We start from the raw sequence: 144,179 nt of genomic DNA, 5'->3' as shown, positions 1-144,179 counted from the left end.
AAGTCTAAGGCTCATCACTCGTTCCCTAGTTAAAGGCCAGCTTAAAGGGTGGTTTGAGCACTCCAAAAAAGGAATGGAATTCCAAGGTCCATGCCAAGTGCAGTACAGAGAAAACTGAATAGGTAGTGTTCCACTTTTCAGTTAGATTTAACTGTATCTGAGAACTGCTACAAAGTGTCCCACAGCATACTTCCTATCAAAATAACTTAAGTCCCAGGTTCTGGAAGATTTACTTGTAAAAACATTTTAAAGACCATTGCTTATTTCACTGCACTCATTATTTTAATTTCTCTTAAAAGAATTACTAAGAATAATATAACGTGGAAAAACTAAGCACAAGGCAACGTGTAAATGAATTGAATGAGAATTTGTTTTCTTTTGAAGAATACACCATCCTCCTAAAAGTCTTCTAGCTGTTACTAAATATAGATTCATATTTTTAAATACATGATTCATATTTTTAAATACATAAATAGATTTTAGTGTAATTCATAAATTAAGCAAGACCTGCAAGGAATTTAGGAACTGTCCCCTGCCCATAGATGTTTGTTCCAAATGAAAGTTTAAATTTAAAAAAAAAAAAAAAAAAAGCAGCTTTTGGAGTGTGGCTTCTGAATGTGATTACAGGGCAAAATAGAAGTTGTTTCAAACTCTGCAAGCAGCCTTGAACAACTGCACTCTATCAAGCTTTCTGGGATGCTACAAGGTTCATCTAGTAAAGAATGAATGGGAAGACATCCAACCCACAACACCAATCTAAAAAGCAAATCAGCCACTTGTGAGCTTGGCATTTTGGATTGGTTAACCCTCATCTTCAGAAATAATGGTAAGACAGAAAATAATCCTTACAGGCAAAAATAAGAGAGGAAGGTATTTGTTATTGAGATTTATCCAGAAAGGACAATGCTCACTCATTTAACAAATTATTTTTTTCTAGAAGCCAGAAGACTTGCTGGGGAAAAAAACCAAACCCACAACCTATGAAGCACTCCAGTTAACTTGTGTAGAGAAGTCTGGGGAACAGTTGAGGAGCACGTCGGCTTGTGGACAGTTGGAATTACTGCTAAAAACCCAAAAACGTGGAATAGAGAGTGGTGCAACAGAAAAAAGCACCAATAAAGCTTTAATTTAAAGAAACAACCAACCTACAAACAACCAAGAACCACATCTTGCAGCCACACTAACAGTGCTTCTGACTTAGACAGGGACTCTGTTCTCCTTGGCCCACTTTTTCATGATGCGGACAATGTATGCTGCTTGAGGACTCCTAGTGCTCTTCAGGAGGAGCAGTACTTCCCGGAGAGTGTCTCTACAAAGGTGAAAGGCAAAGACTTAAAAGGAGAGTAAGACCAAATTGATACAATATACATCTACCCAGATCCAAACTATTTTCCAAACATAGTCCCCAGACAGAGAGAGGTTCATTCATTTGCAAAGCAGGAATTGGTAAAAAACGCACAGGGTAGAAGATCCTTGGGGGTAAAGTTTAAAAATAACAACAAAACAAAAACAAACCAACAAACAAAGAGAGAAATTAAAAATATAAACAGCAAAATGTAATTAGTTTGGAGTTTACCATGCTTGCATCTGGTATAAATCTTTATTCTTGCAAAATAGTTCCTCTGAACAAAGCAAACTTTTTTTTCCTGGTCTTTAATGCTGCTTGCTGGTCTTCAGTATGGAAGCATTTAGCTTAATGCTGCCAAAGCATCTTATGCATCAATCAAACTACATGGAACTAGGAGAAACCAATAGGAGAACCCAGTACGAAGCTGCAGTTTGCCAGCTACTTTACAGCAAGAACTTGTATGCATATTGAAAAGCAGGCAAGCTGTCTGTCTTCTACTGCATCTACTGCAGTAATTGCTAAAAGGACACTTGAAGGGTGTAGTAGTGAATGAGATTAGAGAGAAAGGAATACAAGGAAGGTGCAGAAGCCAAGAAACACACCTACCAGCTATGTACGGAACAGCAGCTTTGGCAAGGGGCGAATGGCCATCTGGCATCACAGCAGAAGCATCATGAAGGAACAGTTCTTAAACACAGCCTCACTACTCTCTCTTATTCTCCCAGCCAGTGAAATGGGCCAAAAGTAACAAAGATAATTTCCTTTAGGCTTTCCTCAAGTAAGTGTATTTGTCTGATGTGGACAGTGTCTTCAGAGAGCAACACTGAGTGAAAACATTGTCTCATCTACTCATTGTTTAGAGAAACTGTGTCCTTCCTGCAGCATGGAGTATTGAGTAAATGTTTCCTTAGTTCTGTTCTATGAACCTTAAAATGTCATGGGACAGTTTTCCATTCTTAAGCCGTCAACATAAAAGAGAAAAAAAAGGTTCTTTCCCCTCAGTTCATGAACATACCATATCTTAGCTCGTCCCAGTATCACACAGCATTAGCTTATCAGTTACTCTCCACTATATACTCTCCAACTGTTCGTTGTGAAGGATGTACTTCAAACTGATCACTGCATATGGGTGCCAGCGTGTCTACTGTATGACAACAAGGAATTGAAAAGGATACCTAGTCCTAAAGCTAAGATTATGATCCTGGAAACAGGAAACAAGCAAAGTAAATTCAGATACAACACAGAATACTCACTTTGCTTCTCTGCCAGCTACGATCATTTGAAATACACCAACACAAGCCCCTCTCTTGCCTTCCCAGTATTCAGGATTACTGTCCAGACTCTCCAGAACATGAAATGCTTTGGCTGAATAGTAAAACTGGCGCATCTGCACAGAAAGTGAAACATTATTCCTGACTACATGACCATCTTTCAGATGTGAATTAAAAACTCTGAGCTCAGTTTTCTGACATTAGCAGTAAGTCATAAAAGCAACGTGCATGTTCATGTCATTTTTACCATCAATGAATCCCTGCTAGGATAAGAAACTGTTACCATTATTGATAGCTCAATCATGAAGTAATTTACCAACATTTTAATCACTGGTTTGTCCAAAAAGGAGGCCTGTAAGTTAAAATATTGACTAGTCCTTGCCAGCTCATCTACATTATTAGACACCTCACTCTTGTAAGAAGTTCACTAGTGATAACAATGATGGAAAGTATTCAAAAAGAGAAAAAATGAAGGCTGTTGGTACAGTCACTGAATTAACAAGTCATACACCAAGTTCTAAAGAGAAGACTCACTCTGTAGCAATCATTTGCAATGAGCAGCAACAGGTTAAAGGAGTCCCCTGAGGTCTCCATCTTCTCATAGAGCTTCCAGGCCAGTTGTGGTTTCTTATTCATAATATCTGCAACAACAACAAAAATGTGGGATTCTGAAAAGAACATGCCATGCACAATACTCAATGGCAGGTGGAATAAGTGTTCCTAAATTTCTTCACTTAATGTAAATGCATGCTTCACCCTATAAGCATGAGGTTGGAAAGGGTTATGTTATTTTATGCAGGACAATGAACTCTAGCAATCCATTTAGATGGTGAGATTTAGGAGTCTGTCTTACACAGAATAAAAACTAACTGGCACTGAAATGAGGTCTTCAACATTTGGTAACCACCTCAATCTAACCATTCAATTTCCATGATTCACAGCAAATTAAAAGGGGGGTGTATGGGGGTGAAGCCTCTCCAAGCACAACACAACTTCTCATTATGTATCTACTAGAAAAAATGTTTCCAAATTCTTGAGATTTTGTGTTGGTTTCTACATTTTTCTATGAGAATAGAATTTTTCATTGGCCTTTAAACATCACTGTTATACACAATTAGAAATAAAAGAATGTGAATCTTCCATCTAAGCTAGTGGAAATTCTACTTGGATGTTTGAATGCAGAGTTCTGAATTTTTTTTTTTGGTGGGTTTTTTTTGTTTGTTTGTGTGGGTTTTTTTGAGATAAGAACCCATTCTGTTGAACCTGAGGTAGATACTGGTAATTCCAGCCTCAAGTGAGTACTGGGAGAAAAGAAAATTAAATGAAGTCTTCCTTTCTTTTTCAAGTCTTACCAGCTACTTGCAGAGTAGTAATCTACTACTACACATATAGAGTAGCAAACTCCAAGTCTTAGTTTCCAAACACTAATCCATCTATCTAAAGAAATGTATTATGTTGCTAATTGAATGTTGTTTTTCTACCTTCTCTCCAAGAAGAACTTAGTATAAACAGCACAATATTATTAAACAAATCCACAAAAGATGCATCTCTGGTACTTGTTGCCTGTTGGAAATATTTCAGCATCAATTTGTGTACAACTCAATATCTATTAATTCTCTGACATGAATGTATTATAATGCTGTCTAATTTCTACAGCATCTTTTGTTCAGAAGGATCTACTAGTCACCTATGTAGCTGAGACAGAAAAGGATAACAGTAGTTTGTGCAAAGAATTCTAGCAGCTGTTTGGGAATGAAACATTAACATTTGAAGACAGACAGAAGAATAGAGCAGCTCTACTGAAACTTCAGCAGGAATTCAGCATGGCAAAAGGCATAGTCCTTTAGCAACTCTTATGAACAAGCTAGGAATTTCTTCATTGATAGCACAGTGTTAATTCTACTTCTTGTATAATAATTAGCACCTTCAAAAAGTTCTGCATCCCCAGTACATCAAAGAACTACTACAGCACAAAGGGATGAACGCTTAACAACCATGATTTGCCTTTGCAATGAGAAGTCTCCCATTGAAAAAAAATAAATCACACAAAGTAATCACTTATAAACCACTTGAATACAACCAGGTACTGTAGCTTAATATAAAAGAAAATAACTAGCATGTCCTAAAATAGAGTCATAGATCCATAGGTGTGATGTGCCTGTCTGGAAAGACCATGTTACAGAGAGGCAATATGGCATAACATCTCAAAACATATATAGTTACATTGCAACTGCAACTACTGAAACTTGTTTGATAAAACAACATTTTTGTATTGAGGTATTCTAAGGAAAACTAATTAGCCCAGAGAGTCTTAGACTTGACTCATTGGAAAAGCCAACCCCTATGCTATTTTGCATGTGGCACTGTAGCTACAGCTCTCCTGAGGTGTGCTCTGCAATGTTTTAAAAACTAGTTCAGAAAAACTAAGTAGAATTTGCTATAGGTTATTAAACATAGCAAAAGTTCAAGGAAAAAATGGAAAAGTTTTTGGAAGATAAAACACACTGGAGATTAATAAAGGTCACCCCTCAGGCACAGGAGTTTGGACAACACAGAATAATGTATAGCAATTAAAAATTCTTGCTTGATTCTTCACCTCCCTAGGTATCTGACATTTGTTACTCTTAGAATCATAGAATCAGTCAGGGTTGGAAGGGACCACAAGGATCATCTAGTTCCAACCCCCCTGCCACGGGCAGGGACACCTCACACTAGATCAGGCTGGCCAGAGCCTCATCCAGCCTGGCCTTAAACACCTCCAGGGATGGGGGCTCAACCCCATCCTCTGTCTGCCTCTTGAAGGCAGACAGATGCTGGGCCTAACCCAGTATGGACGTTTCTATTCGATGTTTTACTGTGAACATTTTAGGGTTGTAATGCAGTCTTTTAAGAGAAAAAAAAAAAATCTCCACTCAGGCAGTTGAGTAGCCAGTTGAGAAGAAAAATGTTCACTGGCCAGGAACTGCATTGACAGAACTGTAACAGCACTGCACTGAGGCAGCAATTGCTAACTACAAGCCCTTGTATGAAGAGTGCAGTAACTGCCCATGATGTGTCTACTGAAATCAGCTTTTCACTTTCATAGCCCTGCATCCACCTACAATGTCAAATTAAATTAGGGAAGTGGATTGCCAAGACTGATGCAATAGAGGAGGATCTGTATTCTGCAATGTTGAGAGTAAGGTGACTCACAGCAGCGAGCTAGACAGCTAAGGTAAACAAAATCATTCTTTATCTTCTCACTCTGGATCAAAAGGAACACCTGCAGGAAGAAGGAAAACAGGAGATTATACATGCATGTACTTTTACATGAGCAGAAGAGAGATGAGCAGAAGAGAGATCTGCCTCGTTTCAACATGTAGCTGCTGCTTAAACCACACTAACAATTGCTTCATGAGAACAGTTAGGCTATACAAGTGCAGTACAGGGCTATCTCTCTGTGCTGGGTAGGTGGAGGATTCAAACAGTGCCATGCTTGTCAAGGCACTTCAGCAGCTTCAGAACACCGAGCTGTGCAGTGGGTGCGGCTTGCTCTGAACAAGTGCCAGTGGGTGGCCATGCAACACAAACAGCACAAAGGAACACTGGGCCTGTGGGAAAAGCTATTTGGAATGTGTTTGTTTAGAAAGCAATGCAAGCAGTTACATTAGCATCTTCTTGAAATACCAGAATTTTCACATATATATATGAGCCTTTCTTCCCCATATATGTCAAAGATCATTCCAGGTCAGCAATAAGCCATTTCTAAGCTTTTGAGTCTCAGTAAGGCTCTGAGGCAAAACAACTGCTTTTTGCAATTTACTGTACAAATACAGGTTTATTACATTCTGCATCTAAAGGGATGTGTTTGGGGGTGTCACACATGTTAAAATATACTCTGGCTTTGCTCAGAGAAAGAAGCTATTTATGCCTCTCTGCAGGTTTATTTGTAACTGGGATGCTACTGGCAAAATTCAAAATACAGCTGTAGATGTATGTACTGAGCTCCACAAATGACTGACATTTTTATTGGGTAAACATTGCAGATCTCCTAATTTTGGGAGGAAGGGAAAGGGGTAAGAGGGAAGAAATAAATAGATAGCAGCATTATCACTATAAGGAGCATTCCATCCTAGGTTTTATTTCATTATGTCCAGTGAGCTGAGCTAAGCTAAGCTTAACTTAAAAAGTGCTGTACGTGGAGGTATTTTACAAGCTTGAGACACTGGGGAAAGGTGATCTTTATATGACAGTGTCATCGCTATCAAATATCAGACATTAGGGCAGAGAAATCCATTTAATTACATAATTCTGTTATTTAGTTGCATCAGCTACCAAACAGAAATTTGTAAGAAACATTTTTAAGACCAGAAGAGGAAGAATGTGGACTAGCAGTGGTTTAGAACTTTGTGACTCTTGATTGCCTGGCTGCAGCTACAGCTTACTTACAGCACTATCATTTGTATCAACTCTCAGAACTGGAAGTAGCCTGTTAGCATAGTTTCAAAAGGTATTCACATCCATTTTCATTAAGCTAACTAAACTAAGGTAGGTGAATTGAAATATATATCCATTTTGCCTGACAGAAAAACAAACAAACAAACAAAAAACACCTCAGGGGGAGGGCTTTGTTGTTGAAAAACCTGAAGAGTTAAAAAGTTAGAGAGACAGACAAAACAAAAAAAACCCCAAACCAACCAAACTTATATGATTCACTTTAGACTAAGTGGTTGGGGTTTTTTTACTGGCTTGTCTTCTTTCTGGTCTTGTGGAAAACATTGCTTCCATCTTCATAATAGCTATTTGCGTTTGCATATTTTAGTTGTAATTAAGTTCCTACTGCACACAGACACAAAAAATGCTGTGTGTAGGTTAATCTTTTCCAGCTGCATCTGGATGCTGCTGAATAAGATAGTGAACACTTCCTCTTTTCCTCCCACATCTCCCAGAGGAAGAATTTTTTTTTAAACACAGATTTCTAGAGACACCTAGAAGCTCTTAACTATTCAGTGTCTTTTACTCAGCATGCCCTAGTCAGTCTGAACAATAAGACTCCCTGAGATCCCAGACAAAGCGTAGGAAATCTGATTAAAAGAGCATTCTTTGATCAATTAGAGATAGCTGCAAGCAGCCTTGTGATGCATCACAAGCAGCATGACTCCCTATATACCTCACATTATAAGATTAGCAAGATAATCTTTTCTGAATTGTGTTTACTGAGAGTTTTAGTTCCTCTAAGGGGAAGATGATGTTCCACACAACCAGCTTATTTTCAACCAACATGAAGATTTGGAGGGAGAAAAGGAAGGAAAAAGGAGGATATGTGGGAAATGTTTCCACTATTGTTTTTTTAGGGCAAGTAAATATATACCTCTTCAGCCTCAGCAAAACTGCCCGTGGCAGTTTTGGCTTGGGCGTAGTTGAAGTTAAAAGTGTCATCGTTGTGGAAGTAGTTCTGGAAAATAAGCCACACAGACAAAACCCAGATAAATAAAACAGAAAAAAACCCTCCTCCTGTGGTATAACAACATTAAAAATATTCCCCATCTTCCCCTCCCCCAAATCTGAGTCAGACTATATCAAGACAATGGGAAGGAAAGAGAAAAACCCACATGATGAACATACGGCATTTATAAACAATGGGTAGAAAATTATGGACTGTCTTTCCATCCTACATTTGTGACTACAAACAGCTGGAACATTCCACAGTATTAACCATGAGAGACCTGGATAATGCTCCAAAGCTCAGAACTGCAGTGGCAGCTTTTGTGGGGATAATTTTCACTTTGGGCATGCAAAGACATGCTGTGATGCCATAGTGTCTTTCACCTCCCAAGCACTTATTTCACCACTAGGGTGGTAAATAGGCAGTTGACTCCCTAATGGCTTAAGGAGATTAACAGTTTGTTTTTCCAACACTTCTCAAGGTTCTACAAGAGATCCTGTGGATCTGGTTGTGTGACAGATGCCAGTCTGACACACTGGATCACATGATGGAGGTGGAGCCACGGTACCTGGCTGCAGCCAGATACTACACCACGTAATAGGACTTCATTAAGCTCAAGCTTTGCTTACAGGCAACCTTCTCTCTATCTCAAGTGCAACATTAGATCTGCCAGTAAACATTAGATCTATTCTTCATGAACATTTCCCTCTGTATGGGCTCCTACTAACATCTTACAAAATAACACTGAGTACTCTGTGCTCTTCCTTTTCCCTTCAGATTTTCCTTTCATCCCTTCCTACACCGCTTTCCTTTATTCCTTCACAAATGCAGAGTTGTCTCAAGTAATTCTTTCCCTGTAGCACTTCTCCTGCCTCATGATTTTGACCTATCCTTTGATCACTCTATTGCCCACTTTCTCTTAATTTCTGTGTAGAGTCTTGTTAGTTCCTCTCTCTTTCCTATACAAACACTAACTTTACTTTCCAATATTAATGACAACTCCCCAGATGCTACTCTTCTCTTTCTCTCATTTCTAAACTTTCCCATGTACCTTGGAGTTGGTGAGTAATCACATTTATCTTAAACATTTTCAGGTTAGAACTAGTTGTTTAAGAACTTTTTAAAGGAAATGGAAAGAGCTGGGCATTTCTATGGGGTGACTCATTCCATTCTAAGCATAAGAAATACACAGGATGAATTCTCCTCCGGAAACTACCATCTACCGCTGTTGGCTATAGACTAAGAGCAGATGATGAGTTAAAGCTAGAAATCTGACTTATAGATGTCTCAAAAGTTAGGCAACACAAATCTCACTGTTAGTTTCCAGATAGTTTTCACATACCCAGCAATTTGAGGTGATGGTGGGGTGATGTCTCTTCATCCACTACAGTGGAGCCATTCCAGTGGCTACAGCCACTTGGGATTTCTTCAATGATCTCCTTCCAAAGTTTAAAAGCACTCCATCTTCAAATTTTTCACCTATTAGCTGCTTTTGGCACCATTGCAATCACTGGGTTTATTTTCTATCTCACCCTCCTTAGAACATTGTAATTGTGCTTATCTTAAAATAATGGAATTGATTCAGTTGGAAAAGACCTTTAAGTCCAAACATTACCTAACTCTATGAAGTCTGGTGCTAAACCTTGCAACCACCTTGTGTAACCATCTTTTGTACACTGGAGTGGATCCAGAGAAGGGCAATGAAGCTGGTAAAAGGTCCAGGGAACTAGTCTTATGAGAAGCACCTGAGTGAAGTGGGGATGTCTAATCTGGAGAAAAGGAAGCTGAGAGGAGACCTTACCACTCTCTACAGCTCCCTGAAAGGAGGTTGTAGCAAGGTGGGTCTTGGTCTCTTCTCCCTAGGAAAAACTGATAGGATGAGAGGAAATGGCCTTAAGTTGTGCCAGGGGAGGTTTAGATTGGACATTAGAAGAAACCTCTTCACTGAAAGCATTATTAAACACTGGAGTAGGCACCACCATCCCTGGAGGTGTTTAAAAGACACATAGATGTGGTGCTTAGGGACATGGTTTAGTACCAGACTTGGGAGAGTTCAATAATGGTTGGGGACTCAATGATCTTCAAGGTCTGCTCCAAGCAAAACGACTCCATGATTCTATTCTAAGTTAGACCCATTTTACCCACTGAATATCAGTGAACTGATAATGCTGCACTATGTTTTGATAAAATGCAGCATTGCTTGCACAGTACCACTCAGTTTACTTCTGCAAAAATAATATTCTTAGCTTACTGCTTTGCTAATATTGCCCCATCTTAGCCCTTCAGGGACTGCTTTCCCTGTACAATATAGATGTAATTACTTTCAGAGTCCTTCAAGTCCTGTCTTCCTCACACACTTTTTTCATTAAAATGTTTTCCCCAGTTATTAACCAGTGACAATAATCTCCATCACTCATTTGATAAGTCTTAAGAAAACATTTTGGTTTTTTTCCTCCATGATGTCCACAGTTTTTTCCATTGTCTCCCTGTAATTATCTTCGTTGTCTTCTGTGATGCCCCCTGAAAATGTGGTAATGATGACATTCCAAGTGTGATAAGGCCATCATGAACACCAAACCGTTTCTTTACATTTTGGTCCGTTTGCTGTGCTTGCCACATAGGTCTCACTCTTGTTCCTGGGCTTTGTTGTTACTCTTGTGTGTCTGCATCTTGTTATGTTTCCATAGTGTCTCTCACCCTACAGTCTGGTTCCGTAAGTAGTGATTCCATGCTTTAGAGTAGTACCAATACAAAATAATACCAACCTTGACTGAGTCGAGGTAAATCAGGGCATTGCCAAACTGTTTAAGAAGAAAGAAGCAGGTGGACATGCACAGCCTCCCTTGAATGGTATCTAAAATTCAAGAGAGAAATTCAGATTTGTAGAATTCAAAAATGACACAGTAAAGGAAATCACTGCCAAGATTGCTGGGAAATATAAAAGCAGCTAACATCTAAAAATAGTTAACTTGCCTTTTCAGGCAAACAACCATATTAGAGTTTAGAAAAACTGTTACATCATCTTGCCAGCTTTTTGTACTGCATACAGTAACTATTGCATGGCTGCATTCAACAGCAAATGCCACAAAGTCAAGCTGTTTAAGTAACAGGTCTTTTCCATGACACAATTCATGTAGCATAATTTTACTGTGAATTACTCTTAGGACATGATACTTGATACAAAGCCTGAGTTTGTAGTTCTAACCTCATTAGCCTGTTTTCTTTTAAATTTGCTTTTCAATTATTTTTGCCAAAGAAGATCTGTGTATTGTAATTTTAGTTCCAGTAAGTAAACTTGCTATAAATATTTTAATACATGCACAGGAAAACCACTGACAGATTATAATACAAAAACTAATTTCCATGCATTTGGTATCACCACATTGTTTGCAAATGGTAAAACCATGAGCTAGGCATGTTAATTCATACGAGTGTCAGTTAACCTTGCTGCCATCTGTGTCATCATAAAACTTTGCTGCTGTTCATACTATGCTGTCATGTACTTCAAAACTGCAAGCTGTGTTATTGGAAAACTATTTCAAAGCTTTTTTAGAGCTTCTGAACTAAGCTTTTCTAAGACTAATTTTTGTTAGACCCAACTAGGAGAAACTGGTCAGAGATAGATGAACCCAAGCAGCAATGTTTCATTCTTCTCACCCATGACCAGATATATCTATCTGACTTGGTCCTAAAAGAGGAGCACTGAAATTGAAACAGGTGCTTTTCTCCATTATTCTTGCAGTATTTGTAAGACTTAGGTTAAGCATCAGAAATGGAAATGTTAATGTTCATTTACTTTCACTAATGTTTCTCTTGCCCCATTTCCTCCTTAACTTATCTCAGAAATCTGATCTGTTTAATTTTCCACCCAATTGAGACCCTGGGAAAGAGCATGAGAATTAACTACAAAAATGTAGTTACAACCTCCTTTGTAATGTGAGTTCCATTTTACGTCAGTGGGATTAAGAATTTTTATTAAGCTTAAAAAAACCCAAACAAACCCAGTAAACCAAGCTGCTTTTCTGGGTGTTTTTCCTTGCTGCTGGAAGGTGAATATTGACTGTAAGCACTTCCTGATTTTTTTTTTTTTTTGGGTGTCCTTCCTCCTCTTAAAGCATAGAACTTCCAACGTGAGAAGAAATGTGTGTGTGTATTAGAAAGGATTTACACATACAACTCTATTTGCTCTGTGTTCCTTGAACCTCCAAGTCACAGATTGAATTAAAACCAGCAAAAAGGCTTAATTCATGCCTCCAAATTACTTTATAAATACATGACACTGTCTATTGCTGTTTTGTTCTTAACGCAGTCATGGGATCTCACAAGTCAGAAAGACAGAAGCTTGTTTTGGAAAAAAAAAATATTCCACATTTTCATTTGAATCCATTAATTTTTGATAATCCATATTAAGAGTCAGGAGCCTTGTAGGCCCAGTTGCAAGCAAATACACAGCATAGGATTTCCTCACTCTAATGAGCACAACCTACTTTTGTATTATAAATCTGCTAAGTAACTTGATAAAGATCTTAAACAGACAAGCTAGCACTCCTAGCTTCTTGCAAGGATTGGCCCAGTGGGAAGTGCTGAAGCATGACTTACATGCTTGAACAGCGTGGCTGACTACTTAGCAAAAGCTCAAGTGTACAAACAGCAAGAATTCTGTTCTTCGTTCTAAATTCAGCAAAACAAAGGCAGATCAAAAATGACTACAAATATACAACATGGTGGCTAATGTGCTAAGTTGCATAAAAATAATCACATTGGATCCAAAGTCTGTCTGGTTCAGGAGCTTGCTGAGTAAGAATGGACAGCTGTAGAAAGAATATATTCTGATTTCATATAGAATACTTGCTCTGGTATGTAAACCCAATTCCTCTGACATTTCTTCCAGCTTCCAAAAGTCTGCACCGAGGATTTCTAATCACTGAAAATTTTGTGTTAAATACTCAGTAGATTTTACTTATAAATTTCTTTATACCTTCCCGTTCTCATAAGATTCTATTTCAAATAAGTTGTGTTATGTGAAAAGTAATTTGTGCTGTTTGTTTTAATTGTCTTGCATGATGATTTTTGTCAATGCTCCTTGGTTTTTGTCTGGCCCAGTAACTATTTCTTCTCTATTATTCCTGTTCTCCTTGTCATTTACAGGAGAAGAGTGTATTGTGAATGTAACCAAACTCAATCACCATTTTCCAGGCCACATATCCTCATTATTTAATCACTCCTTGTTCAAGAAGATATCCCCTTTCTCTCATCATCCTTGCTGTCTTTATTGCACTCTTTCTTGTTCTACCATATTTTTTCATAGAAATCTAAGAACCACAACTGCAGACAGTATTGAAGAAAAGGAACCACAATTACACAGTAATTATTTTTGGTTTGTTCTCTTTCCTCATCACTTCCTGAGATGCTCTTTAGGTTTTCTGATAATTTTGCCAATGTAGTATAAGAGGTTCTCCCCCCCCCATACTACTTCACATTTATCAAAGATAAATGTATTATTACCCAGCCTTATATATTCCTCCACAGCTCTCATCTTTGTGGAAGCTTTCATTTTTCCTACTATGGGTAATTTTGTACAATTTGCAAATGTAGACATGTCATTATTTGTCTCCTATAGCTCATTAATTATGAATACAAGCTCTTTCTTTAAAGAAACAAAAGGTTTATTCAAGTATTCAAATCAGGTGCATTTTATTCTTTTCACTGCTTCTTCACTGAAAATTATCTGTTAGAAATGAGAAAGGCTATTATGGAGTTTCCCTTCTTGAAATGAGTACTGTGGAAATTTTTTGAGGTATTTGCTAACAGAGGTTTTGAATTTGGTTATACCCAGATCGCTGTAACAAAACTGGATTTTCATTAAAAAAATCAAATCAGGTTTTGTGTAGTCTCTGTATCGGTGCAGTCACCTGTTCACTTGTGTGTGAGGTGAAAACTTGGCATTTAAAAATTTGTTCTTTATATCATGCCATGTCATTGCATTTACTGGCTCAATATGGGCAGAAGAGAAATCTCCAAATATTATTTCATTATCTTGCTATATAAAACCTCTAACTTCCTTAATATGCCAGTCACTGTTCCCATCCAGGCTGGCTGGTGAATAATTTAGCCTCCACACAATGAGTCTCCTATCCGAGCATGTAATTTAAAACAATTTTATATTACTCACTGATACAGAAAAGAGGTTTCTATTATGTTTAGAACTATTTCTCCACTGACATAACCTATTTAGTAATACCCCATTGTAAATTAGATAGGATCAATATCCTACATGTTGCCTTCCTCCCATCATGTTAAAAGAGCTATTTTAGGTTTATAGCTTCCTCTTCTAAACCCAGGTGCTTCACTTTATTCATCTTCTTGTAAAACATTTAATGTGTCTGAAGACACATATTTGCTCTTCATGTGTTTGCTTTTTGTTGTGTCCTATCTAAACTGAACTCTGTTGGCCTCTTCTGTTTCCTGGCTACAGTTTGTCCCTTGTTTGAGGATACAACCCCCCACCTCCCAGTACTATTTTGGCTTTAAAGGATGAGTTGAACTGGCTCTTTAAGTCTCACTTATTTCCTCTGTAAGCCTTACTCACTCTCAGTAAGTCAACATTCTGCCAAGTTTTTAAAAGATGACAAAGGAGAGGGTAAGATGCTTGCAGTACTAATGCTTCCATTTCCTTCTTGGAACCAGTCCTTCCCATAGGCTTGTTCTGTTCAATTAACCCATCTTCCTAATTGGACTAGACTTCTGTTCCCCTTCCTGCCAACCCTCAGCCATACTTCAAGTCTCAGCCTCTCTATTTTGTTTACATATGGGTTTAAAAATATTGCACAGTAGAATTAAGACTTTAAGCTTGCTACGGATTTCACTTTTGGTTTTGTGCTGTATCTTCACTATAAATCTTTTAAGGGTATCTTTTCTCAGACTATCTCTTTATCCTTGTGTGCTATGATCAGTCATCATACCTGCATGCCAGTTATGGACATTAAGAGGTCTACCATCATTATATCAGTCACCCTGTGACTTTACTGGCATCACAAGCCCAGTTAGCTATATGCCCACTAACAGCCTCCTCCACTTCTACAGTTCGCATTGCTTTTTTCTGTCAGCTGGGATCCCAGCTGCAAAGGGATAACCTTGATGTGAAAGGAATGTGTTAGGGAAACCTCATCTATGGAACCACTTCCAGCTTTCCAACACGAAGCTCTCTGCTGCATGATCTCAACAGTACAAGGGCTATAAGGATAGCAGAATGGTTCCACAGTGTTTCTGAAAGTTTCATCACTGCTACTGCTGTCTCTTACACTCCTCTTCAGTCACCATGGACACAGCAGACAGCAGTCTGTCTCTGAGGACCACACGTACCATAAACACGCATAAGTAACCCACCTAAAGAAATAGTCCTAGTGACAGTGACTACAAGGGACACTGCAAATTCATCCAATTTCTCTGTACCAATTTGGGATTTTTGGGTTTATTTTGATGTGCGGAAAGGAGCACAAGGTCTTGTTTTGGTCTAGCATTAAGTAAAAATAAATATTGAAAATATAGTTTTTTGTAATTAGGTTTTATCTTGGGTTTTTTTTTTTTTTTTGGTTCAGCCATGGAGTTAGTCCCAGAGCCTCCAATCTGTGTAGCCAAATTCCTCATGTTTTTATCACCTTCAGTTCAAGGGCACACTCCGTGCTAGGACTCTTTGTACTCAATAGGCTTTCATTAGCAGTCTTAGATTTGTACCTGGGAGGTTTCAGCCACGCATTTCATCTAATTAGGCTGTTGCCTTCTGTTTCATAATGGGTATTATTAGTCAAAGGCAAGCTGCCCAGTGTGTATCAGTGAAGACTAGCAGTTTGCCATATAGCCTCTTTTTTGAGCCAAATTCATATAGTAAGGTTTGGAATCAACTGAGCCTTCTAAATCAAACTTACAAATTTGTTTTAGACTCTAAGTTAGGTGTTCTGTTGCTCACACTATAGCAACAAAGTGTCTAGTAGTATTTATGTTAAGAGCCAGAAGTTAGACAAAGATATGATGGTACATATTTGGGTATTGTAAGAAGGATTAGATAATGGAGAAAGAACATTTAAAACATACCACATTCACTGGCTGATTCACCCACCAACTGGAAGAACTGCTGAGCAATTTTCAGATGATCTCTCTGGACAAAGGAAAAATAATTTAAAGAATCTAACAGGAGTTCTAGATTTGATTAGAATACACAGTGAAAACATGCTCTGAGGAACAGATAAGGAAAAACCAACAGACAAACCAGACCTGAAGTAAAATCAGAAAAGGGAAATGTGCCACCGTAGGTGTCTAGATACTCAAGAGTACTGTAGAAAGCAAACAGGTTTTTGGGAAGGAGGACAGAGAAGCCAAATTCAGCTCTACTTATTGTCAGGACTAGCAACAGATACTTGCATTTCACTTCTTCAGTACTGTACAGAAGAAGATTAAGAGACTGCAAGATCCTGCAGTCTAAATGACTGCCTCTTTCATTCCATTCCAGCCCCCAAAGATTTGTTCACATTTTACTGTTGGCAAAGCTGGAGAACCTCAGAGGCTTCACTCACCGAGTTGATTTCTTGTCCAAGTGCTGCATTTACCACTCCTTTGAGGATATACTCCTGAAAAAAGAAAAGTAATAAGGAAGAAAGAAGACAAGGTGACGTTTCAGGAGACACTTAAGAGCCTCCATGTACATTATTTTCTTTCTAAATTCCACTCTATCTCCAATCAGTTTCATAAGTAACTGGTTACTGTGATGCTATGATAGTGCTTCAGCACAGTAGTACAAAGTTACCCCTCCCCCCAAACCATTCCACTTGCTAGCTCATCATTTCTGCTAAATCTGTGGGATGCAAAAGGGTAGTGTGTTTTTTGGTAAGTCTTATGCTCAAAGATTTGCACCAGAAGGAACACCATAACCTACTATCATGCCCTCTCCATGACCAATAACCAAGCGCAATGTTGTTATATAAATGCACAGACTGCACTTCAAGAATGCAGATCAGTTATTCATAATTACCCTAGCTCCAAAATCCACAGCTTTTCTCATCAGGGCAAAAATGTCAAAGGGTTTTGTGCTCTGTGGTCATGTCACCCTACAGAAATTCAGAACAGGAGTAGAGTACCCTGTGATGTCTCCTCTGAGATACAACTGTAGGGTAATTCTTCCTTGAGCAAGATTTCTCAGCGTGTCACAGATAAATTGGTCTTATTTAAATCTTGTCATTAAGAGTTATGGCTGTAAACCTGTTTTAGTTTGTACTCTCAGTAAATCTGGACAGTCCTGTCACACATGTAAACATGGAACAAGACAGGCATCTATACAGACCAACGATGAAGTGTGAGAAAGCATTTTGAGAGTACCAGCCAGCAAACTAAGTAATCATTTTAACCCACTGCCTCTCTTACAGATGCCAAATTATTATCCTATAGACATCACGACAAAGACGACAATTCAGAAGAACTGAAGGAGGATGTAGAAGTAGTTTTGCAAGTCTTAGTAGTGAGTTCCTTTCAAGTGTGAGTGAGGAAATGGAAAAAAGACAATATTCTCATTTAAAAATGTGATCAAGAATAATATCATTTATGTTAGGCATGTACACAGGAAAAATGGAGGCTAAAGAACCTATAGCTGCAGAAAACTGTTCAAGTAAGCCTTGCTAAAATGGAAAATGCAAGTGAAAAGGAACAGCAGAAGACACTTCTCAGCACAGAATCACCAAATCTATGTTCTTGAGGTTTTCATTTTCCGTCTCTCCATCTAATCCTCACATGCGCTCATGAAAGGTCTCTTTCATACCCAACTATGTGACCTTTGGAAAATAAACTGTAAAGAGGAATAAATCAGAGAGTAAAGATGTTGGAACAGCCACAAAAGAGAATTACAGTAGCAGCCAAGGGACAGTGCAGCTTCCACTTACTGCAGCCGAAGTGAGATTAGAAAAGACCTATTATTTAAACTGTTTAATTTAATCTAGCCCATTTTTATTGATATGGCTTCAGGACAAACCACATGCATCTGAGCTAGCAGATCTGAGGGATGGCAACCATTAACAAGGCAGAAGTAACAAGAAGCTGTAGTTGGAAGAGACCTTTTATTTATATACTAATGGTCAGCTCCCCAGAATCAAGTCTGCAGACAAGAAAGCCTACTTTACTCTTAGCTGACCCCGGGCAATACAGTAATAAACACGTTATGTTATGCATGCACATTAAGTCTATTGTTGATAAAAGGATAGAGGACACAATGGTTAAGAGTAGGAGCAGGGCAAGCTGTCCTGAGGATACCAGTTTTTATGTGGCAGATTTTGTATCAATTTATAACCTCTGTCTTTATGTACCCACAACATCAGTTTTCAATTACCTGTGGAGCTGTAGGTTCCAGGTCCTTAATCAGGTTATAAGCCTCCTTCACATCACCTGAAATGCCAGACATTAGATTGCATGACAACCAATAGCACACTGTATTAGACCAAGTCACTCATCCTCTACAACATTTCCCAACACTTATAGACTAAGAAATAAAGCATTTAGACAGGAGGAGAAAGGTAACTACAAATCATTGTGAATTTATATCACAATGGCAATGGTTTTCTAGAACTCAAATAACAAACATGGAGTGAGTAATAGCTTCTTTATTACTACAATTTTCCTAGTAGAGATGACTTGTCCCCCCTGCTTATAATCCAGTGGCTCCCTTCTCAACAGTACAAGGTCAAGATAATAAATCCATCATCTTACTGTCTTTCCTCTTATTTATTTACCCCTCAAGGAGGATAGGGTAATGTGATTCTGAAGGGAAACTACATCTCTTCCTCATCAATATTTCAAAATCTGTCCAGCAGCTCTTACCTGATCCTAATTCATACAAGTAAAAAGCATGACTAGTACAGAAGTTTGAATGTAAAGCTGGAATTCAATAAACAACTTCCTACCCAAGTAAACTGAAAAGATCCTAAAGTTTTCCTAAATAAAAAAAAAATATGTTTGGACAATGGTTGACTTTGTAATCCAACCTAGCCAAGATACCCTTTTTACTGACAGTTTTATTGATACAGCATTACACCCAAGCAGTCATCACATCACCTTACATTACATGACTGTGGTTAACACCTACTCATCACTCAGCCAGTCAACACACCCTTGAATAAAGCCACACAATGGCAGAAAAGGAATGAGGCTCTGAAACTAAACTCAGATAAAATTCAAAGGAGTCAGCCAACCAAGAGGAGAAACAAGTAGAAAATTCTTTCCAACTGATTCTGGCTACCTACCTGCATTCTTTAAGAGTTGCAAAATAGACTTGGAATGAAACATCTTGTTCACAAACTGCAGCCTTGTTCACAGTTACTTTGGCTCAGGTAATGTCTGTGCAGAATTCTATTTAGAGAAATACCATCCTCACATATTCAGCCAAAGGTGAGGTCCTCTCGCTATAAACATACAAACGTCACTGTCCCTAAAGCCATTTCCTGCAACCCAAGAGCTTCCAGTACTGTGCTAAAGTAGATTTATTTGACTGCACACAATTAAAACCTTTCTCTGCAAGCCATGGGAACTATAGCCTCACTATTTTCCAGGGAACAAAAAATGAAATGAATTATCTTTTGCTGCAAAGAAACAAACAAAGTATTTCATTGAACAGTCAGTTGAGATGAGATGAATGAATGAATGCCATGCCTGAAGCTATAAAAGAGCCAGAAGAAGGTGTACTTACCTTGCTGGAGATAGTAAATCACAAGATTCAGTCTTGCCTCAGGAATAACATCAACCAGAGGAGGCAGGACCTGCAAAGCCCCTTCCCCTCCTTGGAACACCACCTGCAGAGAAAAGCAGTATATTGATAACTGTGTATGAAAATGCTGTCCATTATGTCTTACTTCAAGGAAATTAATCCTTAAATTCCTACACTAACAGCAGGAGAGGGTCAATGGTACTGGAATTAGCATAATCCCTGCTTTAATACAACTACAGAATTACGTGTGACAATCTTTATTCTGAAGAATATAAAGTGTTTAATCCATCAGTAAAGATTAACCTTATTTCAGCTTTTAGCAGCTCAAGGCAGTGATACATTATATATCAAAGGTTTTAAAGAATAATATGGTCTGAGACAAGAGTGAGAGGAACACACACAGAATGACATTTTGCTTATGATGTATTCATACGAAAAAAAAAAATCAGACTAACAGCTCCACATGCATTTAGAATGCCCCAAGATCCCAAAGTGATGAGGAGCAGTCAATCCTTTACACCTCAGTTTCACACGACAGTTCCTCCACCAAAATCTAACACTATTATTCAGTGAACTGCTGGCCAAAAGCCCAACATCCAAAATAAAGAAAGCAGTTTTAACTCTTAGGGAAAAAAGTGTTAGCTTAAGACTGCTCTTGAAAAATGACAAACCAAGCAGCTGCTCATTGTTATGTAAGAGCAATCTGCTGTTACTCTTGTTCATCAAAGTATTAATACTGGTACAGGGAAAAAATAACAGGCGATTAGTGACTCACTGCAGAACTCACAAGGATTTTGGCTTTTATCAGCACCTTTTGCACCTAGAACTCCTTGATAATTTCTTTTTGGATCATGACTATTTTCACAAGTTACCTTAATTCCACTCACATTGTACTAAATAAGAGTTCAGGGTCATGCATTCTGACAGAGGAGAAAAAATACACTTGATGGCACACCTATTATACAGGTAGGATTTCTGGAATGGAACTTGAAGGCAGCAGAGCTTCAATCGGGTCTGCAGTCGTGGATACAAACTGTGCACCAAAGACAACTTATTCTAATTACAAAGATTAAACCTCAAAAAATATTCCATTTTATGAATCATCAAGTATAGCTCTACAAGTTCATATTAAATGCATTACTCACCAGATTGTGCTTAATGAGCTCCTTGCCAAACTCCAGAGACGATGAGGCACTGTCTGTCAAGTTCTTGAGCTCTGCCTGGCATTACATATATTACAAAGTTTTAACATGAAAACAAATAAAAAGCACACAAGCATAAATAGAGCTTCATATGAGCTCTAAAGCTCATAGAAAGGTACCTCCAGCAGTGCTGGGTCACTGGAAAATTTTTGTCTTCCAGCTTCTTTGTGATGATTTTAGCAGCTGGATAATACTCATAGACAAAACCATCAGACCACTGTGCACACATGCGGACAGAGGGCTTAGTACAGGGGAAACTCAAACAGGTGACACTCCTAAAAGAAGGACACGACGACAAGATAAAGGGCACTATCCACATTACTGATTAATCCAGATAACAAGGAAAAGAAACCTGTCTGGAATCTTGAACTAAAATAAAGGTGACCTGAAGGGCCATCCAATAGATACCTCGGCAGCCTTCCCATCAGAGAGTCGGAAACGGTTACAAGCCTTAAGGTTAAGAGCAATGATGCTATCAGGAACTCGCTGAAGATAAACAGATAGCACTTCAAGTGACACTTCATAGTACTCCAGCTTGTAATAACATAGGGCCACATACACATTCAGAGCCAGGTATTCCCTGCAGGAAAGAGGATTAAGGAGAACATTTAAATCCCCCCAGATATACAGAACATTAAAATCTCACACCAAGTTCTCATATGTCTAGACATCCTTTACAAGCACAACAAAACTGGGTTTTCTGGGAAATGCTTACTTTAGAGCTCTAGTTTGTAAGCTACAATTGCACAGATTCAGATTCACATTAGTCTTTTCAACAGCAGCTACTGCAGCTGTAAAGAATTATCTACAAAACTTCTGATTTCCAGATCTAGGAAATGGTGGCAACTTCATTCTAAAGAAATGCACAGAACATGAGGCCTGTATTTGGCCTGGCAGAATAGGATTTTCTGTGCAACACATGCAAAGACCTTTAATATGCACATAATACTTTGAAAATATTTGAATGGTTCTTATTATCTTATACCAAGTACAATTAGTAAAAAATTCCTTGCCATTACAAGCGATCAAGAACTAGAAGAAACTAGACAGAGAAATAAGAGAGGCATTTATGAAAGGAATAAATAAAAAGAGATTCGTTATGAAGGTTACTCATTAAGCTTTAAGTCACTGCTTCTATAGGACTTGGAAGTCAAAAATCTTTTCCCCAAGTATTATATAACATATACATCATGATTCATTTCTCTGAAGCTGTGCGTTCTGGACAGCAGTTTCTATTTTATTTAACAGTACTTCCAACCACTTAAGAATTCAATTCAATTTGTTCCTTGTTACATTCTGAATCAAGAAGTTGCAGAACGTGATAGGAAAAAACACCAGCAAGTGTCTTGGCAGGACAAACAGAAATGAAAAGCAATTGAAAATTAAAAGGAATGCAGGGAACTCTCTACAAAAACCTAAAAACTGAACCCGTCTTAGGAAGGCTAAGAGGTGAAGGAGAAACCAACAGTCACAAGCAAGGGTCATTGGAATGGCCATCAGAGGGCAAAAAAGAAAAAACAAAGCAGGTACTTAACCACATATAATCTCAGAAGTAGTAAGTAACAAAACAAACAAACAAAAAAAATCTGAGAATTAATTCCCCAAAGAAAGCAACAGAGACCAGATGTCTTTTTAAGCACGCATATTTCAATGATGCTTTGCAATGAACAAACTTGAGGGGGCTGCAACTTGTACACATTTTGTGGTGGGAAAAGGATATAGTAATTGGGGAAAACTCCTGCTTTCAGAAACCCAGCAAATAAATGAATTGAAATACCAACAGAATCAGAGACACTGCAATAAGGTTTAGAGCAGAGGTGCCCACCGATTATCGAGGAGAATGCGCCTGTAGATATCAATGGCTTCTTGGTAGTGGGACCGCATGTAGTGGATAGATGCCAAGCTAAGCTGATCTTCTGTAATGTCTTGCAGATTCTGGTGAAAGCTCATCAGTTTCTTCTCATCACGGAACTAAAAAGATTGTGACACATCTCAGAAGAGTTGAGTGAGAGAAATGTTTTAATGAGCTGGATTAGTTTTGTCCTTGTTGGCAAACAGTAGGTGATTCATATGAAACACCTGGAAAAGCTCTGGTAAAGTTAATTCAACCAGTCAGCCAAACATTAAAGAAGCAGACCAGTTGAAACTGGATAAATGTGAGGGTAAAACTAAGCACACATTTTCCTTTCAGGTGTGATTTAGACATAATTACATGTCACATGCTTTAATGGATAAGAGAGGAAAAGCTGAATTAATTATTTCACAAAGAGAATTTTGCAACACAAGATTTGACTTTTATTATTTGAGAGAGCAGAAATTTCACTGTTTGTAGATCCAAATCTTGCTTCTTGCAGACAGCAGAAAAATGCAAGACTTGCCAACAGACAAGCACTAATTTTCACAAGGCTTCTTTACAGCACTAGCAAATTCTCTTTCATCAGCCCCCTCAAATTCCAGTGTCTTTAACTAAATGGCTTATTTTAAAAAGCACTACTTTATAGCACATAACACACATGGGCAAAAGCAAGGAACAGAGTTAAATATACTGGTGATATTGTTATTACAATAGTAAAGTTGAGGCTATTCACCTAATCAGTCTACTTAAAATCACTTATTCCAGTGCTTTCCTTTGCTTCCCTATTGCTGAATCAAGAGTAATTATGAGTTTCTCTTACACAAATTCTATGCAACGTATTTGTTTTTCATCTATGTACTCAGTTTTCTTCAAGTCCTTTTCCTCCCTCTTTAGGCCAGTCACAAATTGATGCTCCAGTACAAAGGCAAGAGAAGTTGCTTTACAGAACTGAAGGCAATGGGCTTCCTTTATTTCCAAAGACTAGATGAACTAGGAATTATTCAACTTCTCCTTATCTCACACATCTGTGTTAGAGAACTACAAAAATGTTGTAAAATTTCTCTCTTAAACTTAACAGAGATTTAAGTAAAAAGAATCTGACATCAAAGCTAACACTGAGGATTCATACTTTCTCTTGACTCAGTCTCTTTGGTAGCACAATACTCATTAAACACAGGATAGTACAAACCCAAATTTAAGGGAAGACAGGTATGTCTGGCAAGTGAAATAAGCATTTAATTGTTGAAATTAAAGTAAATTTCATGCTATAAACAATATTACTTCTTGGATACTGAATAACTTAGGAGGATCAGGAACAGCATCTAGACCATTTTGGTCAAGTTGCTAAGTATCAGCCAGCTGCAAGTTAGGAAAATGGTACCCTTGAAAGAAAAACAGTGGCTTATACATTTCTCATTCTATTCAAGTTCCAGGTTCCTCCTGATCAAAAATACCATCAGGTTCCTATTGTATGACCTATGTGAAATGCATTGGTAAGAGTTTTCTTAGATACATGCTGAGGGCATCTGTTCTGAGATCATGTTTTCACACTAACTTTCTCCTCCACTTTTTAATACAGTAGTTATGGAAAACATTTGTTCTTCTGCCACCACAGACACTTGCATTATTCTGCCAGGTTTGCAGCATAAATTTCACATCACTAAGTTGAAAAGAAAACAAACAAAGCATGAGTAAAGAAATGACTTCATACCTTATGTGCCAGGTGAAAGAGGACACGGTTCTGGAGTTGACTCTTTGGTGCTGAAAGGAAAACTCAGTGAGTATCACTGTGAAGAACAACTCAGGGTGCTTCTTTTCTACTTTAAGCTCTCCTTCTCAGCAGACATGCATCAATCCATATTCTTATAATTAAAGAGTCCAAGTCCAGTTCTTCACTGACACAGCCCTTTGCCAGTCCTACCACAGGGTATGTTCTACCTATTTTAGAGCAGTTTGAAGGCCTCCCTTCTTCCTATATTCATACCCTGGCCATTGCTTTAAAGTCTCTATTGAAAATGACTTTTCATTGGCCTCTGTCTTCCACAAGCCTGTAAAACTTTTAGGAACTGCACTATCATTTGACTGCATGGGCTTTTGGATAATTCTCTGTGGTATTTTTGTGACACATAGCACATCACCTTTTATAAAAATAAAAAAGCAACAGATAAACTCCTGATCAAGGTTACTATAAGTGTCACATTTGAAGTCAGTCATGATTTATTCTAGGAATCTTGTCAACTCCCAGTGTATTGCAAACCCCAGTGCTACTACCATTTTGTTATGTGGTCACATTATTTTATCCTTATTTCTAATATTTCTTCTGTCCTTAGAAATGAAAGACACATAAAAGAATCCTACAGTCGGAGCAGAAAAGATTCAAACTAAGATACAGCAGGGATTTAAGGGAGTCATCTCTTTTCTAGAACCATTAAGGTTCATGAAATCTCTTGCTCTAGCAGGATTAGGAATTCTATATAACTCACTTCATGACAGAAATTGTTAACTGTAGAGCTTTAAGTCACTAGAAAGAGCCATTAGGGTTCACTGAGAGTGACAAAGATCTTTCGTCCAACAGAGCTATTAATTTCTCTTGCAAACAATCTTCCAAAAGGCCTTCCCTTGTTTTCTGCATTTTCTTTAGCCTACTCAGTTAATGAGCACTCTTATTGTTGCTCAGACCAACCAGCTGGCAACCTACGTTCCACAGAAAGGATAGACATGGGATTTAACAAAAAGCAGACTTACTTACTGTGCTTATGAGGCTGGAGAAGTGCAGAGTTAGCGAAGTGATGGCCTGTAACACAAGGCTGTAATTCTTCTGACATCCCAAACCATGAAAGAGGGCTCAAACCACCAAAACCTCTTCCCTCCCCTACTTCAAGATGGAATTTTTTACTAATAAGTAAGGACTTTTTTTTAAAAAGCCACGTAGGGAGAGATTTCCAAACTTCATGCTCTTTCTACACATAGTAAGAAAGCTTTCTAACACAGTGGATAATGCCCAAACCCAGGCCATTCTCATCAAGTTGGCAATACAGGGCTGCCCACCTATTTTTCACAGATACAGCAATTATTTCACCCCTTTCCACCCTCCCAAGCCGTGTTTTTTAACCATGTTCCTACAAAAAGAAGACAGTGAATTGTTTCTTTGAAGAACTGCTAGAAGTCCCCAAAGACAAAGGCAGTATGAGAACCATCTCACAAAACCACATCTTAGGAGGCATTACTAAGACAGCATAAGTTATGATGGTCTTCAAGCTAGATAAATGTGGGCATTCTCATTAGCCCAATTATTAAAGAACAAAAGGGTTTTCTGATCTGCAACCAATATTGTATAAGCAGCAGCTGTAGTATAACTGACACGATAGTACATTCTAGAAATGACCTCAGCCACTGAGCTGCAAAAGTTAGAGTAATTTAATTTAAATGCATGTTTTTCAAAATGTTGTCAGCAAGGATACTGTGGTAGCTCCACATGTACCCCAGCACTAATTGATAGGTTTAAATATCAAAGTTTAGAAGGGCTGCACATGGATCCCACAAGTGCTTTTGTGTGAAACTTAAGCCAATTAGAAGCACCCTTCACAATTCAAAACATTTGGTCATCAAAGACTTCAAAAATATAAGCAGGACAGATTGTGGGATTTACACTGAAAGTACCATATTGTATAATCACAGTGCTATGGGTAAAGACACTAATGTTCCTTTTTATCAAGCAGTTGTTCATTGCTCTTTTTTTCACTTGTTTGTTGGAGTGGGTTTGGGCATTAACTACACTGTGAAAATTGTGACTTGCAAGCAATACTTCCTCAAGAATCTAAACCAAGGAATTCTTCTTTCACTGGTCAACCAATGACTGCAGTGCTGCCCCTGCAAACCTGGCATCTGGTCTGACATCAAAATTAGTATTTATTTTGTGGCAAAAGCTGGAGGGTTAGTCTGTGTAATTTTATACCTAAAACCAGGCATAACATGAAACCTGAGTTCTGATGGCGTGCACAGATGTATGGAAGGAGAAAAAAATGTCCTGCTTCATAAGATATGATCCTAAGCATTTGATATTCTTCAAAATAAGGTACTTTAACTTAGTCACAAAAGAAGGGAGGCAAAAATAAAAGTCCTGTCAATATTGAAATGTTCAATATCAGCAGTTTTGTTTCTCCCAGAGCCAAATGCATTTTTTGAGGATGACAAGGAAACACATGAAGAAGGTCAGACTAGTTTCCAGAAAGAATTTACTAAGAATATTGGATAGAGCTCTTGTCAATCACTGGTGCAGGAAGTGATTGACTCTGCCTCATCACAGAGAATGATTTTTAAGGGACATTAGGCTTGCACTTTCATTGTTCTCTGCTGCTACAGAATTTCACTGTCATTGATCTATCAATGCCACAAGGAAGCACGATCTTCTTTTCCTGTCCTACTTTTCCAAGGAGATGACTGTACCTTGTGTTTTTTAAATCAGTACACTGCAATCTAGGGATCACAACAAACGTGATGACAACGCTGCGTAGCAACAAACTGGAACTCTGCTCCAGGTCTACTACTGGCCTTGTGCTGAAGACATCACTGAAGTAGCTGGACAGGATATACCTCATCCCAGGTAGGAAACACACTAATAGAACTCTAGAACTTTTGTCTTGACCACTGCTTATGTTCCAGGCACTAAAGGCAAAGCTGACATTGGCCTCAAAAATGTTCTGTATATTTTTATTTGCTGACACTGAACAGGCACCTAGAGAAGTATTTGTTAAAGTATAACAAACAGCTACAATAAGAGTCAAAACAGTTATTTTCAGTAATTATTAAACAAAAACCTAAGCTCACTAGAAATGCCAGCAGAGACTCCTGGTGGATTCAATACTGCTGCCACAGACAACCTGGCATTTCTACCCTCTCCTAAGAGTGCAAGGCAATACTGGTCATGCATCTGGATTAACAACTCCTATCTAGGAGACATAATGCATGCACACTTCACACACTAACAGATGTGGAACACATCTTAAACATACACAGAGGAGCTGGTAGGAATGGAACAGTGCTGAGAAGGCTCCAGCCTGACAGCACAGAAAATATGACCAGAGGAAACCTTATTCTCCTGTCCCTGAGAAACAACACCCTGCTCACCTGAGTACAGTAGCTGAATGAGGCTCTCTGTGCCTCAGAACCACAGTCTCACTGGTGCAGGGAAAATGCAAGGATATGGGAAAAATGTTTGGAAACCACATGGCCCAACAGTAATGTTCACACACATACTTGAATAGCTAAACTGTTACGAATTTTCTTGAATGAAATTTAGAGGGCATCCATTGAAATGTTTCCCATTCCCAAAATACTCAAAGGCCAGTTCAAGTATGTTCAGTTGCTTGCAATATAAACACATTTCATTTCAGTTGCTAAGCACAGTAAGTTAAATATTGTGGAAGCAAAAAACTATCCATTTTTCCTGTTCTGTGGCTTCCACTATACTTTAAAAAGCAAACCAAGAGAATAAGGTTAATAGCTTTTAAAGTTTAAATATGGATAAATCAATATTTTTCACTTGTGCACTTTGAAAGTTCTATGTATCGAGCTCTGCTGGTTCGAAGCCACAGCTAAAATGCAATGAAAATGAAATCCTGCTCTCAAGAAATACAGTACAAGGAGAAAGCAAATAATTCTGGATGTGGGTGAACATGCAGTCTAAAGACAGAGAAAACTCAGCAACTTTTCTATGTCTGCTTGCAACTGTACATTTTCACTGGTGACAACTATCTGACACCTGGCAAACATCAGTACGTGCATAAGCAAAAGTGGTTTGGAAAATGTCATTGTTCTTACTAATCCAGCTCTGCTCTGCTTTTGTACATTATTGCTCCTTCCAGTATAAGCTGTGAAATAAGAGGTATCTTTGTTCAGTTAAACCACACTCAGATCTGACACAGGCAGAGTTGTGAGGAAGTAATTAACAAGATTTGCCCCTCAAAAGTTAAAAAAAAGGCAACCAAATAAACTTTAATGACTGGTCCAGCCACACAACCTTGTCTGTGCATGGATCTTAAATTTAATTGTAAATTCTGTTTAGCCTAAACAGGCTGTTTTTCATAACAGATTTAACTGCAGCCCCACTCCTGTGCACATTTTGGGGTTTAAAGGAACACTAAGTTCTTGTGTTTTTCTTAATGCAGCGGTAGCCAAAGGCTTCTGAGAGCACCATACAGGCTTCTCGATGCCAGGATCAGTTGCTAGGATCACTGTGCAAGTGTGCCAGGTTGAGTTTCTCACCCTTATTCTCTGCAAGGCACAGGAACTGGGAACGCAACACAAGATTATTTGTTTTTAAATTAAAAAAGGTAATGTTTTAATTATTATTATTTATTAAACCAAGACAATAAAGTTCAAGCTCTTTCTCCTAAGGCTAGATGGGCTAAGACAGAGCATGGGAAATATACATTCATCCAATGCATGAGAGCACAGTTGCAAAAGGAGCATAGCCTCATTATGGGAAGACTATGAAACAAGAGTAGCCACCTCACTTGGAGTACTGTGTCCAGCTGTGGGGCCCCCAACACAAGAGAGAGGGCCACAAAGATGATTAGAGGGCTGGAGCACCTCTGCTATGAAGGCAGACTGAAAGAATTTGGGCCATTCAGCCTGGAGAAGATTCTGGTGAGAACTTGTGGCTACATTTCAGTATCTGAAAGGGATCTACAGAAAGGCTGGAGAGGGAATGTTTAGAAGTGCTTGTGGTGACAGGATGAAGGCCAATGGTTTAAAACTGGAACAGGGTAGATTCAGGTTGGACACAAGGAGGAAGTTCTTTCACAGTGAATGGTGAAATATTGGAGCAGGTTGCTCAGGGAAGTGGTTGAGGTCCCATCCCTGGAGACATTCAAGATCAGACTTGATGTGGCCATGGGCAGCCTGATCTAGTTGGAGGTGTTCCTGCTCACTGCAGTGGGGTTGGACAAGATGACCTTTGAAGATCCCTTCCAACCTGATGCACTCTGTGATCTGTGACTTGAAGTAACTCTACCTTCACCTCAGATCCAGGAACATTAGTAACCTTAATGTAAGGGCACAGAAGGGGAAAAGGCAAAGCCAGAAATATCTGAAAGGAACTTGGAAAAAGGCCTAGAGGAAATAAAGTATAATTGTAATGAGAAACCTTCAAAGTAGTTTTCTTTATTGCCTTTCTATCCTACTTCCTAGGTTATATTTGCAGTAATTCTGGTTTATATGGCTTTTGATATACAGATTTATTCTTTCCTGAGAAAATGTCCCATGAAGTTCTAGTTAGGTAACAACAAGCTAAGAGAACACTTCACATCTATCATAAAACCATGTTCCATAAGAGATTGCAGACTATGTATCTTGTATGAAATGCAATAATTACCTCATGGCTATTAATGCTACTTTCCTAATACTCTGCATATTTTTCCTCAGACAGATAACAATTTTCTTAAGCAACAGCACATGGCAAGAATGAACTTCCATTTGATTTCCAAATATTTACATGTTTGTGTGGAAAAGCTGTTCCAGCAAACTAGCTGATATTTATGTTCCTTTTCACACAGATTCCAGCACTGTAGAAATCTAAAATGATGGGTGAAAAGAGATTATTTCTCCCTCATTTGTTTTAGCACTATGCTACTTTCAGGGGCTTAGCATAACTGCAGCAATACACAGCAAGCAGTATGCAAGAATTTGGGCAAAATATTCTCAAAATAGCAATGCTAAGCAGCCCAAGATTAACACTATCTAGATTTTTTTCAGTAGTATTCAAGGCAGTACTGGATAAATGATGTTCTTCTACAGACTTCATCTGTTGTGTCTATACCAAATGATACATTTTGCTTTTTCAGTGTCTTTGCCAAACCATGGAGGAGATTACAAGATGTTATGACCTCAGCTGTCAACATTTCTAACAGTCACCACTGATACAATCCTAAGATGTTAAAAAAACCTAAAGGAGGATCTATCTTGAGTGAAAATAAAATGGTTTAATCTCAGCATAAGAAAGTGAAGCAATGGAAGCAGAAAGGGGAACAGATAACTATTTGTAACAAATGTGACAAATCTTCAAATGTGACTCCCCCACCAAGCTGAAGTAGACAGAAACCAGTAATAGAGAACTCACAAGAAACGTTTAGCACCTCACTATAAAAACTGACCATCTTAAACAGTTACATAAAATCAGGAACTCATCAGGCACCAGCACAGGTTAGGGGCTGCCCTGCTGGAAAGCAGCTCCACAGAGAAAGACCTTGGAGTGCTGGTGGACAGCAAGTTCTCCATGGAACAACAATGTGCTCTTGTGGCCAAGAGAGCCAATGGGATCCTGGGATGCATCAAGAAAGGTGTCCAGCAGGTCGAGGGAAGTTCTACCTCTCTCCTCTGCCCTGCTGAGACCACACCTGCAATCCTGTGTCCAGTTTTGGGCTCCCCAGTTCAAGAGAGGCAGAGACCTGCTGGAGAGAATCCAACAGAGAGCCACAAGGATGCTTAGGGGACTTGAGCATCTCCCCTATGAAGAGAGACTGAGAGCCCTGGGGCTGTTTAGTCTTGAGAAGAGAAGACTGAGAGGGGATCTGATCAATGTCTATAAATATCTGAGGGGTGGGTGTCAAGTGGAGGGGGGCAGGCTCTTTTTGGTGCTTCACAGTGATAGGACAAGGAACAATGGGTTCAAACTAGAACATAGAAAAATTCACCTCAACATGAGGAGAAACTTCTTTACAGTGAGGGTGACAGAGCACTGGAACAGGCTGCCCAGGGGGGTTGTGGAGTCTCCTTCTCTGGAGACTTTCAAAACCCACCTGGATGCATTCCTGTGCAGACTACCCTAAGTGATCCTGCTCTGGCAAGGGGGGTTGGAACTGATGATCTCTTGAGGTCCCTTCCAACCTCTGCTATACTGTGAGACTGTATTACTAGCGTGAGCACTCAGTTGCCTCCCTCAGCTACGCTGTCTCTGTCTTGTGCTTCTTTCCTCCAACACTCAAGTGCCACTAACTGCAACCCTTAACCTGCCACTCACCAATCACCACTGATCTGAAGGAGCACAAAAAAATTCAAGCTTCTCTCACTTCCAGCCCACAGTCTGTAAAGGTGCATGCCCAGCTGTGTATCTGTCATCTCTAGAATGCCTTGTTGTAGTTCATGTGCTGTGAACCCAATGACAATGCCTCCAGCTGATGCAAGATGCAGCTGCTTTCTTCTCCCATGGTTTAGGTCACAGCTGACACCTCAAGCTCTATTGCTCAGTTACTTTTATAATCCAGTTCGAGTCCTTGGTTGGAATCTTCAAAGCTCAAATTTGTGGTACATTAAAGATTAAATTATCATCTGTGAACATTAGAAATTTAAGTACCTCTTGGACAATACGGATCACAAAGCTCTTGACGAAACTTTTCACCATTGGAAACAAAACATTTCCAGTTGTGGGATTCAAACTCAGTGTGACCTTTCAGAGGATGTTAAGAGTGTATGAGAATCTAGTAACTTCTAAAACATACTACAAACCTGTCATTTTTGAAATTTCTTTATAGGATCATTGCATTGTTTTAGTTGGAAAAGATCTCCAAGATAAGACCTAACACCACCATGTGCTGCCTTCTGTCACAGCCCAAGTGCTGTGCTGCCTCTGTTTTTTTCAGATTTGGGTGGGCTTTTTTGATTAAGAAATACGGCTTAAAAGTTTAAAAACGGCAGGGAGAAAAAAAAATCAGAACAATTATAATGACCTTTATGGAACAGGGAAATGTCAATTACCAGAGTAATTTTTCAGGGCCAAGATCAGTCACTGTACTTGCCTTTCTTTTATATTTCATTGTCCAGCTCTGGATTTTAATACAGGCATAGCTGATATTTCAGCATTGAAAGTTTTGAAAATTTGTCATTTGAAGGCACTCCTGTACAGTAGCAAAGTACACAATTACTTGCTCTCCACCCTCTGTTCATTCTAAGACTAGAAGACTAAAGAAAGGAGAAACCCCATACTTGAAAAAGATTATCCTAAAAAAGGCAAGAGTTAGAAGTTGACTGAGAGCATAACTACTATTAATGCTACTTAAAAAGCACTGAGAGACTACAGTTACAGCAAACAGTATAAATCACTCAGATAAACAGAAGGTGATGGGTAACAGAATTAAACTGCAAAAACATTTTTAGGCAGTAAAAATTGCCTTGGAATCTATTTGCATTGCTTTTCTTTAAGTGATCCCATGCATGTTCAGATTAAAATAGAACTATAAAAATGTGACTTCAGTGAACTCCACGCCTTGAAGAATCAGACACCCTAATATCTGACTTACCAGGCAAAGAGACCACCTACCAAGTCAGTGAAACTACATAAACAGAGTCCTTGTCCACATCAGGGAGAATGCTGAACTCTTTCACATGCTTAGTTTTTGATAATTTCACTAGTATAATTAGCTTCATCTGCACTGGCTCAGAAACATAGAATCAGTCAAAGGAAAAGTAACATTTTGTTGTTCAGCATACCCTCAGGTTTTTATTTAGAAATGAGTAAGATAATTTTTTTTTCCAGATGCTTTTTTCAGTTCCAGCTACTCCACCTGCCCGAGGTGTTTTTAGAGAGCAAACTGCATCATAACTGTCCTGATAAATGAAAAAGAAAACAAACAAAACCCTAAGAAAACAAAAACCAAAACCCCAAACCAAAGCCCAAAACCCAAAAAGTGTGCAAAAGGACACTTTATTCCTATGAAAAACAAGCATCAAACACTTTGAGAATCACTTTAGGTGTTTGAGTCAGCAAATAGTCCTTTCCAGCAGAGACACATATCTCACCTTTCAAGGCTGCTTGTTCTGCTTGTGTATACATTCCCAGAAAGAAGTATGTACAAGCAAGGTTCACCCAAACATCTGGACTGCAAGCTGGATTTTTGGTTAAGGCCTCATATTCCTGCAACAGAAAAGAAGGCTGACTTTTAAAAAAGACTTGTATTAAATATCATTCTTTCTTCCACCATTTCACACCAACATATCAGTAAATTGTCGAGATCAAAAGACTTATTCTCAAGTTCATTGCAGTTCTTCGAACAAAACTATTGCATTTTAACCCAAGATGTATCCCTAGCTCTTAATTTGTTTACAACAACAAAACAGACAACAGGGACAAGCAACACTATAAATCTTCACTGTATGAGCATGAATTCTGCCAATACTGAAGATATAAAAATGTATTTATATTATTATATATTAGTATAAAAATAGTATTATTATTAATAGTATTATTAATTTTATAAAGGTGTCAACATAACCACCTTTTCTTCTGTCTTCTCTGAAGCTTTCCTAACTTTTCCTCAGTGCCTGGGAACTATAAACCCCAGGGAAGTCTCTTTGTGAATACTTATGGAGCAAATGTTAAACATGCTTTTGCAAACTGGTAGGTAGTGTCTTAGTATAGCTTAAGAGAGTGGTCTCCAAAGTGAGGTGTGTGCACCCCAGCGGTTGTGCTAGACAATGTCACTGATGGGAGGAAGAAAATTTTTCTTGGTACCATTAATAACATAAATATTAAAAAACAGCATTAATTTCCTCTTTATCTCATCCTTTTTTCAGGCTGAAGGAGTGGGGTAGCAAGAACCTTATGAAGCTCAACAGGGACAGGTGTAGGATCTTGCACCTGGGAATACATAACCCAGGAGTGCAGCTCAGACTGGGATTCAACTTGCTGGAGAACAGCATTGTGGAAAGGGACTTGGGGTCTTAGTAGATAAGATCAGCATAAGTGAACAGTGTGATGCAGTGGCAAAGAAAGCCAACAGGATGCTGGGTTGCATCCACAAGGGCACCAGCAGCAGAGATAAAGAAGTCATTGTCTCCCTCTACTCAATGCTTGTCAGACCACAGCTGGAGTGCTGCACACAGTTTTGGACCCTGCTGTACAAAAAAGATGCAGGCAGGCTGGAAAGTGTCCAAAGAAGGGCCAATGAAAATGATCAGAGGACTGGAAGCCCTGCCATATGAGCTAAGGCTGAGAGAGCTGGGTTTGTTCAACCTTGAGAAGAGAAGGCTTAGGGGAGCCCCTGTTACCATGTACCAGTACATAAAGGGTGGTTACCAAGAAGATGGAGGAGAGTCCCTTTTCATAAGGAGTCCATGGAAAAGACAAGGGGCAATAGGTACAAGTTAGTCCTGGGAAGATTCCAATTGGACTCCAGAGGAAAATGTTTTCACCATGAGAACAGTCAGACATTGAAATCATCTCCCAAGGGAAGTAGTGGATTCCCCTGCATTGGACAGTTTTAAGACTCAGCTTGATAGGGTGTGTGGCCATCTCATTTAAACTACACTATCACCTAGAAAGGTTGGACCAGATGATTCTTGGGGTCCCTTCCAACCTGGCATTCTGTGATTCCTTGTTAATGTCTATTTTTGTTTATGTTTATAATTACATAAAATATTAGTACAGTAATACTTACATATATATATATTTTATATATATATATATACACACACATATGTATATATGTCAGAGGAGCATGCTCAAAGATTTTTCTTATGCAAAGGGGTGCATGACCAAAAGTATTTGCAGACCACTGGCATTAAAAGACAAGCCTAAAGTCAGTATTGGGCAAATTCAAGATCTCCTAATGGATATAGTAAAAAGTACTAACCCTTTTCCCATTTACTTGCAGCCTACAGCTGTTGTAAACCACTAGATACAATAATCTGATATTTCTTATACATCCACATTTGTTGCATATCCCTTCATAATGTCTCATAAACTGCTGCTTGTTATTTGTGAAGCACTAGAAATATAACAGATCAATCTTTCAATTTACTTAATTAATACAAACTTTGCAGATACCAAACAGTGATACTCCTGAAGATGAATACATGTAGTCTGTTTAACAACACATACTAAAAATAGAGGCAGAAAGCCCATTCAAGGCCATTTTCTCCAACTCTGTCAGGTTTCTGCTAAATTACTGGAAAGGACGATCTCAGTGCAGGTGCCTCCTGCTGGTGCTCCTGCTCTCCATCCAGTCGTGCCCAACAGGTGGCATAAGGCAAGGCAAAACAAGCAAGGTCACACAAAGCTCTCACAAGAATTGCTGCAAGAATGCCATCCACATGCTCCCAGTCATCACAAGCCTCTCATTCTTTCCAGCAACATGACCTCTTGCTGATTCTGAACTCTTCCTGCAAACACAGAAATTGGAATTTCCCTCTGCTACAGAGGGTTAACCACATTGTGCCACTGCTGGTGAAGACTTCTTACTGTGGAGGAAAGGCACAGCTGTATATATAGCACTAGATAAAATAATCATGCACAAAGGACAGTGAATCCCAAGAAACATGCTGACAACAAAGTTTATAGTTTGCAAGCACAAAGAATTTGTTTTTCTCTTGCCAGGTGAAAGTAAACTGCATTCTCAAACAGAAGATATTGGTAGGGTATGCCCATAAAAGCCAGCTCTGCCTTGCTAGTACTAGCTGTCCTTCAAAAAGACTTAAAATAAATAAATAAAAAAAAGAAACATTTACATAGAGGTCAAGCTTTCCTACTGTCTCCAGTTCAATCTTGACACAGGCCTGTCACAAAGCTCTGACAAACAGGCTGCTGCTGTTTATTGGGACCATCTGGAATCTTTCAAAATGTATACAGATTAAATGCACCCAAAGGTCTCTTTCAGCTATGCCTTCAGGCAGATTCATTAGAAAAGACAAAGTGCATAAACACAAGTCATGTACTGGCTTGGCCATTCAAAGCAAACAATACATAAAGAGTGCTCTAGAAGTACCAGTGTGAATTTATGCAAACACAGTAAATAAAAATGAAGACTATTAGAGCTCCTTACCCTGTAGTTCTGGTCCATGAGCCCAGACTATGTGCTGTTGCCCCTTTCTTCACTAAAAGGCATTCAGATTCAGTCTCTCAAAGACTACTTCACAAGAACTTTCCCCCTGCTCTCCAGAAAACCAACCTAACTAAATGTTCCACAAGATTTCTCAACAGTCAGCCTGTGGCCTGTCTTTGCCAACCAGGAGTATAAGAACTTTGTGCTGTTTTACTCTCCTTCGCCTTTCACCTGTATCACAAGACACATGCACTTACCCTCAAAAGCAGGCTGCCAGACTGATTGCCTACAACCACAGATATTTAACTGACAATGATGAGGCCAGCAGGATTCAGCTCTGTGCCTTTATTACTTGTCTGGATTGTGAAGATACCCATGATAACCTGTTTGCAGTCATGATAGAGAAGCCTAGAGAACTTCCACAATCCAAAATTCTACCTTCTACTTTCAGCTGTCAGGAAATTGAGTGGATCTGTATTCTCCCATTTCTGGCAGAAGCACTCAAGGAAGGGTAGATACTGCTCATGGATGAAAACATCACCCAAGTATATCCCTCCTTCTCTCATAATTTACTTGTGAGTGAAATTATTCTGAGCAAAGCCAGGGCAGGCAGGAGGCCATGTCCAGTGCAAAGGTGGAATGGCTCCCAGTTCTCTCCTAGGAGGGAGGTGGCAGATAGGAGAGATTGTCAGAATTGCTGACTGTAGCTTATGAGATGTTGGCAGAAACAATGCATTGATGGCTTGGTTCAATGCATTGATTCTGGTTCTTGGGTGACAAGGAAAATTTTCAGGGAAGTTTCATTTTAGTGCTACGAACAAGTTACGGCAGATAGACAGATGGGGTTTTCCCCATTAGAGATAGTAGAAGTGAAAAACTCCAAAAAACTAATTAGATGATGCCATCCACTAAGGGTGTTCTGGTTGCCAGGATGCCACTAGTCACTGAGTGTTAGTGAAAATCAATTTGTCAGTGACAGAAGCTAGGCAGTTCCCAGAGAGGGACTTCCACCATGACTGCTTGAAAGTCAAGTCCAGTGCAGTATGAGCAGTAGGGATGAGCATCTACCTATAAGAAGGTAAAGTGTGACCCTAGCAAAGCTGAGGTTAGCACAGTACCCAAAGAATACTTGACTGTTGATAAGAGAAAGAATTCTCTCAAGTGTACATACCAGATATTTTGCTGTCATTCTCTCTGAAAATACTCTTGGAGCTGGAGGTGCGTGCTTTTCTTTTTTTCCCCTGCTTCTCCCAGTAGAGAATAATGGCCACCTCACCCCAACTCCCAAGCCTCTCCTAAAGTTGCCATGCAACCAGCACACCTGGGTCACTATGAAAGCATCATTTTAAATAAAAGGATTATTGAGCAGCATCATTTCCGATGACCCTTGCCAGATATATGGAACACAAACCATGAACTGAGTATGTAGGGACACCGACTGCCTGTCTGAGAGTGAATCATTTAGATTGTGTGCAATGCCACTCCAGAGAATTCTGCAGAATCTTCTACTTACAGGATTTTATTTACAGTGCTCTTGGCATTCCCCAGAGAGTGCTCCATGATATGGAGGGTACAGATAATCAAGGAATTTGTCCTTGAGAATACAGCAACAATACCTCTGTAACGTAGCAGAGAAGATACAGCATTACACTTCAACCTTGAAGCTGATAACTGAAAGACAATTCAGCCTTCACAGTCAGCACCATTTCCCTTGATTACTAGAGGCTCAGAAATTAGAACTACAGTGTTCTGTCCCAAAAGAAACTAGGCTGAGGTGCACAGGCTCATTTCCCACATTACATCACAAAATGATAAAATTCTCAGGACTCATCATTGTGTCAAAAATCCACCTTAGATCTGAAAAGACAGGCCCTGTGATCTCTAACTTAACACGCACGCACAAACCAACCACAAACCATGCATACAAACCTTTTATGGTCCCTCCTTGGGAAGAAAAATCAGGGAAAAGACGAGGAGGTTGCTGATTTTATAAGCCTGAATCAAGAGCACCACCTAGTGGAGAATCACACACGAGACAAAACGGAATCGCTATAAATAAAGAAATATATAAACCAAATACTGTTAAGTTTTCCATTGAAGACGACGTTTTAAAATCTCTTCTGGCTATGAGAGCACCTCCTGGGTGTTCCAGATAGAATTTACTTCAAAGAAACTGCAAGCCGGTTTTCATTTGCATGCAAACACTTCTCCTTTTTGAACTTTCACTCCTTAGGATCAAGACATAAAATTAACTACAGCAACTGATTGTTACTTTCATAGTTTTTAATTAAATGCTACAACTCTGAAGAAGAATATTAAGTTAACACGATGTCCTATACTACTATTCTACAATCTGTACTGTGCATACTGTCATCTAGATTCACTGAGTATTTCATAGAATCATAGAATTGTCAGGGTTGGAAGGGACCTCAAGGATCATCTAGTTCTAACCCCCCTGCCATGGGCAGGGACACCTCACACTAGATCAGGTTGCTCAGAGCCACATCCAGCCTGGCCTTAAACACCTCCAGGGGTGAGGCTTCCACCACCTCCCTGGGCAACCTGTTCCAGTGTCTCACCACCCTCATGGTGAGGAACTTCTTCCTAACATCCAATCTGAATCTACCCACTTCTAGTTTTGCTTCATTCCCCCTAGTCCTATCACTACCTGACACCCTAAAAAGTCCCTCCCCAGCTTTCTCATAGGCCCCCATAAGATACTGGAAGGCCACAATAAGGTCATCTCAGACCCTTCTCTTCTCCAGACTGAATAGCCTCAACTCTTTAATTTCTAACATCTCCAAAGGATTTTTCAATTTTTTAACTGGGAAAGTGCCTTGTGAACTTGCTTGGAAGAGTTAGAAATTCTGTTTCCACCTCAAATCTTGTGCACGTGACCGTGTATTACTCTAGTTAAAACACTTAACATTGTCTAAAGAAAAAAGTATCATTGGTCTATCATCTGTTTCTCTGTGGTTATCTTCTGATAATACTTTAAATTATCATATTTTTTTAATATTTCTTCCATAAGAAATAAATTAAAAGAATGGTGTCTATGTTTAACCTGTGTCTGTGGCTAAACCACAGGAGTTGTTCTACCACCTCCTCAGCCAAGACGGGGAGGATCAGGAAAAGGAAAGGGAGACCCACAGCCTGAAATGAAAATAGATTTAATGAAATGGCAAAACTACTATTAACACTAATGCAAATGTAAAGTATACAATGTTATACTCAAGCACAATAAAGGTGAAAGCAGTCTTCAGGAGCAGAATGGCAGGCAAATCCCTCTGAGGAAGAAGATGAGAAAGCCCAATCCTCAGCAAATTTTCCCTTTTATAATGATTGTGAACATTACAGTATGAGATACACCTGTGAGCCAGCATAGGTCAGCTGCTCTGGCTTTTGTCCCTCCCAGCTTAAGCTCCTGGCTGACTTGAAACCACTAATGGCCTGCAGGTGAGGGCTGGCCTGTGGTTCTATCTCAGCAAAACCAGGACAACTGCAAAGCCAGCTATGCTTATGCTGGTTATGCTTCACAATGAACCGTGATGGGGACCTCTCCCAGCTGATGCTAACCAAACACAACAAGCCTTAAGAGGTGCAGTACAGCTCTGTATGGACCCAGCAATTCACGTCTGCAGGAATACAGCAACGAGACAATACTCAGGCAGACTGAGTCGTTTTTGAATCTCCACTAGCTTATACACAATCTTATGAGTATCCCCACGCTGTTCCCTGTTCTAGTGTGCATACTGATTCCAGCCCTCAAGACAACAAGGGCTGGAACAGAACAAGACAGACAACTAAACTTTGTTAAGACTTCTACAGAGAAACATGCTAATGTTTAAGGATATTGTAAGGTGATGCAGAAAGAGAATGTGAAAGCTCAGTTAGAACTTACCTGGCCAATTCTGTTAAGGACAATAAAGAGTGTTTTCATAAATACATTAATAACAAAAGGAGGGCCAGGGAAAATCTCCATTCCTTATTGGATGGAGGGGGAAACATAGTAATGGGAGACAAGGAGAAGGCTGAGGTACTTAACAGCTTTTTTGCCTCAGTCTTTAACAGAAATATTGGATATCCTCAGGGCAGCTGGGCTCCTGAGTTGGTAGACAGGGATGGGGAGCAGAATATTCTTCCTGTAATCGAGGAGGAAGTAGTTAGTGACCTGCTGTGGCACTTAGATCCTAACAAGTCAATGTGTCTGGGTGGGATTCATCCTAGGGTACTTAGGGAGCTGGCAAAGAGCAGGCTAAGCTGCTCTCCATCATTTATCACTGGTTCTGGATAACTGGGGAGGTCCCAGATGACCGGAGGTTGGCCAATGTGACACCCATCCACAAGAAGGGCCAAAAGGAAGATCCAGGGAACTATAGGCCTCTCAGCCTGTCCCCAGTGCTGGGAAAGGTTATGGAGCAGCATATCCTGAGTGCCATCAAGCAGCATGTACAAGACAACCATAGGATCAGGCCCAGAAACATGAGTTTAGGAAAGGAAGGTCCTGCCTAACCAATCTGATCTCATTCTATGACTGGGTGACCCACCCAGTAGACGAGGGGAGGGCTGTGGTCTACCTAAGACTTCAGCAAAGCCTCTGACACAGTCTCCCACAGAATCCTCCTGGAAAAGATGGCAGCCCAAGGCTTGGACAGGTGCACCCTTCATTGGGTTAAAAACTGGCTGGATGACCAGGCACAGAAAGTGTTTGTGAATGGTGCAGCATCCAGTTGGTGTCTGGTGACCAGTGGTGTCCCCCATAGATCAGTACTGGGCCCTGTTCTATGCAGCATCTTTATAATGATTTGGATGAGGGGATTGAGTCTACTGTTAGTAAACTTGTGGATGACACCAACCTGGGGGGGAGTATGGATCTGCTGGAAGGTAAGAAGACACTTCAGAGAGACCTGGACAGGCTGGGTTGATGGGCTGAGGCCAGCAGGATGAGGTTTAACAAGGCCAAGTCCATGGTCCTACACTTTGGCCACAACAACCCCATGCAGCACTACAGACTGGGGGATGAATGGTTGAAGAGCAGCCTGGTAGAGAGGGACCTGGTTGACAGCCATCTGAACATGAACCAGCAGTATGCCCAGTTGGCACAGAATGCCAATGACATCTTGGCTTGTATCAGCAATGGAGTGGCCAGCAGGATTAGGGATGTAATTCTGCCCCTGTACTCGACACTGGTGAGGCCTCACCTTGAGTACTGTGTGCAGTTCTGGGCCCTCACTTCAAGAAACACTGAGGTGCTGGGGTCCAGAGGAGAGTGACGAGCCTGGGGAAGGGACTGGAGGGAAAATCTCATGAGGAGAGGCTGAGGGAGGTGGGGTTGTTGAGCCTGGAGGAGACGCAGGGGGGATCTTACCATACTCTACAACTACCTGAATGGAAGTTGTAGTAAGGTGAGGGTCAGGCTCTTCTCCCAGGCAACTTGTGACAAGATGAGAGGGCATGGCCTGAAGCTGCACTAGGGGAGGTTTAGGTTGCATGTTAGGAAGCACTTCCTCATGGAAAGGGTAATTAGACACTGGAACAGACTGCCCAGGGAGGTGCTGGAGCTGCCATCCCTGGAGGTGTTTAAGGAAAGATTGGATCTAGCACTTAGTGGCATGGTCTAGTCAGTGTGCTGGTGTTAGGTCATAGACTGGACTTGATGATCTCAGTCTATTCCAGCCTCAATAATTCTGTAATGCTGTATTATGGAACTTCTTCCTCCTGTTGTCATTGCTTTAACACAACATCTCAATTTCCAGCCTCAGCGAGCAGGATTTCCCCACCTTACCTTCAGTGCTCTCTTGTAGTCACCCAAGTGAAAGGCTGAGTATGCGATCCAAAGGTCAGCATCCTCCTCCTGCTCACCCACCTGCCGTTTAAACTTTGTAGAGAAGAGAGAATGTAAGAGTTTTGCCAGCTGCTACACAGTTTATAAAGCCCCACAGATAAAATCACAGTAGGCCATCTCATATCACGGATGGTTTGACAGCTGTGGATGCTACTGGAATGGAGCTGCCCTCATGTCTGAGAGCAGCAGCAGGAAATCCTCTCACGTGCCAAACGCGTTTCTGCCATGCGATGGGAAAAGCTGCCCCAACACGGCCTCATGGGAGCGGAGGGCGGCGCGGAGGACACAAGGATGGGCTCCCTTCGTCCCGCAACCGGGGAACGACGGGGCCGCTCTCCTGAGGGAAGCGAGCGAGGCAGGGGACCGGCGGCGGCCTTGGGCCGGGGTCTCCGCCCGCGCCGCGACCGTTACCTCCAGCAAGGTGATGGCGCCAGTAAAGTCCCTCAGGGCCAGGAGCTCTTCTAGCTGCGGAACCTTCTTCCCTTGCTTCCTCCGCTTGTCCCCCGGCGGCGGGGTTCCCCCGACGGCCGGCTTGGCCCGAGAAAGCATCTGGGCAGAAAGCAAAGTGGAGCCGAATCAGAGCGGGCCCTCGGCAAGGCCCTTCCCACCCGCACTCCGCCGCTTCTCACCATCCTGCCGCCAGGCCCAGACTCCGCACTCTGCCGCCGGCGCCGTTGCCAAGGTAACGGCGGGGCGGCGGAAGGAGGCGGCGCAGGCTGGAGCGCGACGGCGAATGGGCGCCTGCTGGCGGCGCGCGGTGGCCCACGGGGTGCGGCTGTGTTGCGGCCGGCCTGGCGCTCTGCAGCGGCCACGGCACGGGGGGTGGTGAAGGGTGAACGGATGGCTGTCGACCCCTCGATCAGCCCCTCGGGTTGCTGGCACACAGGGCACGCAGGCCTCTATGCAGTCTTAGTCTGGCACTTAAACTTAAACACACACACAGACGTTCCTCTCGACCAGGAAAATCGTATGAAATGGGAGGAAGAGACGAGACACTGCACTGATCAGGGGCACAGCCAGAGAAATGCACTGATGTGAAACCAGTTCGCATCTCACTGGCTCCTTTTATGCCCATGTCCCATTCTGGTTCGTCCCCAAAGCGCCATGATCTCTTCCTTCCTTTGGTGCTTCACATAAACGTCCCGCAATAAGTCTTGTGCAATCTCAAAAACGCTCTTCCCTGGCATGCCATAAAGAGACTCACATGCTTGTGAATCAGCAGTGCTCCTTAGTTTGTAACATGATCCAGAGAGCTGCTCCTGTTGATCTTGATGGGTGGATCGCTCTCCTGCAACAGCCCTATGTGGATGGAATCCCACAGGAGGTTATACTTCCCTGGTAAATGTAGCCACTCCAGCTGCATTTCTGTAATTATAAAGGTGGAAAGCATAATATAAAATGCTAGGCATGTGGGTTGTGTATGTTTTAACTGCATACAGTAGCTGATCTCTCTGGCAAACTCTGGACCATTTTCAAGCACAGCTTGTTTCTTGTAGCATTTATGACATTGCAATTTGCTGCAAATAAAACATCTTTTATAAGTAGAGAGAGACACCATGGGGTGGAATTCCCCAGACTTTCACTTCTATATTACCTGAATTGTACCATTAGCAATTCCGGATGTTACACTGCTGCTGATAGTTCAACAAGACAAAAAAATACATATGCATGGACAGGATCAATAAGGTATCTGCATTTCAACTATTTTTCCTCCCTTGAGAATATTTTTATTTTTTGCACTACATCAGAACAAAAAGAAGCTGCTTTGTGTGTGTGTGTAAGTAAATATATCCTGTCACAGTGCCATCATCTGTCACATTGTCAGTATAGAACTGTGTGCTGCTGCTTTAGAGTGTGGGTTCCACATTATCCTTCTCCTGATGACTTCAGGATGGCTTGACCCAGGAATGATACACCCTTGCAACTATCCCCTAGAGGCTACTCTTCAGCCAGGAACCACAGGAGCATGACAGCACAGCAATGGTGTCCCTTGCTTATGAATGTGCCCATAAAGAATTAATGCAAATCACCAATTCTCCCACAGTGGATTTGCTGCAGGAAATTAATTTTGAGTTAGTCAGTCAGAGTGATAAAGAATCTGTGTCAGTGATTTGGTCTCCTTTTATAGCTCTTCTCTATTAAGTAAGGCATTATTTCTGCCAGGAGAAAATTATTTTCCATAAATAATTCTGAAAGTATTTGCCTTGTCAGAGATTTTATTTTGAGTGGGGTTTTATGTTGTCACAATTGTATATATAGACTCATTCATATAATAGAGATACCTGTCCTCTTATCAGTTGTCTAGGATTTTCTGTTTCCTAATAGAAAAAAAATTTCAGCAGGCTAGAAGGCTTAAGAGTGTCTTCTATCAGAATAATGTAAAATCAAGAAAAACATTTAGACTGACAGGGGTATTGTAAGATGACTTTTTCCTTTTAGCTCTTAAACATTGCCTCAGAAATACATAATTTCAAACAGAAACAAAATAATGATTCTTGTATATACCTCACAGTAATTTTCAGTCCTGCTACATTATATTCTCGTTCTGCACAGCAAACTAGGAAAACTAAAGATTTTGATTTGAGAATTTTTTACTATACAGAAGCTGAAGTAAACTGGGTAAGGGAGCAAAAGGTGTCACTGATGAAGGTGTTCTATTTTTGACTGAAATGGAAGCAAGTAGACAATACAATTAGACAAGATTCTTATTTGTTAAGGAAAAGTATCAGAAAATACATTGCTTTCTTTCATTTTTAATATAGATTCTTTCACGAGATCCTGTTCTTCTAAGAAGCCACATGCTAAATATATCTAAAAGAGTGACTCAGATGGAAGAAAGCTCTCAGCTGCTCCACTGGGTTTTCCCATTTCCTATTGATTCTTGAATTCTTTGGTGATGGGTCCAAAGCTGGGGAATGTGAGAGCTATCAGATGGGCAGTGCCAGTGCGTTAGACAAGAAGGACAGTGTCAACTGAGATAAAAAGGAATAGCAGCCAAACCAGTTCCTTTTAATTTGCAGGCAGTGGTTTGCATGACACCAGAGGGATTCTAACATCTACCTACATTGTAGGGGAGGATTTCCTTGACCAAAAGTTCTGTGATCATGCAGAGCAGAGGCTGCTCAGAAGCACAACATGTTCCTGTGCTGCCAACTCTGTGCCTATCAAGGTGAACTCATATGGGAGATATCTTCTAACCATAATTATGCTTTGGAGGCATATCATCTAAGCACTGCCTGTACACACACACCTCTTTATATGTCACTTCATAGCTTCCAAAAAGATAAGGTTAGGTTTGATGAAAGGTTAGGTTTAACTGAAATTCAACTCACCTGTGAGATGAGAAAGTAAAACGTTTATTTATTCTAACTGGATGTAACAGTCTGGCCTCTAATTACAAAATTATGGACGTGTTGTACATGAAGCAGAATTGTAGGTTATATTTAATAACAAGAATTCTTCTTAGCTGATTTAGCATGACTCAATTATTCTGGTATGCGTTCATCAGGCAAAGCTGTTACCTTGCCTGTCAGATCATTCCCTCATAGATGAGGTCTACAGCAGTATTAAAGGACAAGGTGGTGAGTTTGGTTGTGATTATAGCCCATGAAAATCATAGATTTTGCCATCAGAAGAACTGCTACTTATAAACTGCCCAACTCAACAAGTGGGCCATGGATTGAATGCAACGTAAAAACTGTCTCCTGATTTGTAGAGGTGCTAACTATATGTAGTGTGTGAGCAGTATAAGTAGGGGGCAAAATACTAGAATTTGGCATTAATGGTGATTGGTATGGATTCTCTCCTTACAGGAGTGGTCTAAAACCCATTCAGAGCAGTTGTAATCATTGTTCGTATTTAACATTCACTAAAGTTAGTTGTGTAGGAGGACACATGTAATTTAATTCTGTATTTTCATCAGCATCAAATTGGCCAAAATATTTTTAGCATGTCTGGTGTAGAAAATATTACTATAAGATGCAGACCAAAGTCAATAGAGATGTTATAATTTTTATCTCACATGAAATGCCAAGACGATGCTTCATAAGTTAAAGACCAGTCAAGAAGTTCAGCAGGAAAACTGCAGTTCTTACCATCACCACCCTGTTAGGCGGTGGCATTACCTTGGAGGCTGTGAACTGTAAAATGATTAATGATTGTGTTTATTCCCACACTGAATTGCTGGGAGAGAGGGAATTGACTTACACTGAAAGCAGCAAAATGGAAGTCATGCACCTGTGACTAAATACCAAGATAAGTATCAGAGACTGTAATGAGAGTTTAAACAAAAAATCAGAGAGTGGAAAGTGAGGGCTAAGAAAAGGAGAGGAAGGAAAGAAGAGAGAGAAAGGAAAGAAGTGGAAAAAAAATTTAAATCATATAACCAATGCAGGAGGTTAGGAAGTGACCTTTGCATCACCTTTCAATTCCCACAATATTCAGGTGAGATCATGTTTTTTTTTTCAGTAATGATGCTTCATCATGTTCTGCCTCTTGTGTCTTTGAAAATGCATCTGTGACAACATGGCAAGATAAATGATATTCAAAAGTGAGAGCAATGAAATGCTCCTCTGCTAAGGCTACAAAGACAATCCCCTGAGATGTGTAAAGGGGAAATGATTTCTTTAAAAGCAAGGAACTTGACGAGTATTTCCCCCAGCAGGATGAGAGCCTGTGAGTGCAATGTGTCCTGTAGCCGGAGTACAAAGGCTCTGTCAATGGGCTATCCTTGATCAAGTTGGCAGCAAAGAGCAGCTTGCAGAGGTGACAGATCATGTGCACATTTAATGCTCCTGCTGAGTCTCTGTTGCTCAGCAAGAAAGCAAACAATAATCATGTCAAGACCTCCAAGTGATGAAATTAATATTCGTAATTTTAATACTTATTTTGGTAGGGGAACCTCTTTCTTTCACTGGTGTTTATGTCTGTGATTTTATGGGTTTGTGGGGAATGCACCCTCAGAGTTTTCCTGACACTTCCAGCACCCAACTGATCATCAAGATTCAGTCGAGTTAATAAAAGCAACTTAAAAGCTGCCTTTGTATCGTATTTCAGCATCACACATAGGTAAGTTTTTGGAAGGTTATGTATGTAGAACCAAAGGAAGGGAGGCAGGACAACCTGCTGATCCAGCACAAGTTAGTGTCAGAACTGAAAACATAATGTATGATTAGCTGGATCCACACAAATTTATCCAAGCCAGAAGGCCACATCATTGCAAGTGCTATGTCCCAGAGGATGCAGTTGAGCTGGTCCAGGATGTGTGCTGATGTGTCTGCTCGGTATTCCACTGTTGTACAATTTACAGAATCAAGTGTGGACTAGCTTGAACATCTTAAAACTTCATCCCATCACATAGTATAGACATGTATAATGTTTAGTAAAAAAGAGTTTAAGGAAACCGAAGTGAAGACATAACTTACTACACACTTGAGCCATTTGCCTTTGTAAATAAAATCAGACCAGATGTTTGCACATTACAGATAGACTAGATTTGTCACTTGACAGAGCTATATCCTGCTGAGTCTAGAACAGAGGCTAACTCTTACACTGAAAGGAAAAGATGTCCTGTCACTCCAGAAGCAAAGTGCTTTGGAGAAAGAGCACCAGTTTAGAAGAAAGAATTCTTACTATTTGTTTTGGTAGTATACATGTTAATGTATCAATAATATTCACTTCATATGTCTTGGGTTAAAAGGAAGATGACTTTCTTAATTGAGCTAAATATTTATCATACATCACCTAGTTAGCTGCTTCTTCTGGTATGCGGCAACAGAGATCAATGGGAAGATGAGGCCACCACCCAAGCTGCAGGTAGTATGATGCCATTCTGATTACAACTTTCCTTATCCTTGTCTGTAGATTTCCTCTTTCTAGATTGGCAGTTTCTTCTGTGAACATTCAGTGCTTTGCACTGTAATTCTGCTCTAATCTCTGGCAGCAATTATGAACTCCAAGAACCAACCTAAACATCAATAACCCATGGGAATGGCAATATAATGAGGACTTCTGCTTTATCAGAACCTGGACTGGATCAGGATCTTTCTGTACTATCAGGATCATTCAACTCATGACCTACATATTTGCTTGCTGTTTTACAGGCTTGTTTATCAGTAGATAGTTTCGGTTCCAAAGAATAGTGTTTCTAAAGTCTTTCTTTATGTTCTTGTATAGTAAATGAGAAAAGAGAGAGAGTTTTGAAAAGTCAACAAGCTCTGTCACATGGACCATTAAAAAAAGGACTGGGAAATGTTCTGAAGAGCAAAATCTTACATAGGCTGAGAGACTTAGAGGAACTCCTCTTAGAGTTTTTCTTGCTCTTCTGGTTTCATTTTCTCTGTCTGAGTGTCCTTGAATATTCCAGAAGACTGGAAGAACCTCTCAGAGTAGTTTTAGATCAGGAAGTGGGTGCTAATGATCTCTTTCAAGTACACCCTGTAATATCCGGTTGTTTATTATCCAATAAAACAGAGGTCACAACAAACAAATGGTACTGTAGAATTAGGCACTAAAAATCACTTTTCACTGAAACCAGTTTCTCTGGTGAGTTATTTTGAGTTGGTATTTCTAATCTAACACAGATTTTAAGAAGACCCACAGAGACCTGTTATAGTGTTTTGTATCTATGCAATGTATGCACAAGTATTGTTGTTGGCAGAGGAACGCATCTTGTCTTCAGACAAATAAACACAGGACCTGCCTATCTGAATCTTAACCATCCCTGAGCTTCTGAAGACAGCAGTGACAAACTACAGGGTTTGTATGAAATGATTCAAAGGGTGACATCCATCAGCTGTAAATAATGCTAGGATTACAAAGATGAGGTACTCAACTGATGCACATATAGGAATTGACTTTCTGGATAGATACTTGCACACAGTGAAGATAATGTTGGTATCTTTCTTTCTGACAAGATGACAACAGTAGCTGGATGCCTAGAAGCCACAGCTTGGAAAAAAGTGCACTGGGGATGTCAGATGCAGTTTCTTAGCACTTTATTCATTAGAAGATGATTAAACCTCAACTCTTTTTCAGAGAGAATAAGTAGTTCTAGAAGATGTGCTTTAAAGATGTTTTGTGACTTAACCTGGGGGTGCCAGGAGAGGTTATCTTGGGCAGGCTGTCCCTAGTGTTTGAGTCTCTTGCTCTGCTTTTCCATGTCATCATATTCTTTCCAGGAAAGGCAGAGTCATTTGTATTGCCTTCAGGATGTTCTCACTACTTGTAGTTCTGTTGTAAGACAGCATTTCTAATTAAAGCTGCAGTCACCTTTAGAGGGCAAAAAGCTCTTTTTTCCTTTCCTCTGACACATAATTTGACTTCTAGGTTTCTGAACTATATCCCTCCTTGACTAATCTTTGAAGTGTGACAGCTGGCTCACGGTTGGATAAAAATTACTGAGATAGTGGGGGCAGTGCCCTAAAGAGATAGCTGGGTTTTGGTTGTGGTTTTTTTTTTTTTTGTTTTCTTTTGTTTTGTTTTGATTTTTTTCTCCAGTTATCTGGCTGGTTTGTATTACTTACAGTAACCTCCTGGTTTTACAGATTGCAAGACTGGATGTTACAAAAAAATTAGATGAGATTGGCTGGGATCCATGGGAGCTTAGCTAGATTCTACAGCCAGGGCACTATGAATGTATTGGCATTGATGTCTCACCTCTTCTGTTCCCCAGAGGATAAAAATCCAGCAGGCACAGGAAGCAACAAGCACACAGTATACAGAAGATTTAGCTTTTGCTTGTGGCAGGCCCATCAAATGTTGTGCTTTACATATATGACTCACTTGTTTACTTCTTTCCAATCTCAGGATCATTTATAGTGTCAGTAACTTCTCATGTTTACAGCATGATGCCTCAGCTTTTGTCTCTCTTATGCCAGGAAACAAATGCTACTGATCAGTCTGCTAGGCAACTCTGCCTGATGTGCAAAGCCCCAACCAGTACCAGCGCAAGTGTGTTCAGCTGGTTCCAGGGAGTGCTCGCTTCACCCCAGCTGCAGCCTCCTGCCACTTGCCCTCCTGCTCCATATTATCCAATGCTCAGAGCTTGCTCCCATTGATACTGAGAGACTAACACACAGGGCAGTTAAAACTGAGAGCTCAACAACTCCTCTATAACATGCTCTGGCTGGGCATTGTGAAGTCAGGGGCAAGAGAGACAGTAAAAAGAAATGCTGTAGCTAAAGCTATAGCTGATTTTACCTTTTGTTCTTAAAGGACATTAAAAAGATGCTTTGAAAACCAAATAAACACATGAATAGATCAACACCAGGGAGATCTCATTGCCATTGCATACTCCCTGTGTGACTTGCAATGTAAAACACTCAGTTCTACTTGCATTACCCATGCTGGCTGACTGTTTCTCTCAGACAGGCTAAGAAGAGTATAAAAATGCAAATCTTGCTCTGCTGAAGTTAATGACAAATCTCTTATTGACTTATATGGGATTAGTTTCAAGGACTTTGTAAATATCTATAAAATAGGACTGTGATGAGCAGATGATCTCAGCATGAAAAGTTATATTCCATTCAGTCTGTGGCTCTAGCCAGCCATACTAGTCCAGATGTTTACATGACAGACTGATAATTTAGAATTACTTTATTACTAATTATAAATGCTAGATTAGATATCATGAGGTATTCAAGGTCTCCTCTTAAATGCTGGCTCATGGTCTCCTTTATAGTTGGGTATAAGAAAGATTCAAGCAATAATAATTCGGTGTTAAAATAGGATCATGTCAGAAGTCTGTGCAAATATATTTGAAGTGCTCTCGACATCTTTTAAACACAGGCTTTGAAAGAAAACATATAATTGCACTTCTGTTTTATACCAACCCCACTATTACACTGCTGCTGATAATTTTCCTTGTTTGTCTTAAAATTATTTCAGGAAGGTAATAAAAGTAAACTGATGTATTGACTGACAGCCTTAGTATAGGTTTCAGTAGGAAAACAGGAGCTGCTCTAGGCATGCACAATGCCCCAAGTTAAGATCAATCACACTTGGTACTGTATTTATATTTGTCTCACTGTTCTCCTTTGTGGCCAGAATTATCCATAAAGGTTTTTGTCTTCCCTTCACCCTACCTACCTTTCCTGAGATAATTTTTAGGAAAAGCACTCAGGAAGCCCAAAAGCCCTATATGGGAACAGTACTGTAATGTCCTTTTAATGTGTGCCTTTTAGCGATGCCACTTACAATTTAGCTTTGGTCCCAGAGATCTGAGATGTGGCCTTCAGCCTTCCTAATCCTGACCTGATGTAAAAGGTTTGTTTGATTATGTTTGGCCCTCATTTGAGGAGCTGTCTGACAGGGTGAGACTGGGCAACAAGACCTGTGCTACCTAGAAGCAATGTATCTGAGACAGACCTGGGGCATAATGGTGGATATGAATGGACAAGCTTTGTGCTGAGTCTACTCTGTAAGTAGGAATGAAGGTGTTGGTCTGGAGGACTGCATGTCAGACATTTTTGCCAGCAGAAGAAGCTCTTCAATGGTAAAAGCTAAAGAAATGAAACTGATATAATATCACAGAAGAAAATACACCATTGATTTATAAGGCCAGCCAGCAGAGATGGTGTAGCAATGCAGCCAGAGATAGGGGGCAATGCAAAGGGGAAGCAACCATCTGTTTTCCTCTAGGTTTTAATGGACCTTGTATTTTTTTTTTTCTGTTTTAAAGAGTCATCTTTACAGTCCATTTGTGCCCTCCCCTTCCTTCTCTCATCTCATCCCTGTGATGAATAGTTAGTCTCCTTATCAGGAAAGGTTTCAGGTAATGCTTGAGTTTTATAGCCTCAGCCTTTCCGTAAGCAAACAATCAAGCAACCTTTAGTCTCTCCCCCTTCCTCAGTTTTCCTGGTGCTATTTTTTCCACAAACAGAAGTGCCATCTAGTACACTGGAGCAGTGGGCAGAGGTGAAGGCAGGGATAGGGATAGGGAAGTGCCTCAGAGAAGGATTGTACAGCCTGTGTTTGAATCTACAACGTGGAGATCTCTTTCATCCTATCCAGGGACAAAAATAATGGAGAACATCTGAAAGAAAGAGTCAGAAGAGAAAAAGAAAAAAAGAGAGCACACACAATGAGTTTAAACTGAGCAGCAATGAAGAAAAGAATGTTGGGTCTGGCCCTTTGGCCTTTGTATTTTTCATTCCAGCTACTCCAGCTACTCCAGCAGCAAGTTGACTCAAGCGAGTGTAGCAACAACAGTTATGTGATCAATGTGATGCTCATGAATTACTCGGATTTACCGTCATCTACTGATATTTTGAAATTAGCTGTGGAACGAGCCATGGAAAGGGTACAAAAAGAAATCCAGACAACAGGTAAGGCAACAGGTTTTGGTTATCCCTCATTTGACCTTCAGAAAGCTGCTCCTCAGACAGGCTCCTTGCCTGTCTGTTCAGCTTATATAGATCTTTCAGAAATAGTGATCTCCCTCTGTACAAACAGAAGTGCTCTACAGATGGGCAGAACCATATTTGCTTTAATGGTGTTCAGGCAGACTCTTCCTGCATACTTTTCTGGAGATGTTCAGTTGGGATTGAGAACATGGGAACTTCTGAACTGGATCAGACAAGACCAGTGATTCATCTAGTGTAGTAACCAGGATGCCCTTTGTTCCTCTCCTGACTGGATTAGCTTTTGCTTTCTGAAAATTATTTTCCTCTTGTCTCCATCTGTTGATTTCATTATGACTTGAAGTGTGAAGAATCTGCAGCCCATATGCTTTTCCCTCATTTAGGGTCACTGCAGATGATGCTTTTATTTATTTTGATAGCCTACCTCTCTTTTTACTGTCACCAATCTGCTATCGTTCTTTAGAATATCATGGGGAAAATATTCCAAATAAATGATACCTATTCCTCTTCTGTCCTCTAACTGAAGAGATTTTGTCCAATTTTCTTGGAAAGTGCTTTAAAAATGTCTCTTATAAAATGGCCAACACTAGAAGTACTTTGTATTGAAAATACTAGCACTCAGCAGAAGCAGTCAGCAGTCCACACTGGAGTAAATTTTATAGTCTTGTCCAAAGTAGTGGAGAGATAGGTGGACTTCCTAGCAGCTTTTTGGTGGGAGACATCCTAGCAGAAGACTGCTCATACCTGTGGCAGAGAAAGAGGCATATAGTGTATGAGTGGCTATCTACAACTCATAATGCTGGTTACTTCTACGTTTGTATTACAGAAAAAAATGTTACAGTCAACGCCACCTTCCACAGCTTCACCTCCTCACTCTATGTCTCAAAAGGCTGTCAGACCAGCACTTGTGAAGGTGTGGAGCTCATCAAGGAAATTTATGTGAGTAGCAGGCATCTTTAAGTTAATGTCTTAAAAATATAAGACTTTTTTCTTTCTCTCTTTGTGTATAAGTCTCTCTGTCTTTCCTTATTAACTTCTGGTCTTGTTGTTCAGTTCCAAACAAATTTGACAGAGAAGTGAAGTTTTCAGGGGGAAGATGTTCCTGCAGGCTTTGTGAAGACAAGCAGGCAAATACTGGAGAGAAATTCTGTGCATGCTTCTCAGAGGCTGTCATTAGATATTTGGTGCTAGCTAAAGCAGTCTTCTGCTTCAGGTTCATTTGCCTATGCTTAAACTGTCCTCATTTTTATATCTTCACAGCTCCTTGTGTGGCCTCATAGTCAAAGCAATCTGATACAAAAAAACCAGCAGCCAACTAAAAAACTCCAAGAACTTCAACAGCACAAACAATGCAAAAATAAAAAGATCCATTTCCAATTGGATGAGACCCTGGCCTGGTTTGCCATCAGTTTACACAAATACACCAAAAAAGAGAGCTGTATGAGGATGGGGACATGCAGGCAGAGAGATTATTAGGCTGGCACTGATAGCAAAGAAATGTGTGTGGAACTATGCCCAGAGGGCAAAGATGAAGTGCTCATTTCTCACTAGAAATCAAAGAAATCATGTGGGAGAAACTATGTGAACACCTTGATATGTGGAAAAGCTCCATTCAAAACTGATGCCTGGCAAGAAGCTGTATTTTGCTGGATTTTCTCATGGCTAATAACTGTGCTGTCTCTCACCGCTGATTGAAACTTTGTCTATCCAATGTGAATTTTCAATTCTACCAGTGTATGATCACATGCTATAATCTTTGTGAAGAAGTCACTAATGACACACAAAGCTACTGATGAGGCCTTTCTTGGTGGTCACAAAAGGAAGTTTTTCTGTACAAGCTTCATCTTCATGTACACATAACTGATAGTTTTTCTGGTATTCAGTATCTTGTAATTCCAACCACTTCTGCAAATGCAAGCACTTCTGGAGCATGTGCAGCTGTAAAAGTTGCAAGATTTTAATCCTAATTTATTGTCTGTATCTTAACAAGGGCCATACTCACAGGCACTATTTGGTCCTCTGCCTTTTCTTAGCTTTCTGTAATTCCTCCCTCCTTCACTCTAGGTTTGTTCTTTTAACCTTTCTGTTTCTCTTTTTCTACTCTTGCCTTTGCTGGGTAAATTCTGTGACTTTTTCTCATATACTAAAGTTTTCTTTGTTCTGCCATCCTCTTCTCTTTGCCAGTGCTTCTGCACTGTCCCCACTATTGACCTTTTCTGATCCCTTGCAGGACGATGGCATGCTTGGCTGTGTTGTCATAGGACCTGCTTGCACTTACGCAACCTACCAAATGGTCTCGTAAGTACCACCTGTTCATTGTGTCTCCTAACTTTATGTTTGCTTTTCTATCATCTGCTGGATATGCAGCTGCCCAGAATAATGTCAAAGTCTTTTACTCAGCAGCCAAGGAGCAGAGATGGATGAGTCCTTGAGCCTTTGCAGTTTTGTTATAGCCCTTGGGGTGAAATGGTGCATGATACCCAAAAGGGCATGGGGAGCTGGGGGCAGCGAGAGAAGCTGCCTGCACAAGTTCAATGAGGCTCTGCAGTACCAATACTGACTTGAAATCTTCTTGAGGATCCTTCTGTTTCAGGTTCAAATTGCTGTTAAACTAATGCAGGGCACAAGAGGAGAGGGAGCTGAGGATGGAAATCACGTGGTAGCTGCCTTGGTGCAACAGCAATCCGTTCAGACTTGTCCTCTTGTCTCTCCCTTCAGAGTTGAAACAATACTGAGCCTGCCTCTGATCTCTGTAGGGAGCTTTGGACTGTCCTGTGACTACAAAGCAAACCTTACCCGCCTTCTGACCCCGGCCAGGAAAGTGAATGATTTCTTCTATTATTTTTGGAAAGACTCTCGGCTGCCATTCAAAACAACAAGCTGGGAGTCTACCTATATTTACAAGAGGAACAACAACTCAGAGGCGTGCTTTTGGTAAGGTCTGAACCCACCTCTAACCCAGCTGTTGGTATACTCTGCCTCCATCCATTGGACATGGCTCTTGCAAGCTGTCCTTTGAGTCCTACAGCAGGGACATTCCCAAAGTTCAAACTATATCTTTCTTTGAACAAAATAACCCCCAATGATTGCTATGCTCTCACCAGCTTGGAGCAAAGGAGACAGTTTTCACTTTATGACCTGAAATATCAGCCTCTGCTTGATTCTCAAGAATTCTGGGTTTTCTGCTGACCTAAAATCAAAGGCTGGTTCTAGTCAAAAAGGCTCTTTACTCTACTGATATTTATCATTACTCTTCTATTATTGACTCTTATTTAATTTTCAGCTCACATGAGTGTCTCATTTGAATTATTTTTCCAGTTTTGGAACAAAAATTAGGCCAATGCTGATTAATTAAAAAAAAAAGGTCTCATTTCTCCTACTAACTTTATAAATGTAGCTTGAAGGCAGACATGAATTTATGGAAATAGCTATTATTTATCTTTCCAATTAATAACATGAGAAACTTGCAGAATTGTAAGTAAAATTTATGACTGTATTTGTTCCAGAGTGATATAAGCATACACTTAGAGAATATTTTGTGTACAGAAATAGTTATTTTTATTAATTAAGAGGCCTAAAAACTTATCCCCAGTTCACTACTTTGTAGATATTTAGGGACTTTTATTGTTTCCTCCTTTTTTAGTACAGATAGCAAGTTGATCAGATGATTTAATTGCTATGATTGCCTGTCTTTGATGCTTTGAAATATCAGTGCACCTTGCTTATCTTTTACTGTAATCCCTATTTCTCCACATTTACAGCTGTAATTGCCAAAACACTGCACACACTTTAGTTAAATCCCTTTAATCCTGCAAATTTCATACCTTTCAAGGAAGTCAGTGCATGTAAGTTATTTACCAAGTGTTTCTTACCTTGTCTTTATTAATGCTTCTGTTCAGGACCTTTTTTATGACTTCAGAATTATCCAAACTCTTTTATTTTATAAAAAGAATTAAAAAAAAAAAACCATCTCTGCCCATTTCTGCTTTAATAGAATCAGTTTGAAGGTTTTTGAACTATCTCATTAAAAACAAAATCCATTTTTCTAAAGCACAAGCTATACTGGATGGGCTAATTGTCTTCTCCATATATGTATTAAAATAAGTCAATACCCACACTGACAGCAAAATCAGGTTGTGTCTCAATTATGCACTTGTGTCTCTAATTAATGGTTAATTATTATGTTCCTCAAAAAGAAAAAAACAAAAAGGAAGCTAAAGGTATTTGTTCTATTTTTCCCTCTGCAGTAACTTTATTTCAGACACAAAATGTTGAGGCAAGAACAGGATTTAGGAGTTGCTGGTTTTGCTTAGTATTGCAGCTAGCTTTTCCTCTCGTGGTTGTTTCTTCTGTACATGGCTTTTGGGTTTTTTTTGCTTGGTTTGGTTTTCTGTCCTCATTTTTCCCCTTCAAGTTTTAACTGACTTCGTGCAGAGGGGTTTTTTTAATTGCTACTTCTGTCACAGAAGAATACATGTATGGTTTTTATCTCAGTTTTTTCTGCAGCTCTTATTTATTCCTTTGAACCTGCACATTTGTCTTCTAAGATTACCACTGATGTCATGAATCAGGAGAGCTTCTTGGCTCTGCCTTCCAGTTACTCTCACTTACTGTAATTTCTCCATACTCCTGATTTCTTTCTTGCTAATGTCTTATTACATCATTCTATTCTCCAAACCCATTCTTTGTACAACCAGGCTCAAATACCTCTGAGTAACTATCCAAACACTTTTATGTCCTGTATTGATTTTCTTTCTTCTACCACTGCAGAAAAGACCTGTTCCATACCACCCTGCAGACACTCTTGTGTGCTGTAAACAGACTGTTTCACGTTTTGGGTTATTTAGGAGAATGTGAAGAGTTAGCAATTTCCTAACAGTATCTGTGCTCCCTTGTGCCAGGTACATGAATGCACTAGATGCTGGAATCACAGAATTCTCTGAAAGACTGAAGTTCAAGGACATTTTAAGGACTCCAGATCAGCTTAGAAAAACTGTGAATGATCCAAACCGGAAAAGCAATGGTAAGGGGGTGCTGAGGGTGCACTGTCTTCTGCAGGTAAATTGCTTCTTCCAGGAAATCAGACCTGCCCCTTAGGGATAATCTTTCAACAGAAATGGTGAAGAAATGCAGCTATACCATTTCACATGGATGCAAACATAAAACAGTACATAGTTCCTGGATTCCTCTCTTCATCTCTATAAAATGTGATGGAATATTCTGGTTCCAGAGAGCTGTTTGGATTACCTTTTTAAAGGTATCTTTGATACCTTTATCAATGATCTGGACAAGGGGATTGAGTGCACCCTCAGCAGACTGGCAGATGACACTAAGATGGGAGGGATTACTGATCTGCTTGAAAGCAGGAAGGCTCTGCAGAGAGGCAGGATGGGAGTGCTGGTTGACAGCTGTATGAACATGAGCCAGCAGTGTGCTCAGGTGGCCAAGAAGACCAACAACCTCCCAGCCTTTATCGGGAATAGCGAGGCTGGTAAGACCAGAGAAGTGGTTGCCCCCTACACTCAGCACTGGTGAGGCCACACTTTGAGTAATATGTTCAGTTTTGGGGCCCTCATTGCAAGGAAGACATATATGGGCCTCACTTGTGCCATCAAGGGGTACTTCTTCTGGAAGTGATCTATCTAAATTAGAAAAAATGTGTGAGTAAATACCTCATCTTCTCCTGAGACTAAGCACCTGGCATCAGCAGATGGGATGAGTGTGAGAGTAACAAGTAAGCCAAGGAAACTATTACTTCAATGTCATTTAACCTGGAAATGTTCATATTCAGTAGCCTGTATTGCATCAGAACTGTTAATGCTTGTTTGAGTGAGATAATGGTAGTACTCTAGTGCAATCAGTCAGAAAATGGTGCAGGCTTTGAGGCACCTTTTACCATTTTCACTCACATAACCCAGTCCTACTACAGAGAGTACACCTCTGTGCCTGGGTCCAGCACAGTGCAGGTAATGTGCCTTAGTCCAGTATTGCTCTACTGCCTTTTACTTAAGAATGGAGGAGCAAGCAAATGTTCTCTTTTTGTCTTTACCTTTCACCAATCTGCCTTCATTTTTTGTCCAATCTGTAGTGATCATCATGTGTGGCTCTCCAGGTGACCTCACTGAAGACTTAGAGACAGTGGAAGTGGATAAGGACATTGTTATCATCCTGATAGATCTCTTCAAGTAAAGTGTCACTTTTGCTTTTCCTCTTTTCTCTGCAGTTTGAACAATAGAGATAATAGAAATAGTCTAAGTGGAAATGTTTAGTTGAAGAAATGCTCTCTCACAAAATGTTTTCCATTACCATCAATCCTCATATCTTGCCATGTATCTAAGCAGCTTAGTGTTAAATTTACAGCATGCCCTCCACAATATCCCCTTTAGTTTACATAACATTTTTCTAAGGCAATGGCAGTGCAAAAAAGGTTAATATCATCCCATGAAACCCTGAGATAGGAGGCCATGAGAGAACCACAGAATCCAAAATCAGAGTGGTCATGAGCTGTTCATATGAGATATTGTACATTCTTCATACACTCTGCCCAAACAGGCAATTAGGTAAATGTGGCTTTCAGAACGTGGCTCTTTTTAGTTACTTTTTTACATTTTAAAGCGTGGTACAACTTTCTCTTCTACTTTATAACCATCTCTTCAACATCTTTATAACACATAAATCTAATTTTCAAAAACATTTCTTAGTATATACATACACACACATATATCTATGTATCTATATATACCTCAATTTAATCTTTACATTACTAATTACAAAATCTTTATAGGCGAGGACCAATATTGAGGACTGCTATAATCTGACCTTATCAATGGTAGCCTCAAAGTTTTGTCTGTATATAAGAACTGAGAGCTGAACTCGGGCCCTGAGCCTAAGTGACACAGCACAGCTCACATCTATATGGCTAAGTGTGGATGCCCAAACTGCTTTATGGATATGGCTCTGGTCACCACAGCAAGTCACAGACTGGGAGAAAGCTAGACCAAAACCATGCTTAGAACCGTGCTGGCAAGTTAATGGTACGGATGATCATAAGGCAAACGCATGTGCCCATGTCTCAAGCTTACTTATTTCACTGTTGATATAGCCCCTAAAAAAAAAAAAATCCATGAACTTCTGGGGCCCATGGGACTTCCTGACCCTCATGTGTAAAGCTGATGTTGACATGGCATGGTAGAGCACTTTGGATTACTGACTTCAGTCACTTAACCTTTGGGCCCAAAGTGGAGCTTGTGGTTCAAGTTCTAGTAGGATCTCCTGTACAATTCCAGATTCACCATGTATACTTTTCAGAAATGCCTAGAGGTTTAGACTTCCCACCACTTTATCCAGGCACTAGGAATCACCAGCTGCTTTTCCTGAAGAAATGGCCACAATTCCTATTTCTTTGCAAACACACAATGGGGTCTATATTTAGGAGTACTTTTACTTACTGCTGTTGCATTTATAATGGTTGCCTCAGAATAGGTGAGGGTGATTAGGGGCTTCTCTACTGTGATATCCATCCTTCTGAAATTCCCAGCTGCCTCAACCCATTTTATATACTGTCCTCCTTAAATTTGCTACATACCCCTGATTTGGCTGAATATCTCAAATCACAGAATTATTTTGGTTGGAAAAGACCTCTAAAAATCATTGAGTCCAACCATTGACCTAACACCACCATGGCCATTAAACCATGTCCCAAAGTGCCATGTCCACACTTCTCTTGATGATGACTCCACCACCTCCTTGGGCAACCTATTCCAATGCCTGGCCACTCTTTCTGTAAAGAAATTTTTCCTAATATCGAATCTAAATCTCCCCTCATGCAATTTCAGGCCATTTCATTCTATTGCCTGATACTAGAGAGAAGAGAAGAGACCAACACCCAACTCACTACAGCCTCCTTTCAGGCAGTTGTAGAGAGCAATGAGGTCTCCCCTCAGCCTCCTCTTCTCCAAACGAAACCATCCCAATTCCCTTAGCTGTCCCTTGTCAGACCTGTTCTCTAGACCCTTCACCAACTTTGTTGCCCTTTTCTGGGCATGGTCCAGCACCTCAATATTTTCTTGTAGTGAGTGGCCCAAAACTGGACACAGTACTTGAGGTGTGGCCTAACCAGTGCCAAGTACACAAGCATCTCAAATCACATTCTTCTTGAAACAGAAACAAAAGACAGCCATGTTAGTTCCAAACTAATTCAAGATGTAGGAGAAGATGGTGGGCAAGGTCCCTTGAATCTCCTGGAGTCAAGTCCCTCAGACAAAGCAGTGGGTTTAAATTTTCTTTTCAGCTCTGAGCCCTCTGGCAGCCACGATACAAACACAGTGTTTAAGTCTCCGTCAGGGAAGGTAGGATGCTGTAGGATTATTCAGTCTGCTGAGGACTAATGAATTTTCCTTTTTACCTGGCTAGTTCATTCCAAGCACAAATGAAAAACGCTTTGAAATTGCTCAGGTTGAAAAGAGCAATGTAAAAGTCAGAAGGTTCAGTGAAAGGCAGGGACAGGGCTCTAGTGTTAGGACACCCTCTGATGGTCATGGACTGAAGCCTGTGGCCTCCAAATAATAGAGTATTGACTGAAAAAAAGCAAAGGAATGGTTAACCATGAGAAATGAGAGAAGGTTCTTACACTGCTATCTCTAGCAGTGACAGATGCTGCCACTTGACACTCTGTCGCTAAATTCCTCTTTAACATGTGAATCCAGTCATTGCCAGTCTGCAAAGCACTTCCAGATAGACTGTCAGTGTGATGAAACCAAGAGTTTCATCTGATTTTCCTTGCTCACTGAATGAACCAAATCACTAATCTGCTTTCTGCACCTCTCCAATTGTTCCATACCATTCTGGTAAATGCTTTTAGTGCAAATCTTGCTGTGACCAAGTCTATCAAAATTAGAGGAATATGCAAAAGAGTGCAGAAGAAGTCAGAAACCACAGATTATTTTTTTTTTTCTAAAGATATATAAACTCCTGCTTGATGGAAGAGGAAATAAACAGGACAGAGACCAGTTAGAATAGTAACAATAATTCACTGAAACCTTAGAGTTTCACATCGCCAGATCTCTCTCTCTGATATTGCCTTTTAATGGAGCTAAGCAAAGAAGCTGGCATCATGGAATGAGTAACAGAGAGAGTTTTGTCAACAGTGAAATATTATTTCTAGAACTAGAGTTTAAACCTGTTAAATAACAGTGCCACTGGGGAGAGGAGAATGATTCTGACATGTTTACCACCGCCCTTATTGCTGATTGTTCTTGGGGTTCCTGTGCTTTCCTTTGCAGTAACATGTACTTCAAGAACAACATCTCAGCCAGTTACATGCAGAATGTACTTGTCCTGACTCTGCCACCAGCTCAAGACACCCTGAATACCGTTGATGACTCCATCCTGGTAACCACGCTATTTTATAGCTGATTATTGCATTCAATTAATTCATATTCACTAGGAAATGAAAATTAAAAATACAGCTGCAGACATCCTTCATCATGCTTCTATGCTGGTATTTTCTTACTTCATTGCAGGATGACATTTTGTCTTACTATAATGATGGAAAAATGTAATACCATAAGGCAAACATGCAGGCTCTCGTATTCCCACTTTGTGAGGTTGAACTCAAGCTTTTAATGCAGTCTGCAAGTGTCATGTTCATGGGTGTGAGGGAGACTTACAGGTACATGGCCTTCTGACTCCACCTCTGAGGGGCTACCATCTTACATGTAGCTGCAAGGCATTGCTGAAGGAAGATCTATAGGTGTAACTGAGATGTGAGGGTGGAAAGTTCAGAACTAATAACTGTTGGCTGATTTCTGTGTGCAGATATGAGTAAGGGGTGGCAACCATTCTGTTTCTCTCCAGGAGCTTTCTGTTTAAACTGCAAAACCAGGATTTTTTTTTTTGTGTGTGTGTGTGAAATATGTATTTTTTTTTAATTTCCTGAAAAGCGGAAACTATGCACACCCTGTATCTGCTTAGTGAAACTGATACTCCTGCCATCTGCCCAGGAACCAGACTCTACGTGTAGAGTTCCTTCCAGAATTTGTGGCTTTGAGCTCCAGCTCTCCAGCAGGCAGCCTGAAGCTTTCTGGCTTGAGATCCCTCAGTCTGAGCTCAACGGTTCTTGGGTACCAGCTCTGTGGCAGACTGATGAAAATTCTGGCACAGTTCCTTGCCCCTGAGCTGTGGCCATCTGGAAGCCCAGACTTGCTGGCACCATAATGCATTATCTGCACAGAAACTCTAATCCAAAAAAAGGAGCTTTGGGTCCCCCAGAACTTGCAATGTGCAATTTTTGAATCCTCTGTATCAGGATCAGCATGCCAGAACTTCACACTGGCCTCCTTTAAGTTTTTAACATCTCCCTGCCTTCATATACCAAAAATATATTTTGTTTACCTGTATTTTTCCAAGCAGGAATGATGATGTGGCATTGCCCATCTACTCACTCAGAGTTCAGCAGATTCTAGTCTTCCGTGCTGAATTTTTTTGCCAAATGGAAACCACCAGGCAGAAACATGAACTTTCAAAGTGCTGTTTTTTTTTCTGTTGCTCTAGATGGAAGATGACTTTGTTGTTGGCTATTATAATGCAGTCTTGCTGTTTGGACATGTTCTGAAGAATTATATCCTCTCCCAGAAGCCAGTGTCATCTCTTAGTCTCATCAATGAATTCCGAAATATCACTTTTGAAGGTAAAAACCCTGCACAGTCCTGACTGACTTTATGAAAACAAAGTCAAGCCATGCTGAGGGACTTAGGAAGTTCCATCTTGGAATGAGCTACATAGGCAATTGCTCAGTCTGGACATTTGCTGACATACAGAGACAGGAAGTTAAAGGAAAAAAGAACTTCATTCTTTTTCTTCCCCCTTCTTAAAAGAGTAAGGGGAATAAAGTATCTCTAAATTTCCTTTCTTGCTGATAGATGCAAACTGCAGGTGGAAACAGGCCATTTCCCTTCTCACTTCCAAAACGGTCCCTTCAAGGGAGGTTACTCTGACGTTCTTGGTGTGCTGAAGAGACATTACAAATACATTTTTCTATAGCTAGCGAGAGACTTTCCTCTTCAGTGCAGCCAGTTTTAACACCTTTTATTGGGTTTTGTAGAAAAAAGGTAGTGTGCTATTCAGGGAGAAGTAGTGGCACACTCAGCCAATGCGTATTCTGGCAGGTGCATGAAGAAGAAAAATATCCTGAGCATCAGAAATCCTTTATTCCACATATTTGTGTTTCTGAGAAGACAAGCCCTCTGACTAATTCCTTGTGTCTGCAGGGTTACTGGGTCCTGTGATTCTAGATCAGTTTGGAGACATTGATACCAATATGACCCTGCTGTACACGTCACAGACTGCAAATCATGTATGTATGTCCAGGGAGCAACTGCTTGACCTTACGTATGATGAAAGGAGAAACAAAATGCCCTCTACTATTGCATAAGAATGATGAAAATAACTACAGCAGAAGTGGTGGTGTGCCAAGGCATGCTGTGCATGCTGGGAGGGGGTCGTGAGAGGTGTGCTGGAGATTATGGATTGATGTTATCTGGTGATTCAGTAGAAGTGCAGCTGGTGTTTTGTGAGACTGATAAATTTCTTTTCAGAGACAGGGAAGGAATGAGAACAAAAATGGCAGCCAAACATATGGCTAAGCTGAGGAATTCACCACTGTAGCAGAAAGAGCAAGAATTACGTTAAGTTTGGGCAATACATTCATTAAGGGTAGCTTGAAGTGAGGAACAAAAGAGGGAGGGCACAGCTGCTGACTGTTTCTTCCCTCCTACACTCATAGTTTGGAACTCTTCTGTATTTCAACACTCAAAAGAATGAGACATTCGAGAAGGCTACAAGCCCGGATTTTATCTGGAAGAACCACAAGCTGCCCAGTGACATCCCAGGCGCTGGTGAGACACCCATTAAACCTACTTCTTCATCCTAAGATCCACCTACTCTGCAGACCAGCACACTACCTTCACACTGCCCTCAGCCAGTGATGCCAGGAGCTGGGAGCAGAAGAGTATCTTTCCTTCCTCTGCCCCAGCCTCCCATGTCTTTTGCATCCAGACCAGCTCCAAATCTGCATTTCTGTTTAAACTCTGCTAAGTCTCTGATAGACTCCATACTGTACCAGTGACTGTATGGGTAGTGTTGTAGTGTGTTTTGGAAGAGGTCATCCCTGAATACATAACCTTCACTAGAAGATGGTGGTGGTGTATGTTACTTGAAAAAGTGTTCAGAAAAGGCAGCAGAGTTAAGGTTATGATGAGTTATCTGACTCTAAATTTCTGTATTGCTGATGCACCATGGTGGCTTCTGCTTGCCCCTTTTCCTTGTCATAGGGAGCTGGGGAGAGGACACAACACTGTGCAGATTCAGGATGCTTCTCAGGAGGGGTGTCTTAGAAGAGCTGGCTCTTGGCAGAAAGATAGTAAGAAACTAGGATATTGCTCTGTTTAGACCAGAAATTAACATCTCCTTTTCTTGCTTGTTTGGTGACTCCTGGATAGACTAGATGAACCCCCTTGCTATCCAACAGAGCAGAATACAGCCTTGTCTGTCTGATCAGACTGGGATTGTTTCCCCAGTTTAGACTGATGCCACATGGGAACTGACAATGGAAAGGCATATGCAGGATAAAAACTACTGCAGTGGCAGTGGTTGCAAGGGTTAGAGCACAGTAGGTTTGCGTTCACCTGAGTCATTCCCATGACTGGTTATGGTGTCCAGAGGTGCCAGTGTTAATGGTCTCTGCTAAGACCTCCATTGTTTCTCTGTACTGCTTAGGGAATAAGCAAAGCAGCAACCAGAGAAGCAAACACCTTGTGCTAGGAGTCCATTCACAGTATAGTGGTACATGGATTCAAACATTTTTTAATTTCTCAGAGAAGTAAATCATAGAGCTCCAAAATACAGCCTCCTTTCATCAGGGAAGTAGGAGTTCATTGTCAGGGACCCATGGGAGCTGCCAGGAGCAGGTGCTAGCATTGTTGAGGCTCCAGTTAGACATCTCTGGGAAAAGCAGAGGGAGTTCGGTGAAGCTTTCATTTGTATCTCTGACGAATCTCTCATTCCCTTCACTATGTCCTTGTCTCCTATGTTTGTTAAGCTACAAATCAGTAGCTTAACATTTGGTGCTTAATGAAGACCTGACTTTTTGGTCAAATTATACTAAACCAAAGTAAAACTACCTCCCACAGGCACTTGATTGTTTTCACGTTTTTTTTTTTTTTTAAATTACATCTTTCTTCGGTGTGATTCTAAAGAAATATGTTATCCAAACGGCAACTTTTTACAGCCAAAATTTAAATAATCACCATTTGTGTGCCAAAACACACCCAAACCTTCCAACCAGAAATATGGTTTTATTTTTTATCTCTGGGGAGGCAAACAGACACAGCAACCAGACACAGCAACCAGAGCCCTGATCCATCCTAAGCTGAAACTGGGAACAGCTGCTACCTTCCTTCATCCTAGAATCCCGCAAAAAAAAAAAAAGGCTTAATCCACATTTTCCCATTTTTCAGGACGTTTCAACCCTCACTGTAAGTATGGATAAGGTTGGTTTTCAATGCACAAACACCTCTGGCTCCAGGCGACCTGAAAACAGTTAATTTGCGATGCACTCTCCGTTTGCACGTTGTAATGCTAAGAGCCAGGAGGTGTCAGCAGAGACTCAGGAACGGGAAATTGTGGCCCCACAGAGCTTCCGCGGGAAACGGCAACCTGCTAGCTTTGTGCTGTCATCAAATTAATTCCCCCTCTACAGCACACGAATTTCCTATTGAAGAGTACAGTCCACTCAGTAGCACTCATCATCCCAACACAGAAGTATTCATAAACGAGTTCACAGGCTCCAAACCTCTGTCCTCAACTACAGAATGTAAATGTAAATAACTAGGCTAATAAACGGAGAACATAGATGTGAAATGTTGAAAACTCTGACCTCTTGTTGGATATCAAGTTCTTGCAAGAAATGCCTTTCGAATCCACAAGTGGCTGTACTCTGTATCAGCTGCAATTCTGTCTGAAAGCTTTGGGTATATCCTGAAGCAGGTTATATCAGTAAACAGTCTGGGTGATGAAGGTATGAGCAGTTGTGGAAAATTCAGGTTCAAAGCAGTGCATGTCTTTCTCAATGAATGGGTACCCAGCAGGTCTGGAAAGGAAAACACAAATGTTACAAAGCCTGAATCAGAAAGTCATCACTGAGTATTGTGCTTAATGATAAAGCCAGTAAGAATCAAAGCCTTGTTCCCCATTTCAGACAAAGCATTATCCAAAGCAGTCATTAAGCCCTGGGTAGGCTGAGGGCAAACAATGTTTCCTGCCAGTCAGTGACTCTGATTTCAAATCAGCTGCTTACCCCATTTACACCCCTACCCCACAAAAAGTTGTACCCAAGGATTGCCTCTGCCATCCACTCTTATGAAGTTATTACATGGAGAAGTTTGGCTAGTTGATTATTTTAAACATAGTTACTAATAAAATCTAGCTTTATTCCTGGACTATCCTAGTTTGTTTTTAAAGAGAACACCTGGGAGCTGCTGCTGAGCTGAAGTGAGATTCAGTGCTTTTATATCACCTCCCAGCTGGGTGTCCCTATAGAGTGCCCATGCAAGACTGCAGTGCTCTTCTGGGTCATGCTTCATTCTGCAGTGAAAGAGGCACATGCCATTTCTATACAGTGCTTGGCTTTACCAAAGCCTCTTAATTTGGATGTCACCAAAGAATACCCCTGCACAGCTTCTGTGATTTGCACACATATGGGTGAGGTAATTTATTCAATTTCTTAAATGTTGTTTTTCAACGTCCTCTGTCAAGTTGTTTATTTTTAATTTTTTCTTTTCTGCAGGCCCACACATCTTGACTGTTGCTGTTTTCACACTCACAGGAATTGTGATTCTCGTTCTGATCATCTCTTTGCTGGTTCTAAGGTATCAACCCCTTTGACCTTCTGTTCCTCCTTGAACAGTTTTCCTCCTAGGGCAATGCCTTTAATTTCTCCTTCAAGAGCCTTTCATTAGCTTATCTTACATACCTGGGTGGCTGCCCTCAGTGTGAACTCTTTTGTAGATGCCAAGTTGTGTTTGCATCCATAGCATTGTTATGTCAGGTTAATAATCAAGGGAGAAGATGCAGCAAGGCTCACAGATTTTGCATCTGCTAAAAAGCTCTGATTCCTAGCCATACAGAGAGAGATATGACTCAGACCAGCCTTCAGACCTTTTCCACTTTACTGTAAATCTTTAGCTTACTTGGGGTTCATTTATGTTTCTTTAATCTGTGGGTGACATAAAAGTTCAATCTGGAAGGAGATATTTGTCTTGAGTCACTATAGGAGTCAAAACATCATGATAAAACATGATGAAGCTTTATCATGATGGAACAAGCAGAACTAGAAATTAGTGATGTCTCCAATTGCTGGAAGAAATGCCACTCTATTTCCAAAGTATATGGTTTTCTTTCATATTTGTTTTAAAAAATGTCTTACTCAGGTTTTCAGTAGCTCAGCATCACTCTTTGCTATATATCAGAGAATGCCAGAAAAAGTGAGACAATAAGGGCTTAAGCAAAAAGATGAAGTTCTTAAACCTCATTAGAAACCCACCATACCCAGGGTCTCTTATTTTGTGTGGATCAATCTGCCTTGATAACTAAAGTTTTTCCTGAGGGAAAAATCAAAGACGAAGGTATACAACTCTTACACATCCAGATGTACGAAAGAAACAGAAGGGCTAAATATTGCCACATCTAAGCACTATCATATAAACAGGTGAAGTTTGTAAATGCTATGAAAATTGCTCAAAATTTGTCTGGAGAGGGCATAGACTTATTGTAGAAGGTTCTATACCCTTCCACATTTGTAGACTAATAAAATCCAAGATTCTGTTTAGACGATCACATTATTAATGTATACAGATCACTGCAATATTCCCAAGCACCAAATATAGAAGAGATATATAAAATATGAAAGAGATTTATATAAAAATAAAGGATAGTTTAGAGTAAAATTTGCCCTTTTACTGTTGAAACAATACCAGACTTCTGAACTATAATTGCTACTGAAGATTGTCTCCCAACACGAAGAGAAACTCAGCTGTGAAAACAAATTAAAAAACCTCATGGTTCCTTCTTTATCTCCCACATTTCTAGGATGCTTGAACTATCCCACAACTCCTTGCATTGTTCTGACTGTTAAATAAAAAGGCAAAGTCCTGAAAAAATACATAAAAATACATAGTAGACCTAATAGATTTTAGTTCAGGTTGATTTGTACTTAATCACCAGCTGATACCAGTTTGAATTGCAGTGCATCCTGGTAATACAGCACAGCTCACAAGACTGAACTGAGAAAAAGAGTTCTTACTGCAGCTATTGGTCTCCCTCTTCTTACACATATATACCTTAAAACATATTGGAAAAGGGAACATTTATGTTTTTAGTCACAGAATCACAGAATCAACCAGGTTGGAAGAGACCTCCAAGATCATCAAGTCCAACTGATCACCCAACCTTAACTAATCAACTAGACCATGGCACTGAGTGCCTCATCCAGTCCATACCATGGGATCTCCCATTTGGAGTCATTACTGTGTTGGGATTCTTCTGCAGTCTCTCCAGTCAGCTCTGTGGGTTTTTGGGGTTTTTTTGTGTGGGTTTTTTGTTTGGTTGGTTGGTTGGTTTTGGTTAATAGAGGAAGGACTTGCACAAGTAAGTAATCTGATGAGTACTAGCCACCTTGCAGCTTTTCTCTAAGAGAAATTCTGCAAGAGAGGCAGCAGTTTCCTCCTCCCTCTTTCAATGGCTTTTCCCTAATTTTTACAAAATGTGCAGCATACAAGGGACACCCACAAAAAAACCCATCTCATCTCTTATCTCTTCTCCTGGCATTGTAGTCACACCAGGTCTTACCATCCAGGACTTCCTTTGGCTTGCATTTGTTTGTGGGACCTCCCTTCAGAGCACATTCAATAGCATGGAGGAAGAAACTCAATAAACCCCAGATGGCCCTTTGTGCTTTAAATTGTTCTGCCCCCCCCCCATCCGCCCCCCACTTGAGATTCTAGTAATGTATCTAGCAGTTGTTCTGCAGAGTCTGGTCTGTTCTTCTGCTAGGTCTATGAAAATAAAAGAGCATTTAGGGTTTCACAAAGCTAGGGGAATTAGAGCAGCCTCAAACTGGAAGACTGTTATAGGAGCCACAGTGCTTGTACTCAAACCCTGCCACCCTGACACTCCAACCTTGTGTCATCCTGACACTAGAAGCTTCCCTGTTTTAATTTCCTGTTGCGGGTTTTGGCTCACTGGAAGGGTATTCTGTTCACTTGTTTTGCAGGAAGTACAGGAGAGATAACGAGCGCCGGTGGAAGAAATGGTCCCATATACCACCTGAGGAAATCTTGCCTCTGGAGACCAGTGAGACTAGTCATGTCAGTCTGAAGGTAAGAGAAGCATGATGCCCAAAGCTGGGCCTTGCATTCTATCTTTTAAAGACCATTGATGATGGGATGTTGGCATGCTCTGACTACAATGCAGGCTCAGGGAGAATCTGTGAAATTTCTTTAACCCTCATTTTCTATATTGAAGAAAAAAGTATTATTCCCCATCTTTCTCTCCCTAATAAAATATATCTGTTCCCCAGCAGTAAACCTCATTTTGTGATGTGGGAATAGGCTGGGTATTAATTTCCAGTCTCTTCCTGTTACAAGTGATTTCCTTGTGCTTTGCTATGCCTCTGTAATGCCCAAGAGCATGGAAGCAGCAGGTGGAGGCCCTGGTAGCCAAGGGAGTGGCATGGATGTCCTGCACTTTCTGTGGCATGTAGTGGCCCTCCCTAGAGAGAGAGGCTTATGCTTCTCTCTGGCACACACTGACATTTGCTTATCTCTCTGGACCTGGCAAATGGGGAGTAGGTGATAATTGCAAGTTAATTATTCTTCTTTGTTCTCAGATCGATGAAGATAAGAGACGTGACACCACCCAGAGACTGCGCCAAGGCAAATATGACAAGAAGGTAACCTGACTGCAGTGTCCATGCTCCCTTCTTTGGTTTAGGAGAGCTCTTCCTGGGAGGAGGTCATTTCTCTTCAGAAACAGTTCCATTTCCCTTGATCTTGCAAAATGGCTAGATCTTGTGGAAGGAAAAAGCCATTCATTCTCTATCAGACACTCTGCATTTTGCTTACTGATGGAAGACAATATATTAGGCTCCAGGATACCCTAGCCTAGTCCAGAAGTGCAGAAGTAGAAAGAGAAGGTTCAGAAATCAGATATATTTTGGTGCTGAAGAGATGACAGATTAATGGAGGACAGGCTTTTTTCATGGCAGCTCTTGTACATTCAGTAGAGCTATCCACCTGAAGGAGGTATATTTATGTTGTGTTAAAATCTGCATCATCGACAGTTCTAAATAGTTGCTATCTCCCTGGGAAATCTTTTGAAGGAAATATAGCTCTGTTACTTATTAGCTGATTCACTGAAACTCCAACAACAAAGCAGTAGGCAAATGTTTCTGAAGTATTTCTTTGTATGGACATTTGTTGGAAAAGAAGAGTGAATTACTGTTGTACTAAACCTATCACTCCCCCTCTCCCCTGGTATTTTTTCTTCAGGTGGTGATCCTAAAGGATCTCAAAAACAGTGATGGTAATTTTTCAGAGAAGCAAAAAATAGAACTGAACAAGGTAACTGGACAATGCAAGGGTGGGATGGAGCCTATAATGAAATCATTGCTTTTTACTGTCAACTTCAGTAGCTTGTGCATATTTGTGAGGTGGATGGGTAAAGAGTTCCTCAAAGGATATTGCTTGATGAACTTTGTCTGAATTGTATGCCCGTGAAGCTGAGGATGAGGGAAGTAACTCAGGCTCTGTAATTTGGCCTTGCTAAATACATTTTTATATCTGATAGGCAATGCACTCTTTTTGCTCAAATCATGTCAATTCATTAGTAGAGGAATGTTGCAGTTAAATCTTATTGTTGAATGCCAAGTGCAGTTCTTTCTAAGTGACTCTCTGCTGACTTGTGCATACAAATCCTTCCAACATAAGAGATGAATTTGGCTGCAGTACTGCCTCTTTTTTGTATGAATAGTTTTTATGTAACACAGCTATACTGTGAATTCAATAAGGTCTCAAAATATCTCAAGGTAAACTACAGTTGTCTATATAAATGGACAAGGTCCATAAAACCATGCAGCATTGTTGAATTTTTATTACTTATTTATTTACAGACTTATTCACAACATTCTGTCACTCATAATGGATATTTTGATCAGCTGGGAGGTTTGAATAGAGAGGCAATAATGGGCTCTGGAACTGAAGTATCCAAACAGCAACCCCTCTCACTCCTTAATATCCAGAAGGCTCTGGAATGACAGATGTCTTCAAAGTGTACTCAGTGCCTTTGTACACATTGGTTTAAAGGAAACTCATACATCTTATCAGGGCCTGAGATAAAAAACCACAGCACACAAGTATTCTTGACTTGTGTTTCTATACCTACAATGATTGCCTTTAAAAACAGATGTAATGTTTCTGCTCTAGCTCCTGCAGATTGATTATTACAACCTGACCAAGTTCTATGGCACTGTGAAGATAGACGCCATGATCTTTGGAGTGATTGAGTACTGCGAAAGAGGTTCTCTGCGGGTAAAGAATTTTGCAGGTCTCCTTCCACCCCCAAATCACAAAATTTCAAAGTGAGAAAAATATTCCCATTCTCTATGTCTCTGGCCTTCATGCAGCAGCCATAGACTGAGCAAGTAGCAACAGGTTTCTGACTTGGAATTTCTTCTGCCTTGTTCAGTTCTCTCCAGGTTTCCCCAGGTGCTCCTGCAGCTGCCACCACTTCAGTGGTTCTCAGTGGCCAGAGGATAAAGTGAGGTGAAAGAAAGGGAAAGTACAGGCAGAGCTCTGTCCAGGCAGCCAGTATTTGTACTGTGTCCCCTACTGGGAGGATATAACATTTTCTTCATTTTCAAAGCTGTTGTCTCTGCTGATGCTCTTGTGGACTCCACCATTCCCCCAGGGTGTGAAAGGATAGAAAAAAAAATATATTCGATATTAACAAGGGACAAAGAGTTTGAGCCTGGAATATGGCAAATCCTGTGCTCCAAGGGACAACAACCCTTAATTTTTGTTTATAAAAAGAAATCATATATTGATGACTGGCAAAAGTTATGAAAAGATTATTCCAGTGCTAATCATCAAGAAATAATGGTGTCAGCTCTTCTGCAGGCACACATTGTCTCTGCTTCTGAGTTCATACAAAGGCTCTCATCAGTAGCAGTGGTCTCTGGAACAAGCACAGAGCAGCAAAATAAGAGCTCTATCTCTAGCTCTTTTCTTGTAAACTGGCATACTCACAGATGTTTACTTTTAGCAACGGAAATCACAGTGGCTGGAAGAACTGTAAATGATTGGCACTTTAAGATAAAGGAACAGTTTACTTTGATCTAATAAGGCCATGAATAAATTGGTAGGAAATGGATTGTGAGCACAAAACACAGAAATTCCTCTCTCTTTGTCTTGCATGCCTTCCCCATTTCTTTCTCAGATATTTGGTTTTATTAAAGGCTCAGCTTTAAGAGCAAATTCACAATTTAGCCTTATTTACAGAAACCCCTCATATATGGAGTCTTCAATATATTTAATATTCCCTGTTTTCTGACTCAGCTCCTGCTCTAGTGCACATTTCCTGCTTTACTGCATGTAACCATCAAAAATGAAGGGCTACCTCTTTCAGTTGCTGGTTGAAAGGCTGTGCAAATCAGGTACTCATATCCCATCTTCTGTTTTTTCCCTGAAGTAGATTAGAACTATTCTTTTCTTCTTTTGACAGGATGTTTTAAATGATAAAATCTCCTACCCTGATGGCACGTTCATGGATTGGGAATTTAAAATCTCTGTCATGTACGATATTGCCAAGGTAAGCAGGCTGCTGACAGTGCAACCTTAGTCAACCTGTCCTGTCTTGCAAAACTGATCTTCTAGAGATAAGCAGCTCTCAATATTTTCTCCTTTCCTTGATAGAGCTGTATGCTCTTCCACTTTTTCTTTCATGGGGACAGATACATGAGACAGGAGGAGCCAGTGGTTCTCAAACTGAAGGAGGAAATAGGGTCCAGAGCTGGCTTTGGGCTACTTATAAACAAAAAAAATAAAGCATGCCACAAAGAAATGTGGACTAAAGAGCAGAGGATTACAATCTCTTGAGCAGTGGCTCTGATTAACAGGGCTTGCACAGTCACAAGACCTTCAAAACACACTGCTCTCTGGCCTCAGGTAAGGCATAAAAAGGAAAACTGTGTTTTTTTCAAATGATGGAATCATTCTCATTTTATCCAGAGGTGGGATCGACTTTTTCTAAACAAACAGCTCATTTTGCATTCTCATTTTCTCACTTACTAGGACTATCTCTTTCAGGCAGTTTGAGAGAGGAGACATTAATCTTGCACAGAAACCAAGACTGTTTTTCAGTAGCTTTCAATAGATCTTTTCATTTTAGGTCCTTGTGGTAGATAGACTCAGTGTGCACAGTAAAGGAAATTCTGTTCTCCCTTACAGACATATCTGTTTAGTTGGCAGTTAAGGAGCCTTTATAATTCACAGGTATATTAATTTATTGTACCTCTGCAGGTGGCAGAGAATTATCTCTGCCTTTATGCTAGTGCTCAACGGCTCTTCTCTTCCTGTGGCTGGTTTGCAGTTGGATGGTCCTCTCATTTCTCTGCATGCATCCGTTCAAATTTAGTTTCCATGATGAATGACTCCACTGTATCTGTTCCAAAGAGATATTGAAAATCTTGCTCTTTATTAAAGCCCCCTTAATCCAAACTGTCACAGTTTGTTGGCCTTGTTAATGACTTCCAAGTTCTGTTAACATCAGCATTAAGTTTCACTTTAAGTAGCTGCAGTGGAATTCCCCTTCTTCCTTACAGCATATCAAAATCCAGGGTATTTTTAACCCCTTGCAGTTCACATTCGGATGTTTCTTTAGAAAACAGGAACTAGTAGTAGAAGGAGAGAGAAATCCCAGACCCTCTGAAGGGAATGACCAAGTGCTCAGTGACTTCACTAGGATGTGGACTTCACAGTCATTCACTGCACTGTTGGTAACAGGGACGTGGCATCTGAGGATGGGCAGCTCACCACATTTATCCTGTGGAATGGCTCCTGAGCATTATTCCGGAGCATAATTAGCTATATTGGAGATGGTTCACAAAAGCTTCCTGGAAACTTGTATGTATTTAGGAATATCAGGAAAGTTATGTTGTATGGATGATCTGCCAGCCTCTCCTATTGCTTGACCTGATACTGATACTGGTGAAACCTATGGGACCTAGACATTTCCGTGAAATTCTCGTATTGCTTTTCCCAAACCATAGCTTCCTAGCCTCCAGGCACCTGTCTATTTTCACTTGAATGGCTTCTTCCTTTGCATAAATAATTTCATGGCCTTTCAGCTCCAGTTCCTCTCATCTCAGTATCTGCTCTTTTAAAGCCCAGCCCCATTTCTTGGGGTTGTTAAAATCCCTGTGACCAGCTCCTGCAGTTCCTTTAGCCTCCTGTGACAAACCTGGGCAGCATGAAGCCAAAGGGTCTCTGAGGGCACAGAGCTGGGCAGAGGGCAGGCACAGCCACAGTTTTCACTGGATGCTGTTCATACCATAGGACATCATACCCAGTACACAAACGAGGAGTTGCCTGGGAGGGTGGGATTGCTGCTTCGGCATCAACCAGTAGGTGGTGAGCAATCACATTGTGCATCACTTGTTTTTCTTGGGCTTTATTTTATCTTCTTTTTCATTACTGTTCTTATCTCAACCCATGAGTTTCACCTGTTTTTCCTGATTTTCCTCCTCATCCCACTGCAGGGAAAAGAGGAGTGAGTGAGCAGCTGTGTGGTGCTTAGTTGCTGGTTGGGGTTAAGCCACAGTTTTTCTCTCTCCACACCACCGCATTACTACACCCTGCTTTTACTGTTGTCCAATAAGTCTTTGCACTTTGCTTACTCTTCATCTGGCACAGAAGCTGCTGTATCAGTGTTTCTGAACAGAGATTGGATCGTTTCTATTCCCTGGTACAGTTAGCCAAGTAGTGACTACTCTTAAAACAGCCCCTGGGCCACTAGGAGCAGTGGGGCAGCCACAGAGGAAGCTCTAAATCTGGTCCATTTACTGGTTTTGTTTGTTTGTTTGGGGCTTTTTGTTGCTATCTTTGCTGTCTCGAGGTTTCATGGCACTGCCTGTAGCTACATGGATTTGGCTACATGTAACCAAAGAGCTCTGATGAAAGGTCTGCTAAGAAGGAATTGCAGTAATCAAGCCTTGCAGTTGTTAGTGCATAGACTGTTGTTGCAACACTATTAAATGAGGAGCTGCTGCAGGATATTGTGCAAGGGATTGTAATATTCATGCATTGTGTCAGGAAATGCTTCTTAGTCAGGACTAAAACTTCCAAGCTTCAGAGCAGAGGTTACAAGAATACCTCAAGAATTTAGGATAATTGCACTGAAAGTCATCATGCACTTTGAAAATCACGTTATGGGTTCTTAGTAGGTTCTGTGTTTTCAGAAAGGTGAATAGGATAGCTGGAAGGAAAGAGGAAATTTTTATGAGGCACATCTACAGGATTTCTGCCTCCAGAAATTGTAAAAAGAAAGCCCTGGTATTAGGAAATCAACATTACATTTGCCTGCTGTTTGATGCTAAAACTTATTGGGAATTCTGCTGTAGCAATGGGTATATTTCCTGGATGATGAAAGCAGGATCTGGAAGAAAGCACAGCTGGAGAAAATAGGACCTAAAGCAGGCAAAACATCCTGGATAGTGTCATCAGAACTGCATAATAAAAGCTGTCTAATCAAGAAATGTGTTCTTTGGATATAGCATGCACAGTCTTTGTAAAATTTTGGCATGGTCTGGATAGGTCTAGGATAACCAGTCCAACAACATTCTCCAGGGATTGCATCTCTTGCAGGCTGCTTGTGTCTCAGGCATCTGCTGTTTTTAAAGCTCATCTCATCTCAATGATCCCTTGTAGCATTTGCTGATCTGTCCCCACTTACAGGTATCCAGCATTTGGAGAGAAATTCCAGCATGTCATACAGTATATTCACGACTACATGTTACATGAGCTATATAACCCTGATTAAAGTCTGTCTACCACTTATCAAACAGGAAGATGAGCTTTCCATGTAAGAGTGTAAGTGGAAGACTCTTCAGACAATAAACTAAACAGACATGTCATACCTGTTCTGGCTTCCAGAACAGATTGTGCTTCCAGAATATAGGTTGTGCTTCCCGTACTGAGATACAGGAAAGAGGACTATAGGATGAAAACCAACCAGCAGTAGGCTGTAAGTAGATGTGATCTTAAGTAACTCAGAAGAAATAGATGAAACAGAATACATAATAGCAAGAGGGTGCAAATTAGCATACCTACTCCCTTCTTTGGTGTACACCCACTTTACTAATGTTCTTTTCCTGCTATGCCTCAGTGCAGGCCCCTTCTCATGTACTGCACTCTATTTGAGCGTTTTAGGCTAAATGAGATAAATTTGGAAGTGATGAGTAAAAGGGGGCAAATTACACACCTGTGTGTGTTGTGAGTCAAGAGTCTGAATGTCAGGAAATAGAGATGAGACTGTCTGGCAGTCCTCATGGTGCCCACTTCCAACTTTAGCTCATAGATACGTGATCTGTACTGACTAGTACAGAGAAAATCATCATCAGTCAGGCTAGAAGAGACTTTCTAAGCCTTATTTAAGCCTCAGTGCATCATTTAACACTCTCTGCTTTGACTCATCTTTAGCCTTCTGCTTTGTAGAGAAGGATCTGCTGCAATGCTTCTGAATGAAGTTGCTGGGCTATGGTAATCTTCAAAGAGAATACAGACACAAAGAGTAATGCCTCTCACCCCCTATGGTGTCCATGTGATGAACACATAGCTGGAAGCACACTTTTGTGTGACATTGCAATAAATCTGTACTAAATATACCAAAAAAAACCCCATTTATTGACAGTGAAATCAAAACTTCTGTGGGAGGCAATAAATTTTACTAGTTGCTTAACTGTGTTCTAATCATCTTATCAAAACCCATGCTGCTATGCCAAACTTTTAGCGAAGAGGAAGGATGGCCATTCTAATGATCCATATCTTCATTTTCTAACACTGACTGTTTCTGTCATCTTGGAAAGTCTCCTCTGTAAGAGAATATTTGTTTCCCTTCATGACAAGGAATTGTGATATGTGCATGTCAACTGCTGATTAGGGCCATTTAATTGCTTGGACGGATATTACACTAAAACTTCATATTTTTGTTGAGTCTGGTAACAGCTGAGGGACTCACACATAGACTTGCTTCCTTCCTCTCTTATTATCAACCACAGGGGATGTCCTACCTGCACTCAAGCAAAACTGAAGTCCATGGTCGACTCAAATCCACAAACTGTGTAGTAGACAATCGCATGGTAGTGAAGATCACTGATTTCGGCTGTAATTCGATTCTGCCTCCAAGGAAAGGTAAAACCAGTACCTAGTTGGACTCTCCTTCATGGTCTCCAACCCAATGGAATTTTCTTATATTCATAGTCCAGCGGGGCCTAATAACAAATTATACACAATACAAAACATCCAATATAGGTGAGAAGGAAATGAAAGATGAATTTTCAACTTATACTTTAGAAAACAGAGATCTCACATGTGGCTGAAATGCAAGAAACTTTTTCAGCATCCAAGATCTCCATGCAAACAGCTCTCTCCAAGAGTAATGCTGAATTAGTGTGAAGAAAAAGAGTTAAGTACTACAGGATCTTGTCACTGATCAGATCCATGTGTTACATAGTGCTTTGTGATTTAGTTTAAACATTAACATTTGTGACTCTGATCATCCTTAAAAAATCTGTAATGGTATGCAATGATAACTTTAATTTTTTTGTTTCTTAGGTAGGAATCTAGAAATCTGTGTTCAATCAGATTGGAATAATTTGCACAGTTTTTCTTTATATTTTCTATTTGTCTCATATTCATAGGATATTTCTGTAAAACAGAGCATTCCATTCTACTCATCTTTTCCTTCTTACTTGATCTTGAGTGAAAAGATGAGTCCATCTGAAATGATGTCCTCTGAATCTGTATAGTAGAGCTTGGGGTGTAATAAGCACACCACTGTGCCATAACTGCAGTATATGGTCTGAGGAAAAACTGTGGCTGCAACTGGACTGAGAAAAAAATTTTTACATTCAGACACAAAGATGCTCAAGAGTAACAATGAGAACTTAAAAAAAAAAAAAAGTACAAAAAGTGCTCTGAATCTAAGTGCTCTATTCCTTCTCCCTTTGATGAATTTCATATTTGAATGTTTATTATTGTTACATTGTAATGTATTTCTCTTCTTTCAGTGCTTATAAGCAGCCTCAACATTCTGGTTATTAGATTTCTTTCCTTGAAGAAAACTGACTATTTCACAAGAGAACCATAGACTCATCGTGGTTAGATGTTGCAGCCTGATATCATAACACTATCTTCAGGGTCAGGTCACTGTTATGATACATCACCAGCATGTCATAACAAACTGTCATACCATGGCAGTGTTCTGGTTTTGCTGCACTAGAAATACAGAGTAATCATTGCTGTAGGAAGAAAGTAGTTATGATCAGGTAATATTATGTCAGACTCAAAAGCACTTGTGAATTATTGAGATTTATGATATCAAGGCCACTAGGAAATACTACAGTCTTCTCATCTGACATCTTGTGTGACATATTCCATGCACCCAACTAAAAAAGTTACGGCTCAGGTTTGGGTTTGTTTGTTTGGTCGGTTGGCTTTTTTTCTTTCTTTTTTAGCACTGGCATTCCTTGGTCTTATACAGATGCATAGACTAGTACTAGGATGCCCATGAGAGGTAGCTAAAGAAAGCAAATTCCCCACCAGTAACTATAACTTTTCTGGAGGTGCGAGGGTCTGCATCTATAGTGGAAAATTGTAAGGTCAGTGAATCCCAGACAACTGAAAAACACCATTTTAGAGGTTTATCTAACCTGCATTGATATAAGCTACTCAAGAAAAATGCTAAAACAGGAAATAAACAGTACCAGTGGGCTCTGGGTTTCATACAGAAAGAGTGAAATGGAATATCATCATAGCAAATGGATGCGCTGAGAAAGGTCACCCTTTTTCATTTTCCTCTCTCCCTTCCCCCTTTGCCTCATCCCTCACTGCCATCTGGATCTTCAGACCTGTGGACAGCTCCTGAGCACCTCCGTCATGCTGATGTATCTCAGAAAGGTGATGTGTACAGCTATGGGATCATTGCCCAGGAAATCATCCTGCGCAGGGAGACCTTCTACACGGGACACTGCTGGGACAACAAAGGTATAGCCACAAATTTCTCCTCCGTTGCAGCTTTCCAAGATGGTGTAGCTGTAACTGACCCATTCTCTGTCTCTGATAGCTGCAACTGCTGCTTCTTTCATTTTGTCATGAATGGAGAGCCTGTTTGATGGACCTCACTGTGGGGCATGTGTCCTTATTCTTTCTCTAAACAAAGTTTGCATTGAGTTTTCCTACCCTTCTTTTCTCCCTCCTCACCTTGGTCACAGCATTACGTAAGTTAACATTATACAATGCTGTCCAGACCAACTGTAGCATTTAAAGATCACAAAGGTTTTTCTTTTATGAGTTATGCACAGCATAGAGTAATTCACTCATATTAGGCATCATAAATCAGCAGTGTCAGCACAGAGCAACAAAAGCTCAGCAGCATAACACAAGAACAGTTGTCATACAAACTGCCAATTCAGATTTTGTTCAAGCCTGTCAAAATTAACTTTAGTCATTTAATTTCTGTCAGAGCAAGCACCTCCTCCAAGTGCATCCATTAAACCCCATTCTGTGCATTTTGTGACATGCTTTCTGAGTGGCTAACAGCCCAGTCAATCTCAGTTCCCAGAATCCAGGCATTATTATTTATGAGAACTGGCATAAAAGCATGTGTGGGTTTGGGATTTTCCTAGTGACAGTTACCAACAACAAGTTTAGACATTGCCTTTACCTCTGAGTCATTCTAATGGATCTGCCTCACATTTGTTAAAGCACCTAGAGCAGCAGCTAGACAACCTAATAGCTCTTTTCCTGAGTTACATTTGAGAATAACTTGTGGGGGACATTTGTCATCCCAAAGAATAGTAAATTTATGTTCATATTTGGGGAAACACAGTATTTCACATTGCCAACTCTTTAATAAAAATGTAGACCTAAAAGACACTAGAAATTCCTGTACCCCCTCAAGTAAACTCTTCAGGACTCCATTTAAGATGAGGTAGAGAAAGGAAGTCTTTGTATTCCTTTTTCTTGGGAAGAGGCAGGCACAATACTCAAAAATTCATGGATTTTACAAATGCTGCCAAAATACATGGAAAATGGAAAGATAAATGTTCTTCCTTGCTCATTCTGACTTGCAAAGCAAATTTATAACAAACCACATTCTTTTAAATGTATTCTAAACAGTTATATTCTTTCTGTGTTATGTTAATGTTTATTAAGTTAGCCTCAGACACAGTGGTTTTGAGCTCTTCTAAGATATGATAGTATCCTCAATGATCTGTGTTTGACCTTGGCTGTCACAGCCACAATCTGCTTTCTTCTTTTAATTTTGACCTCTTTCTTAACACTGCATTTTGTCATTTTAGAAAGACTGCCCCCTTCAAATAGCATTAGGTTAAGCCATCTAATTGAGAGGATTTTTAGCACCTCTAGGTGCTGTTGATGGAGATAGGCACACATTATCAGCATGTTTAGTAACACAGCAATAAACTTAATGGGCCTGAAGCCTTTTTGGTAAGTCTGGATTCAGTATAACTTTAAAAACAAAATCTTTTTTGTAAACTTCACTTGAAATTTTAAGTTTTCTATTTCTATTCACTTCACTTGAAACTTCTATTCAACTTCACTTGAAATTTTAAGTTTTCTATTACTATTTCTATTTCTATTTCTATTTCTATTTCTATTTCTATTTCTATTTCTATTTCTATTTCTATTTCTATTTCTATTTCTATTTCTATTTCTATTTCTATTCAGTGCTTTTTTTCCCCGAGCTTTTCCCTTAAAAAGCATTAGTAGATGTCTAAAATATATATTGCTGATCTAATGGCTTCTGTTGTTATTCTTGATTATTCAGTTTGAATATACGTGTTCAGCCTAATTTCAGCAGGTCATCAAATTTCATGTAGCAGAAAGCAATGAGTGTTATTATGTATTGCTGAAGTGGCTCCTCACTTAAATGTCTGGATTCATTCATTAGACAGATGAGGCAGCAAGACAGCAGACCATACTTACTCAAACACTTTGAATTTTGTTTGTGACATCATCTAACTCTGGAAGACAGCAGTTCAAACTGGGAATGACCATTAATGTACAAATATCTAAGAGGGAAAATAATACCAAGGTAGAGACAATGGCAATGGGCAAAGAAATGTCCCTGTTGCATGTTAGATTCTTTTGGGTTTTAAGTCTCCTGCAGAAAGTCTTTCAATGGCTAAGCTATTAGAACTTAATCTCTACAAGTTAGAAGACATAATATCAATATTTCAGGACAGCTTGTCAACTGGTTCTTCCAAGACTTCACAACAACAGCAGGAACATAGAACTGAATTTCTAATGTATAGAAGTAACTAGGTCATAATCCTCTTCACTGACTTCTCTGTGAGACAGCTGTTAGGCCAGCTAGTTGCTTCATTCTTCTGTAGAAACCCTGTGTTCACTTCTCAAAACTGTGAAATCTTGTCACGTACCAGTTCGAGTTGCCTCTTTGTTCCACTACTTTTTGCCACTGGCTAATTGCAGTGTTGCTAATGGCTGCTGTTAACTTCCCCTCTCAGGTTTGTGCAGTGTGGTAATCAAACACATTCCTCTTGCATGTATGAGACTTGCACAGATTCTTCTGTCTCTTAGCTCATAGAAGACTTCTTAGCAGTCTCTCCACTGCACAGTATTTTGGAGACTCAAATCTCCTGCTCTTTCTCTAGTCTGTAATTTCTGTACCACAAATCTGGAAGCTACTGCATCTTTTTAGGGTGATCATGCACACTGGGCATGCTTAGGCATCCCAAGCTGCTCTAGACTTAAACATACTATCATGATTACAAACCTTCCTCATCTCATTATATGCTCCCTTCAGTAAAACTGTCTCCCAAATGTAATGAGGCTTTATTAATAAACAGGTTTCATGCCTGTTCACAGATCCCTTTCAGTTTCTCTTTCTCTTTCTCTCTCCTTGAGGTCAAAAATGGCTTCTCTTTTTTAACTCTTTCCCTCTGGAACTCTTGAGGTCTGGAGGAGAAGGACAAAGAGATATTTTTGCTTTAGCTTTTGTGATGGTTTGAAACTGTCTTTTTAATTTTTCCTTCAAAGTTCAGAACAGAGAAAGTGAAAGAATGTAAATAAGTCACTATTGGGTGTAAGAGAGCAAAATAACGATTGTTCTAAACACTTCCATTGGATAGATAGAAATGTTTAAGAACTATTACCCAAAACAAAGTAGGCATTCTGCACATTCTGCGTTCGGCAGTGGGGGCAGTTGCTGGGCTGTCTGGCTGCTGTTTCTTCTTCTCTTCTGGCTGAAGATAACACGTACTGACCTTGGCAGCTAAGTTAACAATTTTCTGCTTAACTAACTCTGCTTCTCTGTCCAGGGGGGTCTGGGGGGGAAGCTCCTGGGAGAGGGAGGCCCCTTTGGGAGGGTCCCCTTGGGGGGAAGCAAAGGGAGATCGGTTGTGCTTTTTCTGTTGATTGTATATATTTGTGAATGTTGTGAATTTTGTATATTTGTACATATTCATTGCATTTCATTGTAGATTTTAGACTCTGCTTGTAAATACAGCTTTTCATTTGCTTCCAGACTGAGCTAGCCTGGTTATTGTCGGTGGGGGGGAATTTCAGCTCACACCGACACACTTTTTATTTTTGGCGCCCAACGTGGGGCTCGATTGCTTGTGATTTATTTCTGCTCAGATTAGGAAGCAAAATGAAGCTGTTTTGGATTTTGAGTAATTTTATTTCATCTATTATCGGTGTGATTGTTTACAGATGGGCCATTTCTTGCATGATAGACAAGATTGTGAGATATGTGGCATATAAGTCGTTTCTTTGGGTTAAGAACAAGTTACTGAATGTTGGTGAATTCTGTTATGGTCTTATTGGGCTAAGAAGCTATGGTAACTCAACTATGGATCTGCTAGCAGACACATATGAGTTTGTTACTCCTCTTACAACTACAGAGGGTCTTTGTAACCAGTGGTACCCTAGATATCTTGTACTAGCCTTAATCTTAATTTTGTTGCTTCTTGGAATAATCATATGGCTACTGATAGCACTGTATCAAGAAAGACATAAGGCTACTTGCTCTTCCAACTCTGCTGTGAATGTGAAAACCAAGCCAGTAAATTTGGTTGCCACTATCACCAGAAAGCGTAAAGGAGATGCAGATGCTGCAGGAGATGGTGCAGATGGAGATGAGGGTCCTTCTACTCAGGGTCCCTCTCTTAAGAAAGATCCTTCTGATGAGGAAGAGAGGGTTAGCCTTAAAACTCTGGTAGACCTCTTGAGACCCCACATGGATGATGGAGATGTAGGTCAGGATGTAGACCCTGGTAGATTAGCAACTGCTGGTAGTGCCTCTGAACTCAAAGAAATTCAACGGAGGATTAAAATAGGATTATGGGGACAGCGACCTCAGGATGATGATGATGAGGAGGATGAGGATGACATACAGTCAGCCAATGCACCCAGACAGGAAATTAGACATGTGAGGAAGGATTACATCAGAGGAGATAATGAGCCAGTCCTGTCTTGGCTAGCCAGGTGTTTTGATATGGGAGCCCCAGCATTGGTGGTAGGTGACAAGTCGGCCTCTCAGTTGGGGATGCTCTCAAAGGATACAGGCATAGACAGGCATCTAGGCAAGTGCATTGGTAAAGTTTCTCTGTGGGCACGCCTCCTACTGGCAGTCTCGCTGAGGTACCCCAGCAGAGATGATTTACCATGGAACCCTAAGCCTTGGACCACAATAGCTGAGGGAATCAAGCGTCTGAGAGAATTTGCTGTGAGAGAAGTAATGTATGGAGATCATAAGACTCTGAATCCTGATGAAATTCCTGTTGGAACAGGCCTTGCCAAAAAGCTTATTAAGCTTGCTCCTCCTAATTATGCTACTATTCTGGCAAGCAGGATTGTGGCAAGAAATTATGGTGGAGCACCTCCCACTGTTGGCCATTTCACTGACCAAATGAGGCAATTGGAGGATAGTCTCACACGTACTTCTTTGGTTTCAGCCATTGAAACTTTGTCTGGAGAAATAAAGAATTGCATGAAAGAGCTGAAGGAGGAACTTAAAACCTCCATATCCAACTTGATGAAGGGGGATGATTCTGATTCCTCTTCCTCCAGATGGATACAAGTTTCAGCTGTTAGGAACAGACGTGCTCCAAGAAGGCCATTCCAGAATAGGTCAAACCAAAACAGACAGCAGAGGCAATCACGTGGCAGTATCTGGATAACTCTGCGTGATCAGTTTGGTGAGAACATGAACAGATGGGATGGTCAACCAACTTCTGATCTTTTCAAGAGGTTACGGGAGCTGCAGAGGGGCAGATCCCGAGGTAGCAATACCAGGAGGGTAGCTGTCGCTTCCTCAGTTTCCCAGAACAACTCTGATAGCTCCAACAGTGATCCTAATTCTGGTGCTGGACGTTGTGCCAGCTGTACATGTGGATGTAATCCCCACCATTAGGGGTGCCCTGCCTTCCGCCAGGGGGAGGTAAGGGATAATGGAGATAACAGAATCTATTGGGATGTGTACATCCAGTGGCCTGGCACTTCAAAATTTCAGAAGTACAGGGCCTTGGTTGACACAGGAGCTCAGTGCACCATAATACCATCAAATTATCAAGGGGGAGAATCTATAACTATTCAGGGAGTCACTGGTGGATCTCAAGAGTTGTTTAAGATAGAAGTTGATATAAGTTTAACTGGGAAGCAGTGGAAGAAACATACTATTGTAACAGGTCCTAATGCACCTTGTATTTTGGGAATTGACTTTCTGAGAGAAGGGCGTTTTAAAGACCCTAAGGGTTACAAATGGGCTTTTGGAATAGCAACTGTAGAAATTGATGGAGGAAAATTGAAGTTGTCTATCAGACCTGAGCTTTCAGATGAATCTGCAGTTGTGGGACAACATGAGATAGAGGATGTAAAGCTGCCGGTTGCTTCTCAAACTGTGCATCACAGACAATACAGAACCAACCGTGACTCTTTGGTGCCCATTCAAAACTTGATTCGTCAGTTGGAGAGTCAGAAGGTCATCAGCAAAACTCATTCACCTTTCAACAGTCCAATCTGGCCTGTGAGAAAGCAGAATGGAGAGTGGCGTCTGACAGTTGATTTCCGTGCCTTGAATGAAGTAACTCCACCCATGAGTGCAGCTGTACCAGACATGATGGAACTCCAATATGAGCTGGAATCCAAGCAGGCCAAATGGTATGCTACCATAGACATTGCTAATGCTTTCTTCTCTATTCCCATAGCAGAGGAATGCAGGCCTCAGTTTGCTTTCACCTGGAGAGGCATTCAGTACACATTCAATCGTTTGCCCCAGGGGTGGATTCACAGTTCAACCATCTGCCATGCAGTGATCCATGATGCTTTGGAGAAAGGTGGAGCTCCAGAACACATTCAGTTCATCGATGACATCATCGTCTGGGGTGAGACTGCTGAAGAAGTCTTTGAGAAAGGTAATAAAATCCTTGACATTCTCTTGCAAGCTGGTTTCGCTATCAAGCGAGACAAGGTGAAAGGACCTGCCAGAGAAATCCAGTTTCTGGGAGTGCGGTGGCAAGACGGTCGCCGTCACATCCCAATGGATGTGATAAACAGAGTCTCTACCATGGCAAATCCCATCAACAAGAAAGAAACTCTGCGTTTCTTAGGCATAGTGGGATTTTGGAGACTGCACATTCCTGGATACAGTCAGATTGTGAAACCTCTCTATGATGTGACTCGAAAGAGAAACAGTTTCCAATGGGGTCCTGAGCAACAAGCAGCCTTTGACCAGATCAAGCGAGAGGTAGTCCAAGCGATGGGTCTGGGACCTGTCCGAACTGGTCCAGACATTAAGAACATTCTGTACACAGCTGCGAGTGACAATGGTCCAACCTGGTGCTTATGGCAAAGAGCTCCAGGGGAGACACGAGGACGTCCTCTTGGTTTCTGGGGTCATGGCTACAGAGGCTCAGAGGCAAACTACACCCCAACAGAGAAAGAGATTTTAGCTGCTTATGAAGGAGTGAAAGCTGCTTCTGAAGTGATCGGAACTGAGTCACAACTTCTTCTAGCTCCTAGATTGCCAGTTCTGAATTGGATGTTCAAAGGCAAAGGTTCTTCACCACATCATGCAACAGATGCTACCTGGTCTAAGTGGATGGCTCTGATAACACAGAGAGCTCGAATGGGAAATCTCGAAAGGCCTGGTTTGGTGGAGGTGATCACAAACTGGCCAGAAGGCACAAGCTGTGCTAAACCTCCAGAGGAGAGAGTAGCTCGTGCTGAGGAAGCTCCTCCTTACAGTGATCTGTCTGATGATGAAAAGAGATATGCTTTGTTCACAGACGGTTCCTGTCGTCTGGTTGGGAACAAGCGGAGATGGAAATCTGCAGTGTGGAGTCCAACACGCAGGGTTGCAGAAGCGAGAGATGGAGAAGGAGAATCCAGTCAATTCGCAGAGGTAAAAGCTGTCCAGCTAGCTCTTAACATAGCTGAACGTGAGAGATGGCCAAAGCTTTATCTCTACACTGACTCGTGGATGGTAGCCAATGCCTTGTGGGGTTGGCTGAAAGACTGGAAGAAGAATGGCTGGCAGAGGAAAGGAAAGCCAATCTGGGCTGCAGATCTGTGGCAAGACATTGCTGCTCGCATTGAGAGAATCCCAGTGAAAGTGAGACACATCGATGCTCACATTCCTAAGAGCAAAGCTACTGAGGAACAACAACACAACCATCAGGCAGATCTAGCTGCAAGAGTTTCCCAGGTGGACACAAACTCTGATCCTGATCCTGATCTTGACTGGAAACACCGAGGTGAGCTGTTCTTAGCTCGGTGGGCCCATGACTCGTCAGGACATCAAGGCAGAGATGCAACCTACCGATGGGCTCGTGACAGATCCATTGACATTTCCATGGATGCTATCACACAAGTCATCCATGACTGTGACATTTGTGCTGCTATTAAGCAGGCAAAGCGTATCAAGCCCTTGTGGTACGGTGACCGATGGTCCAAGTACAAGTATGGTGAAGCCTGGCAGATTGACTACATCACTCTACCTCGTTCTCCATCTGGTAAGCAGTATGTGCTGACTATGGTAGAGGCAAGCACTGGATGGCTGGAAACTTATCCAGTTCCTCATGCAACTGCACGTAACACCATTCTTGGCCTGGAAAGACAAATCCTGTGGAGACACGGAACTCCAGAGAGGATTGAGTCAGACAATGGAACTCATTTCAAGAACAATCTTGTAAAAAACTGGGCCAAAGAGCACGGCATCGAGTGGATATTCCACATTCCCTACTATGCACCAGCTGCAGGGAAGATCGAACGCTACAATGGTTTGCTGAAAACCACTCTCAAAGCCATGGGGGGTGGATCTTTGAAAAACTGGGAGAAACATTTAGCACAAGCAACCTGGTTGGTGAATAGTAGAGGTTCAGTGAATCGAGCTGGACCTGCCCAATCAGATTTGTTGCGAAAGGAAGAAGGTGATAGAGTTCCTGTTATCAGAGAAAAGAATCTGTTAGGCAAAACTGTTTGGGTATTTTCTCCTTCAGGAGAGGCCAAACCTGTCCGAGGGGTGGTTTCTGCTGAAGGTCCTGGTCACACCTATTGGGTGATGCAAGAAAATGGTGAAATTCAGTGTATTCCACAAAGAAATCTAACTTTGGCTGAGAGAGGTTAAATTCAGAGTGTTGCGCAGATACAGCATCGCGTCCAAGAGGAGAGTCCATGAGATCTACGGTGCACGAACCCTGAGAGCCCTGAGTCACCTGAGAGTCCCTGTTCCTTTCTTCGCTCCATCTGCGAGGAAACAAGCTGTTTGCTGTTTTTCCTGTGATTTGACTCTTTTGAATCATCTACATCTGAGATAGCCGGAATGGACTATGGTCTTTATTCACCTATTGTTGTAGATATTATTTTAGATTAGATAAATGATAGTAGCAGCCAATGGAATTGTTTAGAAGGGGTGGACTGTGATGGTTTGAAACTGTCTTTTTAATTTTTCCTTCAAAGTTCAGAACAGAGAAAGTGAAAGAATGTAAATAAGTCACTATTGGGTGTAAGAAAGCAAAATAACGATTGTTCTAAACACTTCCATTGGATAGATAGAAATGTTTAAGAACTATTACCCAAAACAAAGTGGGCACTCTGCACATTCTGCGTTCGGCAGTGGGGGCAGTTGCTGGGCTGTCTGGCTGCTGTTTCTTCTCTTCTGGCTGAAGATAACACGTACTGACCTTGGCAGCTAAGTTAACAATTTTCTGCTTAACTAACTCTGCTTCTCTGTCCAGGGGGGTCTGGGGGGGAAGCTCCTGGGAGAGGGAGGCCCCTTTGGGAGGGTCCCCTTGGGGGGGAAGCAAAGGGAGATCGGTTGTGCTTTTTCTGTTGATTGTATATATTTGTGAATGTTGTGAATTTTGTATATTTGTACATATTCATTGCATTTCATTGTAGATTTTAGACTCTGCTTGTAAATACAGCTTTTCATTTGCTTCCAGACTGAGCTAGCCTGGTTATTGTCGGTGGGGGGGGAATTTCAGCTCACACCGACACAGCTTTCATTTACTGTTCTTAAATTGACTCATGCAAATGCATCCTGTGTTCTGATGTGTTTGGAATCCAAATAACTTTCACAGATGCGATCTCAGGAGTAAGAGAACAGATGAGCTAACAACTGCAATGTTTTTAATCCATATACATGAACAGCCTGGTTTTAAGGAGGTTAAGCACCTGCAGGATGATTTGAACTGCTCGGATGAGAACTGTATGTCTCAACATTTTTGTATCAAGTTGCAGTGGGCTTTTTACATTGATTTTTACTATAGCTATACTTCATGCTGAGAGACACTAATAATGCCTAACATTCATTTGGGAAGATGCCATAACCACATCTACCATGACACATCCCCTCTCTCTGCCCTGGTAAGGCCACATCTGGAATATCATGTCAAGTTCTGTGCCCCTCAGCTCAAGAAGGACCTCAAGGAACTGCTTGAAAGAGTGCAGTGCAGACCCATAAAGATCACGAAGGGAGTAGAACATCTCCCTTCTGAGGAAAGGCTGAGGGAGCTGGGTCTTTAGCTTGAAGAAGAGGAGGCTGAGGGGTGACCTCATTCATGTTTATCAAGATGTGAAGGGCAATTGTCAGGACAGAGCCAGCCTCTGCTCAGTGATGTCCAATGATAGGACAAGGGGCAATTGGTCGCAAGCTGGAGCAGAGGAGGTTCCACATCAACATATGGAAAAACTTATTCATTGTGAGGGTGACAAAATACTGGAATGGGCTGCCCAGAGAGGTTGTGGAGTCTCCTTCTCTGGAGGCATTCAAAACCTGCCTGGACATGTTCCTGTGTGACCTACTCCAGGTGATCCTGCCCTGGCAGTGGGGTTGGACTCGGTTATCTTTTGAGGTCCCTTCTAAACCCTAACGTTCTGTGATTTTGTAGTAAATACTCATGTACAGTCCTATTAATTTTGCTTTCAAGGGCCTTCAAGCCAGCCTGTTTTGATCTCATGCCAAAAATTTAGAAAAGTTCCCAAGTTAGAATTCTCATCAAAATGAGGGAGCCATCTTCAAGGCTTCTATTTGTACAATAACTCATAACATTGTAGGACTGGGGTGTGGGGATCCTTGGGGATCTACCCACAAGGAATGTCCTTCTTGTGCTGATTTTGTTTGTTTGTTTGTTTGTTTAAAACTTTGCATCTTTTTTCTGTGTTAGAGAAACTTTACAGAGTGGAGAGTGGCAAAGGACCGAAGCCTTTCCGACCAGACTTGACCTTGGAAACAGTGGGAGAAAGACAGGTGGAAGTAAGCTAATAATTAACTAAGACATTTTCTGGGTGAAGGGTGGAAGTCCTGGCCAAACTAGAGCTCATGATCATGGGAGGATGACAGCTATGCACATATCATGCCAAATGCCCTAACCTCATGGAAAAAAATGGTGCTCTATAGTTGTTGGCAGTGAAATGAAATATAATCAGGAAAATTATTTCACTGGAAAGAAATGGATGCTTATATGGTGCCACTCTTCTGACCTGTTTGAGATATCTTTAAAAAGGAATGAATCACAGGTCATATATACCTCTCCACTGATTATATAGTTGCTAAAGCTTCCTTCTCAGGGCAAAATGTCTGTATTGTAGACACTCACATATTCAGCAATGAACTCCATGCTATTTTTGGCTGAATCATCAAGTTCAGAAAAATCCCAAACTCAGGTTATTTGCAATATAATTACCACAGTGTTTATTTCCAAGTCAATAATTGTATTTGGCACCAGCTGCAAGACTGGATCCATTTCACTTGCCTTTCATTTATGCATTGCAAATTCAAGATCACATCACTAGTCACCACAGAGTTAAGTTCATGATGTTTGGCATGAGTGTCCTCACCATAGATTCAAAACAGTTAGTCACACATTTTAATAGGTTGTCAGTCAAGAGTAACCGGAAATTCCCTAATGAACCAGTGCTGGTTTAGCACCACTACCCTTCTATATCCATTACTAAGGTGGACTTTCCTTAAATTTTTCTTTGAAGTTGTATACACTAGTGAAGAGCTGCTGGGAGGAAGATCCAGAGAAAAGGCCTGACTTTAAGAAAATTGAGAGTACTCTGGCTAAAATATTCAGGTGAGCAGCAAGGGCTCTGGTTCTTCTTTAAGATGCTCCAAAATCCTCCTAAGTTTTAGAAAGATCATATTTTTAATTGTGTAAGATGATGTGATTATGATTCAGCCAGTGGAAGAACTGAGTGTCTTCATTTAGATCCTATTTTATTCTTTGTCAGAAAAGTAGGTGAGCACGTGCATATGTACACGTGTCTACATGAGCACCTATGCATGTATTAGCTGAGTGAAGGGTGTCTGGATGAGCACCTATGCATGTATTAGATGAATGAAGAGTGTCTACATGAGCAGCTATGCATGTATTAGCTGAATGAATGGTGTCTACATGAACACCTATGCATGTATTAGCTGAGTGAAGGGTGTCTATGTGGGCACCCATGCGTGTATTAGCTGAGTGAAGGGTGTCTATGTGAACACCCATGCATGTATTAGCTGAGTGAAGGGTGTCTATGTGAACACCCATGCATGTATTAGCTGAGTGAAGGGTGTCTATGTGGGCACCCATGCATGTATTAGCTGAGTGACGGCTGTCTACGTGGGCACCCATGCATGTATTAGCTGAGTGATGGGTGTCTATGTGGGCACCCATGCATGTATTATCTGAGTGAAGGGTGTCGATGTGGGCACCCATGCATGTATTAGCTGAGTGACGGGTGTCTATGTGGGCACCCATGCATGTATTAGCTGAGTGAAGGGTGTCTAAGTGGGCACCCATGCATGTATTAGCTGAGTGAAGGGTGTCTACCGGGGCACCCATGCATGTATTAGCTGAGTGAGGGGTGTCTACGTGAGCACCCATGCATATATTAGCTGAGTGAAGCGTGTCTATGTGGGCACCCATGCATGTATTAGCTGAGTGATGGGTGTCTATGTGGGCATCCATGCATGTATTAGCTGAGTGAAGGGTGTCTATGTTGGCACCCATGTATGTATTAGCTGAGTGAAGGGTGTCTATGTGAACACCCATGCATGTATTAGCTGAGTGAAGGGTGTCTATGTGGGCACCCATGCATGTATTAGCTGAGTGACGGGTGTCTATGTGGGCACCCATGCATGTATTAGCTGAGTGAAGGGTGTCTAAGTGGGCACCCATGCATGTATTAGCTGAGTGAAGGGTGTCTACCGGGGCACCCATGCATGTATTAGCTGAGTGAGGGGTGTCTACGTGAGCACCCATGCATATATTAGCTGAGTGAAGCGTGTCTATGTGGGCACCCATGCATGTATTAGCTGAGTGATGGGTGTCTATGTGGGCATCCATGCATGTATTAGCTGAGTGAAGGGTGTCTATGTTGGCACCCATGTATGTATTAGCTGAGTGAAGGGTGTCTATGTGAACACCCATGCATGTATTAGCTGAGTGACGGGTGTCTATGTGGGCACCCATGCATGTATTAGCTGAGTGACGGCTGTCTACGTGGGCACCCATGCATGTATTAGCTGAGTGACGGGTGTCTATGTGGGCACCCATGCATGTATTAGCTGAGTGAGGGGTGTCTATGTGGGCACCCATGCATGTATTAGCTGAGTGAGGGGTGTCTATGTGGGCACCCATGCATGTATTAGCTGAGTGATGGGTGTCTGTGAGCACCTATGTATGTATTAGCTGAGTGAAGGGTGTCTACGTGGGCACCCATGTATGTATTAGCTGAGTGAAGGGTGTCTATGTGGGCACCCATGTATGTATTAGCTGAGTGAAGGGTGTCTATGTGGGCACCCATGCATGTATTAGCTGAGTTTTGGGTGTCTATGTGAGCACCCATGCATGTATTAGCTGAGTGAAGGGTGTCTATGTTGGCACCCATGCATGTATTAGCTGAGTGAAGGGTGTCTACAGGGGCACCCATGCATGTATTAGCTGAGTGATGGGTGTCTATGTGGGCACCCATGCATGTATTATCTGAGTGAAGGGTGTCTACAGGGGCACCCATGCATATATTAGCTGAGTGATGGGTGTCTATGTGGGCACTGATGCATGTATTAGCTGAGTGAAGGGTGTCTATGTGGGCATCCATGCATGTATTAGCTGAGTGAAGGGAGTCTATGTGAGCTCCTATGTATGTATTAGCTGAGTGAAGGGTGTCTATGTGAACACCCATGCATGTATTAGCTGAGTGAAGGGTGTCTATGTGGGCACCCATGCATGTATTAGCTGAGTGAGGGGTGTCTATGTGGGCACCCATGCATGTATTAGCTGAGTGACGGCTGTCTACGTGGGCACCCATGCATGTATTAGCTGAGTGATGGGTGTCTATGTGGGCACCCATGCATGTATTAGCTGAGTGAAGGGTGTCTATGTGGGCACCCATGCATGTATTAGCTGAGTGACGGGTGTCTATGTTGGCACCCATGCATGTATTAGCTGAGTGACGGGTGTCTAAGTGGGCACCCATGCATGTATTAGCTGAGTGAAGGGTGTCTACCGGGGCACCCATGCATGTATTAGCTGAGTGAGGGGTGTCTACGTGGGCACCCATGCATGTATTAGCTGAGTGATGGGTGTCTATGTGGGCATCCATGCATGTATTAGCTGAGTGAAGGGTGTCTATGTTGGCACCCATGTATGTATTAGCTGAGTGAAGGGTGTCTATGTGGGCACCCATGCATGTATTAGCTGAGTGAAGGGTGTCTATGTGGGCATCCATGCATGTATTAGCTGAGTGAAGGGTGTCTACAGTGGGCACCCATGCATGTATTAGCTGAGTGATGGGTGTCTATGTGGGCACCCATGCATGTATTAGCTGAGTGAAGGGTGTCTACAGGGGCACCCATGCATGTATTAGCTGAGTGAAAGTAAGACGATCGCCATACCTCAGACTGCGATGTTATAAAAGTAGCAAGCTGGATAACTAGAGATTGAAGCCATTCAACTAATTCAGCACCTGTCTCTAGTGAAGAGTTGGACAGTGACTCATGTTGTCTAAAGTTCAGGAAGTGAATGCACATATATGCTTGGAGGATGATTAGATAGTTTGGATGAGGTGGGTTGTGACATAAATGAGTTTGCATGGTTCCACATCAAGCTGAGTGGAAGTGGGGTTGTAAGTCACCAGAAGTATTAATTGCAGGGTTTTGTTGTTATAAAGTTCTGTGATAACAGGTGCCATAGCTGGATAAACCCTGTGGGGTCATACAGGCCTTTCACCTGGCCAATGCTCCATTGTTCTGACAGGGTTTGATCTGAATTAATTATTTTTTGATTTCAAACAGTGAGCTTCCAAATTACTTCTTCTGGCATATTGTTCCCCGGTTGTTAAAGCTCTGCTTGTCAACAGTCCTCAACAGTACTTGCACTGTTTTTTACACTTTCCATAGGCAGAAGGACAACTGTACCATGCATGACTGAATGTATCAGCTGAACAATCTTACTGCAGGTTAATAGAAAGATGTCCTGGTTCAGCTCCTAAGTTTCCATCCTACACAAGCAAAGTGGTTGCCTCTTGCCCCATGTTTTCCTCATGGAGGGTCTAAGACATAGAAATTCTTTAAAAGTGGTTTTAAAATCCAGTTTGGTACAATACTAATTTGATTCTTCCAGTCAGCCTGGCCACATCTGCTTTCAGACTGCTTTGGTAACTGCAGGCTAGCCACACAAAGAGGGGTTATAAGTAGCTTGTGTTACACTTCTGCTTCCAGGAATTGGTGGGCTGGAGTCTGCAGGAGCATGTGAGCACAATTAGCCCAGAGGCTGCCAATGGTTACATTGAGTTGTTCTGTCTTTTACATAGGCATTCCCAAATTGTCTTAATCCTTCTGGCTGAAGCCCACAGCTAAATGTTATATGCAATTTTTTACCTACTATCTTTAGCTTCCTCTCAGAATTTGAACTTGTCAGTTACTTTTTACAAATGAATGTTCATGAATTGCCCAGTCTAACCCAGAGTTGACAATATTAGCAGGGCTAGGTGATTTAAGGGTTCTTTAAGAATTACCAGCTCCAGATGAGAAGTGCGGATCACAGACCTTCAATTCATATTCATAAGGCCTCCAATCAAGAAAAAGAATGATGCACTTGAGGCACTTCATTCTAATTACATGGAAGACAAATAGTGGAGTTTTCTGTTGTTCCTCTTTTGCCTATTTTTGCACCTCTCTCCATTAACCTTTCTTGTTGGCTCCTGTGTATTTCTGTTATCTGCAGTAACTACCATGGCCAGAACAATGAAAGCTACATGGACACTCTGATCCGGCGTTTACAGATGTATTCCCGGAACCTCGAGCACCTGGTGGAGGAAAGGACAGAACTATACAAAGCAGAGCGAGACAGAGCAGACAGGCTTAATTTCATGTTACTTCCAAGGTAAGTGCCCAGGACAATTTTCACTGGTCTTGGGATTATTATTAATCTTCTACTTCTTTCCTCTCTAATCTGATTCTGCTAGAGAGGATAGAAAATGAAACTGGCCCCAATGTTTCCACCCTTTGGCGAAGTTTCAGGCCAGGATGGTACTCCACTTCCTGTTATGCACAGGATCCCTCCTTCCAGTACAAACCTCTTTTTCACTGTCTCCCTGGGAAGAAATAGATCTACAGTAATCCTGCATCACAAAGCTCTGCTCTGGTGCAGCACCTTGCTAGGTAGAAGGAGAGTCTGCTGGAGAGTAGAAATGCAATCCAACTTCAGGCTGGGGTTTAGCAATGCAACAGAGGGGGCCATACTGGACCAGAATAGATTGGATGGATATTTCAGAGTATGGTATAGGGCAAGTATTGGACTCTGTGATCTCTTGAGGTCCCTTCCAACCTCTAATGTTCTGTGATTCTGTGATTATTGATAATATAATATAGTTAATGCCAGTAATTTTGGAATTGCATGCGTTTGGAATACTAAAAGTATCCTGGTATGTCATTACTAGTTTTAAGGGTATTTAAGTAGTCAAGGGTATTGATTTTATTACTCTTAAAAAATAATCTGTTGAATCCAGTTTTGGGGGAAATTTGAAATGATCTATCTGTGTAGACTGTGTGACAAGGTATCTATGTTTCTTTCCACTGTTTGTTTTTCCTTCTCTCTATTATTGTCTCATTGTACATGGAACAGGACATTACATAAACCCTGTAGTTTTGGGAGTCTCTTTCAGTTATTCTCTTCTAATATCTTCACTAGGGACAGATATTTTCCTGAATTTAGAAATGCAAGAAAATGAAGGTCCTTCTGAATAGATATTGACTGTCATGGTATTGAACTTTTGTTCCATGAAATTATGAGACTATGATATCTCACCTGAGATCAGGATGCAGTAATGTAATTATTAGGATGGAATTACTTCTGTGCTGGGGAGACAGAAAAATATGTCTGTTCTTATTTATCATGTGGATAGAATGTAGGTCCACACATCAGAAGCTTCAGAATGTCAGTTTTAAATTTGCCCCAATATCCCTTTTTCTGCCATTAGTCAAGAAGCTCAGTTCTGCATACCTGTTTCCTTAAGCCTATGAATACATTTTGATTTTGTAAGGGTGCAGCACACTAATTAACATTAGTAAGTGCTTTGAAGTCCCTGGCTGAAAGGCATTACAGGCATCTAAAATGTGACTACAGTGGCAGTTTTCAGCAAACTATTTGATGTTTTCTGCACAGAAAGTGATGATGTGGTTGAGTTGCATGAAAAAATATATTTAATATTAAACACTATTCATCTGCTTTCCTGCCTTCTCTATTTCCACAGGCCAGTAGTAAAGTCTTTGAAGGAGACTGGACTAGTAGAACCAGAACTATTTGAAGAAGTCACTATCTACTTCAGTGACATTGTTGGCTTCACCACTCTCTGCAAATACAGCACCCCTATGGAGGTGGTAGATATGCTGAATGATATCTACAAGAACTTTGACCACATTCTTGACCACCATGATGTTTACAAGGTGATTAGCTCTGCACTTTTGCTTGGTTAACAATGAAGGGACACAGAAATCAAACTGGATGATGTGGTGAATCTAGGAGTCTGTCTTCTAGACAAAAGGGAGGAAAACAGGTCAAGATTACCTCGTTTCAATATATTTTCACTGTGCCTGCTTGTACCAAATTGTCTGTACCAGCTGGTCACAGATTCATTAACTGGAATGCTGGGTATAGTTATAATCACTCATATGCCAAAAAGATGTCAGCTGCCTTACACTAATCAATCTTTCTGTCCAGGGAAGACACGTTTAATCATCAACAAGAGGATCAGATAAAACCTTTCTGCTTTTAACTAAACATGCCCTGTTCTGTGTCTGCAGCTTGTGAGTTCTAATTTTGTTTCCACAGGTAGAGACCATTGGTGATGCCTACATGGTGGTGAGCGGTTTGCCAAAGAGGAATGGCAACCGGCACGCAGTAGACATCTCCATGATGGCTCTGGACATCCTCAGCTTCATGGGGTCTTTTGAACTGAGACATCTGCCTGGTCTGCCTGTTTGGATTCGCATTGGAATTCACTCTGGTACACAGTAGTGTTAGATCACAATGATAGTGCTCTTGCCTTGTTTTTTGAGCTTCATTGACATCCAGAGAAGATCTGGTAGTACATCACACAACTGCTCTCCTCACGAAGAATCAGGTTGCAAACAATGTACCTGGAGGAAGAGCAACAGAAGTAAATAAGCCACTGGTTTGCTCCCTGCATGATGAAATATTCCATACCCATTAATTCATTGCTTAACTCAGTAGCTAGGAATAGGAACTGCCATTTTTGCTGGTATGATTAAGCCAGTTATATCAAATAATCCTCTGTAGATTGCTCCTCCCCAATCAAAGTGAAGATCAGCCATGGCCAATTGTGCTTGTCTAAGCCAAAAAATGTGGGCCTATATTTTATGCTTTGGAAGCAAAAGTTCTGTCAAGCCTTGACATTAATTAACGTCTTGGAAATTAACGTCTTAATTTGCCCATAAAAATACTTTTTATCAGAGGGGAACTGCAGATAGCTCAACTATCCCAAGCACTTTGGGAAATTTTATTTCCACTTGTTTCAACAACCTGCTGAACACCAGAAGAAACATGTCAGTGAAAGTGACCCTAGCACTGGGAAACTGCTGGAGGCACCACTATGCATCCCTCCATAATGAAGCTCACTCCCTTTTATTCTTGCTTCCAAAACTGACAATTCTTTTTCTGCACAGAAATGGTATTTAACTTCAACTAACAGTGTGCAGCTACTTCTTCTTTATGCTCTTATTTGATTATGCAAGACTAACAGGCAGGCTTGGTTTAAACAGAAGGGAAGACCACTAGATACTTTGGGAAGTGAGGTACAGAGTATTGCTATTGGTGAAGAACACAGAACTCCAGCACACACTGGAGCTCTGCAACAGCTCTGCAACAGTGAGACCTTCCAAACAATCTTTTAATCTACCTTTTTTCATTCCCTGCATCCCATATCTAGGTCCATGTGCAGCTGGAGTGGTCGGGATAAAAATGCCTCGTTACTGTTTGTTTGGAGACACAGTGAACACAGCTTCACGGATGGAGTCCACAGGCTTGCGTAAGGATTCATTTTAGCTGTTCAGTGTAACAGGACCACAGGCCACTGGTTACTTTGTGATCAGTGTCTGCTTTCAACTGGGAACAATTTAATAGCAGCTTGCAGAAGTTTTAAAGAGAAGCCTTATTTGTTTTGATGAATGATTATTTTACTGTCCTACTGGGCATCAAAGAACTGTTCTTTGTCCGTGCTTCAGTGCTGGTGATAGGGAGTGTGTAGGGTAAATCACTGGCAGAGTTCCTCTGGAAGATATGATACTTAATGTGTCTGGAATTTAATTTTACTCTATGAATTTTAAATTTTAGTTTGACATAGAACTGGATTACAGCATCGCTGTGTAAATATGCTGACTGTATATTTTAAGTTGAAGCAATTATGTTTTCAACATCATCATTAGGGAACTGTGCCAAGAGCCAGTTTGTCTTCTTCTGCCCAGTGTTTTCACATGGCTGTTCTCTATATGGATCACTCCCAATGATTCTTTTTCCTTCCGGTATCTAAATGCTTCAGAAACCACAGTCACCTGTATTTCAGATCAGTGTCTGTACAAGTTATTTCTCCCTCAGTACAGTGGAGTCTGATTTTATTGTACAGTAGTGTAGCTGATTCTCATTTGACTCAGAATTTATGTTAATAACTGGAGGATGTTCTACCATAGCACTGTTTTTCATATAGACTTAGTATGGTTATGCGATACATTTCCAAGTCAAGCTTTTTATTTTTCAGCTTTAAGGATTCATGTAAATGGTTCCACTGTTAACATTCTCAAAAGAACAGACTGCCAATTCCAGTATGAAGTGAGAGGAGAAACATACTTGAAGGTAACCTTTCCCATGAGCACACATGAACACAGAGAAGAGGGATATTTTATACTGAGCTGAGTATCCTGCAACTTAATTAACATCTGGGGGAACAAGTGTTACAGATCAGTTGGTATCACAGTCCTTATTGGTTGAACATACCTCTGCAAAGACAATGCAGGCAATGAAGAGCTCTCTAAGTCAAAACTTAGAGCAACATGAAGATGCTGAGAATAAATGAGACATACTTTTTGTAACAGAGAATTGTGAATTAATCTGATAGAAGGGAGGCTGAATCTGTTATTAATTTGCTCTTGCTCCAATATCTATCTACCAATCCATTTATTCCAGTCCATTACACTTGGCAGATGTCTCTGTTTGGGAGCTGATGGCAGGCAGCACAGCTTACCTCTCCCATAATGTGTTTCAGGTCATGGAACAAGGGAGAGGGTGTGCAGCTCTATCTCCCCCATTGTTCTTTCTTCTCACATCTGATTTTTAATCCTTTCCTGTGAGCATCAGTTACTGAAAACATGCAAACACAGCAATATGCTGTGCAGTATTATTAAGTAAATTAACTACAGAAAATAGCATTCTAATACCAAAATTTTGTTTTCTCTTCTTTCTCATACATATTTAGGGCAGAGGAACAGAGGTTACCTACTGGTTGACTGGTACTGAGGACAAGAAATACAATCTCCCAACACCTCCTTCTGTGTAAGATGGTTTTATATGTGAAATGGGAAGAGAAATTCCCAGTCTGCACTTCAGCTTTCACTGTTCCTCCCTGGCACTTGTGGTTTTTTTAATATCACTTAACTTGCCTTCAAACGTTAAAGGCTTAACAGTGTATGTGCACATAAATGTGAAACTATTCATAACTCAGGACTATACCCATACTGAAGGTTATTTGTGTATATAAGTGCTTAAAAGATCCATTTCCTTGGAAGGGAAATAAGGCCTACAGGATGCTGACGTGGCTAAGTGCAAGAGGTGGACAGAAAAATGGAAAACATTAATATTCCCAAAACTTTAATCCTAATGACACCTGTGTGTGACAGTACACAACTGAATGTGTGTTACGCCTGTGAGCTCTTGTGGGCAAATATGAAGGAGATGGCGCTTTGGGACATGGTTTAATAGCCATGGTAGTGTTAGGTTGAAGGTTGGACTTGATGAACTCAGAGGTCTTTTCCAACCAGAACAATTACGATTCTGTGAATGAAACCTGAAGGATTTTGAGCAGTATTCTGCTAGAAGAGGCAGACAGAGTTACTGTAGTATTGCACAGGTGTGAAGTCTTTAAAAACCGAACACAAGCGTACTTTCTAACACATAAGAGATAAGTTATCAGGCAAAAAGAAGTTGATGTTTTGCAGCTGAGCTATCATATTGCATTAGTATTGAACATAATCTAGTAATAGCACAAGTGTTGTTTTTGAGGAACTAGGGAAAACTGAAGCCAGGGTAACTGGGTGTGTCTAGTTCATGTTCATTTTGTATCATTTCCTGCAGATTCACTAAATGTGGAAGCTTCTCACTTTCTGCTCTAAACTTCCGTGTACTTTTGCTCTTTACTAATTTTGAATTTGCTGTCATCTGCATTGAATTGACAGTGTTTCAGTACAACTTGACGCAATTATACTGCAAATTTTAGTTTGCCAGATACATTGGGTCCTTCACTGTGAAAATAAATATTATAACTTCTGCTGCCAAAGTTTTTAACCTTACAAAATGTGCCCATAACACAAATAAGAAATTTTTGTCCATTTATTCCTACTTGCCTAAGATAAAAGAGGAATCTAAAAGAAAGTGGTTTTTTTTTCAGGATATTTGCAAAACCAAAATAAGCAAATTTTGAATTTACTACAGAATCTCATGAACTTTGGTGGGGTTTTGTTTGTTTGTAATGAAAAGCACAAGTGTTTATCACAGCACTGAGCAGGAAATACTGCTTCTATGGTACTTCTCTGTTGCAAGTTCAGACTCTTTTTTTCTAAAATTAATACGATCTGTTGAGAATATCAGAACGATCAAATTGGAAATTCTTCTGGAATTCGAGTCCTACTGAAGGCCACATGAAGTTGAACAGTCTCAGTGGTGCTGAGAGCTAGAATCTGTTTTGACTGGGCATGAATCTAATTCGTCTTCATTTTCATGCAAATGATGTTTTTGTTTTGTTGTGTTTTAAGATTGATAATGTCACAGCTACAGACCTCCTGTGTAGAGACTCTGATCCATAGTATCTGGAAAAATCACCTGGAAATCTTGAAATCTATTCCCAAGTATAGAATCTGAATTTGGTTCTGCCCACATATTTTATCAGCAGTATAAGATCAATGTGGGATAGAAATGTTTAAAAAACACTGGGGATCACTAAAAATGTGTGAATCACCACTTTCTCCCCCCCTCCTGTTGCTTTCAGGGAGAACCAGCAGCGGTTACAAGATGACTTAGCAGAGATGATAACCACTATTCTTCAGAAAAGGGAAAATGAAGGATCCAGGACACGGAAGCTTTCACGGGTAGCCAGCTACCGATCAGGTACCCTGGAATACCTGCAGCTGGTCAGCACAGAGAATTGTGCCACATATCTTTAAAACTGGCTGTCTAGTTTGACTCTTTGGAGTACTCAATGTGAAGGCTGGAGGCTTACACTCTCAGCTAGAGGAGACAGAAAATACTTTTTCAAGCTTCCTTTCTACCATCAGACTTGCTATCAGTAAATCAAACCTCTCTTCACTGTAACGTCGAAATTGTTGGGTGACTTCAGTAGGACAAACGCAGCCTGATTTGAGGTAAACGAAGATATCTGCACCTGAGTCTGGAAAAGTGGTGGGGTTTTTTGTTTGGTTTTGGTTACTTTTTAAAAAATGTGATAGCCTACTCAATAATCCACTTCTGAAAATATTCACAGCAAAGCCTTAATTTGTCATGATTTTAAAATGTTGTATTTAAGTTGTAATTTTTATTTGAAGAAAGATTTGTGGTAGCATATTTGAAGATAACATTAAATATATCATATTTAAATCTGGATATGTTGCCATTTTGCTTCTTCGTTTTCCCCTGCGTCTCACATGTTTTGTTTTAATCAAGTTGACTTTGTTCAAGAGACAGCACTTCTGTTATTTACCTTGGAGATTAGTCCAGAAGTTGCATGATTTATACAGCTTATCTGAATCTCTTGGGCCTACAAAATAAAACTGGAAGCCTTACAGACACTTTCATATATTTTCTGCACTTTTTCTTCTGCTCCTAAAGCAGAAGTGTAACAGAAATGAAGGAAATCAACCTATCTGAATTTCTGAAACCACAACTTTCAATTCATCTTTTGGATAAAGTTTCACAACAAGGCAGAAGTCACATTTTACTCTGATGACTCATTAACTATGGGATTTATATAAATAAATGGCTTTAAGAAGCCACCTAAGCACAAGGGATGCATGTAAAAGAAAATCAGCATTTATGTGAAGAAATAACAACTACCAAGTGAAACTTCTGCAAAGGCCTTTTGTGCATTGGTGGCTTTCAAACCAGAGCTACTTCTTTCACCACTGTCAAATATCAATCAGTATTCAAACCATAAGGCTTAGTGCAGAACCATTCTTTTCTGGTTTTGAACAACATTTTTTTTCCAATTAAACAAATTAAAAATAAAATTAAAAAGAGCAAGCCAGTTGCCTGAGTTTTTTGTCAACCTAAACTGGCTTTGTAAGGACACACACACACAAGGAACAACCTAGGTGTTAACAGATCTGAAATGAAAAGATTCCTGGAAAAACTAAATCAGGAGGTGCTGCAAGGCTTATGCTCTTGCCTAATTACTGCAAATTCCTACCTAGGAACATGGGATAGACAGAAACAGCAGACAGCATGTAACCAACAGTCACATCTCTCAGATTACATGTAACCAGTCTTAAACCTGGACTGGCACCAGTAAGTTACCCTTATTTCTTTGGTCTGTGTCCTAATGGAAGTATTCTTTGGGATAAGGACAGAGAAAAATGTCTGGCATTCTAAAGCTGGTAGGTATGTTTAAAAAGACTACCAGTACAGTAAAAAAGTATAAAGTCTGTTCTTTTCCATCCTGTGGTGCCAATCAACGAGCTTCATCTCTACGTCAGCATTCTGAGGTGCGACTGCTATGCTTTTGCACTGGACTGCATTTGATCACTCTGCTGTGTGATATGCTCAGCAAGTACAGTTCAATGCAGTGACAAGCCCTGGACCCCTCAAGCCCCCAGAAGTTCACTACTACTAAAATTTGCAGAGATGCTGCAGTTGTTTTGAAGGGACCTTAAGTCTATGTTTAAAGAGGAGTTTTACAAGTTCCATCCTTGAGACCTCTGAGATACAATTTATTTTAGAGAAAATGTCAGCTGACACCTATTGAGACAATTAATGTAAACAGTGTTTCGTTTTCAGTAGCCCTTCTCTTTCCCTTTTCAAATCATAAATTTCATATAATTATTTGAAGATAAATTGTTACCTTAGCAATAAGTTGGTGGACCAATCTTCTAGTAGGTTTGTTTTCTACATGGTTCTGTCTCTGCACATATCTGTCACCCACACACCACAATAAAACCAATTTTCACTGCCCTTTGACATTTTTGCTCCTGGTTTCTGGTTTAAATCTTAGATTCAGTGTCTTACCATTGCACCTTGTTATCAAACGCTAGATCAAAGAACTCAGTACCATCAAAAATATGACTGGAGGTCCAGTCATAGAAACACAGACATGTCTATATGGTTTTTGAACACCTCCAGGGATGGCAACTTCAACATCTCCCTGAGAAGCCTATGCTAATGCCGTGACCACTCTTTCAGTAAAGAATTTTTTCCTAATATCCAATCCAAACCTTCCCTGATGGTACTTGAGACCATTTCCCCTCGTCTTATCATTTGTTGTTATGGAGAAGAGGCTCACCGCAACCTCCTTTGAGGTAGCTATAGAAAGCAGTAAGTTTTCATCTCAGCCTCCTCTTCTCCAGACTAAACAATCCCAGGTGTTCCTCATATGACTTGCTCTCTGGACCCTTCATCAGCTTCATTGCCCTCCTCTGGACATGCTCTAGTAATCCAATGTCCTTCTTGTAGTGAGGGACCCAAAACTGGACACAGTATGTGAGGTGTGGCCTCAGCAGTGCCAAGTACAGGGGCACAATCACTTCCCTACTCCTGCTGGTCACACTATGCCTGATACAGGCTGGGATGCCATTGGCCTTCTTGGCCACCTGAGCACACTGCTGGCTCATGTTCATCTGGCTGTTGATCAGCACCCCAGGTCTTTTTCTGATGTGCAGCTTTCCAGCACCTTTGCCCCAAGCCTATAGTGTTGCTTGGCATTGTTGTGACCAAAGTGCAGGTGTTAAACCTCATACAACTAACCTCAGCCCATCGATCCAGCTTGTGCAGATCCCTCTGCAGAACCTTCCTACCCTCAAGCAGATCAACTTCTCACCCAGTTTGGTGTCATCTACACACTTACTGAGGATGCACTCAATCCTCTCATCCAGGTCACTGATGATATTAAACAAGACTGACACCAAAACTGAGGTCTGGGGAACACCACTTGTGACCAGAGTCACAAGAATTATTTTTGACTGAGGAGGCAGAGAAAAAGCAATGGCACTGTGTTTTATCCTTATCTGTTAGTGAAAAGTATCCCAGAACGAACCAGCAGTGGGTATGGAAGGGTCCCTGCAGCCAGCAGTAGTGCTACAGTGCTTTTACCCTGGGCTTGAGGCCAAGTCTTGCTATTTGGCCTGACCTGCTTGGCATGTGACCTTGTTATGTGAGGCTATTACAGGCACCAGTATCAAATTTGAACTATCTTGAACAACTATCTAAACACAAAGTCCTAATAATTGCTGTTTTGGGACAGTGACAGAATACCTAACACTGGGGAAAAGAAAAGGCAGCATCTCAAAATTATCTTACCCTAAGAAAAGGATCATCCCTCAGTTTTTCTCTTGGGACACACATAGCGGTTGTTCTTCTCAAAAGGGCTGAAAGCTGCTCCTCCTCTTGCATAAAGAGCATAGATTGGTGAGACACCACCTAAACTCCTGGCCCTTTCCTGATAAACCTTCACTCTTTTTCAGTGGCTCAGAAGGCACCAGCCTGGTGCTCCCTCCTTACTGGCTCAAGCCATACAGCTCTGCCCAGTGTGGTGGCAAGGCCTGACCTTGGTCTGCTATGAACCCCAAATCCTAGCCTGGCCTTCGGGGATCCAAACAAGTGTCAGGGTCATACGGATTCTAAGGGCCCTGAGCTTACCGCCCAGCTTGTCTCAACACCTTCCCCAGAGCCTCCCGCTGTCGACACCAGCACGCTGGACTGCGGCGGGGCACAGCGGGAGGAATGCAGCCCGGGCCGGGGAGGCAGCTGCTGGGCAGTCGGCGCTCCTGGGCCCAACTGCTGCCTCGGGACCTCTGCCGCGCCCGTAAAAAGTGGCCGCCGCTGCCTGCCTCCGTCCGAGGCACATTCCGGTCCCGGACGGGCAGAAGGCGGCTTTCCCGCGCGGCTGCCCTCGTCCCCGACACGGCCATCCCCAGCACTGGGCGCCACGGCCGGGGCGGGCACCGGAGGAGGCGGGAGGAGCGACAAGACCTGCCCTGAGCGAGGGAACTTCTTAAAGTCTCGCCGCCTCCCGGTGCCCAGAGGAGGCGCGGGGGAGCAGCGGCATGGCCCAGCTTGGTGGCGTGTGCTGCTGCTGGGGTCTCGTCCTCCTGTGGGCGGCAGTGGGGGGCCGAGCAGGTGAGGCGAGCGAGGGGGCGGGAGGCAAGCCCTTAGAGGGCAGCGGGCGGAGGCAGGGGGCCTTTCCCGGGAGATCCCTCGCCGGGGCAGGCAGGGAGGAAGGGAGACAGTGAGGCTGCCTTCAGCATCCGAGGGGGAAACCTGGCAACCGGGAGGGGCTGTCCTGCCGGCGGAGCCCAGGTCGGAGCTCAGTTGTGGCTCCTGAGGAGGCAGCGCCCCTCGCCCGGGCCCAGCCCGCGGGACCCCCTGGGTTCCGAGCTTCGCCATGGGCAGTTGCTCCTCGCTGCTTCTCCTTCCCGGCTGGATCCGAGAGGCAAAGCCTCCCTCATGCCGCTTTGGGAAACGGGTGTGATGCGCCACTCCACCCCGTGGCGGGACCCTCCCGGCCGGGGAGGAACCGGCTGCCTCATGGGCTTGCTTCGGAGGCTCCTCATGTTCCGCCGGCTGGGGCAGGCACGGCCGTGGTGCCTCGTGGGTGTCAAATGCTGGCACTTCATGCCTGCATACTTTAAATCGGTCTTTCTCGTTCCCCGAATGGTCGAAGGGAAGCAAACGAAACACTTGAACGTTGGGAAGCTGCCTTGAGCGCCTGGTGGTGCTGGGTTTTAATGTCATCTACGTGCACAGCTATCATTTAGGATGGACACTTAGTTTTGGTGCTGTGGCCTACAGCATGCTGTGACTTGCATCTTTAACAGGGGTTTAGTGCTAGGCTATGGGTATAGGTCATCGTTCAGAACTTGTATCTGGGCATGATCGTTGTTTTCTGAGTAGATTTATGTTGCCGTTTGAGTAAGTACTGTAAATACCTGGTTGGCTTCTAAAAATCAAAGTTGTTTTCTATGGTAGGAACACCACTTCATGCTAATTTTGTGCTTGTGGTTGTTTTTTTTATCATGTATATGCCTAATAGAATTCTTTTTTTTTCAGTCAAAGCTGTAAAGCTTCAATTAGGGTAATTCTATAATTGAAACTTTAGTAATGCTTTGGAGCTTCCATTTGGTGACTGCTATGGCTTTTTCTTGGTGCAACTTAAGAGTTAGGTTTAGACACAAACAGAATTTGGCAAATGCAGTAATGTATATTCTGGTGAGTTTGTTTCCCATAGAATCTCAGCATCCTGCTTAAAAATCGAGTTTCTACTTGAGAATTGTGGATGCACTCTCTGATATCCAACAATGCACTAGTGAGTGTTTGAACATGGCATTACTATTTCTATGTTCATGTCAAGGTATGAAATGGATTTACTAGCAGTGGGAAAGGTGGGGAAAGGAGTCACTAAAGGAGGGAACTTAAGTGATGCTGAGGAAGTGTGAAGTATGTGAAAGTGAAGCTGCCTCTGGAAGATCAGTAAAAGTGAAAGATCGCAGCAATTTGGAGCAGAATGCCCATTAGAGCGTTCTGGATACCATTTGTACTGATGGCATGAGTAGGGTTGTTGGGAAGCAAATCTCAGCAGGAGATTTCAGTAAATTTTGAAGATCTTAAGGGCTGGATTTTGTGCTTACCTGCTAGGAAATTACAAGGTAATTTATTAATTTCCATAAACCAAGCAGAAACTCAGGTAACAATTACTTCAATGTGTCCAAAATGTTACAAGCATATGATTTTGCAGACAGCCCTACCTCATCCTGTAGATTTACTTTGCAAACTTACCTGTGTTGGCAGAAATGTAAGGAAAGTCCATCAACAGGACTGAAGGAAGGGTCAATTGTGAACAGTGCAGAGGGAGTGAAAAAAGAAGTTTAGGGTATAAAATAGTTTACGCTAATACCTGGCTACCCTAGGTACCCCTGCTTTCGGCAGGGGGGTTGGAATTGATGATCTCTGGAAGTCCCTTCCAGCCTCTAACATTCTGTGGTTCTGGCTGATTCCACACATCATAATTGAAGTACTGGTAGAAAACAGTAAGTGACAAATAGAAATGCCTTTGGGCTATTTAATGGAGTAAACTTGGCCTTTGGTACTGTGAATTATCTAGGTTTTCTTTTTAATGCTTCATTGTTCTTTAGCATCTTGAATGTCTTGGGGAGTCTTCATCATACTGATGAGAAGCTTTTTTCTGGAGAATGCCCTCTGTTAAAAATATTTTAAATTTAGGGACTCGGATTAGTAAAGCTACTTGTGACGTTATTTTTGTTTTCTTTGAATGACTTATACTGAGGACCTGTAACTGTTCAGTGAGTTGTCAGCTAAGCCTCACTGGTAAGTGTCCTTGTGAGCATGAAAACCATGCAAGACTCAGATTCTTAATTTATAGTTCATGTTTGAATATTGCTTCTCTCATGCAAGCACAAATCAGGGGATTAGGCTTCAAATAATGACAGGCCTGTTAGAGGCAAATTGAAAAATTACTTAAACCTGAAATGTATGAGGAAGTAAGGTGAATTAAAGCCAGCAGAATAGAAAATGCAAATAGCTTATATTCAAGCAGAATAAGAAAGCATTTACTCCTTTAATTGAAAATTACTGGGGTTTGTATTAAGTTCTTGTGCGTTTTAAGATAATCTTTAAAGAAGTTCTGAGGTTCTTAACATCTATTTTGTAATGGATTCCAATCATAACTGTCCTTTGAAATGTCATTTTTATTTTTTTAGGCAGTTAGAAGGATGGATCTAAAAATTTTTAATGGGAAAAATAGGACAAACTCTATCAAATTACAAAATGGAACAGAAATACCAAATGCTTATTATGGTTGACCTGAAATATTTAAATGTCTCCCTGTGCTAATATAATCTGTACTACTGAATATTAACTGTATGAGAAGGGTATCCTGGACACGGGAGATGGACATCTTTGGGTTGGGTGTTTTGTATTTCTGAGTTGTGCAAAACTAGTTTTGAATGAAACAGTGATGGCTTCCTTATTTAGTGGAAAGTGTGTATGTGGAGTCTACAAAGTGCATTTGAAAACCTCTACCCCCCCCCCCCCAAAAAAAAAGCATCACCTTTGAAAAATATAGATTAAAAATTAGTATTTAAGAGAGCCAGTGGTTTTCCTATTAAGAGGTGCTTAGAGTTGTTAATTTTGCTTGCTACATGCAACTTAACCAGTGCTTTGTTGACTGTGAGTTAGCTTGTTTCTCAGACTAAGGAAAACCAGGAAAATTAATTCTCACTCTGAAACCTTGTAGCTCTTGAATCCTCAAGGAAAGGGGACTTCTGTTAATTTCTCCAATTAGAAAGTCAGTAGCCTATCTAGGTATTTTTGTTTTAAAAATGACTCGTGTTTGGGAAGGCATAAGTAAAAGCAGCTGTTGCATATTGTCAAACAAATTGTACTGGTGTTTTTAAGGCAATCCAGGTTGTTATTTTTGTAAGTGACATTTAATAAATACTAATGGTGGTTATCAAATACCTTGTTTGTTAGATGGGTCTTGGACCATCTTGCTGTACTGCCCTTCATAGTTCTTCCTCAGACTTCTCTGCCTCTCCTGTCTTTCCTTACTGCTACTCTTTCATGTCGTCTCCAGCATCTGACTTCTATTTTATCTTGTTTAATCCTCTTACTTAGCATTTCTTTTAGTTGTTTTTTTATGTTGTCATGAACATGTATTTCCATTCTCTTGCTGCGTCCAAACAAAGGCAAACTCCATTTTTGACATAACCTTGGTAGTGCCCATATTGAGCCAAAACCACAGAGGACAGATTTGGCATTTTGGCCTGAAAACCATCTCCTAGTCATGGCTGGGATACCTTAATTTTCCCATTATTTAGGATAAAATCTTGGCAAAACACTGATGCTTCTCAGTTACTGAAGAAATTCCATCACTCCCTACAGCTCTAGCCCCTATTTCTGGATACTTTGTTGGCAGAAGCATTGATGTACTTTTTAAAAACAGGCAGTTTGAGGAAAAGTTCCTCCCAGTCCTTGCTGACTACAGAAAGGAGAAGGAGCACTTAGCTCCAGGCTTGCTTTGTCATTGCACTTCTCCCACTCTGTCTTCCACCATACAGCATGGTGTATAGCATACAGTGGTTGTGGTGGGTGCAGGGCAGTTCTGGCTGGTTAGTTGCATGGAGGGAAATGTGACTCCACTGACCTACCCTGTCCCCAGGGATTTTAAGTTGTTTGTTGCAGTAAATAGTGTGCTTTGGCTTGTTATTTAGGTTATTGGAATAGCCACAGATTATCAAGGTCTCTTCTGTTCTTCAGAGTCCTAATAGGCTGAAGTACTTGTCAGCATTCTCAGCTAAACACCGAGTGTCCAACTTGGATGATGAAGGATGATTAGTAGATTCATTGGGGTGTTGCATTTGATTCATATCTAAGAAGTTACCAATACAACTACTGCAATAAGAGATGCTAGGTCCCTTGCCTTACCCTCCAAAAATAAATATAAAAACGCCCAACATTATTCCTGTTGCTGCAGGACACATAGGAGGTTGGTTGAAAATGTGCAGTTGCTTCTTATATATCTATATTCCATGTCATACTTTGGTTCTAGATGATTTTCTTGGCAAAGGTAGTGCTGCTGGTTTAGATGAACTCAAAATCCAAACAGACTGGGTGATACCAAATGCTTCCATTACATTGTGATGTGTGTTTTAAGGGTATACATTTGCAAGCTTGTAGTTTTAACTCCATCTGTAGCAAGATAAAGACTTACATTCTAAATTATATCACTTACTGCATAATTATATGTGTGTTCCTTCAAATAAACATAGCAATTTCATATATAGGTATTTTGACGCTTTAGATCAGGGCAATTAGATTTGCAGAAACCAACATAAAAAAGAATAAGGTGAAATGGGGTGATGAGTGAAGGAGTTGAGAGGGATTTTAAAAAATCATTGTTTAGCAGCAAAAAATCATTGTTCAGCATCATTGTTTAGCTACATCTATGACACCTGCCTTGATGCTGTTCCTCTACAGGCCTCTCTAGGTATGTTGGACATTATCCTGTAATTTAATGTTTCCCCATCTCTCTCTCATCCTCCTCTAGTCCTGGTGATCTTCAGTTTAAATTTGTCATGAGGTGAAGTTGGGGCAGGGCAAACTGCAAGGGTAATTTTAAAGTTTGTTCTGACTTTTGAAAATAGCTCTGTGTGTTCATGCTCTGGCAGAGCATAAAACAAAGAAACAGCCTGCTGTGTTAGAATACCTGTGTCAGATCAGTCTGCCTGGCACCAGCATCAGCTTTCTTTAAATAAAAAAATGCAAGCAATGGCTATTTTGCTTTAGGCAGAAGAGAGTTTCTTTGACATAGGTATTTAGTCTGTGGGCACTAATAACAATACCCAGCTGCCCTGGTTCCTCTTGACTACTCACCACCTCTCCACAGCCTGCTGAAGGGATGGGAAGAGGATCACCTTTTACCCTACATTGTTCTTGTGCTTTTTGCCCATTCCTCAGCTGTCTTTATGTACTGGGCACATGGCCCATCTCTCTGTCCTGCAGTGGGCTGCTTGGTTGGAGTCAGCCTTCCCCTTTATTGCTGAACAGGTTGGTTGTGTTCTGCACCAGTCCCTTGCATCACTTCTTCACAGGACCTCCCTATCCCTGACCTCTTTGCTTCTGTGAACTTCAGCTGTGTAAGGTGGCCTTTGGCTCTCTTCAGTGATGACCCTTATCAGCCTGTTCTTTTACAAATTTTCAGTCTGAGTTTACCCCACGTTTATCCTTAAGATAAAGCAGCAAATTACCTCATGTATTACTAGAAGATAGTTAAGGACACAACAGAAAAGTAAGATTATAGCTGCTTGAAGAGTTGTCCAAAGTCTGCCATGTCTCAGTTCTTTAAATAGCCTCAGTACCTGGCAGAAGAAAAACATGTTTTTAAATGTTGTGTTCCAAGTCCATGAAATGACTTCATCTCTAAATAGAGATTCATGTAAAAACTTTTATTCATAGAATGGGGGATGGAGGAAAACAATCCCCCAGTTCCTTCCCTATTAAAACTCTGATTTTGCTAACACTTGTTTTCCTGAGAAGTGTCTCTAGTACAGTCATGAAGACTGACATGGTGGTTAGTGGTCCAAAGTCTAGCTGGAGGCCCACAACTAATGGTGTGTGCCAGTGATTGATGACTGTTCAGCATTTTCCTTAATGATCTGGGTGATGGTGCAGAGTGTACCCTCAGCGAGTTTGTTGTTTGATACAAAACTGAGAGGAGTACATCAGAGCCTTATGCTGCCATTCAGGGACCTAAACAGGCTGGGGAAACGAGTTAGTGGGAACCTCATGCAGTTCAACAAAGGGAAATGCCAAGTACTACACCTGGGGAGGAATAACCCCATGTGCTAATATATGCAGAAGGCTGAACGTTTTGAAAGCAGCATTGCAGAAAAGGGCTCGAGGGTCCTGGTGGATGACAAGCTGAACGTGACCTACCACTGTGCCCTTATGGCAAAAAAGAGTAGCTGTCTTCTGAGTTGTTTCAGGTGCAGTGTTGCCAGCAGCTTGAGGGATGTGATCCTTTCCTTCTCAGCATAGGTAAAGACTGGAGAGCTGGGTCCAGTTCTGGGCTCCCCAGATCTGGAGAGAGCATAGCAAAGGGCTATGAGGGTGACTGGAGCATCTCTTGTGTGAGGAATGGCTGAGAGAGCTGGGACTGCTCCAACTGGAGAAGAGAAGGGTGCAAGGGAGATCTCATCAATGTGTACAAATACTTGAAGGTAGGGTGTAAGGAAGATGGAGCCAGGTTCTTGTCAGTGGTGCCCAGTGTCAGGACCAGAGCCAGTGGGCACAAACTGAGACACAGGACACTCTCCTTGAACATTGGGAAACACCTCTTTATTGGGAGGGTGAGCCAGCACTCTGACAGGTTGTCCAGAGAGGTGGTAAAAGTCTCCATTCATGGAAATACTTAAAAGCTGTTTGGACAGGGTCCTGGGTAATTTACTGTGGATGACCCTGCTTGAGCAGAGGGATTAGACAAGGTGACTTCCAGAGGTCCCCTCAAACTTCAGCCTTTCTCAGTAAGAAACTGTTTTAGCTGTTCTTTCTGGGACACTAGCAGAGACAAAATATTCAGCAGTCTGGTGGTATGGATGACAACTGGCTTAAAGCAATGGAGTAACTGCTGTGTCAAGGTACCTTGATCAGTTGGAGGGAAAGCTGGGTTCTTAGAATATGTTTGCTGTTTTATTCAAATATGTCATGGCTCTTCATAAAAATAGCTTCTTTATGTTTTAAAGCACTGAATAAAGTGGATGCAGTTAATTTGCAATCAGACTAGCTGCTTAATCTCAAACATTTTGCTTACAGCTTTTTGAAGAGCATTAGGTATTGTGCTGGCCTTGTGTTGCTTTATTTTTGTAGCTCCATTATCACAGCATGCATGCAAAGTATTTTGTGTGAGAGCATCCAGAATTACATCTGCCTCTCTGTTTTGCAGCTGTTATGAGGCATGGTGCATAAAATGAATTGTTGTGAGCAGTAGTAACCAAATAGCAATTTCTTGCTGTAAACTGGCAGGACTAAAGAGTTCTGGAGAAGAGCCAGAGGACTGGCAGGACTGATTGCCTCTCACTGGACAAGAGTCAGGGGAATAGAACTACTGCTGGTTTCTTAGCATTTGTGCATCTTTGTGAACTTGTCCCTTAAAACTTCTCAAATAATTCCAGGAACCCTAACTAGTGATAATTGAGCTCTTCACTTGCAATATGGTAGCAGTGATTTGATCAGTCACAAATAGAGACCTGATATAATCAGATCCCATCTTAGGAAGGATGAATTAGAGCTGTAGGGTTTGGCTTTCTTTGGAAAGTAGTTTACCTTGCTCTTTGTTCTTCATCTCAGCAGGATTAAAACCCAGCTAATGATGAATGTTTCTTAAACAGCAGTTCAAGCAGAACTCTGAGCAGTCAAGTGCCCTTCCTTCTCATTGCTTTTACTGTTGGGATCAGCTCTTTTCTGGCTAGGTGATAGGGATTGTGTGTCTTATAAAGGATTGCATATCTGTGGTGCTTTTGTCTTCAAGCCTGTGAGCCACTGAATTCTGATGTTCTTGTTTGGTAATGCCACCTCCAGGATAAGTTGCCCAGAAAGACAGTTTAAGAAACTTTTATAACCTTTTGAATCTTCAGGTGGAAAACAGTAGAGAATAATTTATAGGTCTTTGCAGTTGTTAAGGCATGCTGTCATCTAAAGTTGCTTTCAATGAGTTTTATATAGATTTTCTTCTGAGCCAGGGAAGGAAATACTTTTATACCAAGATTCAGCTGTGGTGGAGCTCTGTACCAAAGGAGTTATGATAATTTCCAGAAGAGCAACATGAGATTATTTTAGCTGTAAGCTTTTGTCTTGATAAAAGTCCAGTTAGATCCATGTCACTTTTCAATGTTTTAACATCAGTTCTGCTATGGAAAGCAATACTACACCTGATAGAAAGCTATCAAATTAACTTTTTTAAATTGCCAAAATATTGTCTTGACATTTGGGTGTTAAATAGGAAATACCTACTCATCTTTGTTCCTTCCCTTGTCCCCTTTCTTCTCCACCACAGAAATGCGCTATGCAACCGTGTACTGGAATAAAGCTGAAAAAACACTTCAGGTCAAGAATGTACTGGACAGGGGTGGAGATGCCTATGGTTTCTACAATGACACTGTACAGACAACAGGTTGGGGAGTTCTGGAGATCAGAGCAGGCTATGGCCATCAGACCTTAAGCAATGAAGATATCATGTATGCAGCTGGCTTCTTGGAAGGCTATCTCACAGCTCCGTAAGTACCTCAGGAAACAACTTTCATTGGATTTCTGTGCACTTGCAAGATTTTTGTTTGTTTTTTGCTTTCCCTTAGCTGCCATCCGTTTAAACTAACCATACATTTTGCAGTTGTGTGCCATTCCTTTAATTACTAGCAGATAGGAAGTGTGGCATCATCCATGGGGTTAAGATGTGCTCCCTCCTCATCGTGCAGGCTCTCTTAACACATTGCTGAGATAGATGAGTGCTCTACCTTTATTACTGATAAAGTAATGTAATCACAGAATAGTGTAAGTGTAAGGAAGTGTATAACCCCTGTGTTGTAAATAATTACCAAAAGGTTGCAGAAAGAATAGTTCTCCCCAGCTTGTAGTTAGGTGGCTGCTCTACAACAGATAAGACAATCAAAAGCAAATTGGGCAGGGTTGCTAGCAAGGGCTGCAGGGCTTCCTTAAGGATCTTTTTACCCAAATGCTGTCAAGAAGCTGCTGGGGAGCACATGCTGAAACTTCACAGCATGGGGGAGTTTAGTCTTTCTTGGACAAATTGAAGTAACTATGCTGATATACTGATAGGCCTGAGGGCAGACTGGTGTGTGTCTAGAAGGGTCACTGTGTTCCTGAAAGCCCTTTGAAGAGAAGATGAGGGACTGAATCTCTCCCACAATCCAGACTGGCAGAATTTTGTACTTGTTATGAATCCAGAGCAGTGTTTGTGTTTTTATTTAACAACACCCCACTCCAAACCAACAACAACCCCCCTAAAACTCAAACAATTGATTTTAAAAAAAAACCCAAACAGCCCCAAATCCTGTTCTTTCCTTGACAAAATTGGTAGACAGAATGTCACTATGACATACTAACTAATAAGATATAGCTGAGAACATGATGTGTGGCTTGTTGATAAAGGAAAAGATGGAGCTTGTTCACCTTAGTCATAGGAAAAAAAAAATTCCCAAAAATCTGATGCATGGCTAGGGAATACTTAGGTGATGCTTCACCAGCTTTCCCTCCAGGACACTAAAATAAATATCCATGGGCTGGATTGAATAGGCCAGCAGAGAAAGGTTGCCTGTTGAACAGTTGTCAGTTACAACTGCTGGACAAAATGGGATTAATTTAATTAGTAAGACATTTTAAGATGAGTTAAGGCTTCTAGACAGTTCTCTGATCACATAGTATGTTAGTGTGACTCTCAACTTGACTTTACTGGAGAGGCAGCTAGGAAAGGATAAAGGAAATCCAGTGAAGTAATATCAAAACACTTCTGAAGGAAAAAGTAAAGGAGTCCCACAACCTGTACTCCAGGCAGGAAAGGAAGTACATGAGAGAAGTAGATGTACACTGTTGGATTATTTGACATGGGAGGTGGTTGTTATATGCTGTTCAGGCAATTTGTTAGCTGTGTATGGATCTGAGAGGTGCTAGCATTACATTCACAATATTGTTAAAATTGGGTGTTGCTTCACTAAGGCTTTACCTAGGTGTACTCATCTCTGGTTAAGCTATAGCTTAAATGTAAAGCTTGAGCTTTGCCTTACTACATAGAGAGCCCAATCCACAGTAAGCCCAATTAGATGGCAAATAATGTTCTAGTAGCAGCAACCTACACCTTCTTCCCCTTCTGCCTGCACACTAGATTTGTAGTCTTCTTTGATGTGTTTTAAACAAACTTTAAGCATATGCCTGTTTCTTTAAACATGGTTTGAATGTGAAGCAATATCTGCAGGGACTTTATCTGATGTCTTAGTCTATGCTTGGGTTTAGTGGAGGGAGTTTTTCTTCTTTGTTTTTCCACAGGTGTTAAGATTCACAGAAGTGAAGATATTTAGCAGGTTACTCTGCTCAAGCCTTTTGCCTTCTTTAGGTTAGGTGCTTACTGTACTTTTGTTACTGTAGGGCTCCCAGCTGCAGCACTGAGTGACCCTCAGAGGTGATGTGGAAATTGAGGGTTCATATCAGTGTGGAAAATTAGGGTTTCAGACTTTGGCTTTTAAGTGAAGTGGGAAACTCAACTCTTTAAAAGGAGATTTAAGTGTGAGAATGGGTTAAGATGGAAAACTGGAAGTTTTGCCTTTGTTTTCTGAGGAAACATTTTGAGGAACTATACAGAGAAATCCTCAGACACTGCACAATCTAAAAATTCTTTTACCATCACTGACATGACTATGTGTGCCTGCTGAATTTGTTTTGGCTCTGTCTTTGCCCCATTGTACATCTGTACCTGCAATGGAAGTGTATTTCTCACTGAGGGTTGTGAAAAGAAGCTTTTTTTCTTCAGGTCTTGTAAAGCTGTTTTGGATAAAGAGGGCTTCTCTTTGAAGCTGAGAATACATATTGAAAATGCTCCAGCTAAGGAGCAGAGATGAAGTGGTGATGTACTCCCTGATGCCTGAGAAGATGGAGAACCTATTACTTCAGGACTTAGCTTAGTGACCTTGTTGGGGTTTTTATTCAGCAAATTGCAGCTAATGAATCCTCTTACACTGTATTTGCAATTTCCTGAGCCATGGGAGCAGTGAAAAATCACTAAGTTTGCAGATGCTAAGATTGCTCTCAGACCTCCATTTCTCCTTGTTTATCTTGCCTAGAGATTCACAGAATCCTAATTAACAAGCAGGCAGATGTTTGTTCCTTGGGACAGTTACACAAGATTTTTTGAAGTAAAACCAGAAAACAGAATCACAGAGTGCTAGGGATTGGAAGAGACTTCTGGGGATTGTCTAGTCCAAGCCCCTGTTAAAGCAGGTCATACTGGATCATGTCCAGATGAGTTTTGAGTATCTCCAGAGAAGGAGAGTATACAGCCTCTCTGGGCAGTCTGTTCCAGTGCTTTGCTGCTCTCAAGTTTTTGCTCATGTCCAGATAAAACTTCCTGGGTTCCATTTTGTGCTGGAACCATGTGCTCATTGTTCCATGTCATGGTAGTGGGCACTACTAAAAAGAGACTGGTCCCATTTTCTTGACTCCCACCCTTTAGCTATTAATAAGCATTGAGAAGATCCCCTCTCAAGCCTTGTCTTCTCCAGGCTGAACAGCTGGAGGTCACTCAGCCTTTCTGTGGTGTCTGGAGATGAGACAGTTGTTTTTATCACCAGTCTGTTGCCTTTCTTATGTAAGGTCCAGTCCTAACATTCAGACAAAGATGTTTGCTTTGGTTTCTTTGATATAAATTTTGTTTACCTATTACAAACAGAAGTGTCAATGGGGCCTCACTTTACCTGGGGAATGGCAGACCTCATCCAAATTCATGACATTAAGCACATGCTTTTAGTCAGTTCCAACTGGGGCATTCCATGTGCCTAAGAGCAGTACTTAATTTTGAAGCAACATTAATTGTACTCTTCTCTGATACAACCTCAGCTGACCTGAGTCCTGTCATCTTCCTCTGCAATTTGAAGAAGCAGGACTGTGTTTTGCTGTTTTTTACACTTCGAATTCTTGCTTTGTAGTTGCCTTGCATTTGGCCTTAGATACAGATGCAACATCTTAACCTTACTCTAATGATCCAGTTTACTTCAGAGGATAATATCCCCATGTGCAAGCCATGCACATAAAAGCTTTGTTAAAGAAAAGGAAACCAAAACTGGGCAACTAGGGATAAAGAAAACTTAGTTCTGGGAACTGTATATTCTAACAGGGGACTTAAAAGAAGGAAGGCCATTAAAGAAGCTGTTTTCAGTCTCCTGATTCTGAGCTAACCTAGTCTTTACATCAGCCATCACAGCTTAAAGATACTAATAGTGTAAAATCTATCTTGTGTTGCATAACCTTTGAGTGCAAAACGAAGAGCAGAGTTGATAGCTGAACCTGGAAATCTGATTGTCCATTCTGGCCTAGGCAGTGATTAGTGTAGTATCCTGGCTGGTTTTATCCTACTCGTCTTGTTCTCATCCCTAAAAGACATTTAACAAATAAACTGTCTTGTGCTATTGGCTCCTCTGCTCTAGTGCCATGAGAGCTCTGGCATGGAGTATGGAGTATGTTATGGTTTAATTTCCTTCCTAAAATGACTTGGGATTTTTCTTTGACAAATTGTATGTGACTGCAGGGTTAGAGACTGTTGATCTGCCTCTTCTAGCTCTTGAAGAGGACAGAGTTGGTTCTGATTACATAGGCTGGTGTTAGCTGGGAGAGAGGAAGCTGTGGAACTAAAATTGGTACTGTAGCTGCAGTGTAATGAAAGATGTAACTCTGCCAAACTGCTGAACACTCACCGGTTTTGCCCCAGCACCTGCCTTCCCAAATCCCTCCGATTTCTGTCCATCCTTGCACTGATCAGGCCCTTCCGTGCACCAGTTCATCCACTCACACTGTAGAGAGCTGCCTTCTTGCACCAGCTCTGTTGGTTAGTGCTTTCTCTGACTGTGTGCAGACAATGAGATTTGGTAGTTGGAATGGTGCCAGAACTGAGATAAGAAGCAGCAGGGTCATGCAGTCAAGTTCTTAAACAGCTGGGAATGAGGCAAGGGACAGAAAGAGAGGGAAGAAGGTCAGTGGATAATTCTTTAATCATTAGCAAACCATTTGGTCATCTCTGGCTGTCTTTCCCTGAGGGGAAAAAGGGAAGAGCTCCTGTCTTCATCCCTCCCATAAGAAGTTGCCCTTATGAGTTATAATACAGGGAATTCTCTGCTGCTGGCAGGTGCTTTCCTTGAGGCTAGTGTCTGTTTCTTACTTCTGTTTTCTTTCTCTCAGCACTTGGTGGGAGCTGATTTTACTGATGACTGAGTAGTTCCATCAACTCCAGATCTCAGCAAAATAATTTTCTGCTGATTTCTGCTTAAGTTTGATGCAAATTAAGAAATTTTGAAGTTCAGTTTTGGCTTGAACCAGAGAATCACATTCACCTAAAATGCAATTTTTTTGCAGTTGATTTCATCTTGAAATGTAAAGGACTTCACTTCAATGAAATAAAAAGCCCCAACCAACCAAATAAACCCTTACAACTTTTGTTCCTGTAAGTTAATGGGGATGAAACAGTTAACTGAATTCTACAACTACAGAAAGTTCACAACAGTTTTGATCTGAATAAATTTGAATTCATTAGCATGAGTGGGAATTTCTGTAGTAACACATAGGATCAACTTAGATACCTCTCTTTTAAGGAGTGTTTAGCTTAATGAGAGAGGAAGAAACATGGTTAATGGTAAGTAAAACCTGGTAGATACCAGGCTGAAGTTACCTCTCACAACTGAATCAGCAAGTTATATTCTTTTCACCTCTGTGGTTTTGTTTTTTTGGTTCCAGGTAGAGTAGCTCTCTAGTAAGCTTTCTGTTGTGCTTTAAATTAATGTGCTAATGCTTTCAAAATGCTTTTGACCTACAAATATCCTCTGAATGTGAAGTTGTGCTCTGAAGTAGTTCAATTTCATTCTTGTTCATCTCTGTTGTGCAGCAGTTTATTTCAAATCAGGACAGAGACCTTTGTATGCCAGCACATAACCTTTCACCAAGGTCCAGTAATGGTGGGGGTTGGAAGGGACCTCTAAAGATCATAGGTATTAGCAAGGTCACTTATTTTAAGTTAAATTTCAATAATCCATTTGTGTTACCTTTGCTGTTGGACATGCGCTGAAGTAATTTCTGTGATTAGGAAAAGCTTACTTTGTGGACTGTGTTGCTTGTCTATCAATGCGTTGATCAGTGGGTTGGTAAGCAAAAGGAAGGGAAGATGCAAAAGAATAACTTCTGCTCCTCTTGTTCTTTCAGGCACATGTATGACCACGCTGCAAATATGTATCCACAGTTAATAACGAATCCCACGGTTCGAAGCGGAGTTCAGAATTTTATGGCGTATGTATTCAGTTATTAGCAAAGAAGTTATTCAAGGCTTGGGGGCTGTAGGATGACAGAATTTTTGAGGGTGTTTGATTCTCTTCCTTACGAAAGAAAACATGTTTCCTTTCCCTCTGAATACCATTAGTATGAAAAAAATTTTTCTAAGTATACATGAAGAAGGGCATACGCCTTTCCCCAGTTCTGAGTCTTTCAAAGAAATATTTAGAACCATTGTTACAAAGGAGTTTGGATAATGACAGTAAATTCTGAAGGTCATTCTGGTCAAAATTACTTTCTAAAAAGCTGCTATTTTGGATGTTTTGCTGAACACTGTGGTCTCCTGGCACCTTAATCTTTTTAGCATTGTGTATGCTTTCCTTTCTCTGTTAGGTTAGCATTTTGTGTGTTCTACCAGTGACTTAAATTCTGTTCTAATTACAAAAGTCCTGATTCCCTTTCCTCTTGAGCTGTATAAATCAAAAATAATTCTGCCTAAATAATGCAGCTATGCTAGTGGGAAACTACAAGTGGGAGAATAACCAGGCCCAGGTACTGGGAACTCAATTGCAATTGCCAGTTATTTAGATCTCCTAGGACTTGTGTTTTCTTCCATTACAAATACTTCGGCAAAACTTTGATCGTTTTCTGGGTACAATTTTTCTCCATTTTTCCTTAGTCTTGTGCCTTCTTCAAGGACTTGTATAGCTGACTAATTCTGTTATTGGTGCACATATATAAAGTGGATTTGTTTTAGTTTATCCAAAAAGAAGAGAATAAAAACCTTAGTGCTCCCTTGCTATCATTTTTCTGGCAGTGCTGTCCTCATGAGGAAAATGGGAAAGCTACCACGTGAATGTTATCAATGTGAATGTTTTGTTTCTTTTCCAGAGTGACTCAGCAGAGCTGAGACGTGTTGTTAGATGGAGGGGGCAATACCAAGTGGCCTTGTATCATTTTTGTGTTGCCCATATCTTGGATTCCTGCATCACTGCTTTACTTCATATCAGTTTTGTGATATGGGCTGATGCATTCTGATGGGTCAGAGCGTTCTAACCATGTCCCTGTTTCCTTTGACATACTTCTTGTTACTTCCAGAAAACTAAATGTGGCTGGTTTTATCACCCATATACTACTGGAAGAGTTTGCCTCCTCATCAGGTTATTTTCTCTCCTTTTTGGTGCTGCACATTGTGCTGGTTGGAGAGATACAGGAGAATGGAAAGAGGCTGAAATCTGGACTACACTTACTCTAACACCTCTTGATCTTCTGGGGGCCTTTGTGCATAGCAAAACAGGGAACCCTGAGGGATCCATAGAATGCTGTCTGCTTTTGCCCTAAGGTCTGTGGAGCTTGTGTTGCCTTAAGCTTTAAAGCTGGGTTATTTGACTAGTAACCTCTTGACTGGATTTGGCTCAAGGGGTGTTTGTTTGGCCTCCCACCTTTTTCTTGGAGATGCAGAGCAGTGTTTCTTGGCACAGTGGCAGTGTTTGAACACCACCAGAAAGCTTTCATTGCACTTGTACCTAAGGGAGAGAAATAGGCTCTTCAAAGGTCAGTCTGTTTTATCCTTAAATAGGCAATTAAAATGGAATGGTTCATCTGACTGGCCAAACATTTGTTGCCCTTTACTGACTTATATAAGGGGATGCTAGATCTGATGTAGCAGAGTCCCACAAAGGAGTAGAGTTCAGCTCTTCCTTTGATACCCAACAGTAGTGTGCCTCTACCAGATTGTAGTATGTTGCATGGATCTGAACATTTATACCCAGAGGATATAACATTTATGTCTGCAGGATTTCCAAAGCATGCTTTGCCTCAAAATACTGGGAAGGTTGGATCATCTGGGTCCTAATACATTTGTACCTTCCCTGCATTATCAATTATACTCTAAAACAAAACCAAGAAAGTCCCAACCTGTTTGTTCCTCTGCAGGAAACAAGATCAATGGACAAGACAACAGATCAGAAATAATAAGGATGACCCCTTTTGGAGGCATGCTGGCTATATTATTGAACAGTTGGATGGTCTGTACATGGGAGCCCTCGAGTGGGCTAAACTGCACGAACAAACAGTAAGATTACTGCACCTCTTTTTCAGTAGCTGGGGATGGGATGTCAGAGGACAAAGAAGGGAGAAGGAAATGTGATAGTGAAAAAGAAGGGTAATTAATGACAACTCATTGTGCATGCCCTTCTGCAACGATTTCAGGGCTGCTCAGTGTAGGCAATGTGGCTGAGCACTCATGTCATGTCACCACAGATACTTTGCACTGAACTTTGAGCCTTGGGTGCTCCTGTGCTGATTAGATTGGGGGTGATTTTTGTGTCCACACTGAATGCTGGAAGGACAGACACTTCTAAAAATGCTTGCTGTTGTCACTTTGCAATTCTTATTGAGCAAATGACCCTCTGGTTATAAAGAGTAGCTGCAACAGCATGAATCAGCATGTTGGGAGTGTATTAAAGCTTTCATTCTTATTTCTAAGCATCAGATTTGAAATCTTAAAAGCCTCTCTTGTTTTGGAGTATGTTTAACATTGCTAAATGTCTTCTCATTGGTCTTCCAAGTCTCTCATTACAAAATATATGGTCAGTGCTGTGGCAGCACTGGGGGTAGGTTTTGTTTTGTGGGTTTTTTCCTTTCAAAAAAAATCAATTAGAATTGTGTTCAGAATCATAAGCTTGTGTGTAATAGCAAAACTTTAACTCCAGTGGAGCTGTGGTAATTACAGTGCTGTCTGTAAGTCTAATGTCTAATAGGTTTCTCAGTTGTGAGAAGGAGGACTTGAGTAGTTGAACATTTTTTTTTGTCTTGGTTTAACCATAAGAGTTTAGAGAAGTTGGGAGTCCTGAATTACAAACAGTTGGGTTTTAGTAAAATGCACGTCTTGTGTAGAACTTATCTTGGGGCTTTCATGAGTGGGGAATCAGTTCAAACAAACAAACACATCCAGAATGTTCACAATAATGGAAATATCCATCCTGAATTCCTGATGGGCCTGAGTAATCCTCCCTGATGGGAAGATAGTAAGAAACCTTGACTTTCTAGCAAAAGAGCTCTTTAATTCTCTTTAACACCTGTGTCTGAAGAGCCCTGCAAGGGCCATTAACATTCTTGGCTGCTTCAGAATCCTTTCCATTGAGATGTGAGGAGGGGAAGCACTAGTTTGTGTCTGAGCTATTTCTTCATAATAGGCACATCCTACCTGCACATCTGTTCCCTGGTACTTATGTAGCTGTGTGTTTGATACTAAAAGCACTGACTTCTGAAGTGATTGAGTCATTTTTATCCTTTTTTCCAGAGATCTCATCAGCATGCCTGTATAAAAATGGTGCATTTAGAGGAAGTTCAGACATGTGGTTCTGTCTGAAAAACTTTTGTCCTCTCTTCTTGAATTATATACAGTGGATGTATTTCTTTCTTTTCCCAAATATGATGGGATTTATTTTGACTCCTTCCTATGGCGCTGACAGTTTTAGCTTTGGGCATTGTTACCTGTGTAGGCATTTCTCACTTGAGATGGTGCTACAGTTTCCTGTTTGCCAAAGCCAAGCAAGTTAACATCAATCTCTTACCTTTGAGTATAGCTTGGACAGTTGCTCTTGCACCTAGATGTTTGGTTTTCCTTGTCATCAGAAAGATACCTGGCAGCTCTGCAAAAGTACTTTGTTGGATACCGTGCTAGCTTCAGAGGCTTTTGGGAGATAAAGCTACAATAATGCTACTTGTGCACATATTTACTGCTCTTAGGATCCCTTTCAGCAAATAAAGAGCCTGAAGATTGCTGTTGGGCTTAGACAAGCAATAAAAACAGGTGAAGATGCAATGTTAGTGTCTAGTGTTTTAGCTTTGACACATCCACACTTGCCTGAGAATCAACCCAGCTTCTGTAAACTGATGGCTCTTAAAAAATCCAAACAAAACTGACAAAGAAAACAAAAAACCTGGGGAGACCAACAGTATCTTCCTTATGTGATGGGATTAAACAACACCTGCTCTCCAGAGAGAGGTTGTTTTCAACTTTGTTCTTTGGTTCAGTTTTGTTCTTGGTCTTTTCTTTTGATCTTTCTTTGGGCAACAACTGCAGTAACAAATATTTCCTATTTCCATTGTTCATTTCTCACCTTTAAAAAAACAATCAAAGAAACTTTACCGAAGGCCCCCCCCCACAAATTCTGAATGTTTTTAAAAGCAAATCTCATTCCTATTTCACATTTTCCTTAGTGCTTTGAGAGTCTTTTCTTTAGTAGATACAACTTTTCATTCCTTAAAAAAAAATCCTTTCTATCTGTGTAGTGTTCTAGGATTGTTGTTACTATTATTTGGAACAAGTTTATCTTCAGTGGTGCAATCGTTTGGGTTCATGATGTTAATGAACATCAGAGATATTGAGAATATGTTGTGTGTGGGTTGTGGTGGTTTTATTTTCTTTTAACACCACAGAACCCTGCAAATGAACCCAAATGAAAACAAAATGCCCCAAACCTGCCAAAACCCAGCATATGACAAGCTGTATTTTGTTGCCTGGTGTTCTAACTGCTATCAGAAAAATCTGCCTACTTCTCAATTAATCTGATTGCTCTGTGTGTGCAGAGGGCAATTTTCCCCCACTGCCCTAAGCTTAGAAGAAGAATAAATGTTACAAAAGAAAGGCTGGGAAGCCTTTTTCCTTAACTCCCAAAAGATCAGCTATATGGGGAAGAGAATGGAAGGAGGAGATAGATTTTTGGAGTTCTTGCATTCCCTCCCTCTGGCTCCAGTGAATGCTCATACATGGATAGAGTGCTGTCCTCAACACTGGGAAATTGGTTGGTTGACAAGAATAGGCCAAAAGATCTAAAGTGGATGGGGAAGAGGTGCTGTGTTTACAGAGTCTGTGGTTTTCAACACTGAGCAACGTTGTATAAAATCACTACAGGGATGCTGAGTTGCCTGAGTGTATTCCGGAGAAGGGCAGTGAAGCTGATGAAGGGTCAAGGGAACAAGCCCTAGGAGGAGCAACTGGGTGGGAACTGGGATGGTTCAATCTGGAGGGGAGGAAGCTGAGGGGAGACCTCATTGCTGAAAGGAGGTTGTAGTGAAGTTGGGGTTGGTCTCTTCTCCCTGGTATCAGGTGATAGGACAAGAGGAAGTGGCCTCAACTTGCACCTGTGGAAGTTTAGATTGGGTATTAGGAAAAATTTCCTTATGCAGGGAGTGGTCAGGCATTGGAACAGGCTGCCCAGGGAGGTGGTGGAATCACAGTCCCCGGGGGTGTTCTAGAAACATGTAAACGTGGCACTTCAGAACATGGTTTAATGGCCATGGTGATGTTAGGTTGATGGTTGGATTTGATGACCTTGGAGCTCTTTTCCAACTGAAACAATGCTAATGATTCTATGAAAGTTTCTTTTCCAGGAGAATGGAAAGAAGCTGTTTCATTCAGTAGCTAACCTGCTTTGAATTTTACACATTTCATGTGTCAAGGTTTCTTATCAGTAGTACACATAGCTTTGCAAACTTGCAAGTAGTTGGAGTTCTACATTTGGTGAATTAGTTGATGTGTACTTTAAGGTGTCTTTGAGGAAGGCAGGTGAAAAAGCCTTTCCATTGTCCTGTGCAATGCATGGTAGTTTAAAGCTGTGCCAAATCCATGTAATGCCTAAAGGAGAGTTGGGTTATTTGCACACAGGTCGCTCTGAAGTGTTCCATTTTTCTGTTCTCCACTAAACTTGAGGTTTACTTCACTTGAATGTTGTAGCCCATTGTGTCTGCTACAGATAACTGAGCCTTAATACAGAAGGAAAATTTGGACTCTGAACTGTTTGATAGTGGTATTGGTACATATTTGTTATTCCAATATGTATGAAGCAAGCTTGTTTTTAATTGCATGGAGCCTGGTTTCCTGCAGGGCTGTTCTGAGTAGGGGCTTCCATTAAGAGCTTCATGGAGGCAACCTATATCGAATTTGATAGTTGCAGGTATTGTAAAGAACAGCGGCAAAACCCGAATACATTTTCATGTTAAAGAGTGACATTATTCCATCTGGTTTAGCAGCATTTTCTAGCCAGTAAACAAACCCAACCCTTTTGTCAAGACAATTTCTGAAGGAGGGGCACTCAAAGAACATCAAGCCTTTTCATCTGCCTAATGCTCTCCCAACGCTGTGATTAATCTGGGGCTTGTCTACACAGGGAAATTGCTCTTGAATAAGAAGGTGTCAGAGTTTTAAATACAGTGATTCTAGGACAGTTCTCTATTTGTACTTCCTTATTTTGTATGGAGAATGCTCACCCATGGGGAAGTTACTGGAAAACAATTGTTAGAGAATAACTTCTCTATTTTAATGTCCCATGTAGACAAGCCTTTAAGGTTGTCTCTCTCCTGGTCTGCCACCCTTTCCAAGTTTTTCTCCTTAAAGCTGATATGTCAAGCTTAATTTGAGTTTGTTTGGTGTTTTTTGGTTGTTTGTGGTGGTTTTGTTTGTTTTGCTTTGTTGGTTTTGGTTTTGGTTTTTTTTCCTGCTATTCAGGATGGTACCCTGGAGGAGCCACACATTCTAGCAAAAGAACTTTCTCCTCTTGCCGTAGCTGTACCTTCTCTCTGCTTGTCAGTTTAACTCATTCATTCACTCTTCAGGATGTAACCCAGACATACAAGGGGTTTTCCTGTGATTGAAAACTGTAATATGCCCTGCATGGGTTATGATGCATGCTTATTTTGTGCAGTTGTTGCTAGTGGACCCTGATTAACTCCTCATAGAGAAGATTCTCCATATATGCTGGAAATCAGCTGTAGTTATTCCCAGGCAGTTACTTTCTGCCTTGTGTCAGAGAGCCTTACCTTTCAGGTCACTCTACAAACTCTCAAGTTTGGCCCTGCATTGCAGACACCTGAGTCTTCTGTTTGAATGCATTCTTATACTGAGGCTGGAGAGAAGCTCTGTGCTGTGCTGTCACTGAGCATCAGGCCATCTTAAACACAAACCCAGGTTTATCCAAGCAGAGTGATGAATTCTTGGCAATAAATTGGAATAAAATTTATTTGCCCCTTAAAAGGAGAATAAAACCAGAACCCTCGTGGATGTTTAACAATGTAGTTCCTCTTCTCTGATATTTTGGTTGGCTTTGGGAGCTGGCAGTCTAATCTCACCCGGTGGAGCCCTAGGAATTTACATAACCTTTGCCTTTTTTCCCAAGTGGGTCTGACAGCTTCTTTGGCAACTTTTTTTTTCTAGCTTGAATGGGCTTCCTAGTAATTACTGAATTGTGGACTTGGAATGACTGTAAAATAGCACAGAAATATGAAACTTCTAGAAAACACACAAGCAATTCCAAACGATGCTGCAGCAGCATCAGCATAGCTACCTGTAGGTGTTGCAATGAATTCAGGTTTCACAAAGGAGATCATGGAGTGGTAGCAAATGGATGGCAAGGACAATTAATATGTCTCAGGGCTGGCTGGGCATTCTCAATGCAGTCCTGTTTGCTCCCCTCCTGGCAGTACTCTGCAGTAACTCTCCAGTAATGACGGTGTAAATAAGACATTGGGAAGCAGCTTCTCTGCATTGTGTGGTGGGCTTGCCGACCTTCAAGTGCAGCTGGACGGGGGAAAATTGATGCTGAAACAGTGCCAAGTCTCTTTCTATGGATTCCAGTGAGACAGCAGTTGTTGGGAGTGGTTTATAAATGATTCATACCAACAGGTTGCTTAAAACTATCCAAAGATGCATCTCTCTGTTTTTCAGTTGTGGCCTTAGGTGCTGCCTGTTTGGGTCCTTACAGCAAACCAACGACGAGCTAAAGCAATACACCGAGGAAAACTTGCTTGGATTTCTTCCTTAAACTGTAGCTGCTGTTAGGGCCTTCTGTGATGTGTGATTTCAGTTGAGATTGGCTTATTTCTCTCATTTGTCTTGGTAAATGTTGTGGGAAGGTTTAGTCCCTTCCCCTGGGATATATACTTATTTTGGTTTTCCTGTTGGTTATTTGCTCTGCCAAAACAGCAGATGGATAACACAGAATTCTGCCTTCTATATAAAAAGTAAATGACCTTGGTGCTGTTTATTTTTTCACTGTCCTTGTCTTCCCTTTATTGGAGTTTGTAGACAGGTGAGCTCTATGGTTTAATAACAGTGATTTATATTGCAAGCAATCTGTTTCCTTGCTATGTGATTATGTCCCATTCTAAAATTACTGTTCATAGCCCTACAGTGATGTGTGTTCTGACTTCTTTTCCTTAGGCTTTGCCTTAGCTCAAGGCATGGTGCAAACAAGAACAGGAAAGATTGAGAAAACAATCTTTGAAGGCTGAGGTCTGACCACTGTAAGGCTCTTATTTTTTAAGAGGTTCTGAAGAGCATGTTGCACAATGAGCTGTGTGTAGTTAACCCTGGCTAGCTCCAACTGCAAGGGGTTTTCAAAAGCACATAGCAGAGTGCCTTTTGACTGACTTCCTTTCTTCAGCTGCTTCTGTACTTGATTAGTATTATTAACGTATCTTGCTGGCCTCATTTGTTTCCTCCTCAGTCCTGAGCATGGCTTAAATTGCAGTCTTTAAAAATCCCCAAATTCTCAAGAGTGTTTATTAATGTAAAGCTCTTTGCAGGCATCTAGGTAAAAAAAATATATATAAAATTTAGATCTTGTTACCCAAGTGTAACAGCAACAGCAGACTGCTGTGCTGTTTGCAAAGACACACAAAAGTTTCCTCAGCTACTGCTAGTCTCCTTTTTTTTCCTTAGAAATGTTAGCATTAGTAATGCCACTACAAGGGCCAGACCCTTAAAGAGATACCCAGGTGCCACACTGGACTTGAGCATCTAGGCCTCATGAGCAGGTATTTCATAAACCATGTAAGAGCCCTTTCCTTTCAGAGCAAAAGAAAAATTCTGACAGCTGGGACTGTCTTGATGCCTCCCTGTTGAATGTGCTTTCTGTGGTTTCTCTTTTCTCCCGTTCCTCAGCCACTGAGCACCTTTGATGTCCAATTTCTGAATGCAGTTGGAGACCTGTTGGACCTCATTCCTTCGTTATTTGAGTATTCTACACGGAGCAGACAGTGCAACGTGGAGTCAGGAGGCCATGGGAAGTATCAGTGGGATATGGGTCACTGCTCTGCACTCATCAAGGTAATCACCTTCATCTCCAGTAATTGTGTTGATTTGTAGTGTCATGGCTCTGCACTTCTGGAGTCTTCACTGTTTATGCTGCATGTGCATAAAGAGACTCCTGTCAGCCAAGGTGCTTCTAGGCAGTTGTCATCTGTACCCCAGTAGGAATTTGGGTCCAGTTTTGCTCACTTGTATTCAAGGACAGGAAAAACACTAAACCCACTGAGATGGACAAATGGAAAGCTACTCAAATTGCTAGGGAGTGGGGACCCACCATAGGGAGGAGATGGGAAGAAAGTAATTGTTTCACCTGGCCAAGTGAAGCCTGAAGGGCAGTGTTGTGAATGTCTACAGACACACTGGGCAGGGAGGCAGGGAAGAGGATTACTGGAACTGAAGGACTGTGCTAGCACAGGAAGAAATGGGTGCAAGTGGCTAATGTTTTCTAAGTGTTGACAGTGGTACTCTGGGACAGCTTTCCAATGGCAGTAATGACAGAAAAAATGCTTTTCAGGAATGTGTCTGATACATCATGGTGGCAATTAATTTTTTCAGTTAAAGTGATCAAGGATCTAGTCAGCATATGGAGACTCCATGTATCCTAGAGGAACAGTGTTCACATCAGATTGAGAAGTGTTCATTCAAGCATTTGCCTACAACAAGAGGTTGCTGAGCTAGTAACAAATCTTAGAAGCAGGGCAATGCTTTGAAAAGATGCACTCTCAATAAATATATTTATCTTTTCAAATGGAATTTACTTCCATTTGTAAATCAAAGCATTCATCAGGAAACTGGGGAAAACAAAACATACCTTATGATGCCAGTGTCCCAAAAAGCCCTGAGCTGTTTCATGTTGAAAAATGACAGTTAATTATTTAAAAACAGCACATGGGGGAGAATTACTTCCAGAGGTTTCAGAAGTGCATTGTGAAGTGCACAGCTAAAAGCATGAGAATCTGCTCTTCCTTGAGCAATGCAATTAATCTACTGAAAACAAGTTCTCCTAGTTTCTATCAAGTACAAAAATACACAGTATGGTAGAGTCTGCAATTAATAATCTTTCTACTTCTGTTTTCCAGGTTCTGCCTGGCTATGAGAACATCTATTTTGCCCATTCTAGCTGGTTTACATATGCAGCCACACTGAGAATATATAAACACTGGAACTTCAATATAGCTGATCCATACACTAGTACCAGCCGTGTCTCGTTCAGCAGTTACCCAGGTAAGCTCAGGAAAACCAAAGCAATGTTGATACCCAAGATGGCATGGACCATCTTCCTGCCTTGCAGGTGTCTTCCCTATGGAGACAGACTGAGAGAGTGTGGGCTATTCACTCTGGAGAGGAGAAGGCTCTCAGGAGATCTTATTGTGGCCTTCCTGTATCTTATGGGGGCCTATGAGAAAGCTGGGGAGGGACTTTTTAGGGTGTCAGGTAGTGACAGGACTAGGGGGAATGGAGCAAAACTAGAAATGGGTAGATTCAGATTGGATGTTAGGAAGAAGTTCTTCACCCTGAGGGTGGTGAGAGACTGGCACAGGTTGCCCAGGGAGGTGGTGGAAGCCTCATCCCTGGAGGTGTTTAAGGCCAGGCTGGATGTGGCTCTGAGCAACCTGATCTAGTGTGAGGTGTCCCTGCCCATGGCAGGGGGGTTGGAACTAGATGATCCTTGAGGTCCCTTCCAACCCTGACAAATCTGATTCTATGGAAAGGGTAACACTTCAACAAGCACTGGCTGCTACTGAGAGGACAGAATGTTGTCTTTAATTTTCTGGCTTGAACATAATGTCATTGTTGTTGTCTTTTGTTGTTGATTAATCACATTCAGTGCTCTGAATAGTACTGGTTAAATATTCTACCTCTGGCACAAACATGCTGCTTTGAATTCTGCTTGTGTAGTCTGCAGTCATCTCAGCTCTTGAATTCCTCACTTTGCCTACAGCATGTGCATGTTTGGTAATAAGTTTTGAACGTTTCTGTTTGCCACTGTGGCATGACTTGTGCTGTAATGGGATTATTAGAGAGCATCAAAAACCAGCCTTCTGAAAGTGTATCAGCTTCTTTGGTGCTGGGTTAGCAAACCTTCACATTGGGGTTTTTTTTTTTCCCCCCACACCTCCCTCTTCCAGCTTCTCTCTAACCTGTTGCAGAGGAGAGTAAATTTTCATGTTTACTGCATGTGTTAGTAATATAATGAGACAGAATACTGCAAAGCTCCCTTGGGAAGATAAGTACCATGTAATGATCTTATTTCCTGGAAGAAGGCTACAAATTTCCACTGAAACATTAACTGCTGGCAGAAAATATGTACTCTTGCTAGTGTAGCACCAGGAAATGTGAACATGGAAAACCAAAGCAAATCTGAGGCTGTAAGAGCGAGTTAGCATTCCATAAGCTTTTGAAGGTAGAATTTCCAGTTCAAAAATACCCAAGCATTCAAGAATGTTCATAACGTTTCAAAGTGAACTATGTGCTGTGGAAGATGGTCTCATGGATTCACAGATTGCACTGAGTTGGAAGGGAGCTTCAAGAATTATCTTGACCAGCCTCACTGTGGTGCTCAGGGCCACCTCCAGCTAGATCAGGCTGCTCAGGGCCACCTCCAGCTAGATCAGGCTGCTCAGGGCCACCTCCAGCTAGATCAGGCTGCTCAGGGCCACCTCCAGCTAGATCAGGCTGCTCAGGGCCACCTCCAGCTAGATCAGGCTGCTCAGGGCCACCTCCAGCTAGATCAGGCTGCTCAGGGCCACCTCAAGTCTGACCTTGAATGTCTCCAGGGACAGGGCCTCAACCACATCCCTGGGCAGCCTGTTGCAGTACTTTACCACTCTTACTGTAAAGAACTTTCTCGTTCTGATGAAGTTTTCTTGGTTGATGATTTAAAAAGATGCTTTGTTCAACTGCTGGGATTGCCTTGCTACAAAGGCAAGGGTCCTTCATGGCAGCCTAAGACTGAGACTGGAAAACTGTTCTGAAAAGCAGTTGCATTCACTGCATGTTGAAAGCAAGTCTCTTTCTGCAGGGTTCTGATCCTCCTCAGCAACCCTCAGGAGTGTAATGTTTTCTGACAGCTGAGATTTTTGCTTTGAGGAAGAACTGGAGGTTTTCTGGTTGATGCCTGTGAAGTGTAAAGCCTTTGAAGAGCTTGGGTTATCTCCCATTCCCTTGGAGACGTTGCACTTGCTTGTTGCAAGGGATTTTGGCAAGGCTTCCTAACCTGGTGAAGAGCCAAGGTTGCTGTCTGAGCTGTGTTCATCACCTGAATGTACAAATGTTTCCTGGACCCCATAGCTTGGCAGAAATACTGTGGAAGGTGCTGCTCTTCTCGAGGAGAATGTGGCTCTGTTTTGCAACTGTTGCACGCTGCATTGTGCTGCAGACTTGAAACTGGGAATCAGGATCAGCCATGGAGAGCATTTAGTATTTTATTTTTAGTGGGTGTCTATGGTGATGTCTCTGGGTTGTTCCTCTTGTGGATTCTTTGTGTAAAGTGAAACAACTCTCCTGTTTTGATGAGGCTGATAAATCATAAAGGATACCTGAAAATCAGCTCCTGTGATGCTGAAGTGGTTGGGATCTGTTCACTCCTGTACAGAATCCCAGTGTGCTGCCCTGAGGCTGTTGAGGTCTGCAGAGATGGCTCCATTTAAAAGCTTGCTTGTGCTGGGTCAGCTCTGAGGGAGTGATTTTTGTGAAATGCACTTCTACCAACAAAACTGAGTTAGGACAGTTGCAAAATGTAGTTCCCATGGTTACAATGAAGTCTGAGAGACCTGTGGTACATGTAGTGTCCTCACTGGCTGCCTAATTACAGGATCCTACCACAAGCACTGGACAAGCATGCTCCATGGACTGCAGCAGCTGTGGGTGTAGTTCACAAACTTGCAGTTTTCCAGGGGATGAGTAACTTCTAAAACATAGACCTGGTAATGATCTAGGGACATCACACAGGAAGGACAGAACTGCCAAATTTGTCTGCTCCTTGCTGTGGTGAGATGAATTCAGGGCATCTGACCAAGGAATCTGCAAGTCCTGGCCATGGTTCAATTTGATAACTTCTCTCTTCATGCAAGTTCCCACTCTTATTCTCAGTCCTGATAGACACCTAAGAACCAGTAAGAATGGCCAAGCTGGTAAGCTTTCCTGATCCTTTTGGAGTCAACAAAGAGCATTAAAGACAGGTGTTCTTGCAGAACTTCAGTGAGGTCTGAGTCATTTAAAAGATTTCTGTTGTCTAGTAGATTGGATATGAAGTAAAACTCTTCTACTGTCCCAAAGCTGTGTCAGAAAAGCTCCAAGGAGTCATTTGCCTTCTCAGAAGAAATGTGCAACTCCTCAGTTTCTCCTGAGGATACAGAGTGAAATTGTCCAGATGATTTACTGAATTTCAAAAGACAGGTTACTGCAGAAATTAGTATTTGTTGTGATTCACAGGATCCCAGACTGTTTGCTAACCATGATGCATGTCAGTGTGTGCATTATGATACAGCTAGAGGGCCTCACGCTTCCTTGCACCTGCTGTGGCTGAGCAGGTAGGAAGGCAGGCAGGAACTGTGGAGTCTGTCCTGCAGGGCTCCCCAACAGTTCTCCACATTCCTGCCAGCATGCTCAAGTGTCCACTCTTACAGTATGTCCTCTCTCTGCTGCTTTGTTCCTTTCAGAGCAGCAGTAGTGCTACAATGGCACAGTCAAGTGGAAATAAATGGTAGTAGCAATCTCTTTTTTTGCAGCATGATTTAACCACTTGCTGCTTCTTTCCACACTCATCCTAATCCTTGCTTGAACTGCTGGTTCATAGTCTTAGCTTTCTGTTCTGCTGAAATCATTTGTGCAGAGTTGCATATAGAGCAGAGAGCTCTGTGAACCTCTGGAAAGGAGGAATGTCTCTCAGCTGAACCTTTGGGCACCCCTGACTTCAGTGTCTTGTTGAAGCTCTGGGCATAAGTACTTGCTTCATGTGGTTGATGAATAATGCACAGCAGAGAGCACTTAAATTGTACAGACACTTTATGGTTGCTCACAAACGTTGAGTGAAGCTGAGGTCATTTGAGGGGGTAAAAAATGTGATGACAGAGACTGGGTAGGTGCTGTGTTTGGTAGGACATAGTAAAAGATCAGGGAGAAAGTCCCCACATCCCCATTTCTCCCCCACCCCTGTCATCCAGTCACTGCTTTACACTGACATTGAGGTATTCAAAGAAATTAATCCAATTAACTGATGAAATTTGAAGTTTTCCATGGACTGCAACCCCCAAGGGTTCTGTCTGTTTGTGGACATCTTCTTGAGCAGTTACTTTTGAACCTTGTTTAAGAAAGGGAGCCTACCCTCTGCTCCCAGGCACTCTGGTTTGGGTAGTGACCTGGGCTGAGCCACAGTCTTGCTAAGTTATTCTGATTTTAGCTGCTCAAGCATAACAGTTGAGAAGAACTTTATTGCCACTTCTAGTCTGCAGTTGGGATCTTGCTTGATCGAGCCAACTGGCTCCATGTCACAGCCTATCTCGATGGATGGCTGTATGTGTGCTGCTAGGGCAGGGGAGAGAAGCAGTGTGTGCCTTGCTTTGAAATAACCTGGTATTAGTGCAGGGTTAGGAAGTGCAGCATCATCCTTCCCCACAGCCTGAACAAGACCTAGGAGGAACAGAGCATGAAAAGGGCAGTAGCCCTTTTGTTCAGAGACCCAGCTTGCCTGTGAGGTACTGCCAGACCATTTCTTTCTTCCCTGCTCCCTGCAACATCTGTCTAAAATGTGGAGGGAAGCAGAGGTTAAGTGTCTGATGCACTCTGGAGATGAGAGGCCTGAGCTATAGTGTGGGATGTGCTATTTCTTAGTGCCTGGGAGAGGTCTGCAAGTGGAGGAAGACAGCTAGTGGGAATTGAGTCTGGGCATGAGCAGCAGCTGCTGCTGGGACTAATTGTGAGAAGACCTCTCCATTTCCATCGTCAAGTGTGTTTATAGCCCAGAGCATTGAACAAACTTCTCAGCTGGGTGCTAGTCTCATCCCTGTGAGGTATTGGCTAGACCTCATGTCTCTGACATCCAGCCTGCAATGCTGACCCTTTCTGTACCTGACTGAGCACAATGACCTCCTAAAACACCAAACCAGCTGCTGTGATCTGGTTCAGAAAGCAGCAGCCTGCCTCCTTAGAACAGCAGCTGCCAGGAGTGTGTCACCTCTCACACGCTCTTTGGTGTGCTGACTCTCTGGAGAACACTGTGGCTCAGATTTCAAAAAATCTTTGGCTTTGTTTGGCTGATTAATATTGTCATGGTGAATGAAACTCCAAACTCTGCAAACTTCACTTTTCCAGTAGTGACTGGAAACTGATTCTAAATGGCTCAGACCCAGACAATAGAATCTGAAGTGATTTTTGCCTGTGTCTGTGTAGGAAGGGTTGGGTTCATTGGAGGAAGGGGAAAAAAAGGAGAAAAAAAGAAAAAAAAAAAACTGTTTGAGAGTTGTTAATAAAAAAAGGAGATGAGTTTACAGGAAAAGTAGGAGAACCCTACAGTGAGATAGTAGTTGATGTAGAAGACATTTTCTACTCCAACACATTCTCATATATACTTGGGCCAAGGGTGATACAAGAGCACATCAGATATCTGCTCATATCTCTATCACCCCCATTTTATTTCTGTGGATGTCTTTGCCCTGGGTAAACCTGGTTATGTGTTTTAACTTGGGGTGCCTGTGCCTTAAGTCAGAATGGTGTATGTTGCCTCAGAATAATTAGGCCAGTAACGGTGTATCGTGGATTATAAAACACAGCAGGATAAACCTTGGTAATTCCCAAGGCCCAGAAGGAAATCTCCCTGTTTCCATCTCAGCTGGGTTTTGCAATGTGTTTGAATTAGAGTCCAAACTTCAGAGTTGTTCCTTGTGTTGATGCTTGTTCAAGTTGAGTTTTTCTTTTATCTTAGCTGTTGATTGGGGGAAAAAAAAAAACCCAAACCCCAAACTATTTGTTTTGCTTTGAAGTAGGGCACTTGGCATTGGAACCCACATGGGAATTGGTGTTCAGAACAACTGTTTGACAATTTTACTTCTGTTTGGGCAAATGCTTGACTTGTTATGCAACAGTTTGTTACTGACCTGCTGACCATATCTTTGTGTAAAGTAGGCTGGCAGAGCTAGGTTTGGAGTACCCTGATGCACATTATTGATACTCTTTTTCTGCCTCCAAGAACAAAATACTTGAAACTACAAGTCTCCAAGGTGCTCTGCTAGCTCTGTACTGATGTATTTTTTTAGAACAAGTATTTTTTTCCCTGCATCTGTTCTGATTTGAGAACTTGAGATTTTAAAGAAACCTTGCTGAGGTGGGGCCCTTAAATGTTACTTTTGCTTGAAGGAGGTCTGACTTTTGATGGAAGCCCAAGAACAGGAGGCAGAGCTGAGTTGTCTTTCTAGCTGTCATGGGTCAATGGCCTTAATGTGTTTGCAGAGTGCATCAATAAAGCTGCTGTGGAAGATTTCATATTGGAACTCAACTGTTGTTCTGTTATGCATCACTTTAGCAGCTTGTACTCTTTGGAGAGTGATACCATTACAAACTCATTAGCAAGAGACTAGCTTCTGGATTATTTCCTCATCAGGAGCTCACTTAACAACCTTTCTTCCCCAGCTTGGCAGCCCAGTATCAGCTGGGGAATCTCAAAATCAAGTTATTTCTGCTTTGTGAAGTAGTCACCATGCTATCCATGGCATTACAGCTGACCTTGCAGCTCTGTATACCCCCTCCTGGCATGGGATCTGCAGTTGGACATGGTTCTGTTGGCATGTAACCTGGAAGGGAATCTTGCCCAGAGATCCATTGCTGTGTTGAGTTTGCAGGGCTGATAGCCATAAACCCCCTCAATACCTACTCCTCTTTCTGACATGTTGTCAAAACTTTTCTCCCCTATAAAGAAGGCTGATTTATGATTGAAGGGGTGCCTGTTTCATGGAGATGCTTTTAAGAATAGTTAGGCTGGAAAAGATTAAACTAGAAGGAAGATTTGTGGCATGATTTACTCCTGAAGGGATTAATTTGAAGGAGTACTTTTTGTCCTTGCAGAGTAGAAATCTAAAACTGAAGCTGATGGATGAAACTGTGGAGTTTGTACTTTTGGTTTGTTTTTTTTTTTGTTGTATTTTTTAAAAGGAATTTCTTTGCTGGAAATAAATACTGGGCATTTACAGCATGCAGTCCTCAGCATAAGACAGCTTGACATAGGAAGGAGAGACTTTGAAGCTTGGGTGGAAACAATAAGCAAATGCTCTAGAGAGAGAATTTGGTTGTGTGTTGAAAGCATGACAAAGGAGAAGCTGTGCTGACAGGTGGGCTTAAAGACTTGCTGAAATCACCACCTCATCTTGAATATTGCCAGTTTGATTCCAAACACACGCACATTAATTCATATCCTCTTGGCTTCTCTCTGTTCTGTGAATTCACAAAGATAACAGTTTTTGCATTATTGCTGTTTAAGGCTTTTTGATGTCCCTGGATGACTTCTACATACTAGGCAGTGGCTTGGTGATGTTGCAGACCACCAACAGTGTGTTCAACAATACCCTCATGAAGCAAGTGGTGCCAGAATCTCTGTTTGCTTGGCAGAGGGTCCGCATTGCTAACATGATGGCAGATAATGGCAAAAGTTGGGCAGAAATCTTCTCCAAGTGCAACTCTGGTAAGTGCCCTCTGGTATGAGTCTGAGAAAAAAGGATGTGTCCCCTCTTCCCTCTACCCTTTTCCTTCCCCCAGCAGGATGTTGAGCTGTCTCTTTTGCTCTCACACATAGGGACCTACAACAATCAGTACATGGTGCTGGACCTGAAGAAGGTGAAGCTGCAGAAGAGCCTTGATGATGGTGCATTGTACATCATCGAGCAGATCCCGACCCTTGTGGAGTATTCGGACCAGACGAGTGTTCTCCGCAAAGGTAACAGCTCCTGGAGCAGCCTTGTCGGCAGTGACCAAAGAGAGCTGCTGTGTGAGCTTCCCTGTAGGGCTGAACCCAGCTCCTGGCCTTGAGCACAGTGTGGCCACTTATTCTGCCTTGGTGAGATGGGAGGCTGGGAGGGGAAAGGCAGGGCCTGCAAGCCTTTTGCTGGGAAGTTTGGTGGAGGTAAATGATCTTAGTACTACTCTGAGCCTAAGCAGGGAAGCCTCTGCAGGAGGGCTGTGGCTGCTTGTGTGTTCAGACTGCTGCAAGCCTGATCTGAGCTGTTTTGCAGGATGAGTCCTCAGGGTGGAAGTCTGGGGGCGGGTTGCCAGGGTACAGTCTCCAGTGGTGTTGTACTGGGAGTCAACCCTGGTCATGCCAGTGACTATCAAACCAGTTTGATGTGTTACTCCCTGACACAGTGCTCAGGCAGTGCAGCACGGATAATGGTTTTTTCTTTTCTGATACAGGCAAGAGCTTTCAGCTTTCCTAAGTGATTAACAGATTGATTTTTTTTTTTTTTTCCCCCCCTCTGGCAGGTTACTGGCCTTCATACAATATCCCTTTCCATAAAAAGATTTATGATCTCAGTGGGTATGCAGCATATGTTGTGAGGTATGGCATGGACTTCTCTTATGAGCTTGCTCCCAGAGCAAAAATCTTCCGTCGAGACCAGGGCAAAGTGACCAACTTGGAAGACATGAAGTACATCATGAGATACAACAGTAAGTTGTGTTTGTGCTGTGGAGCTGATCTCAATGAAGCAGTCTTACTGTTCTTGGATTACAGTGGGAAGCTGCAGCCTCACACAGGGATCAGTTATGTTGCCCTAGGTGCAAAGTACACACAAAGCAAAAAAGGAAGCACAAGCTTTTTGTTGAAGTAGGAGACCAGGCTGAAATTACCCTAGCAGCAACAAGACAGGGTTCCTTCTAGAACAAGGGCCCTTGGGCTTACTCTTTGACCTTTCCAGAGAGCTTCTGACACTCCCAACAGACTCTGTGCACTGCTGTTACTTAATACATCTACAGCCTGTCAATCTTGAAAGCCTTAAAGCCTAAGCAAGAGTCAGGTCAGATCAGACCAGAGAATTCAGTGTAAGGCTTCAGGGCTTTTTTCCCTATTCAGGCAAACGCTCTTTGGTAGGTAATGCTCAGCTTTTCCCTGACAGGGTTCTCCTGAACTGCATTAAACCCACCTCAGTTAACTTCTGGCTAACCCCATCTATAAGTACAGATAGTTTTAGATGCTATATTTTTATTCCAAATTATAGGGAGCATGCTGATTACTGGGCTTGGGGCTTAGGAGGCCTCTCCCAGGGTGGGGTATTGCTACATGCTCATGAGCAACATGCTCATAGGTTGAGGCTTGTCCACCTTCTCCTCCTAGCTTGCAGCTACCACAGTGGGTATTCAAAGGCTTTGCTCCTTGCCCCTTCTTTTATTCCAGGACAGGGAAACAAAGGCTCTCACTGCTGCACACCTTCCTTCCCTTCCTCTTCTGCTTTTTCTCTTCTGACAATGTTCCTGCAAGCTTTCATCATGTGGAGTTGGAGGGGTTTGTGGTCAGAGTTTGGCAGGAGTGTCCCTGGGATGCAGAAGAGCTGTATGGACACAGAGAGCTGCATAGACTTGGATTAGGAGCTTGTCAGCTTAATGTCTTAAGCACTGACTTCTAGCTGGTACTTGGAACATAGGAGCAGTGAGACAGATCTGTGACTCTGCCAGCACACTTAACATAGCTTTTAGTGGCTTGAGTGCTTTGCATCAGCTGTTTTCTTTGAAGAGACCACCTCATTCCTTCTCTGCCCACCACATTTCTTCCCAGACTACCAGCAAGATCCTTATGCTGAACACAATCCTTGCAACACGATTTGCTGCCGGGAAGATCTGAATCCATCCTTTCCAGTGCCTGCAGGATGCTATGACTCCAAGGTAAATTACCTTGATTTTAGTATCTGCTGAATGTTTGCTGCAGCCTGGGTGTGCTCCTGTCAACTTGTAGCATATTCCCCTAGATGGGTTTGTCTTCCTCCTTTTCATGCTGGCCCAGTGCTTGGGCAGATCCTGAGCTGTTTTTTCTGCATTGGAGTCCTATCTCCTGTCCCTCAGTCCAGTACTGGCACAGTGGCAGAGGATACAGTGGGAGGTGTGAGGAAGAATTAAGGCACCATGGTGGCCTTGTGGTGTTTAGGGATTACACCCCAAAGCCTTGCAGCAGGAGGAGCCTGAAAGAAGGCTGAAATGAGTCTTCACATCGCTGGGGAAGGTGACTGTGGTACAGACTCAGCCCTCCCATTCACAGGGACTCTGTGGGTGTCTCCCCAGAGCCCACAGGGATCTGTTTTCATCCTCATTTTAGTTTTACCTTTACAAAAACCTGCCTCTCTAGTGAGGCACTGAGCTCCAGGGCTCCACCTTGCTGTAAAACTGCTGTGATCAGTTTATTAAAGGTCATGCTGCTTTCTGAGGGGATGCAGGAAAATCCTTATACCTGCTGTTCTGCAGGAAGCTGCAGTTTTTCTAGGTGGCTTGTTTGATGTTTTCACTGTGAGGGGCAGCTGTCCAGCCCTGGCCTGCTGGGAAGTCATACAGAGGTTTATCTTGTGGGGTCCAGCCTGCTGCCATTCTGGGTTATGAGCTTGGTTGCTAGCATGGGTCCTGTGGAGGCTGTTTTGGCCTTGCTGGTGCTGTGTGTCCAGTCAGCTTGCCCAAGCCCAGGACAGCTGCCTGCTGTAGTGGCAGGCAGGAGCTCCCAGAGCTGGTTATTACAAGATGAATGTTGAAAATTGCTGGGCAGAGGCATCTGGTAAGGGACGAGTAGGTCAATGCATGCTGGCTGTGGTGCCTTTGCCAGAACAGTTAAGCAAGGGGAATAGGCTAGGGGGGAGGACAGGGGACCTAGGAGCATTGAGGGAAATAGCCCAGAGTGGAGACAGAAACCTGGCAATTAAAAACACTAAAGGAATTTTAGTGCCTCTGAGTTTGTGAGGATGGAGCAGGCTGGAGCCCACTGAAAGAACTGGGCAGTCTGCTGCCTTCCTCCTCTCTTGAATTACCCTGACATGCCCCAGGGGACAGCCCAAGTGCTTACCACCAGCAGAGCTTGGGTCAGCCCTCTAGGCTGCCTGCTGCAGCTCCAGCCCTTTTGGAGACACACAAACCCCGGGCGGATTGTCTGGAGAGGTGCTGCTGCTCTCACCCTGGCACAAGGAGAGCTGCTTGAGCTTGTGCTCTGCTGGTGCCCTTCAGGGTTGGCTGTTCTGTGGCTGAAGGTGCCTCGGTGCAAGGCAGGGATGCTGCCTGGCCAGCCTGCTTTGCCCCATGCTTGCCTTCTTTCTGATGGAATCTCCAGGAGCTGTTCCTGTGCTGGGGGATGGGTGCCTGTGTGCCACCGCGCACCGCTGGAGCCTGACCTCTTGTCCTGTGTTACAGGTGTCAGATTTCCGCCTGGCGTCAGCCTTCACAGCCACTGCCATCAACGGCCCCCCCGTGCAGGGCGGGCTGCCTGTCTTCAGCTGGAGGCGCTTTAACGCCACCCCACACCAGGGCCTGCCAGACTCATACAACTTCAACTTCGTCACCATGAGGCCAATCCTGTGAAGCCAGCATCAATGTTCCCAAATGGATTTTTTTATTTTTAATGGAAATTTTCATTCCTGTGTATAATAAATGGACCTGGGTGTCCACAACCCAGTGCCTTACCTGCCTTCCCCTGTCCTTCCTGTTAGGCACTTTCTACTCACCTCTGCCTCCTAGGTGCAGCCCAGTGCACGTTCTGCTCTTCTGAGCTATTTTGGGTGGCTCTTCCTCTGACTGGGATTAATGTGAGACAGGTGTGGCACTGCTTACTGGTGATCTGAGCCAGCATCACAGCTGTTCCAGGAGGAGGAGTGAACTGCAGTTCCATCAATGAGAGCAATCCGTCTCTGGTAGCAACGTCGGACCTGCCTTCAGGGCTGGACCAAGCCAGGTGGCTATGCTATGATTGTGGTGGCCTTAACTCAGTGCATCTGATCTGAGCACTGCCTTGCTTCTTCTCATGCAAAATGGCACTAGCAGGAGGAAGTCCAGGCTGTGTCCTCTCAGGCAAGTCAGGGTGGCTGTTGGCTGCAGGCTCTGGCTTTCAGTGGTGTTTACAAGATTTTCTGTGCCTCATCACAGCAGCATGCAAGGATTAGGTTGTGAAAGGTAGTGAAGGGATGTGCCTGGTGATTTCTGAAGCCAGCTTGATGCTTTCAAAAACATCCCCCCCACATGCCCATGGGGGCAGCAGGGAAGGAACTGTGTGGGTCCATGAAACAGAGCTCTTGCAGATCAGCCCATTCAGTGACCTCTTGGGCTGCTCCCTCAGATGTGGAATGTAACAGATGGCTAGGGCTGTATTACTCTTAGTTACCTCTTACTGAGGAGTCCAGTCCCTGGGCTGGTTGGTGCTAGATGTTACACATCATTAAGTCAAATGAACTAAACAGAGCTTCCTCCATGGCCCTGGTGGCCCAGCAGTGCACTGCTGCCCTCTATGAGGAACGAGCTGGGTGAGGTTTTTGATCAAGCCCCTGGGGTTTAGGCTCCTGTGATGGGGCCAGGAGTGAGTTACTGGGGTAAGGATGAGTTTGTACCTTAACTATTTGGCTGTCAGCAGTAGGGCCAGGAGAAGAGAGAAACCAGAAGTTACAGCAAAGCTTTTGCTGTGAATGAAAGAATCCATGCAGGGACTTTTTTTTTTTTTTTCTGGAGGAAGAGCCAAGGGTGAGAGGCTGGAGGGAACATCTGAACCAGATGCAGGGGTAGGAGAGCACTGTGTAAAATGACTGCTGAAGCTCACTGCAGAGCTACTTTTGCTCTTCATTGGGTAAAATTCACTGAGCAAAAGCACCCAGGTGTGGTACCCACACACC

At 41.5% G+C, this 144,179-nt stretch overlaps 3 protein-coding genes across 4 annotated transcripts; 2 read left to right on the top strand and 1 right to left on the bottom strand.

The window, feature by feature from the left end:
- Nucleotides 1-1,197: 1,197 nt before the first annotated feature.
- IFT56 (intraflagellar transport 56) lies at nucleotides 1,198-43,049 on the bottom strand. Of its 2 annotated transcripts, XM_054386657.1 has the most exons (17): nucleotides 42,912-43,049; nucleotides 42,441-42,533; nucleotides 33,636-33,750; nucleotides 24,553-24,602; nucleotides 22,812-22,957; nucleotides 21,395-21,566; nucleotides 20,930-21,004; nucleotides 19,767-19,869; nucleotides 18,414-18,469; nucleotides 16,615-16,668; nucleotides 16,136-16,199; nucleotides 10,810-10,898; nucleotides 7,970-8,053; nucleotides 5,812-5,881; nucleotides 3,154-3,260; nucleotides 2,602-2,735; nucleotides 1,198-1,309 (listed from the first exon to the last, which is right to left on the bottom strand). In XM_054386657.1, the coding sequence occupies exons 1-17, from the start codon at nucleotides 43,047-43,049 to the stop codon at nucleotides 1,198-1,200; spliced, it is 1,662 nt and encodes a 553-aa protein (XP_054242632.1). The 2 variants fall into 2 exon arrangements, with proteins under 2 accessions (XP_054242632.1, XP_054242633.1); XM_054386658.1 differs by lacking the exon at nucleotides 42,441-42,533.
- A 9,553-nt stretch (nucleotides 43,050-52,602) lies between these two features.
- Nucleotides 52,603-102,670, top strand: GUCY2C (guanylate cyclase 2C). The gene is made up of 27 exons (XM_054386578.1): nucleotides 52,603-52,825; nucleotides 53,688-53,800; nucleotides 55,092-55,159; nucleotides 55,580-55,795; nucleotides 57,763-57,884; nucleotides 58,950-59,046; nucleotides 62,143-62,251; nucleotides 63,413-63,548; nucleotides 64,129-64,214; nucleotides 64,644-64,755; nucleotides 67,704-67,785; nucleotides 70,188-70,293; nucleotides 70,803-70,865; nucleotides 71,464-71,535; nucleotides 72,397-72,501; nucleotides 73,694-73,780; nucleotides 78,246-78,378; nucleotides 80,095-80,232; nucleotides 90,900-90,988; nucleotides 91,720-91,811; nucleotides 95,949-96,107; nucleotides 97,477-97,669; nucleotides 98,055-98,229; nucleotides 99,172-99,270; nucleotides 99,997-100,091; nucleotides 100,711-100,787; nucleotides 102,496-102,670. The coding sequence occupies exons 1-27, from the start codon at nucleotides 52,603-52,605 to the stop codon at nucleotides 102,668-102,670; spliced, it is 3,222 nt and encodes a 1,073-aa protein (XP_054242553.1).
- A 4,086-nt stretch (nucleotides 102,671-106,756) lies between these two features.
- PLBD1 (phospholipase B domain containing 1) lies at nucleotides 106,757-142,902 on the top strand. Its single transcript, XM_054386941.1, has 11 exons — nucleotides 106,757-106,829; nucleotides 115,279-115,498; nucleotides 121,194-121,277; nucleotides 123,195-123,333; nucleotides 130,207-130,371; nucleotides 131,433-131,577; nucleotides 138,824-139,024; nucleotides 139,136-139,276; nucleotides 139,819-140,004; nucleotides 141,107-141,213; nucleotides 142,714-142,902. Exons 1-11 carry the CDS (start codon nucleotides 106,757-106,759, stop codon nucleotides 142,879-142,881), a joined length of 1,629 nt encoding a protein of 542 aa, XP_054242916.1. The 3' UTR covers nucleotides 142,882-142,902.
- The last annotated feature ends 1,277 nt before the right edge of the window (nucleotides 142,903-144,179 follow it).

Source organism: Indicator indicator, chromosome 14 (genome assembly GCF_027791375.1).
Source record: "Indicator indicator isolate 239-I01 chromosome 14, UM_Iind_1.1, whole genome shotgun sequence".
NCBI lineage: Eukaryota > Metazoa > Chordata > Aves > Piciformes > Indicatoridae > Indicator > Indicator indicator.
This window is presented reverse-complemented; position numbering and strand designations above follow the sequence as displayed.

Bases quoted from the DNA above. Each gene is read 5' to 3' on its own strand.
- IFT56 (XM_054386657.1), bottom strand. From the start codon at position 43,049: ATGCTTTCTCGGGCCAAGCCGGCCGTCGGGGGAACCCCGCCGCCGGGG. The intron at 21,005-21,394 runs GTATCTATTGGA...ATGTAATGCCAG, and splicing joins CTGATGGGAAGGCTGCCGAG to GCAGAGCTCAAGAACTTGAC. The intron at 5,882-7,969 runs GTATATATTTAC...TTCTTCCTGCAG, and splicing joins GTTTTGCTGAGGCTGAAGAG to GTGTTCCTTTTGATCCAGAG.
- GUCY2C (XM_054386578.1), top strand. From the start codon at position 52,603: ATGAAGAAAAGAATGTTGGGTCTGGCCCTTTGGCCTTTGTATTTTTCA. The intron at 59,047-62,142 runs GTAAAGTGTCAC...TTTCCTTTGCAG, and splicing joins ATCCTGATAGATCTCTTCAA to TAACATGTACTTCAAGAACA. The intron at 71,536-72,396 runs GTAACTGGACAA...TTTCTGCTCTAG, and splicing joins AAAAAATAGAACTGAACAAG to CTCCTGCAGATTGATTATTA.
- PLBD1 (XM_054386941.1), top strand. From the start codon at position 106,757: ATGGCCCAGCTTGGTGGCGTGTGCTGCTGCTGGGGTCTCGTCCTCCTG. The intron at 115,499-121,193 runs GTAAGTACCTCA...TTGTTCTTTCAG, and splicing joins GAAGGCTATCTCACAGCTCC to GCACATGTATGACCACGCTG. The intron at 131,578-138,823 runs GTAAGCTCAGGA...TTGCTGTTTAAG, and splicing joins CTCGTTCAGCAGTTACCCAG to GCTTTTTGATGTCCCTGGAT.